We start from the raw sequence: 141,098 nt of genomic DNA on the forward strand, positions 1-141,098 counted from the left end.
CAGTAGGGTACCAGTTTTGTTTCATTGTACCAGGCCTACTGTATGTCAAAAGCAGGCTCGGATGAAGCTGGGAAGGATTAAACACAAGGTTTCCACACTGCGGTAATCAACCGTGATAATTATGATATTTGAAAAGAAAACGGTAATTGTTATCGTCAACATTTTTATCGCGGTTTACCATTATACCGGTAATTGTTACATCCCTACTTTCAAACCTTAGTAAAGTCGACAGTCAAAAGTTGGGAAAATTCTATTGCATATTACCGCCTAGATATTGTTTATTAAACATCGTCTTGTTTTTACAGGATTGTTTATCCGGCTCTCCTGTGCTGAGAGGTTATATTTACCTATTAAACAACACTTTATTCAAAGTAACAAGGACAGGGATAGTATTCTTTAAAGTGTCTGCAGTGTCTTAAGTGTCTGACCTGGCATATTCACTTCTAACCAGTTGACCTGTTAATGCATGATGTGCCCTAAGGTCTATCATGCATGCATAGCAGGTTAGCTTGGGGGATTTCCTTTATCCATCAAACTGAAGAGCCATGCATTACACACACTGTCACTGAACCCTGTTCCTGTGGGACCTTTGCACTGCATAATTGAGTGGATTTCTCAACATTCCATCGCAATTTTGCTGTTAACAGGAAAACACTTTTTGACTCTATCCTCAGTAATAGGAGGAGTGACTTTGTAGCATGTATTTATTATTCCACTAACAAGCAGTAAAGAGGCACGCAAATGATAAGCCATCATGCCAGTTCATACAGTAGCTCACCTCGTGACCTCGTCACCATGTTTAGGAGGGTCTTACATCTATTCATTTCATTATGCAAAGTATAAACAAAGCACATGGCCTGTATGTTTCTTTGATCATTTTCTCTCCATTTTTTCTACTGATAAAGAATAAAGTGTTTGTTTTCCCTCACAATCAGACGGTACATAGCCTTATTCAGTGCAAAATTCTGCACTGTACTGTACATATTACACTAAAGAGAGGCTGGCTAAGATCTACAAAGATATATTTCCAGAATGTGATAGTAAGCAAACCCCAGCCAATATAATTCATACCGGTAGCTCTGCCCATCTCTGTGTAACTACTGGACGGACATTTTTGAAACTATTTCAGAAACAGTTGAAGATACTGTAGGATCAATCCAAATGCTCTCACAGCATTGTTTGATGTCTCCTCCTTTGAACCTTCCCTATTACAATCTAATAGAGATGTTATTGCCTTTGTCACCTTATTAGCAAGAAGACTAATTTGAACTAAATGGAAGTTAAGAACCCCCCCCCCCCCTTGTCATGTACGCTGGTTGGCAGATGTTAATTGGAATAAAATCAGACTTTTTTTCATTACAACCATTACTAAAAAAGCCCAACCTTGACCCCGCTATCCTCTCAAACTTCAGGCCTATCTCCAAGCTACCGTTCCTATCCAAAGTCCTTGAGCGAGTGGTTTATGTCCAGCTGCAATCCTTCCTATCCAACAATAACATTTATGAGAAGTTCCAGTCTGGCTTTAGAACAGCCCACAGCACAGAAACTGCGCTCCTGAGAGTCCTCAATGACCTGCTCCTAGCCGCTGACTCAGGTTGCCCTGTGATCCTGGTGCTCTTAGATCTAACAGCAGCCTTCGACACGGTGGATCACAGGATCCTGCTGGCTCGGCTCGAGCATCATGTGGGCATCAAAGACTCAGCCCTGGAGTTCTTCTGGTCCTACCTGGCCGATAGGAGCTTCTCTGTCCAGCTAGGAGACTCTATCTCCTCTCCTGCCCCCCTCACCTGCGGGATCCCCCAAGGCTCTATTTTGGGTCCCATCCTCTTTTTACTGTACATTTTACCCCTAGGGGATATCCTGGCAAAACATAACATCTCCTTCCACTGCTTTGCAGAGGACGTCCAGCTGTATATCCCCCTTAAGGCTGATGGGCAGGCTGCACTCCATCTACGGCGTGACTGTCTTGCTGACATCAAGGCATCGATGGGTGCAAACTTCCTCCACCTTAATGAGAGCAAGACTGAGTTAATTGTCTTTGGCAAAACCTCTCTGGCCTTCTCCACCAATGCCCTGGGCCCCCTTGCCTCTAACATCAGGCCCTCTGTCAGAAATCTGGGCGTGATTTTTGACAGCAAATTCAAGTTCGAACAGCAGGTCAGTGCAGTTAGGAAGAGCTTTTTCCACCTCAGAACCCTAGCTAAGACCAAAGCCTACCTGCCCCAGAGCAATCTTGAGAGAGTCATCCATGCCTTCATCACATCACAACTGGACTACTGTAATGCTCTCTACACTGGCATCGATCAATCCCAGCTCCGCCGCCTGCAGTTGGTTCAGAACTCAGCCGCCCGACTCCTCACCTGCACTAAAAAAGTGAACATACGCCCAACCCAGTTCTGGCTTCACTCCACTGGCTCCCCATCCGCTACCGCATCAATTTCAAACTCCTCTTGACTGTATACAAATCTCTCCATGGTCTGGCCCCCACCTACTTGTCTGATCTTCTCCACCACCATTCCCCTTCCAGAGCACTACGGTCAGCAGACCAACTGCGGCTGGAAGAACCCAGGGCCAGGCTGAAAACTAAGGGGGGCAGAGCCTTTTCAGTGGCAGCCCCTAGACTCTGGAACTGCCTCCCCCTCCACATCCGTTCAGCTCAGTCTCTAATGTTTTTAAGTCCCTTTTAAAGACCCACCTCTTTTCACTTGCCTTTGGCTAGTGTCTCCCTTTATAACTTTAAATGTTATTTTATTCTGCATTTCTTCATTTATCTTAACTGTAGCCCTTTTTGTTTCGTGCCTTCCTGTTTTTATTTATTGCACTTTATTGTGAAGCACTTTGGTGCAGCTAAGCCGTCTGTAAATGCGCTTTATAAATAAAATTGACATTGACATTGACATTGAAATTCTACAAGGAGTTCTTCTCAAAATATTTGTAAAGTATGGGGCCCATTTTTTCTTTATTTTGAGAGTACTAGTTTCTCACATATTCCTGACTAAGACTAGACTGGCCTAAACCTAGCAGTTTGTTGTATTTTATGCTCTGTTGGGGTGACTACCTATTGAAAGGTTTTGCTGAATTTGGATAATGTATATGTGTCTGTGTTTTTGTATTTAATCCTCATTGCTGACTGCGGGGGGTTGTTATGTTTTAGTTTGATTTGATTTGATTTGTTGTTGTTTATTTTATTTTGTGTATGTAAGCAAAAAAGGAAACTTGTTTTTATACATATTTTTTAACTGCTTTTGTATTGTTGTCTTGAAATTAATAAACAAACTTGGGAAAGAAAAATAAAGAATCAGACAGTAGACTGCACTGGTCTTGTTGGTCTGATGTCTGCCTGATGAGGACAGTCTGCGTAGGCCCTTGCTATACTTACATGTTGCAACCACCTTCCAGACACATGTCAGGCCATTGTGACACTGATACAGTATGTCTGTCGTGAGGTAAACAATGTGCAACCTCTGAGGAGATCATTAAGGGTTTTTATGCTGTTTGTATAAAGGGAGCGATGACATGGAGGACATCTGTGACATGTTAGGCTGGGGGGGGGGGGGTTCTTGTGTGTGAGAGGGTGGGGGTGTGATGAGACGTTTGTTATCTTTGACAGGAATGTCTCAGTTTTCAATGTGTGTGTGTGCCAAGACAATTGCATCCTTTAATGCACATTCAAGAGCATAGTAAAATGAGTATATTTAAGATTATGATCCAGACCATGGTTAAGGGGTAGTTGAAGTGATTTTCTCATAGTCTGGTTTACGGTCATCTGATCCTTTTCAAAGATCCTGTGATAAACAGTGTGACAGAGACATACTAATTCATCATTTCCAGTAACGTAACATTTTTTCAGATGCCATCTATTGTTCTTTATGAGCAGTTGCTCTTGAAGACAGCATGGCTATTAAATCACTGTCATGTCACCCAGATGGGGATTGTTAGAGATGGGATGTTGTTCTGTGGAAATACTCAAGTAATTTGTAGACCACTGTGTCACTAAATGATGTTTAAAAAACGTTGGAGCACTTACGTTGGACATTATATGTATAGAGAGGGAGTAATCACTAGAGCACTCATGTGGATGATTTTTATTTCGGTGCAGCAAAACGTTTTGATATTACTCTTCATTAGAGTCCATGGGAGACAAAGGAGGTAGTGCCATATTAAGTTGAACTGAGAACCCAAGGGTGTGTGAGGCATGCCTTCAGTTAACCTACTGTGCTCATACGTTTACACACTCATGCTAAAGTTGACTAAAAAGAGGAATAAAAAAATCATCTTTTGGAAATTGGCATGGTTTTATTTCAGTTATAGCCTAATAGCTGTTTTTATTTGCGTTGAGAGATTATATTATGGAAAGTACCCCATGCCAAACTTTAGGTATGGTGAAGGGTATGTGATGATGTGGGGCTATTTTAATTCGGCCAAGGGAACTTTATTCACAATCATAGAAAATTGGTGTCCTTAAAGGTTGGATTTTTCCTCATTTTTTAAATCAAGGCATTAAGATCAATTTCCAAAAGATTTTTTTTATTCCTCTTTTTAATCAACTTTAGCATGGGTATGTAAACTTATGAGCACAACTGTATGTCATCCCTAGGGATACTCTCATTTGAATCATCAGTAGAAAACTATGTACAGGGGGCAGCCGTGGCCTACTGGTTAGTGCTTCGGACTTGTAACCGGAGGGTTGCCGGTTCGAACCCCGACCAGAGCAAGGCACCTAACCCCTCACTGCTCCCCGAGCGCTGCTGTTGTTGTAGGCAGCTTACTGCGCCGGGATTATGTGTGTGCTTCACCTCACTGTGTGCTGTGTGTGTTCACTAATTAACGGATTGGGATAAATTTCTCTCACAGGATCCAAAGAGTATCAATCATTACAGAACAATGTGAGAATAAATAGATCAATAAGAAAATTACAGTTATTCTAAGGTTATTCTAAGGTTAAGGAACCAAAAGCAGTGTGGATGATCAACACGAAGGGATCTGAGTCCATTCACTTGAAATGTATATATACAGTATATGTTTGAACTTCAAGCTATTTATTATAAAACCTACAGAGATTGTAAAGAGGACTTTATACCTATGCATGCTGTTTTGGTCAGTTTTTTGTGTGGTTATTTTTTGTTTTGTTTTGTTTCCTTCATTAGTGATATTTTAATTTGTCACACAGGATTCAGGAGATGAAGTAAAAACATTAACTGAGAATCTTGTTGTCATTAACTTTATTTAGCAAAGACATGTACAAAAAACAATATGCCATACATTAAAGTAAGTACATCATACAGAAACTGTAAATGATACACATTTGAGATTTAACTCTCATACAAGACAAGCTATTGAATGATTTTGATATAAAAAAGCAGTAATCATCTATAGCCAGGTTTTAATTGTTGTTGATTTATAAAGGTGAGCTTACAAATATGCATATTTAAAGTAAAACAGAGATGTCATACATCATATGACTTTTCACAGTTATTCTCTCACCCTGAGTGTTTCATCTTTTCATTTCTCTCTTGCTTGTCTCAGTACTTTCATCTCCGCTATTCACTCATCCTAGTGTTTGTCTCAAACCAGGCTCCCTGAGTTGCCAACTCTTTTGCCTAGACCTAATCATTCACATGAATTCTAAAGCTGTCTAAAAACTTAACTTGGTAACATTTTTCAGTAGGCAATGTGATGTTAAGGCTTTGGTACTCTGCCTTACTCCAGATTAGGCATGAAAGATGGCAACTCTGGACTCTCTACATGTTATAACAATAGTGCATGAAACAGTAGTCCCTGTTCAAAAACCATCACCATAAAGTCATACAGGTAAATATATACAGGTAGTGCTTCAAAGTTTTTCAAACCAAGTCCAAATGCCTCTCTCATCAGCACTGAGGTTTTAGAGATGGATGACTAAAATCCATTCCTGAAATCCCTCAGATTAAACACAAAGTGACAGAGTCGAGAGGAGCACCTAGACATGCAAGGCCTGTCAATAGCAATACCTGACCAATAATCGGACAACTAACCATGCTTCCATCCACCTTAGGGAACATGAACATGGGAAAAGAGTATATGTACAGTACACACACACTCACACAACATTATTGGTTCATAAAACCTACTTGAGCCAAAAAAAACATTGGCTTACATTGTCTGCAACACCACTTCCCACATTCTTGGACGTGAGAATTTTGTGTCTTTTGTATCCTGGAGGTGGGAGGAGATGGATTTGGGTGGACTTTTTTTTGGAGTTTCAGTCTTTTGTCCCCTTGGCAGAGAGGGGTGTCAGAGGACACCTCTTTTCCCAAAAGTGTCAGACAGTCATCATCCCCCCTGCTACCTGACCCTCTCCCCCTCTCATCCACTCCACCCCGCCTGTTGACACTTCACATTCCCAGGCCCACTTCCTCCAGCTTCCAGCCGCTGGCGTTCTTCCCAAACTTGTAGACGAGCCGGCGCCCATCCACACGTTCCAGGATCTCTCTCTTGTAGTAGTACCTGAGGGGGAGGAGCAGACGTTGCATGTCAATTAGGTTTTTTTTAGCGTGGCAGTTACTACTCTCTGTGCCCCTGAAGCATTAAATAATCATGACACTTCTTTTTTTGTTTGTCTGATTTAGTTTGATTGCTATTGCATCGTTGGATTTGGGTTCTACTCTTTACCTTTTTCTTAAATCTAACTCAATGTACAGTATGAGTTAATTTAGATAGATCATATTGTCTGGATTGTAGTGTTTAAGGCTCAATCTCATTCTCTACTGCTCCTTTGATAGTCCTCCGCAGTAGCACAAGTTCCCTTTCTGTTCTACGGGTTCCCTCTGTGTTCTACAGGTTCTCCTCTCTCCTCTCTCACCTCATGGCACGGCTGAGCTTCTCGTAGGTCATGCTGCTGTTCTTCTTCTTCTGGCCCCATAGCTGGGCCACAGCCTCGGACTTGAGAAACTTGAAGACGCCATCGCGCCGGTCCTCCCACTTCATCAGGCCCTGGTTCTTCTCCGGATGGATGAGAATGTCACGGATAAACTCCCACAAATGTGTGCCTCGCGGCGCTGCATCATGAAAAGAAGGTATGTGTTATTCTCTGAAAATAACACTCAATCAAGATTAAGCTGTTTGTGTGTGTGTGTGTTTGTGTGTGTGTGTGTGTGTGTGTGCGCGCCCTTGTGTGTGTGTTTGTGTCATGAATTATGCATACGAATAAAACGGCATGTCTGATTAATAATGCAAACAATAAGTGGATAAATGTGTCTGATAAATATGTAAATGTGAATGTACAGTATTGTCTAATTCTCTCTAGCCAAAATCACCACTAATATGTTATTAACATTAGCATGATTACAGTTCAGGAGCTCTCACCATGTTTGCTCTTTTTGGTCTCCAGGTAGTGGTCACTGCCTCTGTTGATCTTTGGGGGTCTTCCTCTTCCTCTCTTCTGCACACCACGTTCCTGTTTCACAAAGCTCTCTAGAGCAAAACAACAACAACAACAACGCCATCAGTACACAGTCTTGTTTGTACACTTTCAAAGTTTATACATCTTTATTTTTTTAGTGATAATCCAAATGGGAATCAAAGTGAGGGAAAAACAGAGGCAAAACACTCACTGTTGATGGAGAATTGCTTCTCCATGTACTCTGGATCTGATTCACTTCCAGTGGATTCTGGAGAGCTGGGGTTCATTAAACTCCCTGTGATGAGAAGAGCATGTGACATTAATTATATGCAAAACACAAACAGTAAAGCAAATATAGATGTTATCCTTCAGGTCAGTGACAGAATGGGAATCCCCCTTACCCATGGGGGAACTGTGATGGCTGTCAGACATGGAAGAGCCAGACTCATAACCATCGCTCAGGGGAGTCATGTCACCACTGAATCCAGAGAAGTAATTGCAGGAATCGTAGGAATCCCTCTCTTTCTTGATGTCTGCTGAGGGTAGTTAATGAGGATCAGTTAGTAACTGTATCAGCTTAGTGGGACAGTAGAGTCAGTATCACAGGAGATAACAGCAGTTCGGTGAGGGAACTTACCACAACCTACGACCACAGTGTCCAGGAGTCCAAAGCCATCATCGTTCAGGAAGGTCGGAATCTGTGGTAAGTTGCCCAGGAAGTCTGTCAAAAGGGTGTAGGTTTCGTTTAAAGGATCTGACAGGTCACAGGGTATATCTGTAGAGAAAAGAGAACACACAGAGATACTACAGTGAATAAAGAGAAAGCACCAAACATCAAACATTTACATTTGTCACTTATCGTGTTTCCCATTCTCAGTGATTGGGACACAATGGGAGTCAACAGAATTACACCAATAAAACCACAGAAGGCTATTGCTGTTTTTTACCATTTATCGCTAACGGCACACACCAGCTCAGATTGATATGGTACCAGACTCGTGACAACTGGCTTACCATGCTTGAGCCTGAGGCGCTCCAGATTCTGGTACAGCCTCTCTCCCAGGTCGCCATACATGTTGAGAAACGCCTCACGGGACAGCTGGCAAAGACTGACACCATCTATGTAGCAGTAGTCCATGTTGAGCAGGCTGGCGTCGTACTTGCTGTCTTCCACGTGGTACTCGATCCAGTCCAGGACGTTCTTCTTGGTCCAGTAAACAGGGTTCACCTGCTGCCAAGGACCTGTGAGGGCAAATCAGTTTGAATGCAACTTAAAGTCAGGGTTGATTTTTTGTGCACATTCATGTTTTGGTTATTGAGTGTGTGTGTATGTGTGTGTGTGTATATAAGTGTTATTTCATGGAACTTGTCATTCTAGTTAGACTGTAATCTAAGGAGCGATGCATACAAAAATAAAATGCCTTGGTGAAAAAAATAGTCAAGGTCAGCCCAGGCAACCTAAAAATGACTCTCAAGGCAGTGACACCTCCATCCTCCCAGCAATAGCACAGACTGGCCTTGCGTTCACCCATTAACCCATCAGCGTCTACGCTTGGAAGCCCAGGGTAGCATAAAGTAGGAGTCTGCCTCAGGCTTATCTGTGCCTGTTTGGCTGCCTGGCCAGGTGACGCCACTGCAGCGAGTCACACCGCAGCTTTATCACCAGGGAGAAGTTAAATAAAGTTTGGGTCGCTCACAGGATGAAAGGGACACATTCATCTCGGACGCCACCAGGCCCAGTTAAACATTTTCTGAGAGTTAATGATTCAAGAAATTAGGTCATTGCAAAGTTCAGACCATCATGATTTTTTTCTCTCTCTCTCTTGTTTGCTCATTTGTCTTTTCATCCCTTAAGTGCACCAATCGAAACTTCTGAGGACTCAACAAACAATGACAAACCATGTCGAACAAACTTGTCAAACTGAACAGTTGAACAGTTTTTTTTTTTCTTCTGCTCTTTATGGACGCAACCCAACAGGCTGGTCCTAAGTGCTAAGATCAAGTGCAGGCTTGGTGCTGTGGAGCTTGACGAGGTTAATTGCCCTTACCCAGCATGTGTCCACATGACAGGTCCGTGAGCTGGGCTGTCTTGTTGATGCCAGAGGCAGGGAAGGTCACTGTGTGCAGCATGGGAGGCAGGGGAAGCAGCTCGGTGGGGTACACCGCGCCGTTTGCGTTGTTCAGGATCCGACTGAGCTCACTGGAGGTTGCCATGGTGAGGCTGAAGAGGTTCCCATGTAAAAAGTTATTTATAGGGAAAAACAGCACCATTTCCAAATGGCTTTGAGCTATGCAAATCTCTATTCTAGTTTTGCACATTTCATTTCTGGCTGCATTCTACTTTATTTGTAAAGCAGTGGTTACATCGTTATTCAGTCCATTACATTATACACATTTGGCATGTGATGAAGATCAAGTATCATCTAGTGTGATTCTACATTATACTATGAAAGGAAGACTTGCCAGTGAAGGGATGCTAGCTAATATTGGTCCCTTTCTAAGAGGACTCACCTGGTTTAGAATCAGGAGAAAATAAAGTCCAGGTTCTTCAACAGGATCAGGCAATGTGCCACTGAATTGTAATCCACAATTGTAGGAGGAGTGTTCTTATGTCCGCATAAATGTACAGCTCCGGAATGGCTCTCTTCTCTCCACTGACTCTTTCTCTTTCTCAAACAGTTTACCTCTGTGTGTGTCTAGTACACCTGTTGCCACTTTTACCTGTTGAGACATTTATACCTGCAAGGCGGGCCCAGGTGAGCACAGGGAGGGGGATTTCCACACACTCCAGAGTCATACACGCACACACACACACACACACACAACCCTCCCCTCCTCCCTATCACAAACACACCCCTCCCCTACTTGCTTTCCTGAGAATACAGTCAAACAAAACAAGCCCGCGCCTTCACACCTCCATACTGCAGTTTTTCCATGATGAAACGAGAGGGCTCCTAGTGTTGGGTCGTATATATATATACATATGTATGTACAGTGCAACCGGAAAGTATTCAGACCCTTTCAAGTTTTCCACATTTTGTTATGTTTCAGGCTCATCTTAAAATGGATATATATATATACACACACACACACACACACACACACACACACACACACACACACACACACACACACACACACACACACACACACAGAGGCACGTATACACACAAACACGTTCTGTTGGTTCCACACAAATAAGCTCATTTGTGCCAATATTTACTGTTGACCCAAGGCCTCCAGCTTAGCTTGAGTTTTGTGAGTTTATCGCAGGTTTCAATTGGTGGCCTCTCACCACTCCGGCCACAGCGTCGCTCCCCTTATGCAATCAGCGTCGGCTCTTATCAGTGCCTGTCACACACTCAGTGAAGCTGGCAAGCCCTGAGGCTTTCATCCAGATTTTCACTGCTCAGTCTTCCATGTGTTCATATTTAGGTTGCTTGGTTTTTGGCTTTCACAGGAAGCTCACTGGATGTTTTTCATTTGTACACATTTAACACATTGCATTTTTTATATTGTGATTTTGAAGGCACCCAAAGCACTTTATAGTGAAGGGGGAACCTCACTAACCACCCCCAATGTGTAGCACCCACCTGGGTGACGCACGGCAGCCACTGTAAAATTAATATCAGTGCAATATTTTTGGCTATACAGCACTGCATATACTTCGACTTTGCCATGTGTTTCATGTGAGTCCTTTCCACTATCCATTCTCAATCTTTGCAAGTCAAGAAGAATAAAGACTTCATTCATGCATGCATTTATTATTCAAAGAATGGGAGAATAATCTATAGATAATGATATGACTAATACCATAGTAACATACTGGTGTCATAAACATGGGAAATTGTTACATTGAGTTTTGTTTTAGCAATCACTCACAAAGTCAATTTGGCTCACTACTGGCCTCTTGTGGTTGTTTTAATTACAAATTCATTATTTCTATGACCCCTCCATGGCATTGACAGGTGATGATGTACAATGATGTACATGCATTTATGCTTATCCACATAAGAGGGGCTATTTATAAAAGTTATGGCCAATTACTTACTTACTTAATAATGAATTGTTTATATACTGAATTACCAGTTTGACCTTATTTAAAAACTCTGAACTGGGCTGGATGAATAATCCATACTAAATGGTGATACAATGGCACATTTTTGTTAACTGAGACAGAGGAATCCCAGAGCCATCCCTCTTTCACACACACACACACACACACACACACACACACACACACACACACACACACACACACAGGCTCAGCGGTGAACTGTCAGGTCAGACAATGACCAAGTGTGTGACAACACCGAAACCTGTTCTCTAATTTCCCCACATTTCACAATTCTACTGGCTGGCCGCCCTCTTGCATTGCGTGGTAATCCTACCATTTTCAGTCAGTCATGGAAAGGTAAATTAAACATGGAATGCTGTCATACAGGTTCCTGACACACGCTTTCTCTCTCACTCTCATACCCTGAGGACCTGGCTTATTCCTGCTAAAGACACTATCTTTGGCATTGGTTTGCTGCCACTCATTGTTATATAGTCTAAACAATACTGACGACAACTAAAGACATAATCAACAGCTGTTACTCAACTTGTCTTGTGCTGGATAGCCAAAAGCCATTGACTGACAACGTTATGTTTTTTTAAACAACTGTTGACTGATTCAGAATGCGTCTTTGAAAACAACTGCACAATTGACATTGTCATGGCCAAACTAGCCATGTCATTAAAATCATTAGTCCTTCAAAAAAAAAGGCCTAATGGCGTCACAGATGCTTAGTTTACGGACTCCTAGTTTACTGATATCCTTCCTAAACCTTTTGATCATTTAAAATTGAAAGTTTTTAATATGTTAAAGAAAAGGGCTAAACATGTAGCCACAGGGCCCAACAGGCCTAAAGATACCCATCCCTGAACTTCCTTGCTGATTTCATGCTTTTCACAAATCATTAAGACAATATTGTGTTTAATCTCAATTAATGAATCACAGCGAGGAATGGCAGAGAGCAAGGCTGGAGGTTGGAAACGCTCAGCTAATGAAAACAAGGCCAAGTGGCAGGCGACAGGCACCCTTCATGGGTAATTGACCCGAATGTGGGCTCAGGCGAGCCTGTTACACATTTATGAGGGCTCGGGAGTAAATCTGTAGCGAAGGAATTCCCCCTTGCTGTCACAGGGGTGGGGGTGTGTGGGCAAGAGGCAGAGAGAGAGAAGTAAGAGAATTTAAAAACAGAGAATGACCTCTTCCCAAGCTGAATATATACCCCCCCCCCCAAAAAAAAAAAAAAAAAATACCCCTGACGTCTGGTTAAAGATAAAATCAGACAGTGGTGTCACACTTCACACCAGATTCTGTAACACAAAGGGTTTCTCTTGTGGAGGTAGAAAATTACCCTGTCAAAACAATGTTTTTCAACTCCTCTGTGTCACCTATTCAAGTCGTTGCATCAGTGCACATTGTTACTGAAACAATAGCATTTTCACTCAAGGACTGTTTTCAAATGTCTGACTAAACAGCTCATCAGTTTAATCATTGGACAACAGATTTTTCTACCAAACGAAAACAAACCAAGCTGGCGCCTTACGACTAAGGTCACTCATCAAAATCAATTCTGAAAATGAGAATTCAGGATAATATTCAGGATTCATGTATAAAGCATTTCCAGGCCTAAGATACCTAAAACAAACAACTGTGAGTTTGGTGATCCAGAAAAAGATGTACATGAGCAACAGGATAGGTGGCTTAATTCATGCAGCATGAAATGTGACAGTATCTGTGTTGTATTCTGTTGTGCATCTACGTTTGAAAGTCTTTAAATTAGGAAAAGACACACACACCCACACACACACACACACACACACACACACACACACACACACACACACACAATCCAATGATCTTCACCAGTCCCACGGTTTAATTGTTTTTCCTCACAAACTTAAACGTATGCTGCCTCTATGTGGAGAAGAGTTGTTGTTACAAGTCTGATATGACAAGTCTTATCCAAAACACATGCACCTCTGCGTGTCCATTATCTAGCTTTATTTCCCTACTTTGTGGTTATTTACAAAAACACCCCATAAAAAAAAAAAAACTTAAAAGAATGGTTAGACAGGTGCAGATAGTTATGCAGTCAGATCATTGATTTAGTGTTCCACAGATGCAATGTGGAGGAGCATGGTATTGCTTGTGCCACTACAGAATCAAATTGTGTAGGGCAAGACTTCAACACAGCATACATCTGTACACAAAGTCACAGGGTTGGGTATGTATTGAGAATGTGGAGAGTTTGAGGCACTCTCTAGCCCTGTACATATTCCAACAGGGCATCTAAGATTTAACCCATCGAAGCCCATCAAAGGGTACTAAAATGTAAAGTAATAAAATATTTAGCATAAGAGTCAAGACATACTTTCCCCTGACTTTTCCTGACAAAAATAAAACTGAATTTCCATGACTTACTATATAATAAATGGCACAATATACCGACTAATGATTTTAGAGCAGCCGCATAGTGTTCAAGAATCTTTTACTACTTTAGAGCGGGAGATGAATAAATGGGCATTTAACAAACAAAGTTGGGCTACTCAAGCAAGCAGTTTAAACTGCTACAACAAAATTCCCTGATATTCCATGACTTTGCCCCCCAAATGATAGAATTCCCTGACTTCCCATGTCTGGAATAGACTTTCCAAAATTCCATGATATTCCAGAAATCCATGACCTGTGTGAACCCTGATCGGAGTAGATCCACTGATTACTTTTTGTTGTTGTTGATTTTAGAGAAAAACACAGGAAAAAACATTTGGATCATGAGGATCATGTTGTCCAGACATACATCTTCTGTTTAAATAATTATTGGACTTACTGAGATCCATTACAGAGCCCAGACATCATGGATGCTTCATTAGAGCTTAATCTAATAAGATAAAAGTGGGTCTGCCAGAATAGGCCCTCAAACCACTCCAAGGGGGTCAGTCCAGAGGATCAGCTATCTCACAGCTCTCCTGCCTCAGCCCTGAGGTCTTTTAATAGTGCAAAGCAACAGCTGTCTTTCTGTCCACTGACACCCTCCTGACACACACACACACACACACACACACACACACACTCTAACCTCTCCTGCAGTGCTCCTTCAGTCCAACCTTCTCAATCTCACAGATGCACACACACACACGTGCATACCCATGCTAACACACACACACACACACACACACACACACACACACACACACAAACTCACACACACACACACACACACACACAAACACACACACATATAAATTCCCCGTCCACCCGTCAGCCGTAAGCTAGTCATGGCAGACAAGAAGAGTGCGCCCGTGGTCAGGAGGAAGGAGAGGTTGGTGGACAAGAAGAAGGAGGCGCAGGTGGCAGTAAAGGAGAAGGCCAAGGAGGACAAGGCCAAGGAGGACAAGGCCAAGGAGGACAAAGCCAAGGAGAAGAAGCCCGCGGAGGTGGTGGCGAATGGGGAGGCCGCCGTCAACGGGACCAACGGGGTAGTAGCTGACGGGGAAGCCGCGGAGAATGGAGAAGGCAAAGTGGAGCCCATTGAGCTGCCACCCTTCGAAATAACGTCGGGGTGAGTGACACAAAACGCTCCTACAGTAAAATACAAAGCCCTATGTTTGTGTTGAGATTGTATATTTTTGTTGAGTATATTGGAGGTGCTGTAAATGCACCGGCTGTCTAAACATACATAATCAATTATTTTCCTATTATTGGCATTTTTAAGATCTTTCACAGGCAACTACAGTTAGTTTGGGAAGCTCTGTGCCCTATGGTATACATTATCATAGGCCTTTTGTGTGATTTATCAGTTACTTTTCAGTTCAATTTATCACTTGATTTGTCAGATAAAAAGGACAATGGTGCTGTAGCTGATTCAATAATGGGTAATTTTGTTGGATATATAATGGTCATTAAAGCAATTATAAAGCTGCTATCCATCTTTTTAAATGTATAAGTTATGAAGTGTTTTATTATACTTGTTTTATGCATGTGGTTGAAAGTCAAGTCAAATCTGTTAGGGTTAGATACAAGCAACACACAAGAACCCCTCATAGCTCTACTCCCAAACTACGATCTGATCTGACTTAAATGATCAGAGATCACAATTCACATTTTAACTAAATTCACCCAAAACATATAATATGACTTTCAAATTGTATGCTAAAAATACATACTGGAGAGTAATTTGACTTATTTTTGTGTCCTGGCAAGAGCTATTTCATGCTAATCCTGTGCCAACACTGAAAAAAACAGGGGAACTCCTGAGACACTGGAGACAAGATGGTGCACCCGAGAGAGGCACAGTGCCATTAGTTACAAGCTCACACAGCAGCAAACTTTTGCATTCTTCGGTATCTATCCATACAATGGAAATGTTTTCATTCAAAAACTCAAATGATGAAATTTTTTATCAAGGAGCTCTTTGAACTTATTAAAAGTTCTATGGGTTTCTGAAGTCTCCTGTGTCACCAACACCAACCCTCAGTAGAAACTTCAGGGAGGTCCATTAAACCTCTCAACACCTTAAAATGTTTTCCTGTCTGACAATTTGCAGGCATACGGATAGATATAGTATTTATAGATATAGTATTTTTGACAGGTCTGCTGACTGTCTGTCTGACCTTGAAAGGTCTGTTGAAGCCTCTCAAGCACTTGGTTGGACCAAAGAAAATAACAAAGTTCTATATCTTCTATTCCACAATGGAATGTACATCCGCCCCAGCAGGACAACGTTTCTGTAACGCAGTAATGGGATTGCATGGATCAATATTCATTCAGAGATGCATTATTCCGGGCATCCTCTTGGCTTGTCAACAGGAGCTTTTGTCTCTATATTACAGTGGGTCAAAGGTATTATGAAAACGAGGAGCTGGCTGAGGATCCAGCATACCTAAAGGTACACAGCTGTGGTGTTAATAGGGACAGACACTATAGTAGCCCCGAACGGCCCTGCGTCAGCGGCCAGGGATTCGGGGTTATGAAGCCGGCAGTGATAATAGCAGGTTGGTGCAGAGTTAAATGGGACTCAACTCCCACAGGGCAGAGGGCCAAAATTAGCACCGGCTTGCCTTGGCGAGCTACTCTATCTGCTCGGCATGTGAAGCAGTTCCATATCTAAAAGCCCTAACGGCAGCACTGGATGTGGCCCAAAAGGGCACTAAAGCTGCTTGGAGGCTTGGGGATGGAGGGGGGGGGGGGGGGGGGGCAATATGGGGCACGAAGGGAGTTGCTGCAGTGCCGGAGGATGGGTTGGGCGTCATGTTCGTGTCACGCTAAATGTGACGAGTGAGGAGCTGCACCTGTTAACCTAGTTCCCCTTTCCTGATGTAGGACATTTGGCGAAGGTTATTGAATGAAATGTCAACAATGAAACATATAGGCTGTATACTTCACATCAGATAATAAATGTCATCAGTTCAGACGCAGAACAATGTATATGTGCTGTGTTAAACATTTTAACTGCTTTTTGAGTTCAGAGTCCAGAGTTATTCAGAGAGCAAGCCACGGGTTAAAGGCTCTTGTGCTATCAGGTCACAGTGGTATGTACAACACTTAGGCCAAAGTCAGACGGACTGCAATGCTTTAACATATGTTACTGACCTAGTAACCTGGGGACTGCACAGTCATGGTGGATATGGGTGGGTAGACATAAGTCTTAGTCTAAGACAAAAAACAAAGGCTGTATGATTACACTGAATTGTTGTAGAGCTTTTGATTACAGTTGTACCTTCACATGGATCATGGGTAGACTGTTAGATCAGTCTGGTTAGAAGCATCACTCATCATTTGAGACTAAAGTTTTTGTCAAGTGAATAAATCACAAAATAAAAGTCTTTGCTATCTCAGACAGTGAAGCCATACAAGCATTAAAGGGATATTCCACTCATTTTCCACCTCCCCTCGAGTTAAACAATTGATTTTTTACCTTTCTCCAGTTCATCCAGCCGTTCTGTGAGTCTGGCGATACCACTTTTAGCTCCAGTCTAGCATAGGTCATTGAATAGGATTAGACCATTAGCATCTCGCCTGCTAGCATTACACTTAAAAGTGACTAAGACTTCCAGTAATTTTCCTAAAACTTGTCTCTTTTTGTAAACTTGTCTGATTTGACATGGAACTATACTCTCATGCTGGAAGTTACAGCCTACGGGACTATTTGCAGGTGCTGTGAATTACTGGAAGTAATTTTGTTTTACTCGAAAAAATTGTTTAACTCGAGGGGAGGTGGAAAATGAGTGTGATTCCCCAAATGGTGGAATATCCCTTTAAATAGACAACCCCTGTCAACCCCAATCTTATATAGTACTGCATTACATGTTCACACTTTTCCCTCCTTTCTCCAGCGACCGGATGGACCCTTTCTTCTTCAAGTTCCAGTTTAAGAATGTGGAGTACTCCTCGGGCCGCAACAAGACCTTCCTCTGCTACCTGATGGACCCTGGCAATGACGGGCTGCTCATGCGAGGCTACCTGGAGGACGAGCACGCCTCTGACCACGTGGAGGAGGCCTTCTTCAAGCAGGTGCTACCCTACTACAACCCCAAGACAAAGTACACCGTCACCTGGTACATGTCGTCTAGCCCGTGCGCGGCCTGCGCCGTCAAGCTGGTGGAGATCCTGAAGGCGCGGCCCACGGTTCGCCTCACCATTTTCTCTGCCCGCCTCTTTATGTGGGAGGAGCCAGAGATCCAGGAGGGGCTGAAGGCGCTGACGGCGGCAGGCTGCAAGCTGCGCATCATGAAGCCGCTGGACTTCACGTACAGCTGGGACACGTTCGTGGACAACGACTGTGACACCTTCACGCTGTGGGAGGACTGCCAGGAGAACTACGAGTACTACCAGGACAAGCTGGCTGACATCCTGCAGTGACAGTGAGTGTGACAGTGAGTGTGACCGGGAGCGACGCGCCACAATCCGCTCTTGGCTCTGCCGCCCTCCCACCATCACCACCATCCCCTCACCCACAGACACCCACCGTTGCCCTATCACCACTGCCAAGAGGGGGCACTGTGTTCTAAGGGGGTGCTTACACAGAACACAGTGGCATAGTCAGTCTATGGGAATCACCAGGTACATTTGGTGATATATACCAGTATATTTTCAGATCTACAGTGATGTGAAAATTTTGTTGTCTGTGTTTCTGCCCACACTAGGCACCAGAACAGAAAGAGTCAGCCGGTTTTAAGGGTAACAGCTAATGCTGACATATAATATAACACATGCTGCAGTGTCAAACTGTGGTCAGGCAGTTCATGAGCCATCTGTTTTTTAAGGCAACGTGTGGTAACCCAGTTGTAGTGTGTCCTAGTATGCCCCATATGCAGTGTCTGGGGCAGTGAGAACTGGCAGAGGTGTGTTGCCTTCAAGTATAGATACAGTATAAACAAGTCAGGATTGCTTCGCGGTGCAACAGGATTATATTACACAAACTCACTTCTTTGGCAAAAACATCAACTGAAGTTTCCAGCCATGAAGTTTCCATACACCAGATAGTGGAGGTTATAACTCTATGCTATTTATACTCTAAACTCTTACTGCCTTCCTTTTGGAAGTGGTTACATTTACGAATGCTGGAGTAAATAAGGGGTAACTGTTGTTGTTGTGGCCTTTGTTGTTGTTGCTGTGGTGAATTTCAAGTAATCAACTGCCCAGTAACAGAGGAGCTTTTTAAGGAAAAGGCCTAAAAAGGGCTGGGGGAAGTGTAAGTGGTGTCTATTTGCCTGACAGCACCAACATTGGTCCTATTTTAGTGTGTCAGAATACCTAATACGCATGATGGCTCGGCACATCCAATGGTTGTTTAAACCTCCACTGTAGTGTCAAATACTAACACAAGATAAAATATATATTCATTTTGTATTTTGTATCAGTTGATACTCTTAAGGACATTTTGACTTGACATTTGTTTATAATGTATTTGCTTTGCATTTCATCAATTTCTCTCTTGTTCTTTGTCAGGACCCTGGAGATCAGTTTGAAAGGATCATGAGAAAACACCTGTCAATTCCCTTACAACAACTGCAGACCTGTAATGCACATCTTAATGTGTGTGTGTGTGTGTGTGTGTGTGTGTGTGTGTGTGTGTGTGTGTGTGTGTGTGTGTGTGTGTGTGTGTGTGTGTGTGTGTGTGTGTGTGTGTGTGTATGTGTGTGTGTGTTTGTGTGTTTGTATGTTTCCAAGAGTGTGTGAGTGAGTGGATCTGTTTGCTGTGCACCAATTTGTGATATTAAACTGACAATATTTGTTTTGAACTGACATGTTGAGGAGGACTACTGAATCTCAGTGGAACTTGCACAAGATATTTTTTATGAAATCTTAACAATGATGTACATGCCAGAGTTCATACATTACATTGATAATGATAACTGTTCAGTTATTCTGCAGCATGAACTTGCTATCGGGCCTTTTACAAAGTCTATTGTGTATGCCCATCAGTCACTATACTTTGAAATAATAATACGAGAAATCATTCTATTGAATATACTGGACTGAAATCATTCGTAATGTGCAATATCTGCACTATTATTTTAGGGATGAGAAAATACAATATTATTATTATTAAGATAAAATTACTTTATGATCATATGCTAATCAAAGGAATATTATCGACCACCTTTCACCATTGAGAAGAGAAAGTGTTTTGATTGATGATTTATTGAAGTCAGATGATTTTTTTTATTTTGTTATGTTTTTTAAACGTACCTCTAGAATCATGTATGATCCAACTCACAATTTTTTAAGAATTAAAAACTTTTAACACTCAATTTTTGTATTGTACAGTATCTTAATGCACAACTTGTTTTATGAGAAGTTTGCTTTCCACAGAGAACAGACAGGTTTACCTCCATAAATAACAGTCACAAATATAAACCAAAAACTTTTATTAAACTGCATACTAGTATCATCTGACAACCCTTCAGTATTCAGTCTTCACCTTTCAGCCATGCCACTTTTTCTGCATAACTACATAGGAAGCTGCAGAGCAAACTACATTGGGACCTGCACATTTCCTATATATCTGGGGTTTCTAGAACACACTTTCCCTTTCCACAATGATCCTGAGTCGGATACAATCCAGAATTTCTGTGATATTCTTTCAGATGTCCCCTCGACTAGTCCACAATATCATCTGTTTGCTATTTACAACAGTAGCAGCGCTGGTGACATATGAATAGACTGAACAATGAGGTCTGCAGAAGACACACACACATGGGAATACACACTAGCTAAGTTCTGTCTACACATCTCCTGTTCAGTGAAACAAGAGGCCATTCGGGAGCACACTGATTGCATTGGCACAAAGTTTAGAAACCATGAACATATATATAAGTAAAAGCTATTTTTCTGGACCTGGCAGTACTGCCGTAATGTGGGGTCTGAAGATGTCACTGAACGTTGACTCCATCACCCCCTTGTGTCTATTGCTGTCCCTGCTAGCCTGAGCAATGAGCTGGTGTGGACGGTTAGAGCAGCACCTGGAAGGGTCGTTGTTGTCGTTGTCAACAACATCACGAGCTTGAGCTGTGTGGAGCCCTTCGATAGCGCTTGAGAGCCAAATGAGCCTCTTCAGACTCTGAATGGTGCGACCACGGTCATGCAACAGCTGATGCTCTGTCACTGACCTCCTAGAGAAAGAGAATGAATAACACATCCAATTTGTTATATGCCGCCTGGCCAGGAGTGCCTGGGGGAATGTAATATTTCTAATTTGTTGAGTCACACAACATTGTTATGTGGCTAATGCCACGAAACTTAATGTGAAATGGTCAAATACTGATTTTTTGATCTGTCTATTAAGAGTCTGCCAAGGTGAAAACTGACCCTCACTTAACATTCCCATTTTCACCACAAGCAATTAATAAAATAGCCTACCTATCAACTTCCTTAGTACTTTGGAAGAATATTTATTAGGTTTTGTGGCTAACCTCTCAATAAAAATATGTTTGGTTTATTGTAAATGTTTTATAAAGTATCTAAAATAAAAAAAATGTACTTGTGATTGATTACCCCAATGATGGTGTTTAGATGACATTCTCCAAAACTAGGTTTAACTTAGTTAACCAAATGCAAACACAGCATATATTGTACATACTTAGGAAGATTTATATTAGCAATCCTAAACAAGACACTGGAACATGTGAGTGAAATACAGTATAATTGTATCAACACATAAACGCTATTTTTGAATGAATTGAATTATACTGAACAAAAATATATAAATGTAACACACAAATCTGTGAACAAATTTGGATATAATCAAACCACCTGACAGCTGTGACATATCAAAAGACACTGATTGAAAAAGCATGGTAATTACACAGGTTTATTGCAATGGGCATGCTAACTGCAGGAATGCCCAGAGAACTGAAAGTAAAAAGTGAAGTGCTCACAAATGCAGATTTTACCAAGTTTGTGAACAAATACTCCCTTTGTGAGCATAGAAAACATTTTGGTTCACTTCAACTCATAGAAAATGGGAGTGAAAATTAAGCGTTTATTTTTGTTCAGTATAGATACAAAGTTATACGATATGTTTGTCATGCACTCACCGTCGGTCATCCTGGCCATGAACAGCTGTTAAAACCACAAGGACCAGAATAGCCACAAATTGTGACTGGGATGCAAGCATTGTCTGGACACACAAAAAACGCAGTTATACTTTTACATATGTATTATATTCTTCTGAGATACAGAACATTACCCTTACTAATATCATAGCAACTCAAATACAGTTTTTAGAGTAAAACTTCACAGTGCTCCTTTTTCCTAATAGAATCAGTCTCATTACTTCTTCCATTCTTAACTGTCACAATATCCTACACCAAGATTTTATTTTCACAAATTAGCAACAATACTTAAAATCAAAGGCTTTTTGCAAATTTAAATCAAAGGCACAAACCTGTTCCTGGCTGATGACAAGCGTACAGGTTGCGTAGATATCCGTGGTCCCCTGAGAAACTCGTCTGGCCATGGGTTGTGTGTGCGGACCCATGGCTTTTATATGCAGAGCAGAATAATCCATACACAGAGTCCGCTACCCAACATTCTACCAGTGCTTGAAAGAGTGCGTCATTCTTACATCCTCAGACACTCCCACAGAAAACAGGTAGAAATCCATTCATCTCCTATTTCAAAAGGTGAACCGAAAACTAATTTCAGATACTTCTGTACCTGGCTTTTGGTATTATTTTCTGATTGTCAATGAAAGCAAAATGAGTCACTGCTATAATCATATTATTGGTTAATCTGGTTGATAGTGCTGTGTTTTGCATTCCAGTGTGTTTTCTATATCCTCTCATTGAAATGTAAATGTGTGACAATATAATGACTTCAAAGGCATTTTCAGGTTTATTGGTTTACATTTTTGTGGCTATCATTCTCTCTTTACTTTAACTTTATGCGTCACCATGTACTGACTCATTAATTTATTTACTGACATAGGCTGTTTATATTTATGAGAAATGACGCATACACACAAAGTATTTCTTAACAATTTGGAGAAGCAGTCAAAGAAAGAAGCTTTGCAGTCATTTTATGCTCAATTCACTTGATTAGCCAACAGTGAAGGCATTACAATTTTCCACTAGTTGGCCAATCAGCGGTCAAAACATAATTGAGCTTTAAAATCCTCTTATGTTTCATGCTTGTTAAAATTCCTTTATCATGGAATTGATAGAGACCTGACCCTGTGTGCTGTCACATCTGTCGTATAACACAATCACACCACATAAATGCATAGCCATAGAACAGAAACCATCACCTTGACGACCCGTGATTGTGTTGGTTTCTCCTTGAGAGAAATGCCTGGTAGAGGAAAGAGAAAGAGAGAGAGAGTTAGGCCAATCCAAAGTACTGAAAATTCTTGCCTCCCCAAAAGCTTTTGGCTAGCAACTGCCATTTTCAGAAAAAGCCATTTAGCTATAAATGTAACTTAAACTTGCTTAAATGGCCTGTCTAAAATATAGGCCTAAAATATAGGCCTAAAACCATGTTACTTTGATCCCATATGGTTATTTTTTCAAATTCAAAGAATTATTTCTCTTTTTTATCAAAGAATTGTATCCGAGACAATCAAGTGCTTCAGGAGCAATGAGAGGAGTGTAATTTCTTCGGCTGTTGAGCAAGATGTTGGTATCAACAACCTGAGCTTGAGATATGCCAATTTATAACAATGGTCGCTTTGGACAAAAGCGTCTGCCAAATCCCATAACCATAACCATGCCATAATCAGAGATGGTTCATCAACTGCTCTAAGAATCTTTAGTCCATAATGTCAAAATGTTAGACTGCATATCCGAGGTAGCTTGACATCAAAAGTTGTCAAAGTCCAATAAGAAGTAAACTCCATGGTTGGGAAAATGAAGGTAAATATTCGGAGCTGGCTGACGCATCAGTAAGCCTAGATCACATGATAGGCCTGTGAGGATAAAGGGAAACTCATACATCCACAAGTTAGGGAAAGAGGGTGAGGTAGGAGGCAAGGCTGAAGATGAGTCATTAACTACAGTACACAAAATTCAGTGTCTGGAGAATGGTTTCAGGAAGTGTTCATCTGCGGAAACATTAACAGGACATGTTAGGATTCGACCTGTTAATGCCTAGATAAACTGCAGAGAAAAATACAAGTAGAAGAAGAGCTGCAAGAAGAGTTGGTCAGGGTTTTACCTGCAGTAGGCTACTGGGTTGTCTTTTTTCCGATTCTAGAGCAGGCCAAACTTTTCCAACACAGGCCCCCCCAAACCGTTCTCTAGTGCATGAAGGCCCCCCTGACCCCATTTGTGCCGCCCCCACCATATCTAGGTGGTTTGATATATATATATGTATAGCACCTACTACCACTACTACTATACGGCATGGTGGTGCACTGATTCCTCCTCCGTTTCCCCCACAATTCTGCTATCTCAATTCTACTCTTCCTCCACAATTTGACAATCTCAATGCCCAAATATCCAGTATCCCCATCATTATTATTGCCATCCTTCTGTAGGCTACAAGAGATGTCAAATTATACATTTCAGTTTTTTCGCCAAGCTGAAGAGAGGTGTCTGTCATTGTTTGTGAAAATATAGGCTGATTCATTCCCCTTGCATTTTGCTGCGAGGTACATGGCATGGCACGTTTTGTGAGTGGCACGTTCTCATTTTGCGAGTGAGCTGTCGTACCCCCTCTGCGATGTGTTCGGGCAAATGGAAAAGCTTCTAGCTGCGATCTACATTGTCCTAATGGTCGCAGTGAGATTTTGCCTAAATGCAGCAGGGGTCTCACGAACATTGCGCTACGTCTAGTCTCTGCACTGGCTTCCAGTAAGTCACAGGATTTACTTTAAAGCTCTATGCTTGTTTATAAATCACTAAATGGAACAGTATTTAACCCTCATAGGGTGTTCGTTTTTTTGTTACACAGGAGGTGCTGCTGGGTCTGGTGGACCCATTGCATTTTAGGCCTTTTAATTCAACATAATCAAACTTTTTTTTTAAAAAATACTCACTAGATGGTTACTTCATCCCAATTGCAAGTAATATAAACAACACATATGTTAAATGGGTTGCCTTTACCTTTGTTAAATCACAATTATGAATAGAATTGCCACTCATTTTTGTTTATTTTTGTATTAAAATGTAACAAAATAAGGAAATGCATCATAAAACAGGCATAACTGGAAAATAATGAACAATTGTACAAATGAAGCAAGTTTTATTTATTTGAATTTCATCAGAAATGGAACATACTCAATAACATCTGTCTGAACAACACATTGAAGCCATTGAACACGGCAATTTTATACCAGACTATACCACATGAGGGGCAGAGTCTAATATGTATTTTTGATAGGGGATGCCATAAAAGGGAAAAAAAAGAATTGATGTCTTGTGCATGAGTGACTGCCAAGTGTGTAGGTCCTGGTAGCATCCGAATCACATTGGCAGCCATGCAGTGGGGTTCATTTCTTGATCATTTCAATTCTACCATTTTTTGACATCCATATGTTGTCCTTTGCAAGCTGCTGACGGTCTAGTCCAATGTCCGGCTGCTCAATGGCTGGTTCTATGGCTGGCTGCTCAACGGCTGGTCCTGCGGCTTGCTGCTCATCGGCTGGTCCTGGGGCTGGCTGCTGGTGGGCTGGTCGTGAGGTTTGTTTGCGTTTCGGAGCTGGCTGACAACCTGGTCCTATGGCTTGCTGCTTATTTGACCGGTCCTGGCCTGGCTGCTGGCAGGCTGGTCCTGAGGTTCTCTTGCGTTTCGATGTAGGCTGATGGAGTAGTCCTACAGCTAGCTGCTCACAGGTTGGTCCTGGGGCTGGCTGCTTGCAGGCTGGTCCTGGCTGCTCACGGGATGGTCCTGGGGCTAGCTGGTCACGGGATGGTCCTGGGGCTGGCTGCTTGCGGGCTGGTCCCGGCTGCTCACGGGATGGTCCTGGGGTTTGCTGCTTGCGGGCTGGTCCTGGCTGATCACGGGATTGTCCTGGGGCTAGCTGCTTGCGGGCTGGTCCCGGCTGCTCACAGGCTGATCCTGGCTGCTTGCAGCTGGTCCTGGCTGCTCATGGGATGGTCCTGGGGCTGGCTGCTTGCGGGCTGGTCCCGGCTGCTCACAGGCTGGTCCTGGCTGCTTGCGGCTGGTCCTGGCTGCTCATGGGATGGTCCTGGGGCTGGCTGCTCGCAGGCTTGTCCTGGCTGCTGAGGGGCTAGTCCTGAGGCTCTTATACGTTTCGGAGCTGGCTGATGCTTATCCTCCTCTTCAAACTCAGTGTCGGACTCTGAATTTTCAGAAATGTTATCCTCATTTCTTTGAAACTATTTCACCAACAAAACCCACACACACACACAGGACCTGATTTCCACACTTTAACTAGTTCCGGGTCCAGTGGACCCGAACATCCTGTGTGTAATATAAATGTGAAGGGGGGGTATGCAGGGGGGGTTCATTGAAAATGTTTTCTGATTTATGTTCCTCATAGAAAATGAGCCAAGGCCAATGAATCTTAGTTTAAAAAAATAATTATTTGTATCATTTTTATTAAGCTAAAAAGTAAAAACGGGTCCCACAGACCCGAACACCTTATAAGGGTTAATTCTCTATCAGGCGTGCTTCCGGCCTACACGACCTCTCAGGTCCCAGGAGAAAATATCCAAAGTTAGCTCGGGAACCAACTTACGGATGACATCAAAGATGGCCCTAACGCCAGTTTTATATCTAGACTGAAGACCAAGCGTTCTCAGATGGCTTCTGCTAATTGATCAAATGCACTTCCTAATAATCAGAGGGCTCACTATTCCTATGGCTAAATTTAGTGCAACCACCTAACTGGAGATGTGACGAAGCAAGCTTTGGCTGTGTTCCAGCAATCGAAAGTCAGGTACTCTGCCTTTTATGTTATTTTTATTATTCTATTCTATATAGACCTACTTTATTTATGTTTTGCATGTTTTGAACTATTGCCATTTTAAGCTTTTATTAACTATTATTCTTTGCTTTTGTTTATGTAAAGCACATTGAATTATTCATGTATGAAATGGACTATGTAGCCTAAATTCACTTGCCAGGCTTTTATGATAAGGGTATGAGCATATTTTGCTCCACTAGGTGGCGGAACACGCTTTGCAAGCGTAACCCGCCATTACAAAATTGAAGAAGAAGAACAGCATGGTTCTTATATCATAACTGTAGCTCCTTTTAGACATGTAGGTTACAAAGTTGCCATATAATTTCAATTCGTGGTCGTGTCGACAGTGTGTAGCCAACAAACGTTCGATCTCTCTGGCGACAATGTGCCATATTGTTGAACTGTGTGAAGCTGCTGTTACTGTATCAAGAGGATAGCGTCTCAGATCCAGTTAAGTTACAGCCATCAACCCTCTTCATCTTGGACTTAATCGTTGTCATGCAGATGCAACATGGATTTTTGTATTAAAGTAGCAAGACAGTTTCTACGCGTGGGGAAAAAGAACAAAGCTCTCTCCCATTCAGCCTGTTTAGATTTGTCGGCACAGTTTCTGGCCATAGATTTGGGTCTGAAACCTGCAGTCTTATATGACGTCAATGGTGCAAGCCCGGTGGAAGTCCATCATTATCTGAACGCTTTGCAAGAGGAGGGCTTTGTATCTTCTGCACTTCGCACAGTAGTGCTGGGTGGCAATATATTTATAGTGAACCTCGACCAGATAATTCTACACTTAGAGAGACTGCTTCTGAGACGCAGTCTGGTGGTCATTGACGTTTGTCCTTCACAGGTAGAGCCTGCTGCCTTTGACATCACTTTGGGTGGGACTGAGGCCATGGTCAAAGCTATGCTGAGTTATTTTACCAAGGAATCTGTGAGCCAAGAAAGAAATTCGATTCTTGAGATAGGAGAGGACTTGCTCCAAAAGTGGAACCTTTGCACTCTCTTTGGAGTTCTCCTGGGCTACCCTGCCACCTATTGGTTTGACCAGGACATAGGCTTTGACAATTGTCTGAGTCTGGTACCTCTCTTAGTAACCAACGTTTCACTGACATGGCAGACAGCTTATGGACAGCATCAGTTTTGCCTCTTCTCCTTCAGTATCCCAGAGGTTCTGTGGACACAGGCCAAAGCCACATTTGAGAGCTGGACTCAAAATCTGCAGCAGCAATTCAAGAGACAGACTGCTTTAACAGAGCTCAACATATCTAAAACAAATGTCACATTACCTGCTGTAACCCTCTAAATTTCAGTTTTGTTGATAACTGACTGACTTTTTTGATGGTGGGGTGTGTTGTTTGTGTGACTGACTTTTATTAAACCACTTCATACATTTTAGTAAATGCACTGTGATGGGGATGCTTAAAGTATATTAAAAACGACGAGTCATTTAAAATGATGTGTATTTTTAAACTTTCCACAGACCACCTCCTCCACATGAAAGGTAATTTAATGTGTTTAATTGTCAAAGACCCTTTATTCAATATTCACACATCTAAGAATAAGAAACAGGTACATCTCAAAGTAATTTCAATCTGTTTATTGCACATTCAAGAATGGAGGAGAACCATCTAACCATTTATGACAAATGTAGGTAGTTCAGACAAATGTTATACAGATTTTACAGATCACCCTAGTCTGTTATTTGCCTTCAAATACAAACACATATCCTTTCCTCTTCTTTTACTGCATGTTGGTATTCATTAATGAGCAAGAGTGGATCATTACATGTCCCTTTACAGTTCCACTGGGTTCTATGACATTGTCATATGTCCAGTGGAAGTCCAGTCAAAAAGCATTGAGGATAAGATTGGTATGAAACAGTGATATAGCTTCTTCCTGTCCTCCACTTGAGGCTGATTCAGTTCAAAACATACATAATATTGTATACAAGCACAAAGGACCTGTAAAATGTTTGCATAAAATGGAGCACTGCATCTTAATATCAGTCTGTCCCCTCTTGTAACGGCAAGTTTTTAGTTATTCATATTGTGTTGTTCATTCCTTGAGGTAATTCCTTTGTGTCAGTACTAGGTCTCTAGGTCTCTTACATGACCTGGCACTATCTCAAATGTATTTCCTGAGAGAAACACAATTGGAAAATACAAAAGTTTTTGTTTGTGTATGAAACTGGTTGTGCTCTAAAGGACACCAGGGGTCTCCATTTCATTTAGTGACGTAGAGCGATCAGAGGTCAACAAGGCTGTATAGCAGGGAGCACCTCTCCACAGCGGGCACTCACTCGTAGCTCGGCCATTTGATCTGCCCTCGTGGCCCCAATGTTCAGGATTGCTACAGGGATCAGTCTCTCACTCGCCGCAAGGAGGAAGCGGTACGCTGAATACACCTGAGGGAAAGCACAGTGCAGTGACAGGTCACCTTCAGATCTAAGAACTAAGAATTCTACCCATACTGGCTCGCATGTAATAAACATGGCTCTGCAAAACACTACTCTACAGCTTGTAGTCAGACAAGTACAATAAAACTGTTTGGATTTACATACACACAACTCACAACTTTGCTTTCACACATAGGTAGTTTAAGAAACACTAATATAAAATATGATATTTTACTTGATCTGCTCACAGGCCACCAAGGATAGCTTGCGGACCACACTTTGAGAAACACTGCGCTAGGCTGATGTGTAGAGAGGACCCACCTGCAGAGAGGAGCCTGCAACCAGCACTGCGTCCGACTCAGCTAGCCTTTCATGCACAAACTGCACTGTTGACCGGTTGACTGAATCTCCAAAGAAAGTGACCTCTGGCTTTAGGATGCCTCCGCAGCTTTGGCATGAGGGCACTCTAAAGTGCAGCACCTGTTCATCTTCCAGAAAGACATCTCCATCTGGTGCTACTGACCCTGCTTCGGCGGCCCAGCCAGGGTTCATCTCAGTAAAGCGCCTCTGCAGATCCTCTCGGGGAGTAAGGACCCCGCAACCTAAACACACCACCCTGAGAAAAGGACAGATACTGTTAAGAAAATGTGTAAAAAACAGAAACTTCTTCAGCTTTGCCCCATATGACAAGGCAAAAAGCAGGTACCCCAATGAACCAAATGATATTTAAATCCTTTTAAAGATCCAGTCATCTTCATCATGTTGTCTAAATGTCTTTGTTCATCATAATCAAAGTCACTGAGTTATCTTACCTGTGTGTACAGCCATGCAGCTCTGTCAAACGTTGATGGCCAGCCTTGGAATGCAACGCGTCCACATTCTGCGTCACCAACCAGTGTACTTTCCCCTGTGCTTCCCAGTCCCGCAGGGCCAAGTGGGCAGAGTTCGGCTTGTGTGAGGAGAACTGTGGCCAACCCATATAGTTGCGCGCCCAGTAGCGCTGTCGAGATTTGGCACTGCGCAAGAACTCCACATGCTGCATGGGCCGCCGATCCGTTCGCGCGTAAAGACCAACTCCTTCTGAGCGGTAGTCGGGGATTCCTGACTCCGTGGAAAGTCCAGCGCCAGTGATAACGAAGAGGCATCGCGCACGTGACACAAAAGCCTGAATCCGTTCCAAATCGCTGGGTTCAATGGAGCGGCTCGTGGGAACGAAATTAACAGCTCCCGCACACGCTGAAGAAGAGGCACCCCTTCTTGTGACTAGGTACCGCGGCAGGTGTCTCCACGTAGTCATCATCTGGGCGCCTTAAAGCAGAGGTCTCAAAACACCAAAAGCACACATCAGCATAACGTTAGTTGCAATTGGTTACGAAAGACATTTCGAAGTAAACGCTGTAAAGTCCATATTAGGCGTGTTCGTCTTCATGCAGATCTGTGCAGATCTGACTTGATGTGATGCATGCTGGGTTGAACACTAGTTGTGGTTAACTTCAACTGGATTAATGTCAGCAGGTCACCAGAATGCACAAGGACATGTATGTTATATGCATGTTGAAGTGTCACCGCATGCTACTCACCACATATAATGCACAGATTATGCAGCATGAAACCCAGCATAAAGTTTTCTGACTGACATAAAGCTTCAGCTTAAAAAACACAACATAGGATATGTTTTTAAGTGTCCGGCAGACAGGAAACGGAAATTGTAAGTTACGCAAACATGCGGAAACTGGGAGTTGTAGTCCAATTCTCTGTAGCCTATCAGTGGTTCTGAAACTTTCCACAATTACTACCACCTCAGAAAACAATAGGCTCTCCAAGTACCACCATTATGACTAGCATTAAATATGACAATTTCACATATTGTAGGCCTATATTGTACATACTGTTTTGCGTAGTTTGTTGCTGGCAGGTGCCATGGAAGCTTCACTAGTCACCATTAAATTGTTTCTTGTTTCTGCTCGACATATTCACCACACTTCTCTTTCTAATACTTCCCGTTTGGAGCCATGATTGCATGAATGTTTTTGATCCATCATGTTTTCTTCCTTTTCCTTTACTTGCCATCACAGCTTAGCGTGTCAAACATTTGCTAATGTTCCATACAGTTAAACCAACTAGCCTCGTTTTTTCATGAAAGATGAAACAAATAGTTTAAATTTTACTTAAGTGATCTGGTAAGGATTTTGAATTATAGACAGGTGCTGGTCATATAATTAGAATATCATGGAAAAAGTTGATGTATTTAAGTAATTTCATTCAAAAAGTGAAACTTGTATACAGTCATTCCACACTGACTGATATATTTCAAGTGTTTATTGATTTTATTTTTGATGATTATAACTGACAACTAATGAAACCCCCAAATTCAGTATCTCAGAAAATTAGAATATTGTGAAAAGGTTCAATATTGAAGACACCTGGTGCCACACTCTAATCAGCTAATTAACTCATAACACCTGCAAACACCTTTAAATGGTCTCTCAGTCTAGTTCTTTAGGCTACACAATCATGGGGAAGACTGCTGACTTGACAGTTGTCCAAAAGACGACCATTGACACCTTGCACAAGGTAGGCAAGACACAAAAGGTCATTGCTAAAGAGGCTGGCTGTTCACAGAGCTCTGTGTCCAAGCACATTAATACAGTAGAAAGGCGAAGGGAAAGAAAAGATGTGGTAGAAAAAAGTGTACAAGCAATAGGGATAACTGCACCCTGGAGAGGATTGTGAAACAAAACCCATTCAAAAATGTGGGGGAGGTTCACAAAGAGTGGACTGCAGCTAGACATGGGTTTCAGCTGTCGCATTCCTTGTGTCAAGCCACTCCTGAACAAGAGACAGCGTCAGAAGCGTCTCGCCTGGGCTAAAGACAAAAAGGACTGGACTGCTGCTGAGTGGTCCAAAGTTATGTTCTCTGATGAAAGTAAATTTTGCATTACCTTTGGAAATCAAGGTCCCAGTGTCTGGAGGAAGAGAGAAGAGTCACAGAATCCACGTTGCTTGAAGTCCAGTGTAGTTTCCACAGTGGCGTTTGAGGTGCCATGTCATCTGCTGGTGTTGGTCCACTGTGTTTTCTGAGGTCCAGGGTCAACGCAGCCATCTACCAGGAAGTTTTAGAGCACTTCATGCTTCCTGCTGCTAACCAACTTTAAGGAGATGCATATTTTCCAACAGGACTTGGCACCTGCACAGTGCTAAAGCTACCAGTACCTGGTTTAAGCACCATGGTATCCCTGTTCTTAATTGGCCAGCAATCTTGCCTGACCTTAACTCCATAGAAAATCTATGGGGTATTGTGAAGAGGAAGATGCGATACGCCAGCCCCAACAATGCAGAAGAGCTAAAGACCACTATCAGAGCAACCTGGGCTCTCGTAACACCTGAGCAGTGCCACAGACTGATCGACTCCATGCCACGCCGTATTGCAGTAATTCAGCAAAAGGAGCCCCAACTAAGTATTGAGTGCTGTACATGCTCATATTCAATTAAATTCCGTTTATTTGCCAGACTCAAAAGCTACGCAAGACAGAACAGATAAAGACAAACAAAACAAAACAAGCAGACAAACAAGAAAAACAAATACAACAATTAAAATACATACAGACATTTCAGCCAATGCACTCTCAGACTGGATGTGTACCTGGAGCAGCTCACAGATGGATTTGAGTGCCACCATGATACTGTTGGTGGACTCATCCAGATGTTGCATGAACTTAAACATCAAATTTCTTAAAAGTGCTTTCAGTGTGCTTACTCCTGCAGATACAAACATCTGACTAGCACTCCCTCCTCTGGGAACCTTGAGTAAAATTCGCATTGCATCATTGTAGGCAACTTGTAACTTCTGTATGCTGGATTTTTTTTGTAAGACTGGAACAGTAGCTAAACTTACGTGCTATGGTGTTTGCCTGTGCATATAACTTACAACACTGTCTGTATAGGTCATCATAATCATTCATATAATCTGTAATAAAATGACCAAGGTATTTAATCTTTTTGCAGACCTCAAGACAATTATTGGCTAATTTGAACACAGGGAAATTAAGCCATTTGTCCTGTTTCGTTCTGCACATTAAATCAGCACTTTTGCTGGAATTATATTTTATGTCAAATTCCACACCATAGTCAGAGCATATATTAAGAAGCTCCTGCTGCCCAGCACTACTTGGACTAAGAGTTACAAGGTCATCTGCATACTGTACATAAGATGATTCACCAGCATGCCACCAATCATACAGCCAGTGTCTTACTTTTATCATACATTATCTTACATTTTAACATTTTATCACTTATTATTTTGTCATACTTTTCAGTTGCCCAACATTTCTAAAAAAACTTTTTTGTATTGGTCTGAAATATTGAATTTGGGATTTTCATTAGTTGTCAGTTATCATCAAAATTAAAAGACAAACATTTGAATTATATCAGTCTGTGTGTAATGAATGAATATAATATACAAGTTTAACTTTTTGAATGGAATTACTGACATAAATCAACTTTTTGATGATATTCTAATTATATGACCAGCACCTGTATATTGATATAATATGAAGCGATTGTCATCTTTATAAAAAAAAATCTTGGACTCCTGGAGTACCACTAGAAGGAGACTGCGTACCACCTGTGGTACTCGTATCCGTAGGCTACCACAGTTTGAGAACCACTGGCCTATATGGTTGTAGCCAAACACAAGCCAGTGTTTGATGAAGCCAGTTGGTTCCATCAACCAAATGGTTCTGTCAATCTTGTTTCTAACCCTTAGGCCTATCTGAAACCCAATCATGTAATATAAAGTGTAAAAACACCACAGGCGTAGGCATTTGAAAGAAACAGTTTGTGATGTAAAAAAACCCTCAGATGTAAACAAGTTTCTTTTATGTTATACAGTTAAAATGTTGGCATACGTTTATTGGAAATTTGTTTTACACAAATGAAAAATATATACCAGTATATAACATATGGATCAGATGCAACTGGACCCACAGGATATGTTGAAGAGGTGATTTCTTGTCTCATTGGTGTTGACATATTGTTCAGAAAATACTGCAAACATCCTGGTTGCAAAACTCCAAAATATCTAGGGAATATCATTAGAAAATGGTCAGAAAGTATTTATTTATTTGACAAAATAACATCACAATTTGTAACCTTTTCCATTAAAGCCTGGGCATTTGTAAAACACACAATATGCACTCTCATTTAAACCAGTTCAAGTTAAGTTCACAATCCTTTCTATCAAGCATGGTTATGGAAATAGTGAAGAACCGTCTAAGACAACTTCCCACCTGTGTGTGTGCAGTTGAAGACTGCTTCAGCTTGCCTGTAGAACTCCTCTCCGAGGATAGTGTGGTAGTCCATGTGGCTCGTGTGGACCAGGCAGCGGGTGGAGTCTTTGAACAACAAATCACTCTCGCCGTATTCCTGAGACTCAAACAGTTGAAACTCCGAGTCTGGATGGGCTGCCAGGGTTTCCTGAGGAAAGGGAGAGTTTTATTTCATTATTGCATTGCCTTTGCCTCACTGTTCTTATATTTTCAAAGGAAAACATCATCTTTTACGTGTAAAGGTAATGAAATTAAAAGGTGATAGTCTTGATCTTTTGACCACTAAACCCTGACCTGAGACTTCATGAGAAAGTCATAAATGCGGGTGGTGAGAACAGGTCGGGTCATGACCGTATTGGGTGGCACTGCGCCCAGATTGCAGTTCTGCCAGTCAGAGAGTGGGGCTCTGCCACCCGTCCCACAGAGTAGCTCAAAGTCCCAGACCAGCCAGCCCTCTGCCCAGCCAGTCATGTTCAGCTCTGCCCAGAGACACACACTATCCTCAGACACAGCAGGCACACCAGTGTTGGATGAGAGCAGGATGGGAAGCACAGCTTTCAATTAATTAAATGAGGTTGGACTAGAGATCTACAGTACATGTGTGTTAGTGAATAATAAATTAATGTCCACTTCTAATTTCCAAGTGGCTCTGAACAATCTATGTGTGAGCTAGAATTCAACATGGAGATAGAAGAGAGACAACATGAGATCAACAACACAAAGTGTGATGCTTACGCTTGATATTGTTTTCCAAATTGTGATGCTCCAGGAAAGCCACATCTCCGTAACTCTTCCCGCTGGAATCTCCCACAAGGCACCTGCAGTGAGACCAACATCGAACAATCAAGGGGCACTACTCCGACTAGCAAAAACACTATAGAGGAGAAGTCGCAAGAATTTGCTCACCTCAAAGCACCCATATTTCCATAGTAACGTTCATTGTGGTTGTCGGCACAACGTTTAGTAGCTGCCTCCTCTGTTCCTCCCATGCAGACCTTACAGAGGTTATCCCGAGCGCCAGGAAGGCATCCCTTCCAGAAGACCTTAGAGTATACTTATAAAAACACTTTACTTTACAAAAACTAGTATTTCAGCGGCTGGTTCATCAACTATTTCTGCTGTGAATGATATGAATGTTTGTTATGAATGAAAACTTGAAACTGTTATGAAGCTAAGTATTTATATTTCCAGGTACATTTTCATATTATCTGTTATATTATGTAATACATTTAATGTTTTGTATATAAAGCAGGATTTGTATTGCACAGACTCCCACACAGAGCATTCCACAATAACAACATCTACAGTAGGCCTACACACAAAGTTTGTCTGTAAAAAACACAGCTTCAAACAGATACCTTGGTTGGGGTTGCTACAGCTGGAGCTGCTGTTGTGTTCGTGGCTGAGGGGGTGTTTTACGGGGAGCAGCCAGCCTGCAGGGCTGTACATGTGGCCGTGGCACGAGCGCCGCCCCCCCAGGTTCCCCAGAAACACATTCTTGCTGGAGCGCCGCACCAGGGCCACAGCCCACACGGGGGGCATGTCTGCAGGAACACAAACCTGTTCAGTCAGGCTCACTGTGGGTTGCTCAACATTAGCATTCCAACATAGTCATCTTAAACTACCGTAATGCTAAATGATTTGCAAAGTCAACACTCAAAACAAAAATTTGGGGAAATAGTTCCATGACCCACCCTCAGTCTCAAAATGAGTTGATCCCTCAGGTGGTTCACACTTCTCTCCTTAAATGTATAAATATGTGCACAAACAGTTAACATTGTACAAATGTACAGAAACACCCATGCTAACACAGAGAAAAACACACCAGCCATTTTAGAAAGGAAAGTATGCTGACACACAACTATTCATGGAATATCATATTCCGATGGGTTACCATAGTACTCTGTCACCACAGGAACAAGACCACACCTCCCAGCAATGAAGGTGTGAGTTGCATCCAGTGAAACAGCATCCACTTCATCTCTCTGTGGACACACCAGAAAACAACTGTTCACATCAGAGGTGACACAATTTGCAAGTTTGTTAGAACCGAAAACATACATACATAGGTGTCAATTGAAACCTAACCTGTACAGAGATATATTACATATAAAGAAGAGATACTTAAGGACATATAACAGGAAGATATTTGGTCCCTCTGATTTTCGGCTTCTGTTCCAATCCCTCATTATTACACAGAATCATAGAAGTTCTACAGTAGATGGGACTGATGGGGCTTTTTCAGCATGCCCCCCCCCCCTTCCTACACACACACACACCACCACATTCCCTCAATGAAACCCCTTCACCTTAAGTAATACTTATAAGTGTCACAGTGAGAACTGGGGTTGAATTTTGGACAGTAGATCTTACTACACCTTGATCTTTTCGATGCAGTCGCTCATGGAGGCCGCCTTCACACACACCAGAGGGTCCGACTTGATGCTCAGGGCCCAGCGCTCGCACTTCTTCTGCTCCGCATGGCTGATGCAGCACCAGCGCACCACACTGTCCTCAAGAGAACTACCTGCACATACAAACAAATACCAGCGCACCACACTGTCCTCAAGAGAACTACCTGTACATCAAGAGAACTATGTAAAGTGATTATTGTGTACTTGAGAGCAAAGAGCACCGGAGTGAAATTCCTTGTTTGTATATGCAAACCTGGCCAAAAATAGCTGATTCTGACTGAGAATGAGATAACATGACAGTAGCCGGAAAAGTTGTGGGTTTGATTCCTGGCTGCCACCTTTGTGCCCCTTGAGCAAGACACTTAAGGCCCGAGTTGCTCTGGGGAGACTGGCCCTTGTGATACCTGACACATGTAAGCCGCTTTGGATAAAAGCATCAGCCAAACACATAAGTAAGAACCTTCGTGTCCCAGGCCTTTCAGGAGGGCAACGTAGTCCAGGCCCAGCACCTGACTGATGTCCATGTCGTCAGGGAGGATGGCCAGCTTCTCAGTCACATCCTTGAAAAGCAGGTCGCTGGAGCCAAATGGCTTTGAGTCAAACAGCTGGAACCGTTGCCTCTCCCTTCCTCGCAAGCCAAACGCCATCTTACATATTCAAATACAAAGGTAATACTTACATATTATAATCCATGAACTGGTGCCATTTTTTTTTTTCAGACAAAAGAACACATTTATTTAACATACATATTAAAATCTACACAGACTACATATTATACTAAAAGCTCTGTATTATGATGTCAGATGCAGACGAATGTGTAAAGCAAAGTGTACAGATTTGGAATCACTGTAAAATGTAAATAATACATGATCTCGATCAATCTGTTTTAAAACATATCATAGATTCATTCTATCTGCATTTCAACCTACAACCTGTACAGCAAGCATTGAAACACACACACCACTGATGCTGTGAGGAATTTGCGGGCGATCTTGCGGTAATTCACACGTGTGACAACTCCACCTCCAGGACCCCTGCCCAGGTTACACCTTCTGAAGTCACTAAGAGGAGCAGTTGAGCCGTCTGTACAGAGCAACTTGTACTCCTCTCTCTCACTTTCTGAGCAGTAAAACAGACCAAAGTGGACATGATGAATGAGAGAACAAAAAATTGCGTGCAGAGAGGCAAATGTTTAAATACAAATACTTATCATAAATGTCTTCAAAATATATGAACATATTAGAATATATGAATGGGAAATATAGTAATAATAAATATATAAATGGCTTAGAATGTCCATGCACTTTATTTTGTTATTGACATAGGCAGAACTGTACTGTACAGTGTTCTGAATTGTTTGCAAAAGTAAACTATTTTTACTTACATTTTATTAACATGATTGTGTCTTCATTAATTTTAGAAATACTGATATTATAGACTTAAATTGCAATATATCGCCTTTCACACAGTATCAAAATATATTGCAATAAATTTAATCGTAACCCATGTATCGCGATATGTATCACCAAATTCTTGCCAATACACAGCCCTAGTATTCTATTCTTTTACATTACACTATCTGGTGTACAGTTCTGCCTATGTCAATAACAAAATAAAGTGCATGCATGTAAACTATAAATAATAATAATAAAAAACAATACTATGTTTTTGAAAATTGTATACATTTTTTCTTACACCCCTAGAGGATACTAACCTTCAATAGTGTTCAGGGCAGTGTGGTCCACAAAAGCCACCTCTCCTGCTCCTGTCTTTAAACATCTGAGAGGAGGAAACACATGAAGTTGTACACTAAATACAGTGTATACCAATTATTCAGTATATACCTTGATATAATCCTCATAACATGGAGACTCTACAAAAGATTTCAACATCATATTAGATTTCTGTGTGAAGGTGATTATGCAAGTATATGGGATATTCCATATATGTAAGAAATGGTTCTAGACCTAACCTGAGTGCCCCTTGGTTGTTATAGAAGGGCTCACTGTGAGACGTTTCACAGTGAAAGTTGCGATGGCGGACGTATGACCTCTGACCTTGGCAGAGGCCACACAGCTTGGGTGTTAGGGAGGCCGCCCCTGGCACACAGCTGCCGCTGAAGAAGTTGCTCACCGCTGGCAACACACAAAGGCCAAAGACATGCAGGTTTCAGAGTGTGTTTCCAATCTCATTAACCCTCATCAGGCATGTAGAGGACACTGCAGCTGCATCCAGTCACTGCTTACAAACTCTACACTAAAACTACATGCAGACTGATGTGTTTGAGTTTGTGTTTGCTGTATTTACGCAGAGTGGTGTGTTTGTGTGTGTGTGTGTGTGTGCATGTGTGTGTGTGTGTGTGTGTTACCGTGGCTGAATGGCTGGTCCTCGGCCCAGGGCAGCAGGTTGCGGGACATCAGATGTCCCAACGGGAGGCTCCAGCCAGCAGTCCAGCGAGCCCCGCTGTGGCAGCTCCTGCGGCCCTGCAGAGACCGCATGTCCAGCCCCTCGCTGCTATTCTTCACTACAGCCACCGCAAGGATACAGCCACCTTTCGTCCGCACAGACACACAATCACAGCATAGCATGGATGAGGGACTTGAGACAAGTACAAGCACAGGTGAAACAAGGCAGTGCAGTTAGCTACATCATGCCCAAAAAACAACTGCAGATCTACAAGGAAGGGAGAGAAAAAAGACCCAGAAAGAAATTGAGTATCAGATTTCTTAATACTCTCTTGTTAGATTGAAATTTTGTTAAAAACAAAATTCATGATAAACAAACAAGCACCATCACTGTAGATTTCTTTGGCTACGGCAATGAGGCCGAACTGCTTAACAGCAGTGTAGACTTCCCCTGCATCCAATGTCACCAGGTCGGCACGGTTCGCCTAGAGGAAACCAGGAAGATTTGTAATCATAATTTAACAGGTCAGTGAACTTCCCTCAGAGGAAACCATTCAGACAGACAGAGACAGAAAATTAGATGCTGCCAGACAGATGTGTGAAAGACTGTTCCAAGATGGTCTGTACTTATTTGTCTGTTCTCTGTGTCTCTCTTGCAGTGATGTACGTGTTGATTGAAAGCAGCTGTGAGCGGTACCGATGCCTTAGATAACTTCCCCCCAGTAAATTTACATGTACATTTAGTCATTTAGCTGAGGTTTTTATCCAAAGCGACTTACAAAAAAATGGAACCATCAAGGCACAGTGCAACAAGAACATATTAGTGCAGTGAAGTAGTGAAGTACTCGCAGAGAATCGGGTGACAGTTCTAGTTGAATTAAGTTAAGGGAAGCAGAAGAGAGTCTTCTTGGGAACTAATTAAGCATGTCCACTTGTTAGCAGTGCTAGGAGAGGAGGTACTCTCGAAAGAGCTGGGTCTTCATACGTTTTTTGAGAGAGGGACGACCTTGCTCTGGTAGGAACCGGTAACGTGTTCCACCAACGGGGTGGTGAGAAAAGTTTGGATTGCCTTGAGTGTACAGGTGTCAGAGCCAGATGTCAATTGGTTGGGAAGTTGATCAGATCTGACTGGGTGGGTGGGTGTACAAAAAAGGAAAGACAAGGAGACGGATGTTGACAGACAAACGGGCAGATGCAGAGAGATGGTACTTTGCAGTGTGCACACATTTTGTGAGAGGAGGGAGGAGGGAGTCTGACCCTGATTTTGTCAATGCAGTCAGCTGTACTGGAAGCCTTCACACAGGACAGCCTGGCGAAGGCAGCCACGGCCGCTGGAGGAAGGACTGCCACCAGGGCCTTGGACAGCTCAGCACACTTCCTCTGCTCGATCTCGGACACTGTGCACCACCTCATCTTCTTACCTACAATAACAAACATTTGAATGGATTCAAGCTTATCTACAGTATTCATAGAAATTCACCCTCAGGTTGCACACTCAACATATTTACATGTAGAATAGGCTACCTGTGAGTGAGTGAATGAGAAATGCATTACTTCTAAGAGTAGCCTATAGAAATCCCAAATGTACTCCTGTAGACCAAAGAGATTTGCAGAAGGAAGTAGTCTAGGCCGGGGTTCATATACATCACCAACCGTATAACGACACGTGAGTTTATAATCGGGTACATTGATCGTCAGCGAAATTACAATGATCTACATTGGACAGTAAGTAATACGAGATGTGTGCAGAAAGGATCTTAAACAGGTTTTTATTCGATTATCAACCATGTAACGTTATGCATAAGTTACGATTTGTAGCATAAACATTTTATAAACAATTACGAAACGTAGCAAAAAACTTCAAAATCACACTACAGCATTACAGAATGAATACAAGGCTTCTCACTCACCCGAGGTCTGAGAGGCGCATATGACAATGATTACAATAACACACGCAGCTTTCATGATGGAGTTCGCAGGAAAGTAGTACTGAATGCGTTCGCAGTTTATCGCTTGGAAGATATATGGAGTCCCATGGAGATTGGAGGTAAACTTGGGCACCTAACCATATCCTGGACCCACGACAGATGGCCGTGATCAAATTCAGATCTCTTCGGTGAAGAATAAAGTCTCGCTCAAGTGTATGCCCTGCTTCATTCACTTGTGGCTCAGGTTTTCAGATTGGGGCAATGGGCGCATCTGGAAAGCATTAAACCGATTCTGTCACGCGGACTATTGTCGTCCAAACACTTGCCAGTGAATTCAAGATTACCTAAAAAAGACCTAAACTTGGACGCAGATATAACACGTGAAGTCATAAGCAGAGCAAGAATATGCTATGGAGCAAGTAAAAATGCCTATTGACACCAATCAATTCCATTGTGGTATATTGCTTGGACATTTTATTTTTGCACGTTGCACTGACACAATGACTTACATAAACAAGTAGAAGTATCAAAGATATAAAACTAAGGCACTTCCATGTTATTTTTGTCCATTTTCATGATAATTTAACGAGTGTTTGTTCCCACAGAATGCTTTCATAGCCAATCATTTTCCCTCAAGGTTAAAAGTTTATTTTCAACAACTGTCATTTAGTTCCAGTTCCAGTTGTCACAGCAGGACAGGTGAGGTCACAGATCAGCCTGCTTCAGGGTACCAAGTCAAAGGTCATGTTTCCATGGTGACACGATTGAGGAGGCCCTCGATGCTTTGGATGCGGGCTGCATGGCGTACCATGGCTGGTTTCTGCTTGGCCAGATGGTCAGACACATTCTCTATGTTCACCTCCAGCTGAAAAGAACCACATCAACATCACAGTTAAAGGAACCATATGTAAGATTATGGCCAAAACTGGTACTGCAATCACTTTTAAATTACTGTAGAGTGATGTATCCCCTCCCCCTCCCCCCTGACTCGAGGTTGCCAACCCGGATGCCAAAACACTACTGACTTTGTGATTAGTAGATAGGTTGAGGGTGGCGCATCAGGCCAAAACACAACATGACATGACAAAACACAACATCAACATCAGTTGAGGGCTGCAACTTTACTTTTTAAATGACAATATCCTGGCCGGACTACTGTTGTCAGTGATAAAAGTATTTGAAATGAACATGATTTCTTAATGTCTAGTGACATATCAGGGACATTTTATGATTAGCTGCTAATTGAAATACATTTCTTGCATACGGTTCCTTTAACCTGTGTGCACCTGCTAAATATCACAAGACACAACTCTATTAAGACAAGATGTAATTACAATGTTACTAGTTTGGCCTAAATTTTAACACTTCTGTTAGATGCTCATCCTAGGTATGCAATTTTAACAACCCTCGTCAACTATTACAATTGAACTGATTAGTTCAGATTTCCATGGCTGCAGCCTGCAGACTTATGGATCCCCCCCTCTCCGGTAGGAATGCATGTCAAATTTCAGCCACCCGTGACTTTGCTGGACAGCATTAGCACAGCAGAGCTCCAGACAGACACACAGCTCCAGGCGTGTCTTCTAGAGGGTCCCATCATCGAATCTCCCTACCCCTCATCATACTCCGGGTATTCTAGTGGAGCCAGATTAAACACTGCCACCAGGTAGTGGAGCAGTTGTTCTTAAACTTTTTGTCTGGCGACCCCCCAAAAAACATGGACCAAGTCTCATGACCCCCTTCTCTTTAACTGGGGGAATTTGGTATTGAAATGTTGCAAGATGGGCATTGGAAGCAGAGTCAGAAAATGTATTCTCTCATAGGTAGTTTATGTCAACACAAAAGGCATTAATGTCAATGGCAGCCTTTGACTAAAAGCCTTTAGAATAATGTCTTTATTCATTAATGCAAATCATTAAATCACGACCCCTCCAATATTTTTGATGACCCCCCTGGGGTTCCCGACCCCCGGTTCAAGAACCACTGTAGTAGAGCACCTGTCTGAGTGGAGACTAGTAAATCTAGTCTAACAAGGCCACTGACCTGTAATCTACTGGTCAATTTTGACAAGGTAACTAATGTACTTGCATGTGTGAATTACTATACTTACTTCCCCTAAACTAATTATGCCGACTCACTTTTAATGTAAAAGTCTGCATGTTTGGCAATGGTGACCCTCACCTCTTTCAGCTCTTGCTGGACACTGAAAGTCTCTGAAGCCTCCACTTCACTTCCTGTTGTCTCCAACCAGCTCCTGAGCACCTGCTCCTGCTTCCGCCAAGCCCTAAGTCCACACACACACACACACACAATTTCTTGCGCCACTTTCACACACTTTCCAAACTCATTGTAAAACTTCATTCCTCCACAGAATATTCTGATATTATCGGTATGACATTTGTTGCATGTTTGCAGTGGCTTGTGGGTAAGTGAGCAAAGTGACGTACTGGAGCTGCTTTCTGTCGCGCTGGTAGCGCTGCATGTCCAGCTGGATGCTGATGAGCTCTCGTGTTAGGGCCGCTGTCTGGAGAGCCTTCTCCTCTCTCCTCCGCTGCTGGTCTTCTTCATCCTCCTGCTTGGACGTATCCTGACACACACCTGCAGGGGTGTGGACAAGAGACAAAAGACGATTATACCATCCCCACAGCAGATCTAACCAAAGAGCTACAAGCTCAGTCAGTACATCTATTTTATGTGAATGACTGACTCCGACTTCAGAGCAAAGAGAATTGTATTATGTGGCTACCTTTGGTAAACTCAGGGCTAAAAGCAGGGAAAATGTATGTACCTGAAAGTTCTAAGAAAGCTATTTTATATAATCATCAATTTTCAAATCTTTAATGGCCCTGTCCCATGCCTGAATTCAGGCACAGTGCCTGAGTACTTTAAGCCCTGTAAACTGTATGAGTGCTAGAAAGGTTATCTGGAGTGACTCCTTAAAGGTTTGTGTGGTAAAGGCTGGTACTAGTTTTGGACATACCTGGAGGAGATGGGTGTTTGTTTAAGTGCATGTGAGGCTCCCTCAGTCTCAGCCTGAAGTCCTTTTCCAGAGAGAGTGTGTGTGAGAGAGAGTGAGAAAAGAGAGAAATAATACAGTGAGAGTCCACACAAAATTAGACAAGTGTGTGAAACAAACATTCATAAAAATTCTTTGTGGAAAAAGATGTGGAGGAGGCAGTCACCATGGCCTGTGTGTGGGGAGCCATAAACATAGATGGAGGCAGCAGCACGTCACTGCTGGCATCTGGTGTTGGCTGAGCAGCTGATTCCTGGAAGGTGCTGGCCACAGGAGTCGCAGGCAGAGGGAGGTAGGACAAGGAGACGCCCGAGGAAGACCTCACAGGGACTGGCAGGGTGCAGTGTGGAATAGGGACAGAGTTGGCCCCGACCGGGACACCGTCAAGAGTCAAGGGCGCAGAGCCTGGAACAACATGAGCAACGCTGGACATTGTTGGCACAGGGGTTGGCATGGTTCGCACATGAGCGTGGGGGACTAGTGCTGAGGATGTAGGGTCCTGATCTTCATCAGCCTGGCAAAGTGAAGTTGGCTCAGCAGAACAGAGGGGCCTCTGATTGCTGGTGGAAAAGGAGAAAAATGAGACAGTGTCTTTAAAGTGAGAAGTTGAAACTCTTAAGATTTAGGCTACTTGATATGATTGCTCTAATGGATGCAGCCTAAAACAGGGTTGGTGCATGCAAAGCAAGACCAATCAAAACATTCATCCAGGAATGTCGGCTAGCAATTAGTCAGTAAAAGTTAACTGAAATTCTTTTTGTACAGGTAGTGTACAGGTTACTTTATTCAATTTGTAATAAATGTAAGATACATTTAAGATAAATTAAAGGTGGAAGTAGCACAATTAAATTACAATGAAAGCTACATACTAACCATTTTCTTTGGGTTATATAGGTATGACTATAGCCTTTTGACAACAAAGATTATATTCTACCTTGAAGGATATTTAAGTGATTTATGTAAGCCTGGGTCATTTGAGTATTTTTTAACCATTATATGTCCTGTTGGCTTGTTGAGGACTTGGTGGGCCTAGGTGTGATTGTGTCTGAATACATCTGAGCATGCTCAGTACCCGTCCTGTGGATGGCCTTTCTGCTCTTCTCCATGCAGATCAAGAAGAAAGCTTGGTGTCCGTGGTGGAATCCTGGAGGATCTTAAAAACAAACTACAGAGACAGACAGAATGACAAGAATACAATGTGGGCACAGCAACCTTAAACTTTGACCTTTGAACTCCAAAATCAAGTCAGTTCATCTTTGAGTCCAATTGAACATTTGTAACAAATTTAGAGCACGTGCCTTAAGGCGTTCTTGAGATCTCGCTTTCACGAGATTGGGGTAGACAGATGGGCGGACAAACAAACCCAAAAACATATTGCCTCCAGTCATGGCTATCGCTGGCAAAAAAGAAGATAGGTAAACAGGTACACAACAGTTGCCATGGTAACCACCATCACTCACAGCTGTTCGGTGACTGAATCTCCCAGCCCCCTCTCAATGTGGGTGAAGTTCCTAGGCTGGTGCATTGGCGTTGCAGTGACCCTCTGGACACCCATACAGGTTGGGGTCTGGACAGCACTTTGGGCAGAGGACCTGCTAGCTTCAATAGACCCCACCCCTGGGAGGCTGAAGCTCACACTCTTCTTAGGCTTCGTTGGTTTATCGACGTCCGTCTGCTCTTGGCTGGAGAGTGCCCGCTGCTTCCAGCGAAGGGCACATCTCCTCACCACAGCCTGGACACGACGGCAACTCTGCTCACCCAACAATCAGAAAGGTGCAACACCTGAATCAAATATGGCTGCAAGAAATTCCACATCTCACTTAACTCTTAAAATGTGTCATATGACTATATCGGTTACTACTTCGATACTTACCAGAAGTTTTTAACCTTATAGTGCAAATGAATTCAAGGTTTTAGCTAAAACCTAAGGTGGTAAACAGCCCCAAACACACAAAGATCTTGAGAGATGAAGTCTTGAAGCTGAAGGCAAAATGAAGTGCTTTCCCTTGTATGTAGCAAAGTGAAGAGCAGTTGTCCCACTTGCCCTCAAACCCCTTGTCTACAGAGCAACAATGACAAATTCTGACCACAACGCAAAAGAGTGACACTCATTACCATGTTGACAGTAGGGGTGGGAATTGCCAAAAATTCGATTGCGATATTTGGGCCATGATGCGATATTATTGCGATTCTTAACACATTGTGATTGATAAGTATTGCGATTCGATTCTGTGATATATTGCTATTCATGTCTCCCATATTATTCATAGGCATTGCAAAAAATAAGGAAAATAAGACAACTCACATTAAATGTCACATTATCTTCTACACTCTAACTGAAGTGAAAAAACTTTGTCTGGCATGGTGCATCGTTGTGGTTGTGATTGTGAAGCCATTTTCATTTGCCACCTTGTCGACGTAATATGCAAATTTAATGCTATCAGAGTAAACCCTGAGTGAACCCGACTCAAATAAAAGTAAAATAGATAATTTAATTCTATAATTAATTAATATTGCGATACTTTGCGCTACTGTATCGATATAATTGTGTGCACAAAATATCACAATAATGAACAGAATCACCCCCCCACCACCACCACCACTAGTAGACAGAGCTCGTATTTAATTGTAGTGAAGGTGCTCCATAACACTGCTCTCCCCTTTAGGAAGCACACCCATGCACTTGACGCACTCAGGCATGCAACGTACAGTACTTCTATAATTCCAGCATGCCCAACACCCTCCTACCTTCCCTGGAGTCCCTCACACATTTGTCAACCTATCCTGGGAGCTCCCTTACACGGCTCATACTAGGCACAGTGCTCTGGCAGTCAGACAATATACTCAACTGTATGACTCTCGATTACTTATTGATTTGGCTGACAATTTGATCCAAAACGATTTCTATACAGAACATAAAATATTACGAGGGCCAGTCTTCCCAGAGCCACTTGGGGTAAAATGTGATTTATGGTGTTTTAAGCCCCCAACGTCGTCTTCCAGGCAGCACTGCATGGAAGGCACTAGGGTTAGGCAAGGGTTAAGGTTAAGTGCCTTGAAGTCGACGTTTGCAGCGCTGCCTTGAAGCCGACGGTGGGGGCTTAAAACACCATTGAGCGTTAAGTGTCTTGCTCAAGGGCACAACAGTGGTGGGCCCGTGAAAAGAACCCAGAGCTAGCACAGCTCGTTAGCCACTATGCTAGCATCGCCCCCCATATGACCATGTGAGCCCAAGCTGAGACACACCTGCTCCTGGCTTTGCTGTGCGAGGCTGGCGGAGAAGCGGTCCATGTGCTCTGCGTAGGTGAGGATGTGAGTGATGCCTTCCTTCAGCAGGACCCCCCGGTAGACTTTAGAGGCTGCAGCCAGACGCTGCTGCTTCCTCTGTCTGTCTGATGCCCACTCCCGCCAGGCATCCAGCACCTTCACACACGCGCACACACACACACACACACACACACCATGCAAAACCGCTAAAAACATCTTTAGGGCAACTAAAAGTTCATTTTCACATTATCGTCAAGTAGCTTAGTGTTTGCATTAGCCCATGGCACAGTTACAACATGCTGGCCAGAACTCTATATATTCAAACAATTCAACGAAAAGGAATTGTGTAATACACAGTGTTCTGAAGACCCACTACAGTATTTTTATAGACAGGCAATACCTTGGCCTGCAAGTTCAAGGACCAGTGCCAGAGAGCCTTCTCTGTCAATTCCGCCTCTCTCCGGCTGTTCTCCAGCTGTGGAACAGTGCACACACCCACACACACACACACACATATGTAATATATTTGCATATCTGAGCAATGTGTGTCTTGCCATCTCTACTTGGATCACAAAATCACTTTATCTACATTCTCTCCGTAGAAAAAGAATAGAGAGGTAACCTAGTACAAGATTCTACTCAGTATGTGGATGAATAAGAGCAAAATGTTCATTCCGAGGCGTCATGATGGATGTGGAGTAAAACAGATGATAAAACAGGGAGAGCTGCTGTGCGTCTCCAGCTCACCGCGTTTTTCCAGCGGGTGAAGAAAACACGATTGGTCCTCTGCCTCAACACCCAGATGCCCTTCTCTTTCATCACCTTCACACACACACACACACACACACACACACACACAGTCATTGATAAGCATGCAATCAAAAACACAGAAATCCTCAGTACACAGTACTGTAAGGATCTACATCCCAACTTTTATAATGATAAAGACCACATTAATGGGCAGATCACACATATCATGTACATGTATTTTGCATGCATAAGTAATGCTTTATATCAGCGTTCATATGGATCAAAAATACACACAAACACAACCTGATGCAGATTCTGCTGTTGGTGCAGTATGCTCCATGAGCGGAGGCATTTCCGGAGCAGCGTTTGGCCGTGGAGGTAGCCGGCCTTCTCCATGCTGGCCCTCTCCAGCCTCACCTCCCTGCTTCGCTCTCTCCATCGCAGCAGGGCCACTCGCAAGCGCCCTGACCACCAGAATGGAACGGGGGACACAATAAATGTTTTAAGAGTTTTTTTTTTTTTTTCCTATTTATAGTAACAGAACAGAATATACTCAATACATAACATAACATATAAACAAATCAACAAATGAAAGTGTTAATCTAAATGAACGAATTAAATTAACAATTAAGAAATGAAAGGGTTAATCCAAAAATAACCAACAGTATCAAAGGAAACTGCACATAGTTACAACAATAGACATCTAATCCCACTTAACCCCCCCACACCTTTGTTCAGTGCAGTTTGGGCCTCTGTCAGCACCATTCCAAAATGCACGTGACGTGCATTCCTCTCAGCAGTGACATGTCGCCATGCCAACACCACCTGGAAGAGAACCGACAAATATTACTAGCTGCTACAAGCTACAATACAGTTTCATGAGGCAAGACTGCAACTGATTGATTAAAAAATGCACAGGGTGAGGCAGGATTTTAGATATAAACAAATTACAACTAAATACTGCTGAACAAAAGTAAACAAACATGAACTCAGTCAATCTTGTGTCAAAGTGTCTAATATACTACAGACAACAGGCAGCTTCAGACATTTCTTACTTTTGCCATGAGGTGGCGTCGGTGGTGAAGCACTGCTTTCCCCTCCACGCTTCTCTCCTCAGCCAGCAGGGCAGCGTTTCTCCTCCAGAGAAGCAAACATCTTCTGCAGGATACACAACAGGAGATCACAGGAATGCAATATTTCACCAATTTTCTTGCATCAAATGCATTGAGATCATTAATTAATAGCAGCTGTGGCGCATTAGCCATGCTTAAAAAATGAAACAATGTTCAAGTTGTATATACTGTAGGTGTCTACAGCAAGCCAAGTCATTATGGCATTGATCACTACTATTTATTTACTACACTACAATAAAAAGATGGTAAAGACACACACAACATTGCTAAATATATATTCATTATTTGACACACAACTTGTCAAATGATAAAATCATATTAGCCAGTATGTGTGTGTGCATGTGTGTACACCATGGTTTACTACCATGTACCTTAGCTGTTGTGTCTGTTGGCACCTAAAGGACTCCTCAGCACGACTGTACACCTGCTGAGTCTGAAGGTGGTGATCCTAACAAAAACACATAACATGAATGATGAGTTATGACGATCCACCACCAGATCGGTAAGACGACTAACGAAGTGGGTTAAGGGTTGGGAGGTGGTAAATGTGTGTGTGTGAGAAAGATTGTGTGTGTTAAAGTCTTACCTTCCAGGCCTGTAGTGACTTAGCAAGGACCCTGTGGTTGTGATGTTGCTCAATCTGCCCCAGTTTCTGATTCTTCTCCCTTCTCCTTTCCACAAACTGACACACAGATGTGCACAAATAGTAAAAGAACAGTGTCACTTGAGTTACAAGATTTCCTCTTGCTTCCCCTCCAATGTCTTTAATATACATGCTGGTCTACCATACCTTACGCCAGCAGTTCCAGGCTCGCCAGACAAGATGAAGGTCACCATGACGACTAGCAAGCTCTTCTTGTTGTAGACTATAGCATAAAAAAACATACATCAAGACTCATATTCTCGAGAAAAACATAATTTAACTACAGTGCGTTGGACCACTCAATAAAACTAGACAATTACTGTAATGTTTGAACTGTAAGCAGCCAGAGGTGGAAAAGTCCAACCATGGTTCTACCTGTTCACTTAACACAGGTGATCTCACCAATTAGCTGATCTACCTGGCTGAAGAGTTGTGCTATACACTGTAGATATGTGGTGGGACTTTTAATTTCTGAAGCTGGACTTTTCCACCTCTGTAAGCAACCTTCTTTAAGCATATTACAGTGGGATGAAAGAAACTCATTCCTTCAGCCTCCTAGTGATCATGACGGTTGCAACACAACCCAAGATGGGCATTCTGCACTGTGAGACGTTGGATGTTGTCTCTCTGCCCACCTGGTCCGGATGTGCTGGCTCCTGGCCCTCCACAGGCCGATGGCGCTCCGCAGCAGAGTGTGACTGTGCAACCGGTCAGCAGCTGTGCATCTCACCCGCTCCTGTGCCTGCGTGCCAGCAGCTTCACGCCACCGCTGCCACCCACGCCTCACACACGTGTGCTCTTCATGCAGCACCGCCTGTGGACACGAGACCAAGTGAGTGTGTGTGTGTGTGTGTGTGTGTGTGTGTATAGGTGCATATGGACACTCTGCCACTGTGTGTTATAATGCTAGTCAATTTTTTTTCGAAATGTTGCACACATCAACAGAATAGGTGCTGGACCCAAGGCAGTGCAATATAAAAAAAGTATATAGAACGCCACACACTGTAGTTTCCTTTTGATCAGCCAGTAAGTATCTGTTGTGTACTGTGCACATAACCGAAGTGTTTTATTACCGTTCTTTCTGCTAGTCTGTTCTCCTTCTGCTCCTCCGAATGAGTCCACCACGTGTAGAATGCCCATGAGCAAACACGCTGCCTGCATGAGTAAACCACAGAACTTACAACAATTAATGACTATACCATTAAGAATATGTATAGGTTTGAATGTTATAGTGTATATTAAGGTTGCAGATTAGCTGTGTGCTTGTGCATGCAACAGTAGAACTAACTGGTCAAATAGCTGGGCTTCCTTTCTTCTCTCTGTATATGTCCTCCTGTGCACGGTGAACTCTACCCAGGCTCTAAAGCAATGAGGAAGGATACGCTTGGCAAACCATGCATCAGCATGCTGATCCAGAGCCTACTCAGATAGACAAGCAAAATATAGTTAGCACAAAACACAGACATGCAAAACCGATAAATTATTTACTTGTGCTGTTTTGTGTCTGCAAATATATTTCTTCGTATTGTTCAAAGTATCATGTGTAGACAGCAGGCAAACGGTATGTGTACAAACAGAGGATCACCTTTCTATTCAAGCATTCCTTGAGGCGTTCTCTCCAGAGATTCAAGTGCTGCCTTAGTACGATGATGCTAGGGAATGAACACAGAATGAACACATGCCTGTAAACAGAAATAAAGCCCCACTGAGCCTGAGCTTGCCTGAGCTTGCCTGTGTGTGTACCTGTGGTAATGATGGGCTATGTCAATCTGAGGTTGTAGCTGGCTGTCCTCCAACTGTTCGACACGTTGCTGCCACAGTCTCCATGACCTACATATAACCTTCCGTGAGACACAGAGGGGTCAGTGCTCAGTACAGTTTAAAAGGACACAAAACGTGGCCATCATAAACACTTGGATTTAGATTTAGAAAACATTGGGCCAGTTTAGACCAGGTGAAAATCAAGGTCTTACAGTCTGATTGTGGTGCTGGAGGGCCAAGTGATTGTTGAGGCGGTAGGTTCTACACTGTGAAACATTCATGGACAGTCCTCTCATGGCACCTCTCTGTAACAGACACGGAGTGAAAACTTTTAAACTTATACTTCTTTTATAAAATGTTCATCTACAGTATGTACAATACTGTATATGCATGTCTTTCAAGTGGAGTGCTATTTTCTTACTGACCAGAAGATGGTGCTGGTGATGTTGAGTAGCAGACTTCCACCTCTCAGCTTCCTCTGCTTGAATTCTGATGCCTGAACACACACATCTCTCAGGAAACTAAACAGCAGATCGTGGATATTCTTCATGGTTTCCTATGGTTTCTGCAGCTATGTCAACTAGATGCACACAGGCCAAGGCAAAAGTACAGCCTAAAAAGCCATCAGACCATCTCAGCAGCATCCTGAACAACACAGATTGACAACAGATCATTTTGAGAATGCTTTAGAATAAATAATTTGGCTTGTGGCAGACAGATACAGCAAAAGGGAGATAGTGATTGACTCTGTGAATGGGGGGGGGGGGGCGCGTATATCATTGAAAGGATACAATGTCTCCACTGCCCAAGAGCCCAGCGCTGGATGCCAAGCTGTACCCGCTGTTTGAGTGCCAGCTGCAGCTCCTTCTCACTCCGCTTGCTTTGCCACTCTCGGAGCCACCTACTCCAGTAGCGCCGGGCCAAAGTACGGTGCCATGCACTGTCAGCTTCAGCTACAAGAAACATCACTGGGTGTTAATAAGTGCATGCTTTTAATTACAGAGCAGTCAGTTCATCAAGCGCTTAAATAATCAAACTAAAAACAAAATGCATAAAAACACACAGGAGCCCATTCTTAGATATTAAAGTCTGACCCACAAAATAACTTGACCAAAGATTAATTACTTTCAAAAGAAAAATAGACGTTAACCTCAGCAAACCTCAGATTTTATTGTGATGTTTATTACATAACATATGTCTTTGTACCAGTTTCTCATCTCAATTTCAAAAGGTATGCACTGTTTCCTACCCTTGGGCTGCCTTGTGGCTTGGCAGTGCTGGGTGTACATTTGCCAGCGGCTGATGGCTTTCCTGCACAGACTCCTACAGGCATGCAGCCGAGCTCTGGCCTCCTGCTCCCTCCACACCTGGGCCTGGAGGCCCCGCTCTCTCCACTGCAGCCACACCTACAGGAAAACCACACAGTAGAGCCACTGGCCTGCTCAGACACTCACAAACACCTTAGCATGTGTGCTGAAGCACACAAAAGCTAATTCAGGCACAGTCACAGTCGACTATAGAGACAAGTTTGCAATCACATTAACAAAGCAAAAATACACATATTCAGCTTTTCGCATATGAGGAAGCAGCAATCCAGACTTGTAATATAATGCATGGGAAAGGTGCTTTGAAATCAGATTGCTTGCTTAAGCTTGGCTGGGTTCATGGCTTCATTTGTGAGCACCTGAAGACATACACATTTCTCCGTAACAAGCATATGTTTCTATTGGCCCAACGTTAACGTGAGTAAAAGCAATGGACACAATATTCTTGCACAAATGGTCCTCTTCTGTAAATATGCAATTAATTCCATTCATGATACAGCACAATCTTAGAATTCATTCAATTCAAATTCATTCAAATGAATGTCTCTCGGTCATAAGTGACACCTTAAGAACCACTGATGTAGAAAGCTCAACCACAAAACATTTTCTCTTAGAAGAAAGGAATGCTATCGTCATTCACTGAAATACTCACTCTGCTCTGTAGAGAGTAGGCCCAGTGTTGAAGAGCCTCCTCCTCCTGCTGCTGCTCAGAATATCGGCGTTGAAGAGCACATCTCCAAGCTGCCCACATCCGCCTCCAAAACACATATTTACACAAACACAGGTGCACAAACAGTGCACAAACACAAACATTTACACAGGTGCAGCGGACCACAGGGATGACCTGCCAATCAACAAGATTGGGATGAGTATTGTGTGATTGGTGGAGTGTGATCATATACAAATGCTGTTCTAAAATGTAGTTGAGAACACAATCTTCTGAATACCAGAGAAAACCCTTAATCCGTGCAGACTGATTAAGACTGATTTGAAAACACTGACTGGAGAGTGTTCGCAACTCAGGCCACTCATGACTCCCACACGGACATTGATTCATATGCCTCCACCGTTTTGGACTGTATCAACTCCAATATCAACAGTGTCACCACCCTCAAACGGATTACGACTTTCCCTAATATGAAGCCATGGATGAACAGTGAGGTCAGACTCCTGCTGAAGGCACGATACATCAGATCAGGTGATGCTCATCCAGGGCTGACCTGAAAAGGGGCATCAAGAAGGCCAAGCTAAGATTGAGGATCATTTCCTGAGGATCACAACCACAAGCTAAAATTGAGAATCATTTCAAGAACAACTCTGACCCCCGACGCATGTGGCAAGGCATCCAGGCAATCACAGATAATAAAACTACTAACTCCACCCCCCCGTCACCGACACCTCCTTGCCTGATGAGCTGAACCACTTCTATGGCCGCTTTGATAGGGACAACAAGGAGGTGGCCATCAAGGCAGATCACCAGCCCCTCACACTCTCCACCCGATGTATGTGCGGCACTGAGCAGGACTAATGCACGTAAGGCTGCTGGTCCTGATGGTATCCCCGGACGCATACTCAGGGCATGTGGTGTGCAGCTGACTGAGGTTTGGACTGACATATTTAATCTGTCACTAGCTCAGGCGGCTGTTCCCGCGTGCTGTAAAAAAACAACTCCATCATGCCAGTGCCAAAACACTCCACTGCAACAAGCCTTAATGACTTCCGTCCAGTTGCACTCACCCCCATCATCATGAAGTGCTTTGAGAGGCTGGTCCTGGCCCATCTCAAGACCTGCTTATCACCCTTACTGGACCCCTTCCAATTCGCCTACCGTCAGAACAGGAGCACAGAGGATGCCATCTCTACGGCACTTCACTCTGCCCTGTCCCACCTTGACAATAGCAACACCTATGTGAGAATGCTGTTCATTGACTTTAGTTCAGCATTCAACACCATCATCCCCTCCAAACTGATCACCAAACTCAGTGAACTGGGCATCAATACCTCCCTCTGTAACTAGGCTCTGGACTTCCTAACTAACAGACCTCAGTCTGTTAGGTTAGATAATCCCACCTCCTCAACCATCACCCTGAACACCAGTGTACCACAGGGATGTGTGCTGAGCCCTCTCCTCTACTTCCTCTTCCGTGCAAGGGGAACTCAAAGTCAAGCTGAAGGAGGCTAAGGAGGACTACAGAAGGAAGGTGGAACAGAAGTTGCAGGAAAACAAATTGAAGGAGGCATGGGATGGCATGAAAATTATAACTGGCCTGAAGAAGAGCAGCAGCTCTGTGGAGGGGGACCTGGACAGGGCGAACCAGTTGAACCACTTCTACAACAGGTTTGACTGCCCTGCTCCAGCTCCAATGGGAGTGGTCTGTCCACTACCCCCGGCTGACTCAGGCACTGCTCTTGTTTGCGTGCCTGCCCTACCCCCACCTCCCAGTCTCTCCAGCTCTGCATCCCGGTGATACCCAACGACCTAAGCCACCATCACCTCACGCCCTGCCCCCGCCTGACGCCTCCTTGCCTGTGCCTGTCGAGGCGTCCACGACTCTGGCAGCCTTGACAGGGACATCAAGGAGGTGGTCATCCCCCAGCCCCAGCCCCCACCACCACACCCCCTCAATACCAGTGCAACACTCACCTCCACCATCACAGGCTATCGTACCCCCACCATCACTGGATATTGCACCCATCCCCTCCCCTTACACCCCCCATCATCACAGCAAATCAAGAGAGCTAAACTAAAAAAACTGCACACGAATAAGGCAGCGGGGCCTAACAGACTGTGTCCAAGGCTACTCAAGGCCTGTGCTGCTGAACTGGGGGAGCCACTGAAGCACATCTTCAATCTGAGTCTACGCCTTGGACAAGTCATGTCTCACCCCTGTCCCTAAAAAGCCACATCCTGGGGAAAGTGGGCGTGGACGATGCCATCACTTATCTTCTACACATTCTCACCTAGACAAGGAGAAAAGTGCTGTGAGAATCATGTTCTTTGATTTCTCAAGTGCTTTTAACACCATCCAACCCCTCAGACTGGGAGACAAGCTCTTGCAGATGGGTGTGGACGCTCACCTGGTAACCTGGATTACAGATTACCTGACTGAGCGACCACAGTTCGTCAGACTGAAGGACTGTCTCTCTGACACTGTGATCAGCAGCACCGGAGCGCCACAGGGAACTGTGCTCTCTCCAGTCCTGTTCATCCTGTACACATCTGACTTCTGCTACAACACTGAGTCATGCCACATGCAGAAGTTTTCTGACGATACTGCAATTGTGAGGTGTATCAGGAACGGGCAGGAGGAGGAGTACAGGAGCCTGGTGGAGGACTTTGTGCAATGGTGCAAACTCAATCATCTCCAACTCAACACTTCAAAGACCAAGGAGATGGTGGTGAATTTCCGCAGGTCTAAGCCCACTCTGCTACCAGTCTCCATTGATGGGGTCAATGTCGAGGTGGTAAGCACCTACAAGTACCTGGGTCTCCACCTTTACAATAAACTGGACTGGTCAGCCAACACCGACGCACTCTACAAGAAAGGGCAGAGCAGGCTGTACTTCCTGAGGAGGCTGCGCTCCTTTAATGTGTGCAGCAAGCTCCTCAGGATGTTCTACCAGTCTGTTGTTGCCAGCGTCCTCTTCTATGCAGTGGTATGCTAGGGAGGAAGCACAAAGAAGAAGGATGCGGGGCGACTTAACAGGCTGGTAAGGAAAGCTGGCTCTGTAGTGGGAGCTGAACTGGAGTGCATCACTTCAATATCTGACAAAAGGACCCTGAACAAACTGATCAACATCTTGGACAATGAGTGTCATCCACTCCACAACATTATTGTTAACCAGAAGAGCCTGATCAGCTGGAGACTTCGCTCACTGCTTTGCACAACAGACAGACTGAGGAAGTCATTCGTCCCCAGGGCCATTGAACTGTTCTATGCTTCACTTGAGGGAAGAGGATAAATAGAGTCTGTCTGCCTCTTCAGCACCTCCATGTCTTGAACTGTCTGTCCACTAGCCACTTTTTACCCCTGTCTTCTGCCTCACTGTTTGCGTGCTATATTAGCACATATGCACAACCCCTCCCTCCATGCCACAGCCGAACTGTGACCACACTTATACCTTCCTTAATATAGTTATATATATATATATATAGATATATAGACTTTATTCTTGCACCGTTGCACTGTTTGACTTACTCATTTGCACCATCACCATGACACTCATTTACACAGAGCACCTTACCTTATCTTTACCTTATGCACAGAGAATCACAGGCTCAGTCCCTGCCTCACTCATTGCAAGCGCATCTTGTTGGATTAATTACCCACTATGTGGATACTGTTTTTTTAGAATTGTGTTATTTAGTATAATTTGTATTTTAGTATATTTAGTATTTAGTATACCGGTATATGTATCTTCTACTGTCCTTATTGCTTAGTTGTGTTTTTATATTATATACTTTTAATTACTTTCTGCTGTTAGTGAATGTGTGTGTGTGTGTTGTCTGTATGCTACTGTGACCTTGAATTTCCCCTGGGGATCAATAAAGTATCTATCTATCTATCTATCTATCTATACCTACGACTGTACACCTGTACATGGCTCTAACACAATTGTCAAGTTTGCAGACGACACTACGGTGATTGGTCTCATCAGCAACAACGATGAAACGGCCTACAGGGAGGAGGTCCAGCACCTTACATCATGGTGCACTGACAACAACCTGGCTCTCAACACCAAAAAGACCAAAGAGCTCATTGTGGGCTTCAGGAAGTCTAAAGCTGGCACACACACCCCCATCATCAACGGGACTGAGGTGAAGCGTTTCACCAGCTTCAAGTTCCTGGGTGTCCACATCTCTGAGGACCTCTTTTGGACCCTCAACCCCTCTACCCTGATCAAGAAGGCTCACCAGCATCTTTTCTTTCTGAGGAGACTAAAGAAGGTCCACCTGTCTCCCCAGATCCTGGTGAACTTCTACCGCTGCATCATCGAGAGCATCCTCACCAACTGTGTCACAGTTTGGTATGGCAACTGCTCGGCCCACGACCGAAAAGCACTGCAAAGGATGGTGAAAACTGCCCAACGCATCACCGGTTCCTCACTCCCCTACATTCAGGGCAAGCGATGCTTGCGTTAGGCGCGCAGCATCATCAAAGACTGTTCCCTCCACTACCCTACGGGAGGCGTTACAGGTCTGTCCACACCTGAACCAGCAGGTCCAGAGGAAGCTTCTTTCCTGCGGCTGTCACCTTACTGAACTCTAACTCTGCATCCCGGTGACAACCAATCAACTAAGCCCCCAATTTCTCATAATATATTCTGTTAATACACTGCATATATTATTCTTACTACTATTATATTGTTACTGCTACTACATTGCACATATCTGTATGTTGTTCACACATTGTTCATATCACATAGCCATATTTATTCTGCTCTTATATAGTAACTGCTAATACACTGTGTATATTTATATCTAATTTATATTACTCTAAACCAACTTCTGTAAACCTACTGCATACTACTGTCTACACTGCACTAAATTTCTTGTCCTGCCTATGCATCACCTGTCTATACTTTGTAAATCACATTGCACTTTTCTGCTTTTTTGCACTTCTGGTTAGACGCAAACTGCATTTCGTTGGCTTTGTACTTGTACTATGCACAATGAAAATAAAGTTGAATCTAATTTAATCTAAACATGATTTGCCACACAGAAAAGTAAATCTGGTAAATCATGTTCTGTAAATCTGAAGTGTGTGTGTGTGTGTGTGTGTGTGTTTTCAAGCTCAGACACACCCCTCACCTCACACAAGAGATGTTACTGTGCTGCAAAGCAGTCTGCTGCATCTGCTGCGTCATGCGACGCTTCTCTATGTACATCTCCCAGCAGTCCCACACAAGACGCAGCCTATGTTTGTGAGCTGTAGAGTTATAATTATAGTAAGATTAGAACTTGAGCAAATCATGGGGTGGAGTGCCACCACAACGTCCAGAAAAGCACAATAATAGAGCAAAGGAGCACCCAACTCAGTGTACAGCAGAATCATAGTCAAATACAGTGTGTCAATGTCTATCAACCTAAAATAAACTAAGGATTTTGTCCCCAATTGACGTTGGTACAGGATTTTAAATGGAGAAGGTAATCATACCAAAGTTTGTAGCTATTTGCCATTTTGTTTTCTTCTCTCTCTGCAAGAAGGTAAAGCTTCTCCATGCTGGGAACACTTTGTGGAACAGATAATATCTGTGAAAGAAGACCATCACATCCTGAACCCAATCACACTCTGCCTTTCACACACCGTGCTTCATCAGCGGGAAAAATAGACTGTTTATAACCTGTAATGACAGTCTGCTCGTATCGCAAGGCTCCACTCTTTTCTGCTGTACCACCAAACATCCCTCCATTGCTCCAAGGCCCTGCCAAGGACCACTCTCCGGTAATGAGATCTGAGGATTATTGACAAACTTTCCTCGTGCCTTTTGTTGTGATACAACAAACATAATCAGTTCAGATATTAGAGACCCTCAGAAAAGGGAAGAGACGCATACCTGGCTTTAGATGGAGATACTCTTCCGAAAGTCTTTCGCATCCATATAAAGAAGAATTTCCTTGCCAGATGTCTGTCAAAAATACATCTCACGTTACTTTTTAGGGACCGAACAGAAAGAGGAATGCATATAATTCAATATCTGTCCCCCACCTTATTCGCAGTTCCTTCAGTCTTCCTCCTCTATTCCAAGAGTATCCAACCCTATACTTAAATTTACGCGATGTATTGCGTGGCTGGTTACTCCGATTGGGACAGGTAGGCCTGTTAATGCTTTGGGTACCTGGTTTAGAAGTGTGCATTATTCACATCCATGTGTGACTGTAGCCTAAAGACAATACCTTTACTGACAGCTAACGTTAGCCCAAAGCGAACTATCAAGAGTTAGTAGGTCAACCCGAATCTCCACAGCCCTTCTCAATACATCTAACATTAACCGTAAAGCTTAGAGTTAGAACTAGAGTACATTTTGATTCAAGGTAACGTTTACGTGTTTTTTCCGTGAAAATGCTGTACTTAACTGCATTCTAACTGCACGTGAAGTTACTTAGATCAGACCATAGACATATAAGAAACTTCTCTACAGACATTGATCTCTATTATACAGTCGAACCAACGGATTTGCAACCTTCGTTTGCCTATTATCAAAGTTGTGGGGAAGTGAGCTTCATGGTGGTTTGCTGATGTTTTGGAAACCAACTGTCGCGCGAAATGTAAACTTCAACTGCACCTGCGCAAAGACCCAAGTACGTATATACAAGGCGTGTTCGACAGCGTCCGATAATGGGAGGATTGCGCAGAGCTTGTTGTCGAGTATTGCGGGCTATAAATTCATTCATAGGTTCTGTTTCTTTTGGAAAATATTAGTATTTTGGGGTATATCTGGCTGAGATGTATCGGTATACAGGTTATTTGTACTTAACGTGCATATGTACAAGACGCAGCTGCTGACAATCTAACAATTTCTGATGCGTTCAAATCTTCATACCAAGCTTCATGTTTTCCCCCACTTTACCTCCGCTCTGCTTTATAATCTTTGGTATAGCCTAGTTGGTTGTAGTATGATCACTAGATAAAAAATGGAACTGTTACAAAAAAGAGTTCAGTGATGCTTCTTATCAGTTCAGCATCAGAGTAATCTACACGTAATTCCTGGTAGATTAAAACTAAACAAAAAAAACAAATACAGACTCCGTGACTTTATTCCAATTTGCATACTTCTGTACTGACAATATCTAATATGAGTGCACAAGCCAATGCACTTGTGCAATCATATTAGGTATTGTAAGTAGGGTACAGAAGTATGCGGATTGGAACATAGGCCCGTCTCTTCACAAGATATTACTGGCCCAGAGCCCGTCTCTTATTAGACATTCTCTGACTGGCCCACTGGCCCCAGGACAAATTAATTGTCAATAATGAGGGGCTACTTTGGCGTCCATGTACATTGCCTGAAATGATGGCCTTTTATTTTATATTCATTACTGGTGTGGCATCACACAAATAAATGTACGTTATCACCATCACTGTTGTAGTTAAAAAAAATAATAAAGTAAAGTGCCACATAAAGAGCCAGCGATTAAATGTTTTTGGGATGGCGAGTTCAAGCTCTATATAATCCTTCAGAGGGCCTTCTCTCGGATGCAGTGAGTGATCAAAATCGCCGCTGTGTGACTGGCAGAGAGAGGAAACAGAATAGTAAAGTATCCTAAGGTAGCGTTTATTGCAGTCTTATTGGGACAGTCAGCATTTTCGCGAGCGCAGAACGTTTTTCTCCGTCGACATACACATGCTTAGTGTTACTTCCTTTTGGTTTATTTTTCAGAAAGTTTATAACGTTAACTAAAGACGCGATTGTTAACCAGCTAGCTAGCTAGCTTGCAACCATAGTGGTCTGTGGGTGCTAGCTAGCTAGCTAGATTTTCAAGACCGTTAGCCATTAGGCTAACTTTTACCAGCTACGAGTTTGCTTTGTTGCGACCATCCTTCTCCGTGCGTTTTGCGGTTAATAATAAAGTGAGCTGATTTATCTCTGTTCTCTGAAGACTGGAGTGAGGTTTGGGAAACGTCGGGACCCTAATAGGCCAAGTTGAATTACACAGTGGGAAAGGATATCGAGTTGTGTGCTTACTTTAGCGAGCTAACTTGGCTGTCGCTAGCGTTTCTAGCTAGTGACGCTTTCGGCGTTTGCTCTGTAGAAAGTTGTTTGGTTTATTTGCGAGGAAGAGGAGTTATCGTCGCGAAAAATTGGATAGGTCACAGCGTGTTTGAAGCGAAGTTATCGAGTGTTTGCCATTAAATAGCAGTTTGAACCAACACAGGGAAAGGGGCGCATAACTAAACTTAAGGTAAGTTTCATTGCTATCTATCATGGCTATCTGTAGTTGCATTAGCTGACTTTACCCAATGCTAGGTCCCCTTCCCCATGAACCAACGTTAACATTATTAAGTTTAAGAGTCTAAGTTTAAGTCCCCCATTCCCTTTTTACCGGTACAAATTTCGTTGTGGGATTTTGCTGATTTGGTTACGTTATTTGCTAAGCTGTCAACGTCTCGGTTTGTTTTTGCTAACATAGCCGGTGTTTGCTAGGTACTATTGGTTATAAATTAGCTTTCATTTTGTGCTAGCTACCTAGCAAACCAGCTAGCGACCCAGTCAACAAGACATTCGTTGACGTTAACGTTGATACAGTTTTAGTAATTGATACGAGCTTATTAGTGCTTGTTAATGCTCAGCTATATTTTGCTAAATAGGCCAAGTTGGTTAATTACCTTACGAAACATTTACTTGAACGAGTTAGCAAATCTGACGATACACTGTTAACTAACACAAACGCTTAGTTATTTCTTGAAGGTCTAGTATTCACTAACGATAGCTGATTTAAGTTAGCGTTACCGCTAGCTTGCTAACAAATGTGTTCAGTTGTCAGTGGTGTTATGGCTAGCAAGTTTATGAGCGTTAACATTAGTTTCATAGCTCGCCTTTTCTACTGGATCTTGATGAAACTAGACGTGTCTGCTGCGTATAACGTATAATTACCGTTAACTAACGTCAGTCAAACCAACACGGTGGCAAGTTAGGGAGTGGGTGCAACACCGACGCCAGTGTGGACTGTGGGATTCAGCTTGAACACCGAGCCTTTTCTCATTCTCAGCGCATCCTCAGTTATTCAGGGACATTACAACTGGGGTATCATGGGATGGGCATTCAAGAATTTAGTGTAACTTGGTCGCTTTTTAAAATATTGTTTAACTAATGCATAGTTGGTGGCTGAATTCTGTCACATTAATACATACATATTCACAGCTTTTGACCTCTCTATTCACATAGAACACACGTACAAATACACTTACACATTAAATTGCTCTGAGGTAATATTACTCTTCCAAATTGTCAGTTGTAATGAAAACCCTGCTGGTACACTGAACATCCCCTTGACAGAGTTGTCTTCTGTCAATCCTCCTCCACAGCTGTTGAGATAATCTGAGTCAGAAGCAAACCTTGACCTCCAACAGCAGTCATGGAGAAGGATGTCTGCGTGGGGGAAAAGGAGAATGTTGACAGTCCAACTGATCTTGCCAAGGAGTCCGATACAGGACCATCCGCTTTCAGATATACCAAGGTATGTACATTCGACCTGACCACTGTTGCAGGTACAGCTTTGTTTCCACCAACCAAGTCATGCAATCGGTTAGCTTCTGTTTCTTTTTCTGCTTGGTTACAGAGAACAATGTTTAAGAAAATGGTGGTTCTCTTTGTTCTTTGTATAGTGTAAATTCACTGTTTGTGCCTGAACCAGATTCTGCTGTTACATCTTGTACCCTGAACCTAACCTGACTCCGCCAGATGGATTTGCTCCGCATATCCATCTGGGAACTTTTCATTGAAGAACTTTTGGGAAGGGGCAGACATACTGGTTAGCTGATTGGATAAACCATCTGTCTATCACCACCTTTGTTGGTTATCGACGGGCCAAATCAACCAATTAGATGAACAAAGTATTCTTCTAATGCCGTTTAACATACAATTAAGTTAGGTAACGTGACAAACGTGAAGATGTTTTAACTTACCATTTATGAACCTAATCAACGACAATTCCCATCAAGTTTTCACGGTAGGCCCTACACTTCTGAAGATAGTATATTCCTCCATTATGAACTGGAATCAGCCGTGGAGGATGTCTGTGTCGTTCATTCCTCCCAGCTGCATGGCTGAGACTCATAGCTTCACAGTTTACCCAGGAATACTTTCTAATTTGAATAAAACTTGCGCGATAGCTATGCTCATCTCTGTGGATGCCGTCATGTTGTTCGTTGCGTCACACCTCAACCCGCCTCAAAGCCAACGCTGATTGGACGTTCGTTTGGTGAACTGCTCCAAACGGAAAGTATCCAGACTGATCTGCGAGTGAAACCCTGAAGCTCACGAGATCAGGATGGTCTCACGAGGCTACCCTGAACCTACTACCAGATGTAAAGCTTGATAAAAAATATGTGTAATCGAGAATCGAAGGTTTGAAACCCCATAGTTCAGTGTGTGTAGAATAGCCCAAATATTGCAACCGTATTGTATGTTACCTATGGCATATCAGCCCAACCATATAGATGGAGTGTTTTTATCAGTAAAACCATTGTGTAGTTTTTAAAATGCAGGATTTGAATTCAGATATCTGAAAAAATAGAAATGGGCCGTCCTAGTTGTGCATCACGCTGCAGAGCACTGCTTCGCGTTGCTATTGTCAGGACATTCCAATTGAAAACGATGTAATTAAACTGATTTTTATTGCTAAATGCTTGCTCGCATCGCATGGTAGTTAAGACTTGGTGTTAGTTCTGCGATTACTGGCCCCTTCGGTATAAATGTGCAATTATCAGACCGAAACCACTCGTGTCCTGATCAAGTGCTTGGATTGTCATAGTCTCTTTGTATAGTGGTGTCTGGTGTAATAATGCTAATGTAACCGGTGTTGCATGACTACAGAGTAGCTTGATGGTTAGCCTTGTACATGTTGCTGAACAGGTTGAATGTGTATATTTACTGATCTGTGCATTCAAATGACAAAATATTGAAGTAAGGCATGCTATGTTTGCTGCAGTGGCTGTGGTAGTTTCAACATCTACAGTACTGTGCATCAGGGCCTCAAGTCAGCCAGCTCTTCCAATATATTGCCCCTTTTGTTGTTTTTATAATAAATTACACAACAATGGCCCTGAGCATCTCATTACATTATCTCTGCGTTCAAATTGGCATCAATACATGCACCCATGTTCACCGTCTGTAGCTTATGCCCACACATACCATAACCCATCCTACCACCACTGGAGAATATTGACTGTAAACTACAAAACGCCATACATCTTCTTTGCCCTGTGCTGGCTACAATGTAAACTGGGATTTAACACTTCTCCAAAAGTGGCACATGCCATCAAAGGTGAGCATTTGCTCAAGTCATTTACAAATTGCTGTCAGACCAAGACTCTGGTGAGGCTGATGGAACACTTGGGAGAACTTCCCTGATATGGTTTGTGACCGTTTGTGCAGAGATTCTGCAGTTGCATTTATGCAAATCAACAGGTGCATCAGCTATCGGTCAAAGCAACCAGATGTGTTCAAAATGCTGCCAAATTCTCGAAAACGACGTTCTGACCGCTTGTGGTAGTGAAATGAACGTTCAACTCGCAGGCAACAGCTTTTGCCAACATACTTGCCGTCAGCATTCCAATTACATGTTCCCTCAAAACATGACATTTGTGTCGTGTAATAAAACTGACATGATGATAAAATTTGACTCCCAAAAGACGTGGTGGAAATTTAGATAAATGTTTATTGCAATGTGAATGTAGATATATTTTCTATCTAAAGACTCTTCATCCTAATGGTCTAAATGAAGAATTAGAAATGTCCTGTTTTCTGTAAAATGTATTTGACATGTGTGTCTATTGTACGGTTTTTTCTATATGTCTGATCACTATGCCCTATAAGGTAGACTCATGAAATTGTGATGTAATTGTTAAATTATGCGATCTGAACGAGCTGTGACCTGCTAGGCCTGTTGGCCACTAATTGGATGCACCTGCTCTAGACTGTTTTAAAAGGTTGCCTCACTATGCTGCTGCTCTTTTTTGCACTGAAGATAGTCTTTTGACTGAAATGTTTGTACAGCTACTCTTTGCACTTTTTGCACATTGTGTTGCCTCAAAAACTTTTGAAAAAATAAGAAAAAAACTAAAATACAGTGGTCTTATAACCAACCTTGTGTGATTACTGGTCTCTCAGAGTGCAAGTCCTCCTTGCCAATGTACTAAGACTTTTTGACCACTGCACCAGAGAACCTTTCTCAAGAGGACTTAAAAACAAGGCGCAGCTCTACTTCATGCTTTTTGAGTGTAATAAAACTGCACACTTTTTATTGTGACCAGTCCAAGGCAACCCTGTCCAATAATCATGCCATGTAATCAGAATCTTGATATGTCAAAAAATTAAATAGAATTCTTGTCTATTGCGGTATATCTTTGAGTGTAGTTGGCGATTTTAATATTTTTAACATTAGTAGCCCCCATATTGTCATTTCTAATTTTGAAAAATCCTTTTATCTTGGAATTGCCTGTCTTGTTCAGCTTGTGCTCACTATTGTATGCAGTTAAGTTTGTTTGTTTTTGTTTCTACAGGAAGAGCTACTGGAAATAAAGGAATTTCCCATTTCCAATGAAAGACCAGAGTGTCTGTCAGAAAAATATGACAGGTCTGTATAACTTCTATTCATAGCTGATGTTTTCTTTTTTTTCCAGCAACAAACACTCAACAATTTTAGTAGGTTCTTTCTCCCCTGTAAAAGAACGTTGACTGGCATGGTCTTGTGTAGAGAACCTAATGATTTTCATACTGCCCACCCAAAGCAGGTTGGGGGCAGCATATTACTACATTTGTCCACTCCTACCTCTTCTCCCTCGCAGACGTAACCGAAAAGTTTGGCCAAAGTGGAAAAGACTAAATCCTACATGTAGCATGTAAACATTTATGATTCAAAGATATCTGGGTTAAAATGTTGGATGTCTCCAACATCGACTAATGATTGTGTTACATTTGTGTTGCTCAAACGGTCAATTTATTCATGAGTTAACAAGGACTTTGTTACTTTTGTGACTCTGAAATCAGGTTTTAGCCATTAGTAGCACCATTCCTCATGATGAGATAATGTCCATGATGGCACGTTTGTTTTGCGAGTTCTAGTTAGTTTCAAGTTTAAAGGCACTCTAAGTGATGTTGGGTAACGTCACTTTCAACTGTTGATCTTGAAACTGCTACTCCCTCCCCCTCCCTCCCGTGCGATTGAAACTCTCCTAAAATCGTGGATTGTCGGTGATTAGCTGGAACAGTTTATGTTTTTATGGTCCAGGCTGGACCAAGTTGTTTTTGTTGCTGTTTTAGGAGCCTGGGCTGCTTTTTTTTACAGTGTATTCAGGGCACACACAGCTAGCAGATGGTGTAGTAATGTTTGCTGTAACATTGCTTAGAGCACCTTCAAAACTAATGTTCTTGTATATAACACCTTTTAATGGCTGCAAAATGCATATGTCTGTGTGTAGTTTTTGCATCGCAAGCAGAAATGGGAGCCAAAGGTATTGTTGTACCATGATGACTGTCTAACCTGCTGACTAAACTGAATTTTGGTTGTGCAGTGATGGCGTGTGGGACCCAGAGAAATGGCACGCCTCGCTCTACCCCTCCTCAGACCGGGACTCCCCTGTCGAGGGTCACAGAAAGGATTACACAGATGACAGGGTGCCGCTTAAACGCAGGATTGCTGGTAAGTGCCTGCATTGCCCATAGTTTCTTTATGTGGTCTTTGTAATGTATGCATACAGTGGTTAAGTGGCGTTAAAGCAGACATAGAATGAAAGACCGGTTTTACCTTGGCTTTCTGGCCATGCATCGAACTCCCCTTATTCAGCAAAGGTACCGTGAACCGGAAACATGGTTGTTTCCTCCCTCATATTCAAATCTCAGACTTTGAAATGACCACTTTAAAATGTGCAAATCTGAACAAAGACCGAGTGTGATTCCAAACACAGACTGACGCACACCATCCCTCTGATAACTGGCAGTCAATCTGTGTAAAGCTCTCTTTATTATTTATGTGAGTGTTAGAAAAACATGAGGCGGTGCTAGATATCTGCTAAAATGGGCCCTTTTATTACCAGGCCTGATAATATTGTAGGATTGAAACAGACATTGCTGTTTTTTGTTTAAAATGCTATTTAGGAAAAGCGTTCTGTGATTATTGGTGTTAAAAAATGTTTTTGCCATCTTACCAAGCTCTGGGCCCAGCATATTTTCCAAGCTACATGCCACATCATCCCATGACTGTGTGTCTGTCCCCAGACCCTCGAGAGCGTTTGAAGGAGGATGACCTGGAGGTGGTCCTCAGTCCCCAGCGACGGAGTTTTGGAGGTGGTTGCCAAGGCAATGCGGCCTTGCCATCAATGGCACGGCGACCCGTCAGCCCACTGGAGAACAAGGAGAATGAGAGTTTGAGGCTGGTGGGGATCCGCCGCATTGGCAGTGGGCGCATCATGGCTGCCCGCACTTTTGAGCGGGACCTGCGCACAGAGCGAGACCTACGCCCCGACAAGGAGCGAGAGAGGGACTACAAAGACAAGAGGTTCAGGGTGTGTGTTCAGTGGCTCTACAAGATCACTCTTTTTGGTTGTAGTCTACAGTAGGGCTGCATGATTTGGGGGAAATGCCTTTGACCGATATTGTGATTGCAATTCGATTTGTGATATAATTTTTGAAAGTGAAGCAAAATTTGGAATATTGAAATGAAGCTTAAGTTGAACCACCTCTGATTGGTGTGCATGCCTACTGGTAGTTTCATTGTGTGTGACACAAGGAGGATGACGTGATTATAAAAACCATGCAGACAGTTATGAGTTTAGCGATTAGCTAATTGCATTAATTGTTCAATTAAAAATTGATTAATTGTGTAGCAAATTTACTGCAGCAAATATCTGAGAGACTAGTTGTCGTTTACATTCTGTATAGACTTTCTGTTCATACATGGCGCACGGCACAATCGACACAAGCCGCAAAGTGACTTTCTCACAGCACTTCTATGTATTTGCTCTTCCTGCATCTGCTTTCAGTGCAGAAATGAGTATAAATGATTGCATGTCTAACTTAACTCTCCTGCATCCTCAGAGGGACTTTGGGGACAAGCGTGTGTTCAGTGAGAGAAGAAGGAATGACTCGTATGCCGAGGAAGAGCCAGAGTGGTTCTCTGGCGGCCCCACCAGTCAGTCGGAAACCATTGAACTCATCGGCTTTGATGACAAAATCCTAGAGGAGGACAAACGCAGACCAAAGCGCTCTCGAAAGAAGAGTGATTCCATAAAAGAGGGTGAGAATCTGCCCAGCACTCACTGGCCAAACGACTCCTTTTAGGCTGCATTCAAACGGACACACTTTTTTTCACCTCCAAAAACGAGTAGAACAAAGTAACAAGTGTCAAAAACATGTGAGGTGGAAATCGATTGTCTAAGTGTTGTTGCAATGATCGTGTTTTATTTAGCCAAATAGCTACCTCCCTGACTTGGCTAAGGCACGCAGCTAAGCAACGACCAATTGTTGGGGAAAAAAACGTGACCCCAAAAGTTATATCTTTAACTTGCGTCTGGTGTTTTTAGAAGCCTCACTTTTTGTTTTGCTTGCGACTAGCTTATCTTAACATGAGGTGCGTTGCATCAATCAGTGGCAGCATTTCTTAGGGAAAGAACTGAATTTCAGCACCCGGAGGTGAGAGAAATTGTAAGTGTGAACGGGCCCTTACTTAAGAACATTCTCTTTTTTATGTTAAATTAAAAAGTTACATGTCTGCTTCGTCAAGGGCCTAATTTGGTGAATGTCCCTTTTCTTTTAGCTCTTTTTGTAATGGGGCCTGTTTGTTTTATTTATTATTTATTTTTTACATTTCCCAATGCAGTGGAGTGCAACGGGGGACTGTCAGAGGAACCGGAGCTGGCACAGGGATCAGGAGCTGATCAGGAAGTGCCCCGTTCAGGGGTCCTTCCAGAGCAGACCTCAGGAGACTTTGACTTCAATGAGTTCTTCAACTTAGAGAAGACCATGCCTGGGCTGGCCTCGGTAAGGCTGAGGATTGGGATGTGGGTGACGGGGTTGCTGAGACTGGCTGGCTCAATTTATTTATTTTTAATCAGTATGGTTGGGAGTAATGTTCATTTCTTCATTAATGTTTATCCATATGATCTGTTATGTTTATATGTGTTCATTGGATCTGTTCTTTTGTGTGTGTGTATGTATATATGTGGCTCTGTCTATTATTTTTCACAGGTGTTTTACTGTTTTTGTTACAAAACAAATAGCGTAGGATGTTTGGACGACAAGATTTAATACTAGCAAGTGGATAATACTCCCCTGCAATAAACATTTAAAATCCCTTACTGGAGTTCACCTATAGAGCCACTAGGCAGGGAAATAGTGGGCTGATATAAGGATATTATAATCATCAAAGTAGTGAACACTTGCCTTTCCCAGATTTAAAAAAAAAAAGCAGGCATGTTTTCGTTATGCCGAAGTTGCTCGATTTCTGCAGGACGCATAATTTATCCGATCAGTCTACATGCAGCTTCTTGTGTGATAATTTTAATTAGAACATGGCTATGGGCGTAGTCGCCAACACACATAATTGCCTTCTTACTAATTGCTATCAGGATCGTATACATTTTATTTTATGCACCAAAACTAAAACTTATCTTTTGTTATTTGGACTCAAAAAGACCTAGTTATGTTACCGAAATAATTAATCTCCAAATTATTGCCCTATAATGGTAAACAAAAGGCAAACCTGGCCAAACTTCACAAATTACAGTTCATGAAAACAGTGACCTTTAGTTTTCTAGACTTTTATATGTATGTGTAGATGTATATAAATGATCTCACCCCATTTCTAGCTGTGTGGTATCTTGTTCAGTAGGAAAGCACTCTGTACATTTCCCGAATGAGAATGGGTGTGACTTGGTGTTACACCTTTGACATATCTTTGGGCACTTGGTGTCCTGGCTTCAGAGAAATGTCTTGCATGCTGAATCCTCTGTTGCTGACCTGTTGGATCTCTTCATATTTCTTATCCTTTGGGTCTCCTTTCTCTTAAATGTGGCTTGGTGATACAAATGTATGCCCATCTATTGAGTATAGCTGCATCGAAGCTTTATTGGCTGTAAGATTTTTTTGAAGCACGAGTTGTATTGCCCCTTGGTATTATAAGGCTTGCCCAACAATTCAATAGAAACGGGGAAATCTGGGGAAAATAATGCTTCCTCCTCTCTCAAACTTAACCGCTTTACTGTAAACCCAAACCCCAGCCTATACTTTTCTCTGTAGAGGGTAAAAGGCTGCAAACTCTCTCTACCAAGTAAGTGCCAGTATCTACTGAGCTGCACTGCATCTACTGAGCTTTTAATTCTGTTCTCTTCAAAAGCCGCTGTGCTGATGCTGCTCATCCTCTGTCCTTCAGATGATCGAGGATGTTCTGGGTGAAGGTCCGGTGTCGGCCAGCCGCTTCAGTCGTTGGTTCACTAATATGAGCCCATCAGGCTCCCGCTCCAGCAGTCTGCGCTCCACCCCACACGAGGAACTGGAGAGACTGGCAGGTAGGACCCTTCACATTTCACTAACACACACACACACTCTGAGTCTCTTCCATTTCCTAACTACGGACAGATACCTGGTAGGAGCAAGCTTTAATCAATCAAAGCAAACTTTTTGTTGGACTGGCCTGGCTACGCTGTCTTCCACACTGTTTCATCAGACTTCAGGACTGTAAGGAGTGTGTTCTCACTATCAAACTATAGCTATGACGGCTATTCAAATGGCTGCTGTTTGTGCAAGTTTGACAGACCTTCCTCGCATAGAGACCGTTGCTAATGTAGGATTGGACAATAGCTGTTCTAGGTTAGAGATTTTTGCAGAGGTAATAGCGTGCCTTTATCCAGTATTCCTAGCACAACTTTAGACGTTGCTTATACACCACATTGTTTAGCCCAGGGATTCCCAAACTGCAAGCTGCCACTAGGGGGTACACGAGATGAAAAGGGCAATGTCGGAAAGGTGTTAAAATGATTAATTAATTAATCATCTAATTAATTAATAAATAATACATAATTATACCATTCCATATAATGATATGGAAATTTGAAATTAAAGGAAATCCTTTGTAAACTCTATAGTAGGCTATGTTTTCATTAAAAAATAAGCTACCCACAATGCACGTGATCTCCTGCGGGCAGCCAGAATATCTGGCTCGTTAGTTTCGTGGAAGTATAGGCTAGGTACGCAAACATGGAAAACTGGCTAAAAAGAGGGACACTGTCCAAAAGGCCTAATCAAAGCGATCGACGAGGAGAAACGAGAGAAACAGAGCAACTATGGGATGGGGGCAGAATGATTAAGGCGGAGGTGGCTCCGGAGCGCAGGGGGATGAAAGAAAGGACGAGACAGGAAAGAAAACGAAATTATGATGAGGCATATAGGCCTAGGCTTCACGTGGATTTGTCTAACCAGTCTAATGTTGTTCTCCACACTGTTTTTTAGCTCATAGACCAGTTGCACATTTTGATTTTGTTATTTGTTATGTAGGGTCGCTAATTAAATATGATGCCTGGAATGCGTCAATAGAATGTGTTACGTTATTATGTGTCGGATGGTGGGGGTACGCGAGCCGAGTCAGGATGTAAAAGGTGGTCCGCGGGAAAAAAAGTTTGGGAACCGCTGGTTTAGCCTAAATCAACTCATTGTATACGGTTTATATGCAATAATGTAGATTTCACTTTACTATTGACCATCAAACAAAAATCATAAGTGAGAGTGACACACCAGGATCAGAGAAACTATCGGCAAAATTGGTTATATGTAGGCTTTGGGTAGTTAAGTCATTACATGTGCCTGTAAGTCCATACATTTCCCGGCGGGGTGCCTAGCTTCCATGGTATATGTCTCATTGTGATAGAAAATAAGCTACTTACTTCCAGACGTTGCCAGCAATGACTTGATACTGATTGCATTCAATCCATTTCTAACGTCACCTTGATCTTAATCATCCTTGATGATCTTGGCACTGTACTGAGGGTTCCTTGCGTGGCTTTCTCTTACAGGGCTGGACCCACGCTGCAGCTCTCCAACTCAAGGACCAGCGCCATACTTCACCCCCATTGGCTCGGGGGACAGCCGTGAAAAAGTGGACATTTTGCAGCTGCTGCACAATGCCAAGATTGACCTGAAGCCTCTCCTCTCCAGCCTCTCTGCCAACAAGGCCCGTCTGAAGGAGAGTAGTGAGTACCCTCTACCTGGCCAGGCTTCATTATGAGTGCAGCATGTATTAATATTTTACCCTTGCCTCTTGGTAAGGGGGAAGCATTTTGTAACTCACAAAAAGTCAGGAATATTTGGCTTTCAGGTGAAATTTCAGGAATTAGGATGAACCTAAAATCCACTATAACCTTGCTGTACTGAAACATAAAATTTCACCCGAAAGCTAGATATCCCTAACTTTTTGTGAGTAGTGTAGCTTAAAAAGCACTGGTCTTCTGTACTTTTATTCAAGCTAGAGGGTCACCATGTCTCAGGACTCGTGCATGATTATCCTGATCCAACTCAGAATGCAGATGATAGAATTTGGTTTCACTTTGGTTAATATAATGTGACTGGGACAATGGTCTGCCATCACCTGACCTGGGGGCAGAATGGGACATAAAATATTAGCCTACTGAGAGATCTTAAGGGGGGCGGGGTAGTTGATGGGAGTATGACCCAACTTGACCTGATTCCTATTTCAGGAGAGAAATCCAGGGCTACTTGAAATGTTTTGCGGCTGTTCATCTAAAATTTTACCCATCACATACGCATCTCATAACTTGGCATGTCAGGTCATCATAGTTGTTACCGTGTTGATTAACGGGGCTGAGGGGAGGGGTCCACAGGGAGTGAAGAGTTAGGGGCCGCGATCACAGTCCAGGCTGCTGTGGGGCACAGCAAAGAACTTACACAAGCAGTGATCATGTCCTTGTGGTCAAAAATAATCCAAGAAACTGGTGTGAGACTGCAGTTTTATTCACGTCACCGGGAACATGTTGCCCACACGAAATGCCAAGTAACATGCCCACTTCTCTGTAGTTGCACTCTGGTCTTTTACCCTGAACACCCACACATACAGAAATCAGGAGGTGTCACTCCCAACAATCATCCATCCACCCAGTTAGTATTAACCGAGATAAGGATGTTACAAAACCCCTTAACCTTCCCCTAACCCAGGCCATGTTTGTGTTGGTATCCCCCCTGGGATGAGAACAATCAGACACCCTACAACAAACCCTCTTCTCACACTCTGGAAATTGCCACAGAGGTAGGCTTTGGGGACAAAGAAGAATGAAAAGAACCATATTGCCATAGTACATATGCATGGTTAAACTAAACATTTCCCTTTTAAAATCACAATAATCAGTCTGGCCTCAAAACATTACTAGGCCAACCGGGAATTGTCCTGATTACCCCCCGCTACTGCAACGGACTGATCTTGTTTGTTTCCTGATTAGCTCTTGCAATTTATTATCTACATTATGTTTATTATAAAAGACTGAAGGATGTTGTTGCAAACAATGATTGAGTGCCATTATACTATATAATGTTTGGAAACTGGAAGTAACACTTTTCAGATATTGATCATTTTGCAAATACTTGCTCATTTTACTACTATATTGTACCTCAGAAAAGGCTTACATGTCTGTCTGTATATACTTGGACTCTATACTGATCATGCATGTTGATGATTACTGTCTGTTTGACTTGATTAGCAAACACTGGTGTGGTGCTGTCCCTGGAAGAGGTGGAAGGGGGTCTGAAGGGCCTCAAGGTGGAGTCCGAGCAGCCGCAGCCCCCTAGGGGCGGCTGTGGAACGCCCTTCATGGCTGAGCAGCTGGAGCAGGCACTGACTGGTGGTCAACCCCGAATCACACGCCCCCGGGACTCCGACATGTCCGCCTTCAACAAGCTGGTCAGCAGCATGAAGGCAAGTGGCACTCTGCCCAACCAGCCCAACGTAAGTGGCAGCCGCTTGTCCAACTCCAGCCACGCCACTCACCTTAGCTGCATGATCGCATGGACCACCATCGCCTACTAGCCCCGCATTGCTGCTGACCCGTGCCTCTAGTACCATCGCGACTCCTTGTCATCTTGCCAGTGCTGCAGTTGGACATTTTGTGTGTGCAGTAGTAGATTCGATGGGCATACATTTGTTTTGCTCACTTAGTGTATCCTGTTTTTTTTTGGTTTTTTTACTCCTTCCTCCCTCTCCCTTCAGTCTGTTTGCCATCATGCTTCCAGTGCTTGCTCCCTTTACGGTAGTGTGCAGTGTGACAGCAGCGTAACTTCCTGTATTTTCTTTTTATATGCTTGTGCTGTTCAGTTTTGTCATATACTTACTCTTGTCTCCTTTTCAGCTCCAGCAGCAGACTGAGTCCACTGTGATGCAGCTCCCTGAAGCCCAGGTCCCCACAGCACAGCAGAACAACATTTTCCAGGTGAGGAGCCAGTCTGTTTGGAATGTCTTTACAAAGAGGCTGTTTATGAAAGCTCGTATGCCACCTTGACACAATTCTGGCTGCTGTCTGTTTAAGGAATTGATGGGTGGCCATGTACCTACACACCCCCGAAGCAGCTCCCCAGCCCTGCTCAGCAGCCTGTTGGGGAACCATGAGGGACCCCCTGCCCAACCTGGAGCCCCTGCAATGGTCCACCGGAGGGGCCCCTCTCCTCCACTTTTTCCTCAGAGAACTCAGATACAGGACTACTTCATACAGCCAACAACTGGTAAAAGTGATTTGCCACTTGAATTGAGAGTTGTTTTTCAGTGGATATTTTCATTCATTCTTTTAATAGGGTTTCCACCTGTGGCAGGTGTATTATAGTAACCTGCAGGATATTCATACTGTCTTTTGCTGTGTTTGTCCTTTGCACTTCCATGGGTCCAAACGGTGTTAACCATGCACGTGAATAAAGTAGTCATAGCATATTCTTGCGTTTGATTTTCTATTAAATAGCTTATCACAGCTAACATTATGCAAGAAGCCATTTCATTACTAGTGGTTTTTGCAATGTGAGACTCGATAGTTCAAATTAAAACTATGCTTGAATCAAGAATGTCACATACAGGGCATTTCTTCATTCATCATGGTATAGTTGTGTTGACAGTTTTCATTCACTAGGCATGTTGCTAAAATTACTAAATTCTATCCAAGTTTCCTACGTCCAATGGGGCCTTGCCTCAAAAATGGGAGTGACATCTGCTTCCAAGTTAAAAATTGGACGGGAGGGCTTTTCAAAGTTTATGTTCTTCAGACATATACAACCAGGAATGGCACATGTTGTTCCTGAGCTCTGTAACATCAACTCAAAGGTTTGCGACTTTACACAGTAAATATTAATCTGAAAAATACTTAGTCTCTTCTCTAATTGGTACACTTCTTCCGCCACCTCACTGGAGGTTTTACCCACTACCCTTCGTAGTGCCCTTCGTAAAAAGGCAAATGGGTATGGTATTACAGAAGTATGCGAATAGGTATGGTATTACAGAAGTATGAGTAACATGTATTGGTGGTCTGTTGCAGGTTACCCCATTGGCCCTCCGCCCATAATGGGAGAACGCATGGTTGAGATGCGTTCCCTAAGTCCTATGCAGCCTCAACAGGTAAATACACAATCCTCACACCTCATCCATTATTTTCTTGTAATAGACTGTGTGTGTGTGTGTGTGTGTCTGTCTGTTGCTTTGGAGTTTTGTTTTTTTTCTCCCCTGACCCCTCAGTGACCCTACCTAACCCTAAGATCTACACACTGCTCTATGTGCAGATGCGAGGCCTACCAATGGGAATGGACTTGCCTGACTTGGTCTTTCAGCAGGATCTGGCCATTTCTGGACGTCACCCTTACCCGCATGGTTACAACAAACAGGCCCACGAAAACAAGCAGCAGGCCTACCGCAACAGGTAAATGTGTCGAGTACAAAGGGCTTTCAATCATTTCAAGAGTGTGTTTAGATTGGCTAAATTGTATGTGCTCCGTCTGTCTCTGTCTGTCTCGGTCTCTGTCTTTTTGTGTTTTGTTTGTTTGTTTGTTTGTTTGTCTGTCTGTCTTGCCGTAGACAACCCAGACTGAACCGATCACCAGGTCCCCACACCACAGGCAGGAGCTCCCCTGCCAACCCAGTCACAAGCATGGTGAGTGTGAGCACACTGCATTCCTAGTCTGAACATTTACATTGGATTTATCTGTGAACTGCTGAATTATTTGACATCCTGCACCCAGTCCACCAGGTTTGGACTGGGTGCAGGATGTCAAATAATTCAGTCTTTGGCTGTACAAACAGAATGCTCGAGCTGTATTAAAAAAAAAAAAAAAAAATGTCTTCCCTTCAGCTGTCTCCATCCTTCACACCTACATCGGTCATCCGTAAAATGTACGAGACAAAGGAGAAGACCAGAGACGAATCTACGAGCCGACCAGGCAGCAAAGAGGATGCAGCCAATTCACTAGAAGGTAATGAATTATGGGAGATGGCACTATTCAAGATGTACAGTCTGTGTAGAGTAGTTGAAAGTGTTATGACGGTCATCCTCACATCTTTATTTGTAAAAATGATCTCAAATAACACAAAATAAGCAATTCAGGACTTCTATATTAGTGAGGCTTAAAATGACAGCTTAACATTTTTATGTAAGGTATCATTAATTGAATGCTTTGTGAGTTATACGGCTTCTACACACAGTTGCGTTCCGTCAACGCATGTCAGTAGGTGTTTCTATACTATTCCTATTAGCTATGCAAATGACTTGAAATATAATCGTAATTTGATTGGTTGGTGCCGTCCGTCAATTGGCTTGATTGGCCGGTGCCGTCTGTCGGTGCAGCAACAGCTGAACTTCTCAACGCCAGCGACGGGAGAAACGCGACGCAACGGACCCACAATTTAGTTTGGCAACGGATGACGTGAGCCCCTGTAAAGTGAATGGGATGCGTCTCCAGCAATGCAACGCACGCAACTGTGTGTAGAAGCCGATATTCAACCAGATTTTACATTAAACTACAAGATTCCTTTGAAATGTTTTATTACTTGAAAATGTAGTTGGTCCTGAATAAAATTCTTGATTTCTCTCCACCCTTTCAGAAAGCGCCTCCCCAAGCCCTGGCCTGGATGGAGGAGAGGGTGGATGTCCTCCGGGTGGGACAGGCAAGTCTTGCTCCACCCCCGTTTCCTCCTCCTCACCCTCCTCTTCCTCCCAACACCCCCGCTCCTCTTCCCAGCGGCCTGCCGGCGGCACCTCCTCAGGGCACCACACGCCCACCTTGGTGTCCCCGGGAGGAGGGTCGTCTTCCAACTTCCCCCGGCCCATCTACCCTGTGCCACTGATCTCCCATGTGCCTCTGGTGCGGCCGCCCCCTCCTCAGCTGCACCCCAGCGTGGTCCAGAGGATGCTGGCTCAGGGCATACAGCCTCAGCTACTGCAAGGTCAGCTCGTGCTCCACTGTCCTGTCCAGACATGGGTTTGTTCAGACTAGGGGGGGGGGGGCGTTGCGTCATTAACAGTGTCAAACAGTCTGCAATACGCATGTACTTCTCTACATACACATGTTTAACTAATTTCTGGTCTCTGTTATAGGCATTTACCCCCAGGCAGTGGATCTGTCTCAACTTCAGGGTTTACCCCCAGCCCTTCTAGGTCAACCCCTGTACCCAATGGGACCTACAGGGCACCCTTTGCTTGCCCCCCGGGCTGGCACTCATATCCAGCACCTTGCAGTCTTGCAACAGCAGCAGCAGCAACTCCAGCAGCAACAGCAGCAGCACAGACCATGTGAGTGTTTCTTTCAGTGAAATAAACCAAGATTAAATTAGTGTCGGTTTTGAGCTGGTTTAGTGCTAGTCTAGTGAGTTGGTGTCATCAGTTTTGCACTGATTTAGGTTGTGTAACGTGTACTCCTGTCTTGTACATAGGCTACTGTGACGTTTTTTTGTTTTGTTTTTCTTGGTCAGTGATGGTAGACAACCAAATTGTTCATTAGAATTCTGTTCTAGTCAGTAAATTCAATAATTCTTGTATCACTCATCTTGATGCATTACAGGCTTAATTTCCCCAACATGCCACACTCTAAAATATGTTTTCAGATGTGTAACTGGTGTGACTGAAGTGTTGGAATACCTTGACCTGTTTAATGATTTTGATAAATTGACATGCTTACTGATTGCTTGTTTCTCAGCCCTGCATCCAGCGTCCCAGGGAGTCCCTCAATCCCAGAGCCACAGCTCCAGTCGGATGAACCAATCCCAGCGGCGGGGAGGAAGTCCTCCCCTGGGTCTTGCAAAGTGGTTCGGCTCTGATGTGTTGCAGCAGCCCCTGCCCTCCATGCCATCAAAAGTGATCAGCGTAGATGAGTTGGAGTTCCGGCCATGAGCTGGGGAAGGATTGGAGCGATGACGTCCTTTTGGCACCCCATCCCTCTCCTCTCCTCCTCCCTGCCGGTGAAGTGGATGTGCGGACTGGAGAGTGCCGTCCAAGAACCGCGCTCATTCTTAAAATCTCTGAACCCCCCCCCCCCACCCCTTCCCCTCCCAATTTGAGCGTTTACAGAAAAGTCTAAAGTGCACGAGAGGGGGAAAAAAAAGGAAAGACGAGTCCTGGACACGTGTTTTTCAATTCATTGTCATTGTTTGAGTCAATGTAGTTCAAGGATTTTCTTTTGTATGTTTTGGCTTTCCGTTCTCTTTCCGCAGCATATGAAGTAAATAATGTATAGGCCAGAATTGTACATACCAGTGGGAAATGGTGGTTCTTTTTTGTTTGTTTCGTTTTCCTCTCTTTTGGGCGAGGACTCCCTGTACATACTTGTCCCCTGGTCCTGGAGAAGGGGAAGGTGAATGCTGGAACCTAAGCGTGAATTAGGACTCCTGAAGAGTTGTGCCCCTTTAGTCCTGTCCTAGTAGTGGTGCTGACCCTACCTCTGCCATTATTTGCCCCCTCCCCTCCCCTGAATTATGCTGACAGGCAGCACTACCGGGAGCCCACTGGAGCGGTGAGACTCGGCCTGTGTGAAGCAGGTGGATGTTGGGAGTTGTTCAGACAGGCACAGTCTCGCCCTCAGGACGGGGTCCAGGCTAAAGAAGCTGCTTCTCCGTGTTCTGACTGCTGGTTGTGCCTTTCGATCTGTTTTTGGGTGGGGGCCCTTTTCCCCCTTTTTTTTTTCCTTCCCCCCCCCCCCCCCCCCGTTTTTCTTCCCTGCCCTCAATATGTCCTTTGTCCCTGGAGGTGTAAGCACTGCTCTGAATCATGGCATCATTTGTTTTAGGGTGGTAGGGGTTCAACTTAAATGGTAATGTGCTGTTAATTTAAACAGAAGCACAACTAGAGTTAATTGGGGAAATCAAACCGAATAAATAAATAAATGACTTCACAACAATGCTTTTTTGTTCTTTCTTTAAGGAATGTGTGCCATGTTTTTTAAAATGACTAAAGTGTGTGTGTGTGGTGTCAGTAGTGTCAAAAAGAGCACATCGCACCCACCCAGTACTGAAACCCTAAATGGCGGGTAGGTTTAAGAGATGGTGATGGTGTTCCCTGATGGTGCTCCCCTTCTAATCAATGGGGGGTGGGGGGGGGGGTTGATGGTAGCATTGTTTGAGTATTTACAACTGTGACAACCTTCATTTTGGGCTTCAACCTTAATTAGTTTGTGCAAGGTGTGACCGGTGTAGTTTTACTCGTAAAAGCATACTTCATCTGTTTAGATGTACAGTCTATTGTTTTGGAGGCGTTCCAGACACGTGGGATCCTTTCCACCTTTGTATGCCAATTTCATGTAATGTAGCAACAACTTGGCAGTTTTTATTATTTCGATTCTGGTAATATCCTTAATGCAATCAATTTTAATCCCACTTAGCGGAACGTCCAAGAGAATACAAAGCACCCGAGGCAGTGCGTCCGTCCGTCTGGCAGCGTGGGGGGAAGGGAAATTGTAAGGGGAGGGGGCTAAGAGGAAAACAAGGATGTGAATTCACCGAAAGCTGAAGAACCAGGAAGATAAATACCGCTTTAAAACAAGTTTTGGAACTTCATATGAGAAACCGATTAATCGAAAGTTGGAGTGACTGCTCGTGGACTTCCAAGTTATGAACGAATAAAGAGCGTCTCATTCATTGCTCGCGGTAAGAAAACGTCAAATACAGTCCACCCTCCCCTCTTTGAAAAAAAAGGTCAAAGTTCACAGGAAGCTGGGGGGCTGCCATTTTTTCCCTCTGCTAACATGTTAGATGCTAAAAAGACGAAGAGGGGTGGTCGTCGTTGATTATTTTTATTTACTTAAACCCTTTGTACTAAGCTCTCTTAGATTTTCGGATTTCTTAGTCCAGTGTCGTTTGCTAACACATGTCGTTGGCATATAAAGACGACATGGAGCGAATAACTGAACAGTCGTGGAATTCTTCTTACACATACCAGGTGAGCAAGCATAGCGCCGAGATGCTACACAACCTTAACACACAGAGAAAAGATGGAGGCAGGTTCTGCGATGTGATCTTGCGTGTAGGAGAGGAGAGCTTCCCTGCCCACAAGGCGGTGTTGGCGGCGTGCAGCGAGTATTTCGAGTCTGTATTCAGTTGTCAGACGGAAGGCGACGGCGAAGCTAAAGAGCTGGAGATGCATACAATCAGTCCCAAAGTTTTTAAAGACATCTTGGACTTTGCATATACCTCTAAGATCGTGGTCCGTCTGGAATGTTTCCCCGAGCTGATGACAGCGGCTAAGTTTTTGTTAATGAGGTCTGTCATCGAGATCTGTCAGGAGGTGATCAAACAATCCAATGTGCAGATCCTTGTCCCTCAATCTCGTGGAGGGGACGTCAGCTTTTTCAGGACATCAGGGAACGCGGATCCGTCTTTCTCTGTGCCCGTTAATATGTCAAATGGCAATGGAGTAGTGACCAATGGCGCTGTATATCCAAACAACGGGCAACAACACACAGCTGCCGATGCTCATGGTGGTGATACAGTTATGTCAGGTGTTAGCTCCCAGTGCGGTATGCCGGTTTTACAACCCGTCGACAGGCTACCCGTGTCTCCGTCGGAGATCACGGAGACCAACTTCCCTGGAGGGTCCCCTAGCAGCAAACGTGGTAGAGGACGGCCGAAGAAAGTGACTACTGTCGAACCCATACATTTCAATAACAACACCACCAAGGAAATTGACATGTTTTCTTGTGGAATATGTGGGAAGATATTTACGGAAGTTGACCTCCTGAAGAGTCATGAAGCGCAGCATGGAGCGGGAGCGACTAGCGGTGGAGTGAGCGAAAGGGACGGTTTAGGTCTTGAGGATGGTCCTACCTTGATAGCACACTCGCATGGGGGGATGATGGAGAATGGTGTCCCAACTCACAGCACCGTCGACAACAGCCGTAAACGCGAGAGAACACGACGTCATGTTGGTTGTGAAATTTGTGGGAAGGTTTTCCGTGATGTTTATCACCTGAACAGACACAAACTCTCTCATTCCGGCGAAAAGCCATACGCCTGCCCTGTGTGTGGCCTGCGCTTCAAACGGAAAGACAGAATGTCATACCACGTTCGTTCTCATGATGGTTCGGTGGGTAAACCGTACGTCTGCCAGAGCTGCGGAAAAGGTTTCTCAAGGTGAGTGAACTAGCCTTCCATCAGTCAGACTTCTTAGTACTGTTAAGTCTTCATGGTATGCTGGTTTTGGTGTTATGGAATGGAATGACTGAGCATTTTTGTAAGGTAGGTAATACTTTATTTCCAGAATTCTTTATTTCCAAGTATTCAGGTTCAATAGAGACTGCCATGCTGGTATGGTTATATTGCTATTATGACTTGTGTTGCTGCATTTTTGTATAATGTAGGATATGCTTATGCTGTTGTCTGGGTGTGAGTTTGTGGACTTGACTCAAATAAATTAATTATTTGACACCTTCCCCTGAAACCTTTAGGCCTGACCACCTGAATGGACACATCAAGCAGGTGCACACCACAGAGCGACCCCATAAGTGCCAGGTGAGTAGGCTTCTTTCAGGGCTGGAGTTTGACACTAAATATTACCGGGAGATTTCCAGGGGTATTGATGGGAGTATGACCCAACCTGGTCTGATTACTATTTTCGGAGTGAAATCCATTTAAACATATCACAGCTAATCTAAAATCCTCAGTAGTCTGCACCCATTTCATACCTCTGTGTCAGGCCATTGTTATTGTTACCATGTTATTACCAGGGTTGAGGAGAGGGGCTGTGGGGATTTAGAGAGAAGGGCTATGATTGCACAGTCCTGGCTGCTGGAGGGAGCAGCAAAGAACTTAACAAAACAGGGATATAATGACTTTTTAAGTTCACAGTAATCAGTTCGGCCTCAACACATTATTGGCCAACTGGGAATTGTTCCAATTATCACTCCACTACTGGCTTCTGTTGTTGTTCTCAAGCCAAGGTCATGCTGACTCATTCATGCAGCGGTGGTAGTGTGGTACGGCGGGGGGTAGCATGGAGCTGGGTTAGCATGCAGTAGCCTGAAAAGGTGTGGGTTCAATTCCCAGCTTCCATTGTTGTGCCCTTGTTGAACCCTGAGTTGCTGTGGGGGTAATGGCCCTGGTAATATTAACAAGTTGCTTTGGATAAAAGTGTCTGCTAAGTTGTAATTGTAAATATAAAAGTAAAAGGTGTCTCAGTTCATAACAGGCAAACCCTGTATATAAGATTAGTTTCTTAAACCCTCAGCAAAGAGTATAGAAGTAACAGGTGCTTACATGTTCAAGCTGGTAGTTATTATTAGCTAGTCTTAAGGTGATCGATCAAACATACAAAGCCTTGTAATGGGCTAATTATCCGTTTTGAATGACTTTGTGTATGTGTGTGTGTGTGTGTGTGTGTTACGGCTATGTAGATCTGTAATGCTTCATTTGCCACACGGGACCGCCTGAGATCTCACCTGGCATGCCATGAGGACAAGATTCCCTGCCAGGTGTGTGGCAAATACCTGAGGGCTGCCTACATGACTGACCACCTGAAGAAACACAGCGAGGGTCCCCACAACTTCTGCTCTATCTGCAACAAAGGTAGGAACTCTCCTCATGCACCTTTTTGATGATTCTACACAGAATTACTCACCACCTACAACAAAAGTGAGAACACATGGATTCAGGAATGTCCCTTGCATACAGTCACTCCCAATGGCAGCCTTCTGCACCATAAATAACAGGTTGAGAGGATGCCCCAGATGCGAGGTGAATTCTCACTCTTAAGCACATTCAGGGACATAGCCCCTCCTAATGGTGTACAAAATACAAATGCCAATTCAACTAACTTCAATTTGTCTGCGGCACGCAAGCTGCATTCAAATCATGTGTATGCTATGATAAAAAGAAACTAAGGTATTGTGGAGCTACTCATGGATACAAATAAACTCATGCAGGGCTGCCGACTCACACAACTGAACTGACATACTGACAACTGACACAGTTTTTTCACACTTACTTCATCTCTGCTTGAATTGCTTCCCCCAATGTACTTGTGACTTTTAAATTAAGCTGAAAAGATCTGTACCTGAACGCAGACACAACGTGGATTTAGAACATGCTGGCAGCTACACTACGGTGGAGGTCAATCTGCATCTGCCTTAAAGCAAAAAAAAAAAGAGGATAGAAGATACTTATATTAATAGCAAATATTAACTATGGAATGTATGTGCCCTACATTAAGGAACAAAAATATGTGCTTCAAATGTGTGATTTTGAGTACAATATACATTTGAAGTTGTGAGACATCGCAACATGTCTCAGTTTTGTAACATCATGTGAACATGATGGACAGGCCAACGAAATCAATAAACCTATCGATTCAGATGGTATCATAGAAGCTTTGTAGCTTTTCAAAAATCAGTCAGTCAAGTCACAATACACACAGTGCTCTCTGTGCAAGTGGATTTAGTCTCACAGCACTTCATCAACTGTCTTCTATTCAAGGGAAAGGTGCGAAGTTTACAGATGGTATCTCACATCCTGTAAGAGAGAGCACGTTTAAGAGAATTCAGATGTATTTATAGCTACCCGTGTGAAGATGGGTTAGCGATGGCAATGCAAATATCCAAACAAGGCCCATTATTTTTACTCTGGGATCTTGTGATGACATTTCCCAGGAATGCCTTATTTCTGCTCTATGCTGGTTCATTATCTGTTGTTATCAGCACCTCAGTGTTCTCATGGGAGTGCACTGTAGTGGAATTGTCAGAAACCTTGGGTCAGATTTCGGTTATACAGATAATAATTCTGAAGTGAGCTATTATGGGCACAAAATACTCTTACTGATGGGGATTTCATATGCTGGTTGATAAATTTAGTAGATGTGAATTTAGTAGATTCATGATGGGCTTTTTTTACATGGTTTTCATGTAAAATAGTAGGTTAGGTCTTTTTTTTCATGACATTTTTTGTAAATTTGGAAATGGTGTCAGTGGCATACATCACTAAGCGATTTACAGTGTGGTCAAATATTTTTAGGCGTCCGGACGAACGTAAGAAGAGGAAGGTAGCACTTGCACTAAATTCTCTGTCAATGCAATCCACAGTTTATGACTATTTATCTTCCACCATCCACATCCTTTTCTAATGCAGAGACCACATGATGACAGAGCTGTAGACATGGTACATGCTTGGCCTATTCACTGATAATACACAAAAAGAAATGAATATCAGTGTGACTGTGATTTGGTCATTACTGCATAGCTGCAGTCCAATATTAATATATGGAAAGCGTAAAAGGCATAGAGCCTTATTCATTCAGAAAGTAATGATGGGAGAGTGTGTGAACCAGCAGACAGTATTCATGAAAATATGAGTACTGATGAAATCCTTGTCTTGTCTGTGCTTGAATACATTCAGTTGATTATTTAGATTGGTTATTTCTGTCTAGGATAGAAGCTCTAGAACCACTGCTGTGCTCACTCCTGTACAGAACAACATGTCTGTCAAGCTGAGAAAAGAAGGCGTTTGAAAACAACCCCCCGCCCTCCATCCCCTCCCTCCCAGCCGGCCTGTTTGAACTGATACTATGAAGGGATGCCCTTTACTTTCAGCTTCTCCAAGCTTCTGATTGGTGAAAAGCCAAAGCTGTCTGACCATCCGCTGAAGAAAGTACCTCTAGCCTATATAGCCTCTGGGGTTGCATAGCCACTTTTTCCTTTTCGTGGTTTTTCACAAAAAAAACAACAAAAACATACATTTTGTATCTGTATGTAATTTAACAGAACAGTTTACAGTTGATAAAGTGTGATGCACATTTTGCTAGGGCTGGGATAAACGATTATTTTTTAAATGATTAATCTAGCGATTATTTTTTCGATGCATCGATTAATCTAACGATTCATTTTTTCAGTCCGATTCGATTTCGATCTCCCCATTAATTCACTAATAGCAACTTATACATGTTTATTTACATATCTGAATGAAAAAACATGAATTCTTTAACATTGCAATATATGTTTATTGCTCTTAAGATTCCAAAATAAAAGACTATACAAGTGCAAAGTAATGCATTCTTTGTCAGAGGTAGCATTCAATAAAGTTCAGTAGTGTAGGCCTATGTCTAATTGAGTGCCTGTCGTTTTAAGACGTTCGTGTGGGAATCCTTGCAATTAACATTAACACAGTTAAAAGGCTGCTGATGTGTGGATGCAATTCATAACGTAGTTAGTTCAAATAACGGTTCGTACTTCTCCTTTGGACAAGCACTTTTGAGTCTTGGAAAACACTTTTCCATTTACATCGGGATTTTGCAAACATTCAGAGTCAATAAAATGAGCCCTGCATGAATAACGAATACAAGCAGCTGCAAGTAAGCATGCTAAACTTGACATCCAAACAGTATTCTAACGTTAGCTCTGAGATACTGCTTGATTGCATACTGTAACTTAACTTAGTTTAGTCTCCTCAATGTACAATGTTGCAGAGTTTACTTTAACTTTAATGCAGCCGTTTTGAACAAGCGCAGCATGGTCACGATGCTAAGCAGATTTAATAGCAATTTAGCCCACTGTGTTCTATGCAGTGCTTCTATGTGGCAACAACAATCGTGAATATTTTGTTAAATGCACATGCAGAGGAGGAGCGTCTATGAGGAGGAGCACCGGGCTCGTTACGAGAGAGAGCGGGCGGGGCGGGGCGAGAAAAGGCTCTGTGTGAGTAAAAAGTGCGTCATCGATTACGTCGGCGCGTTGTCCCAGCCCTACATTTTGCCTTACCTGGTATGGTATGTATGTGTGTGTTGAGTGCTGATGTGTGTTTGGTGAAGGCAATAACGAAACAGCTGATTTTGTAAATGGCCGCATTGGCTATTGGAATACATTAGAAATGTGTGTAGTCCAGTAACACACACCCAATGCTCACACTCGTATGCAACTGTGCCGGTGTGTTCTGCTGTGTTCTTCTCCTGGCCTCAGGTTTTTCCACCGCCTCCTACCTTAAGGTGCACATAAAAACGCACCATGGCTCGGCACCTCCGGCGGGGCCCACCCCCACGCACGCCTTCCCCGAGCCCCACGCCGAGCTGCCAGCCCACCACGCCACGCTGCCCTACTACACGGGACGCCAGTGCGCAGTGGAAGGCAAGCGGGGCGTCCTTCTTAACCACCCGTCTCCCCAGCCGTCCGCCCGTATCCCCAGGCACTCATGTCTCTGTGCTGTCACCCGCTTGCTCTCTGTGCCCCCTCGCCCTGCTGTTGCTGCTTTGCCTGTTGCTTCAAATGGGGACCGGTGGGGTGGGGTGCGGTGGGGTTGGGACCAGCGCTTCATCTATCTTGTTGACCCCTCATGACCCATCGCTCGTAACTGTCACTTTTAGGAAGCTGCCGTCATCTGTGGTCTGCTCTGGTTAGACAATAGTCTAAGTTAATGTTACCTCTGGGGGTACTGCTGCTTTCTAGGGATATGGTTGGTGTACTGGTAATTGTTAGCATTTTAAGCATCATATCCTGGGAATTTTATTCCTAGGCATTGTACTGCTTAGAGTTCCCTACTATGGAATGGCTGAAATGTTCTGGTCGTAATATATTTTGGAAAAAAGAAAATCTAATTGGTCAAATTATAAACCGTAAGTGAAAAGACTTTGGTGCTGATCTTTTGTCTCTTCAGTCATCTCAGTGTAATATTCTGTTCAAGTAAAACAAATACCTTACTGTTCAAGTTCTATTTTTTTTATCAAGACTAGACAGTGAAAAAAGACAATAAATGTCCACAGACACCTGATGGACATACTGAGTACCTCTACCAGTCTTTAGGTTTACTGCATGTGAGGCCCTCTCCTTTATAATGGCACAATGCCTCTGTCCCAGGATGTTGTATGCGTTGCTGGCACTCCCCACCGTCTCCTGTGTAGGTGTATAAGATGGCATGGCCGGGATGCTTCTCTTCATTTCCATCACTCTGGACATCATGATGCTGTCTGCATGTCCAAAATGTATCTGTCTCTTTCTGTGCAGTTTTTTTTTCCCATGTGGGTACAATGGACCTTTTTCAAATTATTATTGCCATGGAAACCAGCAGCCCATTGTTGGGAACCAACTGCATTCTCTAGAGTGTATTTTATCTGGGGGGAAGCAAACGTTGTCTGAGCTCTGGTTAAAATCTTACAGGTCTCGTTAAAACATTTTTGTCTCAAATTATGGTAATAGGGTAGCATAAATCGATGGCCTAACGTTAGCTATGAAAGTGTTATTGGTTTATTTCAGAGAGAGAGAAACCGCTAAACAAGGTATTAGCCTAAATGAATTAGTATGGTATTATGAAAAGATATGGCGCTAATAATTACACTTACGTAATGCAGGCTTTGTAAAGATCAGATGAAATTAATTGAAAACTGGATTGGGTGATGTAGGAGGGGCAGGATGTGGTAGATGTTTGAGTTACGAGGGGAAAAGATGGAGATAAAGATATTAAAGATGGCTGTTCTGCTGAGGTGTTGGGACAGTATGGTGCTGTTTGTGGAAGAAACACAAAATGAATTCCAACAGAGAGTCTGCTGGCTTTTGGCAAATAATATGGGGAAAAAGATTCATTTTCTGAAACTGTATCTTTCTCTTAGACCGATTTTCGACTACAGTGAGTAGGCCATGGGCCACGTACTGCTCGTTAAACTTTAGCAACCTTCCCTTATGGGGCATGCACATCTGTTAAACTTCTGTGTCACTTATGACCGCTACTTTGAACTGGTTTGTACAGTCGCCTGCGTGTTTTTTATTTTCTTTTTTTTTTGGGGTGTGTGATTTTGGTTTCCCTGGCCTCTCTGATGTCTCCCCTCCACCCCTCCTGCTCCGTCTGGACTGGGACGGTGTCGGTGTGTAGACCTTTGCAGCAGTCGCCGGCTGCTGGTTACCTTCTCCGAGCCAGAGGGCGGGTGTTTCCGTGGGCTCGCCGGACACCCCGTGCTCCCCCAGCCTGGTCCCCCCGCCCTGAGTCTGCAGCCCGAGCTATTTCTGGGCAAGCCCGGCGGGGCTCCCTATATCTGGGAGTGCCGCTCTACTGGGGGTCCAGGCTTCCCGGGCCTCCACGGGCCAGTGGCAGGTCAGTACGGGCCCGGTAGACGGGGTGGGGGATGGGCAGAGGAGACCCGCAGGAGAGACATGTGGTGCGTGAGATCCCGATAATCATGACAAACTGCCTCTCAGCTCTGATCTGGTGCTTTTGAGCTTTCCAGTGTCCTGTCCTCTGCTACACCAATGATGGCACCTAGAACCTCAAGCACTGTTGAGATGACTGCAATGCGAATTGGTTGTCCCTCATAAACTTTACTCAAAGGACACTGCAATTCTCTAAGGCCAGAGATTGTGTTTTTTTGGGGGATGATTCTGGTTTTTGAAATCTAGATGGCTTTTAATGATCTATATTTATTATTGTACATTTTGCCTCAAAATAAGTGTTTGTAAATATGTTCACATTACCTTTGGCAAATGCAAAGGATAATATTTATAGATTGTTAGGAATTTGGACAATGTGAAATTTTGGGTTTTGTGTTTGTTTTGAAAATCTATTTCCTAAGGAATAGCCAAACATCTAAAATGCTTTGTGGCATGTCCTTTCATTTTTTTGCAGAGGTCCTTTATACAGCTCTTTTTGTTCTTTGTTGTTCCAAAATGCAAAATATCATTGAATTATGTACCTTTGTAATTGTAGCCTTATTAGACATTAATAAGTACCTATCCTGCAGGTGTAGTAAACAACATATTTATTGTAAGAGGTAATTTATAGAGGTCATCTTCCTCCATACATTTCTTTCATGGAGGGCACTTACCTCAGTGTCGAGCTGTTTTGAAGTAATTTTTTGTAAGCGGTGTAATTTTTCAAAAATCGGGGCATCTTATTTTTTTAATAAATGAAATGACACAAGCCAAACAAATTCCCATTTTACCCACATTTCACCTGTACACTTGCTACCCACTTTGCCTACAGTGGTCGGTAGAGAACTGGCCTGCTGTTGAAAGTGCTCAAATCTCCTTCAGTCTGTCTGTCACAGTGGGCAGACTGGGGACTTTTAGGCCTATGTTGATTAATTACTCTTCCCATATGCCTCATCTGAGTTTCCCCTCTTTCAAACCCCCACTTCTTTCTGCACCATCCACCAAACCTCACCAACACTCCCACCCCCACCCCTTCTCTGTTTCCCCAGACGGGCAAGAGAACACTGGGAAATGCCCCCACCAGGACTCGGAGGGCTCCGACACGTCCTTCACTGAGCTCTCCAATGGATCCGAGCTCAAGTCACCGCACAAGGAGGACGCAGTCGGGCTCAACTGTAACGGGGCAGGCAGCGGGACCCCTGAGACTCCATCCACGGCGGGCGCGGGCTCCAAAGCCAAGGGCCCGGACTCCGACAGGAAGCACCCGTGCAGCGAGTGTGGCCAGGCCTTCCGCACCAAGTCCTACCTCAACAAGCACCTGCAGCGGGTCCACGGGGTGGTCGGGGCAGGGAAGGGCCTAGGCGACCTGTCCTCCCCGTCCCTCGGCTCTCCCTTCTCCCCCCAGCAGAACATGTCTCTGCTCGAGTCCTTCGGCTTCCAGATCGTGCAGTCGGCCTTTGCGTCCTCCCTGGTGGACTCCGAGGGGAGCGGCAGTGGGCTGACCGGAGGCAAGTGAGACGCGCAGGACAAAAGGCCCCGATGTCAAAGGTCAATGGTCGCCTTGCCCCTCTCCTCTCCTCAGTGCCGCTTGTACCTCGCTCGCAGTGTTCCATGATGCCATTGAATATTTTCTACCCTTTCAGAGCAGAGTAGGATGGAAGTGTACATATATGCATTCTTCTATTTTCCTTATCTAAAGCAGCTAAACGGGTGTGTCCGAGCCCCACTGGCAGGTTGAACACTTTACTCTCATTGTACATGTAAGTGTCTTGTGATATGCATAGCAATGAAAATGTGCTATGTGAGTTTTTCTATTATTATTATTATTATTGTTTTGGGCTTGTGGAGTTGATGCGGTGTGCGCGTTAAGGTATGACATGGAGCTTCGAGGAGCTCCACAAAGGCTTCAGATTTGCTCCCGCCCTCATCTCCCCCACTCCCCTTGCTTTGCTCACTGACCCTTGAGTGCTAGAGGTCAGAGAGGTCACTGATGCTGAATGCTGATGCTCGGAGGTTGTTGATGAACTTTGATGTTCTTCTGGGGGGTATTCCAAGTATGTGGTTTAGTGACAAACCTGGGTAAGTTAACTCAGAGTAAGTGGTAAACCTCCTACAACAAGAGCCCTATGGCATTGTATACATATAGTTCTTCTATTAGGAGGTTTACCCCTTACTCTGAGTTAACTTACCGAGGTTTGTCACTAAACCACATACTTGGAATACCCCCCTGGCGTTGTCTAGGTCAGCCTGCTGTTGGATTGTGGTGGAAACATGATGATAATGGTGGTTCTTGGCAAAGTGCTCTAAGATAATTCACACGTCCCACCGGAGACTATGGCTTGGCCCAGAGGTGAACAGTCCAGTGGGCTCTGTGGACGAACCATAATTCCTGACCACAACACAATGTTGGCTGTGTATGATTTTGTTTTGCTTTTGATACCACAACATTATGACTCTGTGTGTTTGAATGTCACACTATTCATAAGATTAGTTCTAGATATCCAACAGGGACCAATTTCAGGTTTGACTAAAAGATTTTTGGCAAGAAAAGTAGAGTCTATTTTATTAAGTTATTGATTATTTTGTCCCTAGGTCTTTGTAGTTTGCAAGAAAAAGTATATATATTGAGTTGTTACAAACATTTATGTGCTGTTCATTATTATCTAAGTTATGCTACATGACATGAGGGCTGTGTGAGAACTGTGTAACTGTGTTTGAGAGCGTGCTTGTATTTGTGAGTGTATGTCTGGTGGTCCCTGGTAGTACATACGTCTACCCTCGGAATGTAAATCAGCCAGAGGGCTTTTGTACATTTATGCTTTGAAATCTTTTTTTTTTTCAGAGAATTGTGTTTACTCAGTGAAGTTTCAAGCATTCCCTCTTAATTTATACTTTTACTTTTTTGTGATTCAATCATGTGTATATAACACACACATACAAATATATATAAATATATGAAATGTATATAACTGACTAAGCTTAATAATGGAGACATCTACATAAGCGGGGAAAGTTGTATTGCTCTTGTTGGCTTGGATGGAAAGTATGTGATTTTGACTCTGGTTTTAGACGCAGTGCACACGGTTGTCAAGCAATCACACACTCATTTCTGCACCCTGATTCAGGACCTGATAGGTATGTGATTGCACAACCAGTTGCATGTATGTGTGCGGTGCACTTGAGGGTTTGCCTGCATGTATGCATTTCTACATACATGGTATATGAGTGATCATGAAAGAAAGTGTGTGTGTGTGTGTGTGTGTGTGTGTTTATGGGGAAAGGTCCTGTGGGGTTGTTAAGGTCACTAACCTCTGCACATCTCCAGGATAGCCCCACCCCTTAATGTATTACACTGCAACTTTGATTCACTGGCCTCTACAGATGCTCATGTACTAATTATGCACTTCCCTTTTCCCATGATCCCTTTCTGCAGGGGACAGATCAGCTTAATGTCCTTAATCAACTATGACCCTCAATTACTGCCATCTCAGTTCAGTCATTATTGGTGTTACTTACAGCTGCCCTCAACCCTACTTCATGCAAATTATGTCATGGGACCTCAAAAATACCCCCGTGACTCATTCTCAGTGATGTTTGGTCTGTCTGGTGGAGGGTTTGTCTTTTATCTGTTGTCCCTTGTGATTCACTGGAATTTTTATCAATATTCTGATTTCATTCATGTTAAAATACTTTAGCTGTTGAAGCATTATTTCTGTCTTGGCGTCCAAGTCTTTTTTTTCATGGTCTTGCAAAGTGCCTTCCCAATAGTGATTGTGATTGAGCCATGGGTGGAAAATCAAAAGTGAAATGGACCTGTCATCTTCAAGGGTAGACCACAAACACATGTAGAGCGATTTGCATTGACACTTTTTGTACGAGGTGATCCACACATGGAAAAGATGTACATTTGTATATGTATGTTTGGTATTGGATATTCAGTCCCTTGAAAGGTTGTTCTTTACGTCACAATTTCTTTTGTTAATTTTTTGGAACATTTCAATATAAACATACTTTTCTATAGATGTTTGGTTTTTGTACACTGTTTTTGGAGTCTGGTGTCTCTGTCGATTTGCAGAGATTGGGATAAAATAAAATGGCATTTGAAACTCTTACCATGTTTGCTTTTATTATAACATTCCCTGAGTGTATATCTTCACCATAATGGTTCAAAAACAACAGCAGATTAGTCATCACTATACAAACATTGTTTTCAGTTACACAGCCAGGGAACATAATCAAACTGGTTTTAGAAATTACAACAGATTAGAACTGACAAATGCAAATGGCAGCTGTAAAATTTAAATGGCAGGTTATAAACTGAACTCTCTTTGAGAGTTCATAATTGAACTGTGTTTTCAACACATTGCAATATGAATTAGACTTAAGCATGTCTTACTTTACATGTTGTGATCCAATGTAATGCAATGTAATGTTTGAAATACAAAAATCATATATCTCTCAGCATCATTGTTTTAAAATGCCTTAACAAACTAATTCAAGCTTAATTTATTATTAACTTCCAGTTACCTCCACAATTATTGTTCCTGTGTGGGGTGAAATATAAATGAAACATATTTACAAATATTTAAAATGTACAGAATAAATACGTAAACATCTGCAAGTGCTGTCATGTAGATCGTTAGAGCTTAGTTGCAAACAGATCAATTCCCTTTTCCAGTTCTGTGCTGCGTTTCTTATAGTTCAATTTATTAAATTCCTCAGTGATCTCCATTGAGGATTTCCCTTTTGTTTCTGGGATGAAATACAGCATAAATGCTGCAGTGACGATACAGTAGGCAACAAATACCAGGAAACAGAACTGTCCTATTCCATCCTGCACAAAAAACAAACATGAGTTAATACAGAAAAAGTCTGAACTTATCAATGTAGAACATTGTGCCAGGGTGCCAAAACATTAAACGTTAACAACATACAGGCCTTGCTCACAACAGAGGGGTATTTCACAAAACCTAGATAAGGGATTAAGGTGGGATTTTTTTTGGATGAATTTAGCCTTGACTTGGTTTCACAAAAGAGATGGCACATAAGTTACCATGGGGATTTATTCTCTGCACCTAGCCTGGTCCACAGCCAGGCTTAGTTAATTCTAATGTTAATTATGTTGTGTTATTGGTTCAGACAGCTGTCATTCAAATCAGACCTCCATGGGAATTTTTTAAGAGCTTTATATACTATTTGGTACATGTATTTACTCGCAAAACACAGCAGATTGTCTGCCTAAAATTGTTATCATTTTAATTATGGTAGCCTTATAATTATTAACATACTCGTTGTTTAGAATGAATAGCCTACTGTAGTAGTTGATTGGAAGTGGAGGGGCAATTTTTCGAAGGTGTTTTCAACTAATTTGGTTATAAAGACAATGTAAAGGTATATACAGTCATATTATGTGCATATTTGCAGTGGCAAGCACTTTCTTAATGATGTTGCGTGGCAAGAAAAGGAAGCACTCACACGTGGGTGGGTGCATACATAAATTTGCATTCAGTTGGTCTACCACACCTACTCCCGCTGTTTTACAGAAATATCCATGATTCCCCATTTTAAAAAGGAAACTTTACTTCATTGTTAGTCTATATCAAAAGCGGTTGTTCACTTTGTGTGAATGACACTATATTTCGCATCTTTTTTATTCCAACCGTGGGTTCTTTGGGGGAGAAACGAGAACGCGCACGTATCCTGAATTATTTACACCTGGCTCACCCTTGTCGCTCCTACTCATCCTGGATTGGCGTTACTGATATGAGTTGAGCTAGGATGACCAGACATCGCTATGTCAAACCTCGCTTTATCACTTATCTTGGATTTCTTAATTCTACCTTTGTGAAATATCCCTCAGGAGTGAAGCAATGCCCCCTTCTGATAAGCAAATGGCTTGTTCTTACCACAACATAGGGGAAAAGCATCCCAATGAGGAAGAGGCCAACCCAGTTGACAATGCCTCCAATTGCAAATGCAGAGGGACGCCACATTTGCAGGAAGAGGTCAGCTGGAAGGCACATGGATGCTCCGCCTGCAGGCCAATCACAAAACCAGATTACAATCAATGGAGGAAAGGCCTCCTTCTAACTAGTGGTTGAAACACCAGCTTTCAAATATCAATATTAGTACTCACAAAGGCATTATGACTTTAAAATTGCACATTGCTCCTTTCATGGATTGTGCCGTGACATTGCTGTGAAAGTTGGTAGGAAAGACTGCATCTGAATCAATCTATTTCCTCATTTTGCTACTTTCTACACAGCTAAACGTTTAACCAGAGGATATACTCACATGGTCCTAATCCATAAATACAGATGACAAAGAACAGAAGGGCAATGTTGAAATAAGGCAACCAGGGGTACCAATCCTATCAGAAGAGACATAAGAGATAGTAAGGTTGGGCATTCTGAACCCGTGAATTTACACATAATTGTTTTGTGACATACTGTACATTCAGCATAAACAGATCCATATGCACTGTACTGTACATGATAACAAAACACTACAGTAAACAACTAGTTCAACCAAGAAAGGTGTGGCAGTAAGGCAGTGAGGAATGTTACCTTGATAGTCAGCAGGACAGTCAGCACAGACATCATCACTCCCATCAGGAGGTAACCGTAGCCCAACAGCTTTTTCCTGCCAGCACGCTCAATCATAAAAGCCTGTACACACACACACACCAACAAAGCTGTTATTCGTTATCACATGTTGACGACTTTTTCACCCGACCGAGTTGAGTTGGCTGAAGGAACAGAACCCCATAGCATATTTTGTGAGTTAGATACAGCACTCGGTAAAACCTGGAAACGTCTTTAATTGACCGTAGTCAAAAGATAGTATATCCAGAGGCATCTATCTGGCCTTTGTCCTGTACAAATACCCATTTGGTGAGGTTGGATATCTCACATGTTTTCACAAACTCACTGAATGTGAAACAACACATTGCAACATGTTTAGCTTGTAGGAATTTCCAGGTATAATTATTTAGATGTGTTACAAGCTGATCAAGTGCTGTTGTTATTTTTTGCTACTTACACATGCTGATACAGTGATCACTTCAGCGGCTCCAATGCCAAGAGCGAGATAATGCATCTTTTCTTCTGGGACACCAGATTCACGGAAAATGTCAAACGCGTAAAAATAAATCTGTAAATACAAGAATACGTGGAAAATCTATAAATTCCAAAGCCCACCCAGTCCCACATGACAAAACATAAAAAGTTAAGGGTTAATAGACAAAATATTAGTAACAATAGACAATAGAACAGCAAGCAGTCTTGTTAATACTTCAGCTTGCAACACACACACACACACACAAACACACACTTTGCTGTATTTCACAAAAAGTTGTTTGGGTTAAAGCTACACCTTTACAGTATACATGAGTACAGCACACAGAAACAGACACACAGATGCCATACTACTCCTGGCCATTCTTGTCAATATGTTGCTCTCCTTATTTGGAGGCCTTATGATCCAATGGACCAATATTTTACATTCTTCCTCGGTCCTCAACTGGGGAATGTTTTGACCAATAACTCCTGCCTGACCTTACCAGTGAGTTGCAAACAAAGAGCCAAACTCTAAACTTAAAGGCACACTCTTTGGGGGAGCTGTGGCGCACCGTACCACATTTTCATCTCAGTGCTCATGGGGACCCAGGTTTCATTCCGGCCTGCGGTATTGTCCCGACACCACCCCATCTTTCTCTCCCACTTGTTTCCTGTGTCTCTCCACTATCCTATCGTTATAAAGGCAAAAAGTCCCAAAAATATACAAAAAAGGTACACTCTGTGTCATATTCAATCAACTGTAAATGGAAAGTACACATAATGCTTAGACTGAGCATTAAAACATTCTTGCGAATCAAATCAACATGACTGGAGTGGATTGACTGGAGTGATGGACAGCATTTGTCTACTTACCGCATTGATGCCGCAGAACTGCAGACCAGAACTGGGAATCAGCATTGCCATCAGCTGCCAGCGCACGCTGCGATCTCGCAGGGCATCCAGCATCGTCTTGGTCTGTGTCACCTGGGCACTCTCCCTCTCCTTCCTCATGTCCTCCAGCTCAATCTTTAGATTCACATCGTCTTCCCGCCACAGCCACTGAAGCGCTGAAAAATGTACACATACACACACACACATACACACACACACACACACGAATATCATTACTATGGGACCTGACTGACAGGCAGGCAGACTTAAGAAATGGTTTCACAACCTGTGGCTTTATAGCCTTGTTCCTTCCTTGTTCTACCTCTGAGGGTAAGTAGATAATCTCACCTTTCTTGCAGCCATCCTCGTCTCCCTTGTCGATGTAGAGGTAGCGCGGAGCCTCTGGGAAAAACGGCATGCACACAAACTGCAGGATGGCAGGCAGGCCGCTCACGGCCAGCAGATACGGCCACATGTCCTCTGTGCCCATCAGCTCTCTGTGGAGAGAGAGAGAGAAGGAGAGAGACAGAGAGAGAGAGATAGATAGATAGATAGATAGATAGATAGATATAGATAGATAGGTAGATAGATAGATAGATAGATAGATAGATAGAGAGAGAGAGAGAGAGAGAGAAAGTTTGGATTTTGGAATGAAAGGGAGCAGAGTTATGCTCTGCTACTGAGAGACAAATTCATACCAGTGCTTTGCACATAATCAATACAAAAGTATTCTTGCACTGAATGCACTGTGCTGTTTAAAGCAATGCAGACCATGAATTGCGTTTGTTTTTAAAACCAGTGTGTAATTTATTACCCAATGTGCCTTGTGTTAATGACTGACAACAGCTAGAGACAAGCAGTGATTACCCCTGAAAGATATTACAAGTGAAAAGTCTCCTCCTAGTTCAGCAAAATATTTACAAGTGTGTTACACTTTAGGCAAGTTATGAGAAAGGGGCAACACAGGCTTTCATGCTGTATCACATGTCATGTGTATGAATGGCGAGCTGTCTAAAAGGTATTGTGGACTTTTTTTGACAAGACCATCTGATTTCCATGCATATGGTCCCATTTATTAAGTAGACACCTCAGTGGTGTAAACTTAATAAATGATGCATGTCTGTTGTGCTTGTGTGTATGACAGTTGACAGTTGGCAGAGAGACAGTCAGGAGAAAGACTCACTTGAGGCCGATCACCTGACCCAATAGCTTTCCAACACTGAGATAGGCGGAACTTGTCAAGGCGAGAAAGCCACGCATCCTCTTAGGAGCGATTTCACCCAAATACATCAGGTGCAGATTTATCCCCAGACCTAAACACAGTCATTGATGGATGAAGTTCATACAGAGAATAAGATAAGGGGAGACTTTACAATACCAAACCATCTTGGAACAAGAGACAAGGAACATGAACTAGACTAGACAACTAAAAGACAAGAACAGGAAGACAGAAGGACATTGAGATGGAAAGCAAAAAAGAAAAGGTTTGAATCATGTAAATGTTCAAATATGACTACACATACCTGCATTGTATCCATATAGAAATCTGGCAAGGAGGATCATCTCAAAGGATTTTACCATTCGGCTCAGGATCATCATCACAGCAGCAAGGATGGCCACCACATTATTGATCTGCAGACAGGTCTTCCTGCAGGAGTTATTAGAGAGACAGTACAGTCATGTACAGTCATGTACAGTCCTTCACTGGATAATTACTGTAAAATTATTTCCACATCTTTAAAAAAGTGTGCAGGTTGGTATGGAGGGGAGGCACTTCTTCTGACCGTCTATATTTCGCTGAGAGGCTCACACAGGTCATTGTTCCAAACAGGCCCCCCAGACTCAGAGTGGAAACCATGAAGGACCATATGAGGGTGTTGGTGGACTCTCCCACAGGGACATCGTATCTGCCCAGCCATGTCTGGTTCACAAAGCTCTGGATGTGCTGCAGGCAGACGGAAACATGTTTTTTACACTGCTGGGACTGTTTAACTTCATGTTATGTCAGGGGTGTGAACAGACGTGAGTCGACATTTTAGAATGGCTATTTAAAGTAACACAATGTAGAAAATCCCCTTTTTGTCAATTTTCGACACAGTGGGCACCCATTTAAGGAGGTAGGGAGGTATCCTATCAGTCCAATTCTGATTAAAAGAGTCATGCTCCTCCCCGCTCCCCATATTGTAAGTCGGTGTAGCATCAATATGAATTTGAAAGTGTTATTTCAAGGTAAAAAACTACATTGTGTTGCTTTAACTTTGAAAGAAAAGTATGCAATGTTGATGTGCAGGAGACTAACCTCAGCAGGTGAAGTCATGATAGAAACTTGAATTCCATACTGGAGTGTTCCGCCAATTCCCAGGACTATTGTCAACAAGTACAGCCTCCAGTACTGGGTCTGAAAGAGACAAGATTCCAGTCATTGGACAAATAATAATTCAAAGCAATAATTCACAATACCAGTCCATGTTAGTCCAAACAATGATGTTATACCACACACACACTCATCACTGAAGGATAAGAACCAGTGTATTAGTAAAACTGTAAAATAAATTTGTAGGTTAATGTCCACAGGAAAAAAATTGTTAATGCAGATTAATGTTGTAGTGCATTCTGTTGTTGTTGACCAAGTTGACTGAGAAAGTGTTGTGAATAGAATGCATGAATGCCTGTCACCAGCTGTTGTAGATTGTTTTTCATGGCTCTGGATTCTGTGGATGAGGATTCCAAAAAGGATCTTAGGAGTATGTTCACCTGAAGCCAGTCAAGACAAGGAGGCTCACTCCAGCTGTGGATATATATATATCCTCTTTCTGATTCGGACTCAGGTTAATCATATCAAGCTGGAGGGGCAAACCATTCAAACCGAGTGCTTGTGTGTATGTCAAACATTTGAACATTAACTGCAAGAACTTTGGTTCAGGTATATCCCTGGTAGCTAAAGCTGAAGCTAATCAGGTATGCCCCAGATGAAACTGGTTTTCGGCAGCTTAAGCTCTGTCTTGTGTCATCTTACCGTTAGTGACTACACACTTTTCTCTTACTGTATATGTGGACATCACGGTCTTGGTTAACCATTTTTGAAAGGTTGTGTAGAGGATGTTTTTTAATAATTAGGAAGCTGTTAAGCTGAGGAAGCAGAATGGAAGACAAAATGGTGAAACCAGGGGACTACCATACCCTCCTTAAATTGCAGCTGCCAAAGGGATTGCTGTGAATATTATGGTCCACAGTCTACTGTAGACACACTTTTTACATGCGGGGCATTCTACCAGAAACATACATTTCCTGTCATTGGATTGTTTCAACGAATGAAACTTGTATAATCCAAAACTGACTGGATGATTGATTTCTAGGAGATGTTCTGTAAAAGGATATGTAATTCATTAGGCTCTAAGATGTTTTTTCTTTATCAACATTTTTTTTTTAAATTTAGAAATCCTGAAAAATGGGCTGTCCCCAGCCAAATCTGAGCTATGTCTTTCACAGTTTTGTTGTGATAAAGACTGATGTTTTTTTCTTTTAAAAAATACAAATTTAAGTTGCTATCATTCACATCAATTTATTAAAAACATTAACATGATCTGGAATGAGCCATGTTTAGGTTTTCCCCCCGACATTGCACTGTGCCTACTTCAGAGGGCACTGTTCCCACCTATTTTGGCCTACCATTAAATGCTTGACCTCTTTAAAAAGCTCAGACCCCGTCGTTTCAGAATAATGGTGTGATGTACTGGCACATAGTTACAAAGGCTAGAATATTGATTTTTCTTTCTTCCGGATAACAAGCACCTCTGAATGACCACATTCCAGCCCTCTAGGTCACTTGATGTGACTTAGAAACACAACTGAGCCCTAGCACCAGGTCTTGTGAAGCTGTGTGCAAAAGTAGATCAATATAGAATGAAAATCAGTACATTAGACCATTATTTGCCAAGGTATGCTCATGCGTTTTGTAAAATGCCCTATGGAAACTCCCCATAGGACTTTTGGTTACCCAAAATGCATACTGACAATAAAAGCCTTATTGTGTGGAAACCTCTTGGTGTAGAAGCATAATCCTGGTCTAAAAATGAAAGGTAACTCTGAGGTTTCTTGTAGTTTTTGACTATTTGGATTGTGTGTCAGAGGTTCTGATATAGAATGACTACACAAAATATGGAATAATGGGTGTGTATAAGATGGATACATCTTCTGCACAACTAATATTGAATAAAACAACATGAATATTAACTGTCTATGGATTCCTGTGAATATTTCAATACCCAATATTCTTCATCTACTTCATCTACTCACTACTCAAATGGTGTATAACATTACTATGCTACATAGCAATATTGATTTAGAATGTTGGGGCGAGGTGGGAGAGGGGGTAGGTGTGCTGTGGAAGGCATACTGTTTCATAGTGTTACAGGGAGGGGATTTACCACAATGGCTAGCCAGCGTTCTCCAGTTGATCTTCTTCTCTACATCATGCTAGTTCATCCATTGTCCTTGTTTTGCTTGAGGCACCGCTGTTGAACGTCTAGTATGCTCCTCTTGTTCTCAAAACAAGCTGGTTACCATCTGTCTATTCTACTGTGCTGTAAACTTACCCCACACTTTCCAACTGGTACCAAGACCAAACTCTTTTCTTCTTTTCTGCTCCTGGCCAACTACATTGTACCACCTGCCTAAACTTGTCATGTTTTTCACAATACACGGAATCACCTTTCCATCAACATAAAACTATTCTTCCACTAGTTTCCGTCTCTTAGATACACCTCTACATTTGCTAGATTATATTCTCGTTATCCATTTTAGACTCATTCAACTTGGCCTATGGGTACATGGAGCTGAAAGATACATGGCCAACATTGAGCATGGACATGTCATCCACATAGGCTTAGATGGGAGGTAACTGAGTGCCACCCTGCAGCCTTTTACCTCCAACAACCCATTTGACAACCCATTATGATGCTCTCATAATTACCTCCATTGCCATGGTGAAAACCACTGGTATAATAAAAAGAAAACATAACATTACTGATTGACAAGAGATAGAAAAAACCCACAAGCAACTGATTAAAACACTATCATTGGTCTTAATGCCTGAGTTGTGGTGTGCCATGCAAGTAAACTTGGCACCAAAAAATTACAGACAGAATCCAATTAAAAAGACAGAGCCAGTACAGAGCAGACCAGACAATCGGGGCAAAATTATATCAAGGGACCAGGCAAAAGCCTGTACATAAAACAGTACATTGGCAATAGTCAAACATCCAAGAAGACTTAACATGAAATAGGCTAAGCCTGAAAAAGATTATCATCTAGTGAGGACAAAGCGGTATCACATCAATAGTTTTAACCCCTTTTAACAACAGGGTGAGAAATACGTTTGTGGAGAGAACACTAGATGTTAGGTGAACCTGACTAGTAGAGGGAGCAGGTCATCTTATATCAAGATCATCACTGCATCATCACCGCAACTCAGCTTCTCATTACCGTTATTACCTTTTAAAATGAGTGGTAATGAGAAATTGGAGTAACGGTAATGAGATGTCTTGACATAAGTTGGCAAATAACACAAAATGCTAGAAGGTTATAAAACCTTAACCTTTACAAAATATGAAAGTCTTATATTGTCTTCATCATCATAAAATAGAATTTCATAAAAGCATTGAGTATTGCAGCATATCGGTAATGATAATCAACAGTGTAACAGAATAAAGATTCTATGACATTAACACAAATATCAGGATGTGAGAGAAGACAGAAACAACTGAACTTGATTCCATTTTAAACCTTTTGTCCCAAGTGATGCATCATGGGTCTGCTTGTTAATTTAAAGGAATACTGTACTTTTTATAGGAAGGTAAAGTCGCATTACAGTAATGAGGAACATTTAGTATGGACACAATAATTTTACAATAAATGTAATATTTCCTTTTGCAAAATACCATAAATATAAATATTAACCATAGACATTTACACAACTTTGCATAATCTTCTTCCATTTATGTAAAAAGGACTTTTCATGAAATTAAAACAAACAATAGAATAATGGATCCAGACACATTTCAGTAATGAGAATTCACTGTGATTTTTGGTTAAATTGCTATGAAATAATGCTAAAATGAGAATAAAAAAACATCTGTCCCTATAGTGTTCTTAATTGTCTTTGCAGAATATATCATAGTTACTATTAATAAAATATTGTTTTTGGAAAATAGACCCGGACATGGAAAACCTGTACTATATAATGTATGTTATTAGATATAACACTTTTGTTTTGTCCTGGGGTGGCACAAAACGGCCACAAAGCAATGGTAATGGAGACACTTACTTTATTATGAATAAGAGGGAAAATAAGTCAGATAAACTAGAAAGGTGTTTTGTATTTTGTTTATAAAAATATACTGTAGGCTATATATGTTTAACCTTGGGTAAATATTAATCTTTGATTTCAGATTGTGGGCTATGTTACACGCACCATTATCTTACATCTTAAGAGCATCTTAGCACGTGTATTTAAATTACTCAAGGCATTTACTTGTGGGAAAATGCATATTCAAATGCTACAATTTATCAGGAGTCAAACAGCATATTTACAATACCAAGAACAAACATATATATTCATAATAAATATGGTGTACACAGTTTTTTTAGAACTGTGTTAACCACAAAGTCTTCAAATACAAAAACAACAGGACATTAGTCATCCCAATACAAACATTGTTTTGAGTTACACAGTCAGGGAAGAGTTTTCGATTTTAGAAATGACATGGATTAGAATTGTATACAAAAAAAATCAAATGGCAGCCGTAAAAAATGAATGACAGGTTATAAACTGAGCTCTTTAAGAGTTCATAATTGAACTACACTGCCGTTCAAAAGTTTGGGGTGACTTGTTTTCATCATTAATGTTGTAAATGACTGTTGTAGAAAGAAATGCTGATCTTTAATGCAATATCTACATTGCCCATTATAAGCAACCATTCATCCAATGTTCCAAAGGCAGATAATGTTTACTAATCTTACAAACATTTCAAATATATGTGCAGAATAGATACATAAACCTCTGCAAGTGTTGTCATGTAAATCGTTAGAACTTAGTTGCAAACAGATCAGTTCCCTTTTCCAGTTTCTTAAAGTTCAGTTTATTAAATTCCTCAGTGATCTCCATTGAGGATTTCCCTTTCGTTTCTGGGATGAAATACAGCATAAATGCTGCAGTGAAGATACAGTAGGCAACAAATACCAGGAAACAGAATGAATTCCACTTTGCACAAAAAACAAAAATGTGTTAATACAGAAAAAGTCTGAACTTCTCAAAAGTCGTGCCTATGTGCCAAAATATTAATAGTGAAGCAATGCCCCCTTCTGATAAGCAAATGGCTTGTTCTTACCACAACATAGGGGAAAAGCATCCCAATGAGGAAGAGGCCACCCCAGTTGACAATGCCTCCAACTGCAAATGCAGAGGGACGCCACATTTGCAGGAAGAGATCAGCTGGAAGGCACATTGATGCTTTATCTGCAGGCTAATCACAAAACCATAATACAATTGATGGAGGAAAGGCCTTCTAACTTGTTTGAAACACCAGCTTTCAGATATCCATATTAGCACTTTACGGACGAACTCACAAAGGCATTGTGACTTTAAAATTGCACTTTGCTCCTTTCATGGACTGTGCCGTGACATTGCTGTGAAAGTTGGTAGGAAAGACTGCATCTGAATCAATCTATTTCCTCATTTTGGTACTTCCTACACAGCTAAACATTTAACCAGAGGATATACTCACATGGTCCTAATCCATAAATACAGATGACAAAGAACAGTAGGGCAATGTTGAAATAAGGCAACCAGGGGTACCAATCCTATCAGAAGAGACAAAAGAGATAGTAAGGTTGGGCATTCTGAACCCCTAAATTGACATATAATTGTTTTGTGACATACTGTACATTCAGCATAGACAGATCCATATGCACTGTACTGTACATGATAACAAAACACTACAGTAAACAACTAGTTCAACCAAGAAAGGTGTGGCAGTAAGGCAGTAAGGAATGTTACCTTGATGGTCAGCAGGACAGTCAGCACAGACATCATCACTCCCATCAGGAGGTAACCGTAGCCCAGCAGCTTTTTCACACACACACACACACACACACACACACACACACACACACACACACACACACAAACCAACAAAGCTGCTATTCATCATCTCACCATCATGTTGATAACTTTTTCATCCAACCGAGTTGAGTTGGCTGAAGGCACAGAACCCCAAAGCATATTTTGTGAGTTAGATGCAGCACTCAGTAAAACCTGGAAACGTCTTTAATTGACCGTAGTCAAAAGATAGTATATCCAGAGGCATCTATCTGGCGTTTGTCCAGTACAAATACCCATTTGGTGAGGTTGGATATCTCCCATGTTTTCACAAACTCACTGAATGTGAAACAACACATTGCAACATGTTTATCTTGTAGGAAACATTTCCAGGTATAGTTATTTAGTTGTGTTACAAGCTGACCAAGTGCTGTTGTTATTTTTTGCTACTTACACAAGCTGATACAGTAATCACTTCACCGGCTCCAATGCCAAGAGCGAGATAATGCATCTTTTCTTCTGGGACATCAGCTTCACGGAAAATGTCGAACGCGTAAAAATAAATCTGTAAATACAAGAACACGTGAAAAATCTATACATTTAAAAGCCCACCCAATCCCACATGACAAAACATAAAAAGTTAAGGGTTAATAGACAAAATATTAGTAACAATAGACAATAGAACAGCAAGCAGTCTTGTTAATACTTCAGCTTGCAACACACACACACACACACACACTGTCACACACACACACTGTCACACACACACACACACACACACACACACACACACACACACACACACACACACACTTTGCTGTATTTCACAAAAAGTTGTTTGGGTTAAAGCTACACCTTTAATACATCAGTACAGCACACAGAGACAGACACATAGATGCCATACATATGTTGCTTTCCTTATTTGGAGGCCTTATGATCCAATGGTCCAATATTTTACGTTATTCCTCGGTCCTCAACTGATTAATGTTTTGACCAATAACTCCTGCCTGACCTGATCAGTGAGTTGCGCGCACACACACACACACACACACACACACACACAAACACACACACACACACACACACACAAACACACACACACACACACACACACACACACAAACATACACACACTCTGTGGGGGAGCTGTGGCGCACCGTACCACATTTGCTTCTCAGTGCTCATGGGGACCCAGGTTCCATTCCGGCCTGCGGTCATGTCCCGACACCACCCCATCTCTCTCTCCCACTTGCTTCCTGTCTCTCCTCTCTCCACTATCCTATCGTTATAAAAGCAAAAAGCCCAAAAAATATACAAAAAAGAGTACACTCTGTGATTCTAGTCCAGTACACTTCCAAAATTCAATCAACTGGAAGTACAAATAGTGCTCGGACCGAGCATTAAAAAGTGGTGGTGAATTTCGGCTGGCTCAAATATCAATAGATTTTAAGACTCCACCTTTAAGGACCTTGAGGACTGGAGTGATGGACAGCGTTCGTCCACTTATTGCGTTGATGCCGCAGAAATTAGGACCAGAACAGGGAATCAGCAATGCCATCAGCTGCCAGCGGACACTGCGATCTCGCAGGGCATCCAGCATCGTCTTGGTCTGTTGCACCTGGGCACTCTCCCTCTCCTTCCTCATGTCCTCCAGCTCAATCTTTAGATTCACATCGTCTTCCCGCCACAGCCACTGAAGCGCTGAAATATGTACACACACACACACACACACACACACACAAATATCATTACCATGGGACCTGTGTGGCCGACCTAAGAAATAGTTTCACAACCTGTGGCTTTATAGCCTTGTTCAACCTCTGAAGTTAGGTAATCTCACCTTTCTTGCAGCCATCCTCGTCTCCCTTGTCGATGTAGAGGTAGCGCGGAGCCTCTGGGAAAAACGGCATGGACACAAACTGCAGGATGGCAGGCAGGCCACTCACGGCCAGCAGATACGGCCACATGTCCTCTGTGCCCATCAGCTCTCTGTGGAGAGAGAGAGAGAAGGAGAGAGAGACAGTCAGAGAGACAGAGAGAGAGAGAGAGATAGAGAGAGAGAGTTTGGAATGAAAGGGAGCAGGGTTATGCTCTGCTACTGATAGCTTCAGTTTGGGAGACAAATACCTTTGCACATAATCAATAAGTGTACTTGCACTGAATGCACTGTGCTGTTCAAAGCAACGACTCTTTTGTTTTTGTTTGTTTTTAAACTTAGTGGGTAATTTATTTTCCAATGTGCCTTGTGTTAATGACTGACAACAGCTAGAGACTCACTTGAGGCCGATCACCTGACCCAATAGCTTTCCAATGCTGAGATAGACAGCACATGTCAAGGTGAGAATGCCACGCATCCTCTTTCACCCAAATACATCAGGTGCAGATTTATCCCCAGACCTAAACACGGTCATTGATGGATGAAGTTCATACAGGGAACGAGATAGGGGGAGACTACAATACCAAACCATCTTGTAAAAAGAGACAAGGAACATGAAGTAGACTAGACAACTAAAAGACAGAAACAGTAAGACAAAAGGAAAATGAGAGGGAAAGCAAAAAAGAAAAGGTTTGAATCATGTAAATGCTCAAATATGACTACACATACCTGCATTGTATCCATATAGAAATCTGGCAAGGAGGATCATCTCAAAGGATTTCACCATTCGGCTCAGGATCATCATCACAGCAGCAAGGATGGCCACCACATTATTGATCTGCAGACAGGTCTTCCTGCAGGAGTTATTATTAGAGAGACAGTACAGTCATGTAGTATATGAACAGTCCTTCACTGGATAATTACTGTAAAATTAGTTACACATCTTTTCAAATGTGTGCAGGTGTGTATGGAGCTTTATGGTCTTTTGGGCTCCTACCGTCGACTTCAAGGCAGCACTGCCATACCTATCCCTAACCCTACTCTAACCCTAACCCTAACCCTAACCTTAACCCTAACCCTAAACCCAAACCCTAACCCTAACCCTAACCCTAACCCTAACCCTATCCCTATGCCTATCCCAGGGACATTGTATCTGCCCAGCCATGTCTTGTTCACAAAGCTCTGGATGTGCTGCAGGCAGATGGAAACATATTAACGCTGCTGGTACTGTTTAGCTTCGTGTCATGTCATGGGTGTAAACAGACATGAGTCGACATTTTAGAATGGCTATTTAAAGGAACACAGTGTAGGACTTCCCCTTTTCGTCAATGTTTGATGCACGAAACACTCATTTAATGCTAAGGGGGGTTATCCAATTCGTCCAATTCCGACGAAAAGACCCGCTACAACAACTACATAGTGCAATACCAGATGTTCTAGGGGCATATTGACAATGTCATAGACCCCATTATCCGCATTGTAGCATCAGTGTCTTAGTAGCATCAATATGAGTTTGAAGGTGTTATTTTAAAGAGAATTCCGGTGTGATTTTGACCTAAAGTGTGTTGAAACATGATACCGAGTGTGAACGTATGTCTCGGCTTGTCCCCTGCACTCAGAAATCTGGCGCTAGTTAGCCGATGCTACCAACAGTTTTTCGATGGGGGTGCCTCGGGCATCGGCCTAGCCATGCAAATGAAAAGTGAAACAAGCAGTAGTGCTTTAAAGTCAGTTCTATGACTTACTGGATGCCAGGGACTTAAGAATTGGAGTAATGTGGTCAGTTCTTTTAGTCTTTGTGAGAACCCTAGCTGCTGCATTTTGTATCACCTGAAGCTGTTTAATAGTCTTTTTAGGAAGGCCTGTGAAAAGTCCATTGCAGTAATCAACCCTGCTGGAGATAAATGCATGAATGAGTTTTTCTAAATCATCTTTTGACATCAGCCCTCTAAGTTTGGCAATATTTTTGAGGTGGTAAAAAGCTGATTTAGTTATCGCTTTCATGTGGCTGTATTTTTAACAGTATCCTTTGCTTTCAACCCTTTTGTGTCAGTGGCAACCCTAAGTCTTTCCTCCTTTTTACCAAATATAATTACTTCATTTTTGAGACATTCAGGTGTTGATTTGATTTAAAAGAATATCTCTGTACCCCTTAATGACAAAAATGTACCTTTACAAAATGTACCGTGGGGGCAGGGGCAAGCTGACAGGAGGAGGGTTGAGTCAACAGGTGTAAAGTGGGTGAATTTAGGACCCAGAAGAGGAGAATATGGTAGGTTTGTTCAATTTTGTTTTCAAAGAAGTATAGGAAAGCCTGGTACTGCTCAGGTGTTTTGGGGCAGGCAGTCACAGGAGGCTTGAGGAGTTTATTGACCGTCCTGAAGAGTGTTTTCGGCCTAGACTTAGAGCAGTTGATGAGTGATGAAAAGTGCCTAGAGCCGCATTAAGGGCATCCCTGCACTTTATGTATTTGAAAATGTTCAGTATAGAGCATTAAGTAACAAGTAAGACCAGTTTTCTTATACAGGCGCTCAAGACAGTGGCCTGTAGTCTTCATTTATCTAAGCTCAAGGGTGTATACCAGGGGCATTAGCGAGTGGCAGGGACAAGCCTATTCTTTACAGGGGCTACATCATTAAGCAATCCAGAGACAGTGTCATTATATCTGGTGATTATCAGGTGTGTGGTCAATGGACCTAAGAGGAGAGGGGAGGGTAGGTGGTATGGAAACTGCATTCAATTACTTTATGTTCAGAGATACCAGAGACAGAACCAGTGACAGAGATGCCATTCAGACCAGTAGAACAAAGCAATTCTAGTGTGTGTGAGTTGGAAAGTCAACATGCTGCTGTACCAGGTTAAAACAGTCCAGCACAGAGATAAACTCAGAGTTAAAATCACTTAGCATAATAACAGCAGGGCAGACAGATGAGATAACTGTGAGGAGTTCATTCAGTTCAGACAGAAAATTAGTAGATGGTTTAGGTGGCCGATAGACTAGCAACAGCATAATGGTAAGTGCAATTGTCCGGGGACAGGGGCTGTTGAGAGGGCAAAATGGCATCAGTGTAAAACGGCACGCCCAACAGGAAGTGAGTTGAGCAGCTAAAATTCTATATTGGGTGAGAATGGGACATTTCATTCTCAAAACTCTAGCAACTAGTCTCCTCAATTCCTAAACATTTACAGAATGTTGTTAAATGAAGAGGTGAAGCAACACAGTGGTAAACATGCCCCTGTTCCAACTTTTTCTAGATGTGTTGCTGGCATCAAATTAAAAAAGAACATGACAAGCCCAATTATTTTCTCAAAGTTGGTTGATCCCTGGATTGATGTGGAAAACCTGTACTATATAATGTGCGTTATTTGATATAACACTGTGGTCATCCTCAACATTAAGTTGTTGTTGAGTATGTTTCAGTTAGAACATCAGTTTACCTAGCGGATCATAGTTTGTTGTGTGAGTGATTGAGTGTCTTTAAAACATATTTATCAAGTTTATATGTACTTTCTAATTTTCTTTTACCAATACTTTTGTTTTACTTATTATATTGCATGTTATTGATTGGATCATAAATGGCCACAGCAACGAAGAGGAATGACTGAAGTGTTGCTGATCGGATCATAAACGGCCACATCAACGAAGAGGAATGACTGTACATGTTGCTGATTTGATTATAATCGGCCACAGCAACACCTAATTCAATGAAACACCTATGAAGGAAGGTGCCTGCTTGATAACCCAGGTCAAATGCCCTTGAAGGCTGTTCTGTTGTTGTTAGTGATTTGTTAGTGATTTTGGTTTTGACGGTAAATAGGCTTGGTTGTTGATGTGTGAGATCCCCTATCTATAGTACTAGGAATTTAACATCTCTCCTGTGTATATATAAAAATTGCTGCTATTTTGAATGTTGAAGTTAAAATAGTACTGGGATGGCACAAAACAGCCACAAGCTTATAGTAATGGAGACACTTACTTTATTATAAATAGGAGGGAAAACAAGTCAGAAAACTTGAAATATGTTTTGTATTGTTTACAATATTTTGTAAAAAATAAAGTCTAAGCTTGGGTAAACATGTATGCTTAATCTTTGTTTTCAGATTGCGGGCTATGTTACATGCACCATTATTATTGTCTTAAGAACATGTCTTAGAACATGTATTTAAATTAGTCAAAGGATTTACATGTGGGGAAATGCAAATTCAAATGTTACAATTTATCAGGGGACACACAGCATATTTACAATACCAAGAACAAACACATATTGAGAATAAATATGGTGTATACAGGCTTCTAGAACTTTGTTGCAAGAACAAAGTCTCCCTTCTCAATTTCTGTGCCCCTGTTCTTAAAGTTTAATTTGTTAAAGTCTTCAGTGATCTCCACCATAGTTTTTCCTTTTGTTTCTGGGATAAAATATAACATGAATGCTGCGCTGAAGATGCAGTATGCAACGAATATCAGGAAACAGAACTGCCCCAATCCCTCCTGCAAAAAAGGAAGATACATTCAAATCAATGATATACACACTCCAAACTGCTTCATACAATTTGTCCAACTGTTACTAGGTAGATACAAAGTTTCCAATGTGCCTCTAACTGCCCTTTACTGTAAAGGCTGTTAACTGCAGGAGGCTTGGACTCACCACAATGTATGGGAAGAGCATCCCAATGGCGAACAGGCTGAGCCAGTTAATGGTGCCGCTAACCACATATGCTGATGGACGCCAAGCCTGCAGGAAGAGGTCAGCTGGCAGGCACATGGACACCCCCGCTACAGACACAGTAACATACTGGATCAAAATTCATTCAAGGCAATCCCTCTCCTGGACAGAGGAGGCAGTGGAGTATGTCTTTGCCAAATATCTGTGAGTTTGTTCCTGTCTTTGCGGCATCAATCACTAAATTTAGGTACTGTATCCCCCCTTTCATCCTTGATTTGAAAACTGTCAGATCCATACGACTTCATCTAAATTATGTCATCAAATTCACATATAAAATACTACTCTATTATTGAAAAAAAAAACTAGGCCTGTTTTGAGTAACTGAAAGTTGGTGTCACAAAGCCCTGCACTTCCTGGTATGCTTGCTATGTAAAAAAAACAATAACCATAAGAGAATGCTTACATGGTCCCAAGCCATAGACGCAGATGACAGAAAAGATCAGTGCGATGTTGAAATAGGGAACCCAGGTATACATATCCTAAGGTGGGATAAGATCATTACTAATAGATTCTAAATTAAATGAATGAGACTTGGATGAGTTATGGCTTTGGCAGTGGCAGTTACCTTGATAGTCAACATGACAATCAGCACGGACATGATCACACCCATCATGAGGTAACCAAAGCCCATAAGCTTCTTTCTGCCAGCTCGGTCAATCACAAATGCCTGTATGTAGACACACATTCACAAACACAACCAAATTAATAGCTTTCCAAATGCATGAGATGAATGTATATTTATGTGTGTATACATGTCTGAGGAATTACAACATAATAATAACTAGATGTACTGCAGAGCGGTACGAAATATGACTGCCGCCCAGTCCTGCACATTATCTCCGCAAAAATAAATCACTCTTATCAATTTGTCTCCAACTCCTACTCCATCCTCTACTCTTGCATGTAAATGAGTGTGTGCATCTGTGTGTTTGTGTTTGTGTACATGTGTGCTTCTGTGTGTGTGTGTGTGTGTGTTCGCTTGTGACTGTGTGTGTTGGGGGGGGGGTCATGGTGTGTGTGTGTGTGTGTGTGCGCATGTGTGTGTGTGCGTGCTTGTGTGCGTGTGCATGCCTGTGTATGTGTGCTTGTTTGCTTCTGTGTGTGTGTGTGTGTCTGTGTGTCTGTGTGTGTGTCTGCGTGCGTGGATATGTCAACTCCACCATCTACAGGACGATTGGTGTACAGTCACTAAATGTATGCATAAATTAATTTATTGTATGGCCCCCCATTGAACGGAATCCCACGAAACTCAGCATGCATTCAGAGGTCATAGGGATCTTACACGTCAAATTTTGTGCAATTCTGAACACATCAGCCTCACAACACCTCATTTTTGCATTTTCAACTAGGTAGTGCTATACCGCAAATGAGTGGTTATGGGATGGGTTGAGATGGCCCCTTGAGACCAGCATACAAAAAAAGGCTCTACAGCAGAGTTTTGAATGTATTGTAGCATTTTATCCATTGGCATGGTACCCTGGGAATCCAGAGTTCTCGCAGAAGCATTTGCTCAGAGAGAGACTCTGGCAACGAGTAATGATGCACGTAACTTTTGCTCCTTGCATCGCGGGGAACCAATCATATTTGTGTAAGAAATGACAGTCGTAGTGTTATCCAATTGTGTGCAGTGAGATTTTCAAATGCATGCTTGGTGCCGCCCCTCGAGTTGGGCCATTACATTATTCGTGGCCAGACCCATAATCTTTCAGATTTGGATCTGGAATCTCCAGGCTATTGGCATGGTATCACAGAATAGAAAACTAAAATGCCATGGTAATGACATGTCAGCAGCCAAAAGATGTCGCTTCTAATGAGATTTTAGCAGAGCAATGGCCTGGTCAGGTGACTCTCCACCTCTAAATTTGCACCCTCCAGTTCAAACTGTTCTCAAAATGTCTTGGCCCTTAGATTTGGAAGTGAGAGACAGACACCATACAGCGTAAACATTATATAAAATGTGTCAAAAGTATATAACTTAAATTGATAGACATTAGAAATGTACTACATTTAGTTTTGTCACACTGTTCATTATAAAAGTTTTTTGTATAAAAAATGTATAGGCCTATACAGGACATGTCTTAAGATACTCACGCAGATTATTACAGTGATCAGTTCTGTTGCTCCAATGCCAAGGGAGAGATAGTGCATCTTGTCCTCTTCAACTCCAGATTCACGGAAAATGTCAAAAGCATAGAAATAAAGCTGTGCACATAAGGGGAAAAAAACGATCCTTCAGTTGCAAACCATGCTACACATATCTCTTTTTTTCTCCATGGAAAATAATCTTGCAACAAAATAAGCAATAAGTAAGCCATTGCCCTCCCTCACCGCGTTGATGCCACAGAACTGGACACCGGCACAGGGAATCGCCAGTGCCAGCAGCTGCCAGCGCACGCATCGAGATTTCAGAACGTCCAGTACAGTCTTGGCCTTCTCGCCCTGGGCTTTCTCCCTCTCCTTCCTCATGTCCTCCAGCTCCAGCTTCAGGTCATCTTCTTGCCACAACCAGTGCAGGGCTGTAACACACACACAAAGGTTTGAGGTGCCTTTATATTTCTTAAACCTTTTTCACTTTCACTGCGATCTGTGATTAAACACATTAAAGCACACTTTTTGTAAAAAGGAATTAGAACATGACTCAGACATAGCTAGAGTTACCTACACTATTCTAGCTAATCAACAACTTGGAGGCACTGTGGCCCATACCACATATGGGTTCAGGTACCCATAGGAACCAAGATTTAAGTCCGGTAATTACCCGATCCCATCCCATCTCTCTCTCCCACTCTCTTCCTGTCGATATCTAACTGTCCTATCACAATAAAGGCAAAAATGCCCCCCCGCCCAAATAAACAACAAAAAAAAACAAATGTATGTGTATGTGTATGTTTTTTTCTCTGTGTTTAAATAAATGGCTGAAATGAAAGACGTAACTACCAATACTACTTCTAGTATCTATTAACTGTACAGCTTATGCATTTTACGATGATAATTGTCACAAAAAAGAGCATGGAAACCATAATGGTGGTGAAACTATTATCCGCCTCTATCTCAAGGATTAACTGGGATCTAAGAACAGAATGTTAGACGTTGATATCCCTTAATATCTCTCTTAGCAGGACGGAGCTCTCTTAGCAAAGACACACTGGGGCTATAAACCTATCATGTTGATTTTGACTTATTTGCACCTTTAGATACAGGAAATATGACTGGAAATGTCTGAAGCTCTTCATATTCAGTGTCCATTTGTCATACATGTGAAGTGTAGCCTCACCTTTCTTGCAGCCATCCTCATCTCCCTTGTCGATGTAGAGGTAGCGCGGAGCCTCTGGAAAAAACAGTAAGGACACAAACTGCAGGATGGCAGGCAGGCCGCTCACGGCCAGCAGATACGGCCACATGTCCTCTGTGCCCATCAGCTCTCTGTGGAGAGAGAGAGAGAGAGAACCTATTTGTTAGTATGATGGGAAAGATAAGAAAAAACCAGCTGATGTAACTGAGGCACATGACACAACTCTTTGATATCATATTTTGACATGACACGTTTTCCTGCTTCTCAGTCATTGTTAGCCATGGTATTGTGGTATTTGACCACAGTATACGTGTACAGTATAATTTATATGTATATATGTAATTTGTGTGAGAGTCACTAAAACGAGTCACTAAAATGACTCACTTGATTCCAACCACCTGGCCCAACAGTTTACCGAGACCGATGAAGATGGAGCAGGTCAAGGTGAGAAAGCCACGCAGCTTCTTTGGTGAGCTTTCTCCCACATACATCAGGTGGACACTTAGCCCCAGACCTGGATGAAACCATTACAAAGTCAGGATATACAAACAAGAAAAAGGAAGTATTGCATTTATGAATATTTGACAAAGAATGACAAAAAGTGATTCATTAGACAAGAATGATTAGACAAGAAATTCATTAGACTATGGCATGTAAAGATGATAGCAAATACAAACACATACCAACGTTGTATCCATACAAAAATCTACCAATCAAGATCATCTCAAATGATTTAGCTGTCCGGCTCAGGATCATAAACACAGCTGCAACGATGGCCACCACATTGTTAAAGAGGAGGGCCTTCTTCCTGCAAGACGAATGAGTGACAGGACAACAAAGTTGTCACTGAGACAATATGCTGATATGCTGTAAAGTATGTATTGATACAACAATGCAGATCACATTACATGATACAGTATACAATAATGCAAACAACACAATGAGCTGAAAGTGATGCAAAATATGACGACACACATGCTTGTGAGCGTGGGTCCTTGTGCTGAATCTCACCGTCCATATTTGACTGGAAGGCTGCCACTGTGGACAGCCCCAGCCCAACCCCCAAGGCTGAAGATGGACACGATGAAGGACCATATGAGGGTGTTGGTGGACTCTCCCACAGGGACATCGTATCTGCCCAGCCACGTCTGGTTCACAAAGCTCTGGACGTGCTGCAGGCAGAAAGGCATTATTTGTATTTGGTATCATCACCACACACTTCGAAGAGTGAGGCTGAGATAATATCTTTGCATGGTCCTTGACATTTGCTCCTTAAAAGTGTTTGCTGTGTGTAGTGTGTATACACTAACCTCAGCAGGCGAGGCCATGATGGAAACTTGAACTCCATACTGGAGTGATCCCCCAAAGCCAAGCACTAGTGTCAACAGGTACAGCCTCCAGTACTGAGTCTGAGAATGCAGAAGCAGATTTCACAAACATCCATCCCACAGAAGGAGAGCATGTTGGACAAGGAGAGCATGTTGGATGTATCTCCAACTCAAAGCAAATTATTATACACAGCGAAACAGATGTCTTCAAATCATCGTTTTGCTTGCTTGAACACGAACTTAGAGTGATGTTAACCTATTTAAGTTAACAGCGTGGTTGTCGTGAGAGCACAATTCATTGGCGATTGCATAGTGTACACTACGGCCGTATACGTGCGCACCTACCATCAGCCTACACAGCTACGAGTAGAGAAAGAATTTCCCCTGTTTGTATATTCACTCCAAGTTGGCCTACCATAACTTACCAACCCGGTCTGCACTGTAGACCATAAACTGGTTATTTATATTTTTCTGTAAAATAACCAAATGTAGCCTATTTGTTCAACTTTATGAAGCAGAATTACGCACTAGGCTACTTGGAATGTAACACATTTTGTTTGCGCAGGAGAGAGAATGACAGCGATTACAACTTGCATTTGTTGCTGGTTACAATATACTATATTTTTTGCAAACAACAAAAACAGAAATGATGGAGACAGCAAAGCTAGAGAGATGGGCAGGAACAAGGTAAATTGGTAGATATGCTTGTCAAAACATTAGGAGCTGGATGTGTGGAATGAAGCACAATTATGCTACTAATGTTAAGCATGCACACTGTTTAAAGTCACACAGTGGTACCAAATTACCAAAGGTAAATTTAGCCTTTTTAGGGCTGTATAAAGTTGACCAAATGAATAGGCTATAGGCGTGAATAAAGTAGGCTACTTTGTTGCTACTACTGCAACCCTAATGGGGACAAATGTTGACATTTTCCCGTATTTTGGGTGAGAAACCCGGGAAATCTCCCTTATTTTCAATGTTGACAGCTATGGAACGAAAGAGAAGATATAGAATATTTGCTAGTGCCTAGAGGACCCTCAGTCTCTCAAATCAAAAGCCACAGCGCGAGGCCTTTATAGGCTACCCTGCAAGAAAGAAGGAAATGAAGGATAAACGTGGTGTGTAGGGGAAAAATATGCACCAAACCAAGCCAGTTGGGTGACCCCCCCCAAACTAAAAAAAGTTGTGTGACCTTAACAAAGAATAAAAACACATGACCCTCCCCTATTTTCCTCCGGTGGTCTAGAACGGTCCCTTACCATCTCTTGCAGCGCGGTCTTCATGGCTGTGGACTTCCTGGATGATGACTGGTGAAAGGATGGAACACAGGCCAGCGTTTTGCTGAGGCGAGGGGGATGAGAGAGGTTCTCATATGCAGCACTTATATATTCTCCTTGGTCCCATCTTGGTAGGTTATGTACAAAAACTGGTCATGTGTGTGTCATTGATCATTGACTGAGAAGACATCTGGACGTATGTCACGGATGTAAGATCCTTCCTGTATCCTGATGGAACTGGATCCAGGCAGAAGCTGGATATGCTCAGTTGCTCAGTTGCTTTGGAGTTACCATGTGTTAGTCTTTACACATTGTACAGCATCTAGGTAGTTACTGTTTGTTTTTTGTTTTTTTTATTGGTAATCCACAGCAAACATGTAAGATAATGCATTTAGACGTTCAAACATACAGTATGCTAAAACAGCAAACACATCCATAGAGTAATATAAAAAACAATAATAGAGTAATAGAAAAATAAGGGGAGGGGGGCAGGCCTATAATAGATGGGCACTCTATACAGATTTCTTGAAATAGTTATGTCTACATTTGCTTCATTTTGTAGTCACCAAGGACACAAAACATAGCCTAGGCCATTAGAAGGTTAGGGGTTTTTGTGACATTCTTATCTCTCTAAATACTAACTGGTTGAATGGATCATTGCTAGGGACATATCTTGTTTTCCATGTGGGTGTGTTAAGTGTACAAGAACTCAATTCAACCACAGATATGTGGGTTACTTTGACATTTTGTGTGGGTAACATGCTCCCGGTAATGAGAATAAAGGCATCATGTTTCTCTGGCACGTTTTTGGATTACCATAGTAAATTAGTACCTAGGTTGACGTAGAAAAAACATTTACACATTTATTCAGAGGAAGACTTGATGTATGAGATGACGTGCAAGGAGGAACTGAAGCATGAAAGGCCACAATAACAAGAGACAAGATTTGTATAAATATAAACACATAGATAAAAATGCTTGATTGTGTTATTTCCTTTGTGGAAGTTCATACAGCACCCAGGGATGGATTACTGCATGGGCCTACCGGGCCCAGGCCCAGGGGCCCAAGGGGTCAGGGGGCCCTGAAGCCCAAGCCTTTGCATGGAATCATTGCTTCAATATCAACAAATCAGGATGTAGGCTATGAATCTGATTGAATTTAGTATTGGCCATCCCCAAAATGGACCAGAATACAGGAGGACCCTCAAACCCCCCCTCCCACATATACGACAATTAGTGGGGGGCCCTTAATACATCTTGGCCCAGGGGCCCGAAAGTTCATAATCCGCCCATGACAGCACCATGGCAGATATGATTATCTCAACCCCAGCAATGAAATGTATGCTTGCTGACAGCTAGCAAAAGTCTCCAATAAAATGTGACATGTCCTCTAGTCAACACAGAGTAGAACATATCATGCCAACAGCCATGTGGCTCATAGGCCAGGATCTGCTGCAGGTTCTGCTCAATCAAGACCAGATCCACCTAAACAGTTATCCCCCTATGGCCATTACTGTCATCAACAACCGATAGTTCCCACCTAATTCCCATGGCAAAACTCCTCCACCCCCTGGCCACACACATATACAGTGCCCATAAGAAGTATTCACCCCCCTTGAATATTTGCCCCTTTCTTGATTTTATAAATAGAATCTTGGTCAATTTAATTGGGCCTTTCTTTAAAAACAATAATTTACAAAAAACTCTCTTTAGTATCAAAAGTGAAAGCAGATTTCTACAAAGTAATGTTAATTAATTAAAATATATAATGTAGAATAACTGGTTGCATAAATATTCACCCCCCTTAAAGTGACTGACCTTAATCAACAGCAGTCCAGCCAATTGGTACTAGTAGTCTCACAATTAGTGAAATGGAGATTGCCTGAGTGCAGTGGATGTGTATAGTTTACAGACAACTGTGTCTGGACAGTCAAGTCACTTAATCAGTATTCCTGGCTACAATTCCACCAAGACCAAAGAACACTCTAAACAACTCAGAGAAAATGTTATTGAAGGGCATAATTGAGTAGGCTGGGTGAACCCAGCCTGATCCGCCGGCGATTTCTTTTTTGCCCTGCAGCTCAGGCTGGAAACCTGTGCATCTTTTTCTGCTGCTCCCGTTACAATTTTGCCGGGACCAATCACAAGCTGGCTTATCCACCTGACGCGCTGGTTTAAAACGATGACGATAACGGGAGAGCCTGGAGTTTTCGCGTCACTCGTGCAAACGTCACCTGGTCGTTGGTCAGATTGGTGAATGACTATCCAATTGTGTACAAAGTCATTTGAACTATGCCTGTTGATCACGCCTCTTGTGCAGTAGAAAATACATAGCAGACTCCCCAGACAGTGGTTCAATCTTAAAAGACTGAGCTTGGTCTGGTAAAAGCCAGACTAATAATTGAGGGGATGGATACAAAAAATGTACAAGTCACTGAATATTGCAGAGACCAAATTCCTTGTATACACAAGTATACTTGGCCTATAAACCTGATTTACATTTACAACTATTGCCGAAGTTCTTCACCAGTCTATAGGTGAGTGGCAAAGCTCTTATTAAATCTCGACCAAAGTTCACCCAAAGACATGTGGGAAACTCCAAGGTCAGATGGAAGAAAGTTCTTTGGTCTGATGAGACCAAAATTGAGCTTTTTGGCCATCAGACTAGATGCTACTGTATGTTTGGCAGACACCAAACACTGAACATCACCACTCCACCATCTATAAACTGAAGCATAGTTGTGGTAACATCATGCTGTAGGAATGCTTTTTAACAGCAGGCCCTGGAAGGCTTGTAAAGGTGAAGGTAAAATGAATTCAGTCTGCAAGAGAATTACAATTTGGGAGAAGATTTACTTTCCATCAAGACAATGAGCTGGAGCATACAGCGAAAACTATACAGAAATGGTTTAAAAGACAAGGCTTGAGCAGTTTTGCAAAGATTTTTTTTTTTAATTGCAATATCCAGATGCGCAAGCCTAATTGAGACCTCAACGCCTCCATGCTGAATACTTTTTATAGGCACTGTACATATCTTTTTTCTTGTTTACGGTTATTTAATTCAAGTGTTTCCCTTTCTATTCTCACTTTATGTCATCTTTGCCTGCTCATCTATTATACGCCTTGTTTCCTTATTTCTCTGCGCTGTATCACCATGTTAAATTGCTGTGTACATTGTACATTTGGCAAATGAAGTGATTCTGATAGGTATTTCAATCACATTGTTTTCTGCGTTTAATAAATATCACTTTCATAGCTTATAGCACGTTTATTTGCTTTTTCTGAGATACCATGTTGTAATTTTTTTAACAAAATGATCCAATCAGGTACCCATTTTACAACTTTTATTGTATAATCTAAAAGATTCTGAACTTAAAGTTACAATTCTTACAACAAAATCAAAATAAAACAAGAAAAAAAAATGTCCAAACATGAATTGAATTAAATTATGTTCACAGTCATTTTTGCAACTGGAGAGGCATAAAGGCTATTATATTTACATTTTAGACATTGCTAGATTATCACATCACTATGGTAATGGTGATTGAGATAGGTAATGGGAATTGATAATTCATTAAAATGCTTGCATTTCAGTTTTTAATATCAAGCCCACCTCCACACATTGATATGCTCAAAATATTGTTTCAGTCATTAAGTCATTACTCACAGTTCAAGTGTTAGTGTTCAGCCCAGTCGATACTCCGATATGAAATATAATGTTACCATATCATATAATAAAAATATGATAAATATAATTTATCATATATAAATAAAATTGCATTATATCATATATAAATATAATTGAGTCATATCATATACAAATATAATTCTATCATTCAAGGATGGGCTGCATGAAAATGTAACATACATATCCCTTTACCAACTTATTCAGCAACAATTAGTCATTGAGCCAGAGGGGTTGGTCAGTACCATCTGTAGGGTTTTTTGGCAAGGTGTACCACCCAGAGTTAGAAAATAAGTGATAGCATAGCATTGGTAGTAGCTTTTTGTGTGTTATCACCCTGTATATGTCTATTATGCAGGGATATATTACAGGTGAATAGGCTAAAAAGAATAACAACAATAACTAAAATTGTTGGATATTTTAAATCAGTGGTCCCCAAACTACGAGTGTGGGATACGGCCCGCCACCTCATTTTGGGTGGCCCCCCAAAACATGTCCGTGGTATATAGCATCTGGCCCGCATGGGAGTACACATCGTCAAACTATAACCTCCGTAATTTCCCCCATTCATTCTCTATGTAATACTCTCTTCATACACATGTAATACTCTTTTTGTCCACTGGTGGTTGTTTTGGCGCTGTTTCGCGTTTGCCATCGAAAACGGAATGAAATGTAGGCCTACCTACCTGCAAACAATGTAAGAGGCCTATGCTGACTGCATCAGTGCTCAAAGTATTCTACAAGTTTATCAATTAATTGTTAATAACTAACTAACTTCTATTCAAGTCATATTTCTGGGACTTTCTGGGATAATTATTTCTATTTTTTATTCACTCATTCAAATGTTCATACAAATTCACAAAGTTCTCATCAGGTGAGTGAAAGTGGTAATTTCAGATTTCAACTTCAAATTATTTGTAGGATATTGCTTGTTCACAACTTGAGCTGTGTATGCAAAAACACAGAGTTCAGAGTTCACACATTTTGAATAAAATACACTTTTGGGACTCCCTACTAATACTTTTGGGAATGCTATTTTTTTATTACTATTATTTCATTTGAGCTACATTTTACACTGATATGGCATGATTGCAATATAAACACAGCTAACAATGGTATTAAATTGCAGCCTATGATTAAATGGAATGGAATATTCAACTAAGGTAGACTGCTGTTGTTCACAGCACTAAGCTATTTATGGTTACTAATATACTCCGAGTCTCTGGCCCTCTCTTAGAGCCAGGCATAGTGAGCTGGCCCTCGGAAGAAAAAGTTTGGGGACCACTGGTTTAAATGGTTAAATTATTTAATAGGGAATTATTGTTGAGTACTTTTATTTTTAAACAGTTGTGGGCAGAGGAAACAGTTGAACAGGATCTGTAGTCTTAAGAGAGCCAGGTTGTATGCTTAAAGCCTGAGACAGACAGTTGCTGCAGGTGGCCAGAACACTTGGCATAGGATTCTAATTGCCCTATTGTGATGTCATAATCGCCAATGTTAAGTCTATGGGGAAATTTTCAGTAGTTTTTAATTAATAGTTTAAAAAGTATAAAAAAGTTACAAAAATGAAAAATACTTTGCACACCTGTCAGTTTGAATGAAGTTTCTACGTTAAACGGTTGAAGCAGTATTAAACGCGGAAAAAGCGTTAGAAGAAAAATAATAAGAATAATTCGGATAACAGTAGAGTGCATTTTCATGCACTCTAATAAGATATCCCCACATGACACATGCATTATAGAAATCTAAACATTGGATGAAGTCAGGTTCAAAATTCTTGTTTTTGTTTTTCATTTTGGAGACATATTAGAGTAAAATGTTATTCCTGAAATTTCTCAACTGCTGTATTTTTGAGATTGTCTTCATACAATTTCTAAAAACCCATGTTATAAATGTTCCAGAACTGTTATTTACTTTTCATACTAACAAATCATATGAAGAACCTTCTCTATAAAATCCTCTGGCATATAGGAGTATAACTGGAAACAGTGTTTGTAAGTACAATTGAAGTGGAGATTTCTGGTTCAGAGTTGTGAAAATGGCAATAATTTTTTTTTTAATGACTGTTGGCAGTATTATGATCAGTGTTGGGAGTAATGCATTAAAAAAGTAATGTAATTACAGTAATGCATTGCTTTTTGCTGTAATGCAGTAATGTAAGGCATTACCAATACAATTTCAGTAATATTTTACTCGGTACAATTCTCAGTAACTGAAGTTACTTTGCTTTTTAATCCAAAATTGAGAAATGCTCAATTGGCACCAGAGAAGATTTTCCAATAATTAAAAAAAGTCATCTATTCTGGTCCTGGAATTTGATTGCCTTGTTTAGATGACTGTAGAAAGGGAATTTGAGTTATCTCTGCCATTCATGCAACAGATCTAACATGGTTAGTCTACACCACTGTAAGTGGAAGGAAAGGCAACCAGCAATGATGAGAACCATTTAAAGTCAACATACAATTTCACTATGGCTATATTTTACTATATTAAGTTGTGAGTGACCTTTGGCCTTTGGGGCCTACATTATCCCATGAGCCATAACTGCAACCATTATATTGTTCTTTTGTTAGCCTTAAGCCTAGCTCAGTCATTATGCCATACCACATCACCTCCTGCCGTGTAATGAGCTGCATTGAACACTGCATTGAAGATCTATTGAGAACACCAAATCCATATTTCCTGTTATTTTGGTAAAAGTAATGTTAACGTAGTGTAATGCCTTACAATTCAATGTAATGTAACAAATTACTTTGAAATGACAGTAACAAGTAATAAATAATGCATTACGCTTTTGAAGTAACTTGTCCAACACTGATTATGATCTATTCAAAATACCCAAATTCAAAACACCCACTGTAATAACATTTCACTCCAATATGTCCAAAATGAAAAACAAAAAAAAGAATTTTGAACATGACTTTATCCAGTGTTGGTTTCTGTACTTAAAATGTATGCAAATTATTGCATATTTTAGTAGATGATGGCTCATTTACATACTTATACTATACATCGAATTTCAGAAAAGTTGCAATCCACAAAAATATAGACATAATGTAAATAATCATGTGGGGATATCTATTAATTATTATTTTAGTTTATTCACCTGTAAGATATCCCTCTATAAACTGATAAAACACAAAAAGATACCCGAAATGCAATGCTATCACATATTGTCTAATTCTAGGGTGGTGTATCATGTCAAAAATCACTATGAGACTTATTCCCCTTGAATGGTACCGATTGACCAAAATTAGGGGGTCTGGCTCAAGGACTAAATCCTTGATTGTCACAGGACACAATCTTTGATTGCACCGCTTTGTTACAGTAGTGAGTCTGCATGTGACTACAGGGCGGTGGAGTGTTGGACTTCCCCTAGTTTGTACTCTGCTTGGCCAGTCCTATCCTGATTGCGGAAGTTGAGCCGGTTAAATTCGCTGGCAATGACAGGGAGGGTCTTGCCTTTGGTCTCAGGCAAAAACAGACCAATGTAGAGCGCCGTGAGGACACAGACGGCACAGAACGGAACGAAGCAGAACTGGCCAAGTCCATTCTGAAGACATAAACACACAGTTAACACGACAGAGTGCCTAGGATGGAACAGAATACAGAGAGGTTTGAATTATATTCCTTAGTGAAATGATGTGCATTTGTGTAGTTATCAGTGCTTATGCTCCCTAATAATCGCTGTTCTCCACATTTTTAGAAATGTATGAAGGATTGATAATATTTTTCTCCTGTAATTTTTGCTGGATTGACAAAATCATGACATAAAACTGTCTTTGTCACACATCCTTTTGTGAGACACAGCAAGTCACGTAACACTTTTCCAGACCTAGAATGTTCATAAATCACTCCACCTTTGAAAGTTAAGGCTGACTGAGTAGTTATAATGTGTTCTTTATACTAAATATGGTGAAAACACTGTGTAGAAACTCAGGAATGATCTCATTCTAATAGTTGACAACAGAGCTTCCACATGCATATCCAATCTGATTCAGGTCAACAGCTCTTACCACAATGAAGGGGAAAATCATCCCCACAATGAACAGGTTCAGCCACATGAGGGAGCCAGCAATCATGTAGGCAGCCGGCCGAGCTGTCTGGTTAAAAATTTCTGTGGGCAGCACTCCTGTTACACCAGCTGAATGGGAGACATGCAAGAGAAACGGGCGCACACACACACACACACACACACACACACACACACACACACACACACACATACACACACACACAAACAAAAACACAAACACACACACTAATGAAATATAATACTTAGTTTAAAACTGGAAACCCAAAGAAACATACGAATATACATTTGCCTATTTTAGATGCAGAAGAAATACTCTTACCTGGTCCCATTCCAAAGCTGAGTATATACGTAAAGATGCAGGCCATGCTGAGGTAAGGCATCCAAGTCACTTTATGCTGTCAAAAACAGTGGGAAATTACAATGGCAAACAACACTGTCTTTGATGCGGAGAACTATGAAAACTCCATTGTCACATAAGAAAAATATTTACTGTGTTAAATGTGTTAATATGTACTGATGAGTACATATTCCATCTTGTTAGTCTTGAAACACATGGCCTATTTTCCTATGAGATACTGCAACACTGGTGCTTGCATTACGATCATGACCTGAACTATCAGTATTCCATGTGTCGAAACTGAAGCAGAAAATGGTCGGCGCCACCCTCCCCACCCTGGTTGACATGTACAGTACAACTCTCGATGTCTCAGCAGAGTGAGAAACATCATCACAGACATTTCACACCAATGCCACCATCTGTTTGACCTGGTGCCCCCAGGAAGGCGCTACAGGTGCATCAAGATGGAGAGTGAGGGAGAGTGAGTTCTGTCCATGCCCTTTAAATTGGAGTGTACCTGAATGCACTGTTTGATTGAGTTGAACTTGAACTTGAACACTTGAACACATGTGGTTGCATGTTCTCGTTGTTCATGTCGGTGCCTAGTGCACTGCTGTTATCACAGCTCACTGGTGTTGCTAGCCTCAGTCAGCTCCTGTGGGACTTAACATCGCTAGTCATCAGATGCTGCATTTCACTGGATGAACTTGGTGGTTACTTGCACTGTCTCTGAAGTGCTATGGTACTTAATATGGAGCTGATAAACAATAAAACAGATTGAAGCCATTTACATGTCACATTACAGATATGCACTTTACTGTAAAATGCAAAGCTTTTCATTTCATTGGACTTGTCCAATGACAAATAAATTCTGATTCTGATTCTGTCAATGTGTCTACGTGTCTGTCAAAATCTCATGGGAAAATGATCCATGTAAGTATAAGCCTTACACAGAGGGACCAAGTTGTAGGAAAGCAGATGTCTGGATACACAGGCTCACAGATTTGTTAAATATGCTGACTGAAGTCAAGCTGGTGTATGGTGAGCGTTCTGGCGCATTTTGGCTGCCATGCATCACCCAGGTGGGTGCTACACATTGGTGGTAGTTGGTGAGGTTCCCCCTTCACTTTGAAGCGCCTTGGGTGTCTTGAAAAGCGCTATATAAATGCAATGTGTTGTTTTTATTAGTTTATTTGTGAGGGACAATGCAGCGCACATTATTACATACATAGCTATCACAATCAATGCCATAACAATGTCTGTAGATGTGTTACATAAAAGGTTTCTAGCCAGTTGGCTAATTTGCAACCCCAGTCCCTGGTCAGACCTTTCTAAAAACATATTGTAATCTAAAAGTATTCTAAAAAGTCTAATATATGTGTGCATACACCTCTCTATACACATAGAGACCAACAAAACATGAAGGGTAATGTTAGTGTTCATACCCTAATCATGCACATCAGGACAACCACAACATACATAGGAACATCACAAACAGCAAGTCACGTAACACAACCCCCAGACACCCAACTGCCCGCAGACTCTCACTGATACGGACAGCCAGTCACAACATACACAAATACAATAACACAGACAGCAAATCACATACAAAACAACCCCCAAATTCCTAGCCGCCCGCAAACTCTCACCTATGCGAACAGCCAGTCACACATAACATACAATAACACAGACACATAACATCACATCACGTACTACACAACCCCCAGATACCCAACCGCCCGCAAACTCTCACCTATGCGAACAGCCAGGCACCTACACAGACAGTACAGTAAAACATAGACAATAGAGTGTGTGTATGCATGTGTGCATGTGTGCGAGCGTGCGAGTCTTAGTGGTCACATCCCTGATTTACTTTCAGCCAATGTTTTACCTTACTGCTAAATGTTGTCAGTTCTGTTTGTGTTTTTAGTTCTATCGGTAAGTCATTCCAAAAGCGGGTTCCTATTACTGAGAAACATGACTGGCCGAAAGAAGTTTTGCGCCCCTCTACTGTGCAGTTACCACCCACTGCTCCTCTTGTGGCCGCGCTCCTTGCCTTTGTTTTAATGACAAATGGACAAAGTACAGAGGGCGCCAGATTATTTGCACATTTAAAAATTATTTTAAGAAAAGAAAACTTAATGAAATTATCAAAACTTAATAACTTATATTTTTGTAGAATTAAACAGTGATGTGATGTTATTGGTTTCTGGTCCATTATTTTCAGTGCCTGTTTATATAATGATGTGACTGGTTTGACGGTTGTCTGGGAGGCTTGGCCCCATACGGTAATACAGTATGATAAGTGAGAGAGTATCATTGCATGAAAGAACAATAGAGCTGCCTTGACCGGGATGTGATGTCTTATCATTCTGAAGCAGTTCAGGTTTGTCCGGACAGTCTTGCAGAGTTTCTTAACATGTTTTTTGAAATTAAGTTGTGAGTCTAAAATAATACCTAAAAATTTAAATTCATCCACTTCCTCTATAGCCTCTTGGCCTATTTTAATGGTACATTTGGCTTTACCTCTTATAGAGAAGCACATTGAAACAGTCTTTTTAATGTTAAGCGTCAGGTGATTATCTTTGAGCCATTGGGATACTCCCTCCATTTCCTTGGTCAGGACCTCTGCTGCTGCATCTGGTGTTCTAGCTGGTGCATATAAGACTGTATCGTCAGCATACATTTGACAGTTTGCTGACTGACAGCATGTTGGTAGGTCGTTGATATACAGACTAAACAGCAGAGGCCCCAGGATGGATCCCTGTGGAACACCCATTGTCGACTGAAGTGGCATTGAGAGTCCTGTGTTTATTTTAACACGTTGCTCTCGATTGTCCAAGTATGAGGCAAACCAACCGATGGCATGTTCAGAGAAGTTGAAGTTGGTGAGCTTGTTCAAGAGTATGCTGTGGTTCACTGTGTCAAAGGCCTTTTTGAGGTCTATAAACACAGCTCCCACAACATTACCCTTGTCCAACTTACTCTTAATGTTATCAGTTAGGTAGCAGTTGGCCATTTCTGTTGAATACCCTTGTCTAAAACCAAATTGTTTGGGGTTAATGAGACTGTTATTTTCGAGATGCCTAACTAGTTGTTCTGTTATGATTTTTTCTAAAATTTTTGAGAGGGCAGGTAATATTGGGTATCATTACTCAGCCATGGTAAGGATGCTTTTCGCTGCGTGCCCTTGAACGTTTTCATGTATTTCCCAATTAGGTTCGTGACATTTTGTGTTAGGGAGTTACAACAATTTTCTAACTCGTTTGATTGTAGAACATTATCCCAGTCTAAATTGTTTAGGTCATTTTCAATTTGTGCCCGCTTGTTTTTGAGAATACCCTGGTTACCGGGTTTACTTTCATTCGCAAATTTTGTTGAACTGTTAATTCAAATTCAATTAAAAGAACTCCATCAAAGGTCAAAATCCCTGTGCACAGCTCTTCTTGCTCCAGGTGCTGATGGTGTGCAGTATAACTATTGAAAAGTCAAAAGAGTAGTATACATCGCACACTGGATTTTGATGACTTTATTTGGCGTGAACAACACGTTTCGGAGGTTGCTTCATCAGGTTCACGTTCACAGTCAATCTGACACCCGCAGGTGAAATAGGTGGTAACATCATCACATGACCACACCAGACCCAGTGAAAGTACTCCACTAACACACCAGAAATTGCAATCAATATCATCAATTCAATATCCTGCATATTTTAGCTTGCATATAGGCCTACATATACACAATCTATGTCATTTATGATTGATGTCATTTATGATGATGTTACCACCTATTTCACCTGCGGGTGTCAGATTGACTGTGAACGTGAACCTGATGAAGCAACTTGCGAAACGCGTTGTTCACGCCAAATAAAGTCATCAAAATCCAGTGTGCGATGTATACTACTCTTTTGACTTTTCAATAGTTATACTGCACACCATCAGCACCTGGAGCAAGAAGAGCTGTGCACAGGGATTTTGACCTTTGATGGAGTTCTTTTAATTGAATTTGAATTAACAGTTCAACAACAACACATTGCATTTATATAGCGCTTTTCAAGACACCCAAGGCGCTTCAAAGTGAAGGGGGAACCTCACCAACTACCACCAATGTGTAGCACCCACCTGGGTGATGCATGGCAGCCAAAATGCGCCAGCAAAATATACCCTCCAGTGTGCGATGTATACAACTCTTTTGACTTTTCAATTAAAAGAACATTCCAAAAACTACAGCATTTCATCTCAGAATAACAAGGAAACAAAGAAGAAATACTTCCCCTCAAGCTCATTTCAAATATTCATGATTTGGACTGACAAATTGTTAGTCTTGTCCAGTGTAGTGTTGCAGTGTATTCAGTGTGTAGTGTAGAGTGGTCAGGTATCACCTGTGGACAGGAGAGGGTGTACCTGCAGTGCCGTTGGTTAATAATGCATACCTCAAACGACAGAGCCACAGTGAACACCACAGCCCAGCATGCCATCAGGACGTAACCTCCCATCAGTAGCAAGCGCCGGCCCTGTCGCTCAATCAGCAGGCTCTGTTAATCACAGGCATTTACATTTACATTTATTTGTTTACATTGCAGGACCAGACCAGGCACATTCAACACGCACAGGCTTTACGCGTTTATCTTGCATTACATTTACATTTAATTATTTAAGAGACTAATCCAAAGACTTTATCCAAAACAAGGGCCATTCTCATCAGAGCAACTCAGGGTTAAGTGCCTTGCTCTAGTGCAGGGGTTTTCAACCAGTGGTCTGCGGCCCACTTGTGGTCCGTGAGGACTTTGCTAGTGGCCCGTGACCATGGATTCAGTAATGTAGTTTCAATGTAGGAATCAGTATTTTCATTCAGAGGTGGTCCTGGGGTTGCGTAATTAGTCAGAATGGTGGTCCCTGGTTCACACTCAGTTGAAAACCCCTGCTCTAGAGCACAACAGTGGAAGGGAAATTAACCTGTGGTATAATTTCTTATATAAGTTTCTCATTTAATAAAATATTAAACCATGTATATGTGCTATGAGAATATAGTTCCCTTTCTCCTTCTTAGTAGTATTGCCCCTGAAGCCTCCATCTGTGGAAATTTCCAGAGAGTGAGAAGAATATTTGTTGTAGGGTGTCTGATGGTCCTGACCCCAGGGGCACAAACATGGCCAAGGAGTGGGGAGGCTAATGCAGGTTAATACTAACTGGTTGGATGAATCATTGTTAGGGTGGCATCTCCTGATTTATGTGTGTGTGTGTGTTAAGGATATAAGAAGTGACTTCAAATACTGAGATTTGGGCTTGTTACTTGACATTTCGTGTGGGTAACACGTCCCCGGTGACGTGAATTAAGCAGTATCACACCTAAATTGTCTTGGATTATTTTGACCACAAACCCATAATTTTTCAGGCTACTGCATGCTAGCCCAGCTCCTTAGTCCCTACTACCACCCTCATCTTCCATCTCTACCTTATATAAATATTTTAGAATATTTATTATAAAAGCACTATTACCTTTTGAAAAAGCACAGGCTTTACACATTCATCTTCAATCTTTACCTTACTCCTATCATATTTTGTCTTCTATTATAATCCTATTATCATCACAATTCTTTCTGCCAAAAAGCAGTGATAATATCTCTTATAAAACATTTAATGACAGATCCAGAGTTCACAGCTCAAATAACTTGTTTTTTCACACTGTTCAACAGCCAACCAGCATACATTTTTGCAAGCCTTTGCTAACAGAGGTGAAAGGTCATTTTACAGTTTGTGTAATCCGGATTAGTCCCATATACTTACAGATATTATACAGGCAGTGAATTCACACGTGCCCGTGCCAATGGTAATATACTGGATGGCAGCGGGATCTATGCCAGCTTCCTGAAATACGTAGTAGGCGTAGAAATAGATCTGTACAAGGAGACATAAAGAGGGAGATGTAGAAATAGATCTGTACAAGGAGATATATAGAGATAGAGAGGGAGATTTCAGTGATGTTTTAAAGAAACAAACACATTCACTAACTAAAACAAAAAGGGTTTGTTTTTGACAAAAAAAAAACAAATACGTTCCTTGTTTCTTGTTTGTGTCTACTGTATATCAACCACGATTTGCTTGGTTATTATATTCACACTTAATATGTTATCAATTACTATGAAGTGGTATTCTCCAAAATCTTTCCCTCCTGTATTATTAAAGGCACATATCAAATTCTCAGGTCTATTACAAACACAGAAATAGGAGCCACAAAGTCCACTGGATCACTGACTACAGCATGGTAAGTGGAAACATCACCTTGTTCGATAACTAGATGTACCACAGAGCGGTACAAAATATGACCGCTGTCCAGTCCTGCACATTCTCTCCGCAAAAATAAATCACACTTAATCTGTCTCCATCTCCTACTCCATCCCCTACTTTTGTGTATGTAAATGAGTGTGTGCATAGTGTGTTTGTTTTTGTGTATATGTGTGCTTCTATGTGTGTGTGTGTGTGTGTGTGTGGGGGGGGGGTTTCGCTTGTGAGCGTGTGTAGGGGGGTAATGCTGTGTGTGTGTGTGTCTTTATGTGTGTGTGTGTCTGTGTGCCTGCTTGCCTGCATGTGTGTGTGTTTTTATGTGTGTGTGTGTGTTTATGTGTGCATGTGTGTGTGTTTATGTGTGTGTGTGTGTGCATGCATGCGTGTGTGTGTATGTGGATGAGTGTGTGTGTGTAGCTGATATGGCCCCCCATGAACAGAATTCTACGAAACTTGGCATGCATTTAAAGGGTGTCATGATGGTCCTACACTTAAATATTTTGTGCAGTTTTGAACCTCTCAGCCTGCAAGTACAATACCTTGCTTTTCCACATAAACCATCTACAGGCTGATTGGTGTACAGTCACTAAATTTACATTTATATTCAAAAAGTTGGTCATCCTAGGCCCAACGGTTCTCAAGATATTCACAGAAAACTGTGTCCGGCCTACCCTCCTTTCGGCGGCCCAGTGTGGCGGGTGGGAACAGATCAAAGTGAAAAACAATGGTTCTGTGTGATCCTTGTGGGGCTATGGGGCTACATGCCCACTAAGTTTCATGCAGCCCTGTCTTTTGGTGTACCGGGAATCGTTGACTGAAATTCACTGAAGAAGAAAAACCTCTGACTAAATCTATAGCTTCGCTAGTGCGGCAGTCATAATAAGGTACTGTATTAAAGAAGCAGTCCACGATTTTGGTGCAAGGATGATCTCACAGTCAATTAAAATACACCCCTCCCTTCCATGCTCCATGCTCCTGGACGTGCTGATTGGATGGAATTGTTTAGGGCTCCGCCCGAGCCACCATGTTTGATTCTCATTAGGCTTATTCGACTTCATGCCGCCCTGCGCAGATCTGGCTGAATGTGATGCATGCTGGCCCTAACACAACGCCTGTTTGCATTGTGCAGAAGTCCAGCATGCGTCACGTTCAGTCAGATCTGTGCAGCGCTGCATGAAGTCGAATGAACCTATTCACAGGGAAGATGTTGCGAACATTTGCAAACAGTTTTCTGTTTGCCTTGAGTTTTCCAAAAATGTTTGTGAATGCTCAAAAACAGTTTAAGGGGGTAGTTTTCTGCTGGACGGATGGCTACTATTGAAATGTTTGAGAATGTTTACACAAAATCACTCAAATGTATCTGCTCAGAGAAAACATGTTTGACACAAAGGTTTGCCTCTGTTCAATGCATCTCTTTTAAAGCTGCAGTTGGCAAGTTTGACAGATTGAGGGGATTTAGCCAAAAAATTTTACAACTCTCATGCCCCTCCCCCACTACCACCGAGCACCCTGTCATTGAGTTTGTGCTCGTCAGTGCACACCAGACTGCACCAGACTGTGATTGACAGTCAGATCTCACACAGCCCTGCTCTGATGGGACCAGAAGAACCAGGAGCTGTGGATTTTTGCAAAACAAATAACAGGCTCTAAGTGGAGGTAGAAGTGCGGGGTTTTCTCTAAAACCGGCTGATTTATGTTGTTCTGTCGGAGCATAGTGTCGGTGTCAGTGAATATGATCAAAAAAATCTTGCCAACTGCAGCTTTAAGAGCACATGCATTGATTAGACAGCTGGAGGACCATGTGGAGCAACTTTGCGAAACACAAAAAGTGTACTGGATTAGAATCACTGACTGAACCTTCATGTCAGTACGAGTGTGCATACTGACCGAGTCATTACCACAGAGCTGCATAGCACTGCTGATGATAGCCACGGAGATGACCTGCCAGCGGACAGAACGGTCCGAGAAAAGCTCCCACATTCGCCGCGGACGCACACCCTCCGCCTCGGCCTGCTCCTGAAGCATCTCCTCAATCTCGACGGCCGTTACCTCACAGCCCCTAAGACGCCTCAGCGCTGAGGAGGCCGCACAGAGAAACATCAGGTCATGAGCTAATAACACCATTACTTAGCATTACGGGTGTACTGGGCAACCAAGCATGATTTGGGAGAACACAGTGCGAGCATTGTTTTGTGATAATGGTGGACACTGTAATACCTCAGACTGTGGGTTTCCTCTGAACTATTGGGGAGGGAGATAAAACTAAGGTGATTGGCCTATTTGGAATTCAATATCATGGCAGAATGACAGGTTAAAGAATTAGAAAATAAAACCCTAATGGGGAGATGTTTGATCCATGTGAAGCATTGTTGAGTTTGCCTCGCCCTGCTTGAAATGTCCTACCTGCGAAGCAGGCTTCCTTGTCCCCACGGTCTATGAGGAGGTAACGGGGGCTCTCAGGGAACCAGGGCAGTGTGAGCAACTGTATGAACCCAGGGACCGCATTACTAGCTAGCAGGTACTGCCAGTATGGCTCGCTGCCCAAGATCTCCCTGTACAAAGACCAAAGCACCCCAAACATAGCACACCAGATTATCCCAAAAGCACTCAAGAATGAAGAAAAAAATTCAAGAAAAAGAGAGTAAATACATGAATGCTCTTACACTACTTTAACCTAGAGTCTTTCTCAATTTACATAGTTTTAGAGGACATGACTTTGCAGGTGCCTTGGTCTTACCTGAGACCAACAATCTGTCCTAATACCACTCCAAAGGCTGTGAAAACAGCAGAGGACAGTGATACTGCTCCTCTGAGATGTTTTGGGGCACTCTCACCAAAATACATGGGCTGAACATTCATGCTGATCCCTGCAAAAGGTAAAACGGAAGAGGCCAGTCATTACTTTCAATTAGATGACCGACTAATCTTATGGTCTTAGATGTCAACTAAGGCGATTAAGCTCAAATATGGGAATCTTTTTGGTCAACCATTAAGGGTGAATGTGAACGTGCCTGCATTAATTCCCACAAGGATTCTGGAGAGGATGATCATCTCAAAAGATTTTGCTGCTCTACTCGTAAGACCTAAGAGTGAACTCAGCATAAGGAAGATATTGCTCAGCAACATTGTCTTCTTCCTACAACAGGATTACAAACCAAATATCATACATTTTAACAAAAAAAAAATGAATGTGTCTCAAGGACTCAATTTACAATTCATTCTATATTTTGCAATTCCACCAAATAACTGACAGGCAACCCTCTTCAGAACACAGGCAAATATTATCCAAATATACCCAACTATAAGTGGAATTAAACAGGTATGCCTTCTTTCTCAACTTCTTGATAACAGGAAGCACCAGTAGCCTACCTCCCGAACCGTATTGACATGGGTCCAGCAATCAGTGCACCTGTCAGTCCTCCGAGTGAAAAAATGGACACAATGAACGTCCAGATCAGAGTGACCTCATACAACTCCAATTCCATGCCCCATCGTTCCAAAAACGTTTCATTGATGAAAGTCTGAATATACTGCAGAAGGAAACAGGATTGGAGCCAGGAGCCATTGATTGCCATGGATATACAAAGCCAACAAATTAAGTTATGTATGAAACCAGCACACATTAAAATGCATTTAAAGACACAAAGAAATACATACAACCAATAGACGTAATACAGAAGAATGCCCCTTACAGTGGTTGGTGCATTCATAATAGCAAGATTATAACCATATTGTAGTGTTCCCCCTATGGCTGTGCAAGTCACCATCAAAGCCAGTGTCCTGGAATTACCCTGAAAAATACATAAAAAAATACTTGTCATGTCGGTTAAATGAGTGTAAAAGGCTATTGACCAAAGTGAAACCATCTGCATTCGAGACTATCTGCATTCGAGCATCTGCATTCTGAGCCATATCCAGATGACCTTATAGGACAGAGGTGGGCGAACTAATTCCCGCGAACCACATTGTGGTCCGTTATGCAGTTTAATCTGGTCCGGCAACCATTTACAAATTAGGTCTAAAATTAAGGTAACAAACTGGTATTGATGTCTTATTATCGTTTGTCAATTAATAAGAGCCCTTGGGTTATCAGAAGGGTTTTCACGAAGGGTTATTACGCAACAGTTGGTTGTCTGATGAATTGCATAAGACATGTAGGGTTAGTGAACTGGCTGATAGAATACCACACATTCATCTGTGATCATTATGGAAAAGTGCCTGAATGTCCAATACGATGTTTGTATTTACAGTGATATCTATATCTTGCCTTGTAGCTAGACTGAGAAAGCAACCATTGTTGACCACAGCAAAGTCACCTCTTTGCAAAACCTTTTCTTTTTCTTAGTTTAATAGTTACTTGATTCTAACCTTTTAATGGAGCATTGCAAGACCCGTTTACTTAGAGCTACATTCAATGATAGACATGATCAATTCACATTCAACATACGGTGCGTAATAACTCCACAGTAAATTCTGGGGTTTAAACGTATTATCCCATGGGACAAGATTAGTACAGCAACCTGCTAATGCAGTTCTTGTGACCAGAAAATGCTCATATGGCCCAACTTTCTGTAAACCTGACTTATGCAGATCAAGTTGTAGCCTACAATACACGGTGCGTGAAATAATGCTGCGTCATAAAACGTAAATTAAACTAGAATTACCTTGTTCTGAGGATCAGCTTTCATCCTGGCTCACGGTTGCTAATGTCGTAGTGCTATCAATGTATCACAGGCATATCTCTCAGACTCAGTGCAGTCGCTTTAGTAAAGTGATCATAGTGTCAGAAGGTGAACGTTTTTGCAAGCATCTGTAGAGTGCGCCCAATTTGCATGGATTCACGTGAGTCGTCTTTGCAGCCTGGCAACACATTTTGACACCCTGTAACTACACGTGTGTTAACTTATTACAACGTCCTCTCTAACTGCCCTTACGGATTAACCATGGTTTTACTATTTAATGTATTTTTTTGATAACCATGAAAACCATGGTTTATGACTAGGTATGCTTTTTATCATGATTTCACTACGGTTAAACTCTAGTATAACCACAGTTACCATGAAGGTAAACCATAGCAAAAATAAGATTGTTCTACCGCACACTGTTGACTTTTTACTCGGTTTTATTCAACCTGATATGCGAAACGCGTTGTTCGCTCTGAATAAAACCGAGTAAAAAGTCAACAGTGTGCAGTAGAACATCTTATTTTTGCTATTTAAGTGTTCCTGCAATACCTGCACCTAACCAGGCTGTGCGTGGATCTTGGTTTCAAATGGAATATTTAACTGTAAACCATGGTATACCACAGCCACTGTGAAGTGCTATGGATAAACCATAGTAGTACCATGGTATATCGTATATCACCATGATTTACCATAGTAAAACCATGGAAACTGTACAACCCGAATCCTGCAAAGTTGGGACGTTTTGTAAAATGTGAATCAAAAAAGAATGTTATGATTTACAAATCACGTCAACCCTATATTTAACTGAGAACAGTTCAAAGACAACATAAACTGTTTAAGGAGATACATGTAATTGGTTTTGTTTTGAAAAACAATATGTTCTTTTTTTAATTTAATGCCAGCAACACCTCTCAACAAAGTTAGGACAGGGGTATTTTACCACTGTGTTGCTTCACCTCTTCATTTAACAACATTATGTAAATGTTTAGGAACTGAGGAGACCAGTTGCTAAAGTTTTGAGAATGAAATGTGGTCCCATTCCTGCCGATTTCAGCTGCTCAACAGTCTGGGGTCTTCTTAATTATGCTTTTCATTCCATGATGCACCCAATTAGACAGGTCTGGACTGCAGACAGGTCATTTTAGCACCTCTTCCTCTATGGAAAAATACTGTTTAAATATGTGCAGAATTAATGTTGACATTGTTTTTGTAAAATATTCAAGGTATTCCCTTAATATATTGTATGTTTCTCAAACCTTGTGTACATCATTCAGAATTGATTGTACCTTGTCAGATGTGCAAAATGCACCTCCACACCATCATGGATGCTGTTTTGAATCGACCATAACAAGTTGGATATGTTGGCTCAATAGTCTCTCTCTTTAGCCCAGAGGAGTTCATGATTTCCAAAAATAATTCAAAATGTGATTGGTCTAACCACAGGGCCCTTTCCAACTTTACCTCAGTCCATTTTAGATGATGAATTTCTGTATCATATCTAAATAGATTTCTTCTTTGCATGGTAGAGTTTACAATAGTACTTGTGAATGGAACTTTAAACTGTAGGCCTACTGTAGACAATGGTTATCAATGTTTTCTTGATCAATGATTTTCTTTACAGAAAATGGTCTGGTTTTAAGTATAAGTATATATACTCTTTTGATCCCGTGAGGGAAATTAATGCAATGCCATCCAAAAGACCACAGCCATCCAATATTTTTTTCAGCCCTGTCCCTTGTTTGTATGAGGAAATCCTCAAATCCTTTGCAATTGTATGATAAAAAAACATAATTCTTATATTGTTTCATTTGCCCACACAGGTTTACACAGAGTGATGAATACTCCACATCTCTGGGATGCTCTTTTTTATATCCAATCATGGTTCCAGTTCACCTAATTAGTTGTGAAATGTTCCTCCTTTTGTTGTCTTCATCATTACACCAATTTTCCAGCCTTTTGTTGCCCCCATTCAAACTTTTTTGAGATGTGTTGCTGGCATGAAATTCAAAATGTGCTTATATTTTCCATGAAATAGTCCAAGTTCTCTCCAACAGTTGATATGTTGTCTTTGAAATATTCTCAATTAAATAGGGCAAAATCTGCTCCATCAAGGAATTAAACCTGGATAACTCTGGAGCTGTGTACATCAAATGAACCAAATCACCTTATGAAAGTACCCAGTGCGGTATAGTCTTGCATTTGTGTACCTTATTTTCTATTTTGTTTTTCTTCCAAATCAATAACCTTGGCTGACTTATAAACGCTGTTCATGTCTGTGAAGAGTTTATGTTTTCTCAACCACTAATGCCCTTGTGTCAGTGTTTGAGGAGCACACTGGCAGTATGCCATAGATCTACACATTTAATGAAATTAAATCAGTTATTACTTCCAATTTTTTTTAATGTTTGTTTGATATGGACATAGCAATTACATTGGACAAACCAGATGCATTGTTTGAGTGTTTTAGCACAGGTGCTAATTCTCAACACTTGTCCATAGGCGGCTTTTGGCCGAACTAATGTGATTGACATTGTGCTACGAATACATTGAGGTTGGTACACAGTTGAACTCTGGTCTGATGATCTGGAATGGGGAAAAACTGAGATACCACTCAGCAAGCAATTAGCTAATGAAGTTTTATTATTATTTTATTATTAATCTTCATTACTATTGCTATGACCCAACCCCCACTTTGGTAAGCATTTGAATAGGGCAGAACTGCCATTATGATCTATTTCAATCAAGGGGTAGAAAGAAACATTATGCTATACTGTAAATTGTCCTCAACATTCTCTATTACAGACAAGAGACAAGTTACAGAATTCTGTTTTCGAGTTGAATTTGGGATATGGCACGTTTCTGATTCTATAGGTAACGCTTAATGCAGGTTATAATGTTATCAATGTTCATTAAAAAGATACATTCAATTGATATTAAGTACGGTAGGCATAAATGTACAGTTTAGGGAGTCACTCTTTATAATGGCCTATCCTTAACACTGGTAGGCATACAGTAGCTTAAAAAGGCTAGTCACATAGGCTAATAAAACTCTTTTTACAAATTATAACCTTCACTGACAACTATTTTCTCATTAAATGTTTTGTTAAACAGAATAAAAAAAAAATCTGCACTGTGTTTGATATCACTTATTAAAACCATCTAAACAAAGAAAATCGAGATGGCTTTATCAAAGTGATTCTTCATTTTCACCTTCACTCTTCAGGTACTTCCTAACCAACTACACTCCACACTGCAAGTTATGCAAGAATATCTCAGACGTTTCCTTTGGTGTTAAACATGACAACAAAGCCATTCTGACGACACAGAATATCTCAGACGTATTTCCTTTGGTGTTAAACATTACAACAAAGCTATTCTGACGACACAGTGCACTGAGGTAAAAATTCCAGTTACACATTTGTTGACACCCTGTGGAGCTGCAACGAGATGGGATTACTGCGGCACTCTGGGGAGTATTGATGCAGTGCAAGCTGATACATGAGAATGGAGCAGATATATACACAAACTTCTCCTGTGAAAGTTGGACATGGTCTCATGAAATAACAGTATTTTTATTTCAGTTTCCAATTAAAATAAAAATGAGTAGTTGCTGAATTTGTAGCAGAATTTCAAGCACAAAAAACATGTAACATATTTCCATTAGACTTACTAACGTTACCCTCTCCTCTACCCTTTATCCTAAGATATAAATATTACAACCTGATGGGATAGAATTTCTAATAGGCCACTGAACAAAAATAAACAGTAAATATAAACACGACACATTTGTTTTCATTCCCATTTTTCATTAAATGAAGTAAAATATAGCAAATCTGTTCAACGCACACAAAAGGCTTATTTCTCTAACGTGAACAAATTTGTTCAAATCCATGTTAGTGGGCACTACCTTTAATCCATCACAAATCATAATTGCACAGATGTTCACCATAAAAGGCCATTCTAAAATGTGCAGAGTTATAACACAATGCCAGTGATGTTCTTTTGGGGGCGTGGGCCGTTGCCAAGCTGACAGCAGGAATGTCGGCATGTCAGATATGTTGCTCATTAACTGA

The 141,098-nt window shown here is 42.1% G+C and overlaps 12 protein-coding genes and 1 pseudogene across 22 annotated transcripts; 4 read left to right on the plus strand and 9 right to left on the minus strand.

The window, feature by feature from the left end:
- Positions 1–5,205: 5,205 nt before the first annotated feature.
- On the minus strand, positions 5,206–10,104 carry elf3 (E74-like factor 3 (ets domain transcription factor, epithelial-specific)). Of its 2 annotated transcripts, none has more exons than XM_076268037.1 (9): positions 9,893–10,104; positions 9,430–9,602; positions 8,396–8,623; positions 8,019–8,156; positions 7,783–7,914; positions 7,593–7,676; positions 7,345–7,452; positions 6,842–7,037; positions 5,206–6,486 (listed from the first exon to the last, which is right to left on the minus strand). In XM_076268037.1, exons 2-9 carry the CDS (start codon positions 9,593–9,595, stop codon positions 6,375–6,377), a joined length of 1,164 nt encoding a protein of 387 aa, XP_076124152.1. In that variant the 5' UTR covers positions 9,596–9,602; positions 9,893–10,104; the 3' UTR covers positions 5,206–6,374. The 2 variants fall into 2 exon arrangements, with proteins under 2 accessions (XP_076124152.1, XP_076124151.1); XM_076268036.1 differs by having other exon boundaries at positions 7,783–7,917.
- Positions 10,105–14,705: 4,601 nt separating this feature from the next.
- Positions 14,706–20,182, plus strand: apobec2a (apolipoprotein B mRNA editing enzyme, catalytic polypeptide-like 2a). The gene is made up of 3 exons (XM_076267719.1): positions 14,706–14,994; positions 17,768–18,295; positions 19,383–20,182. Exons 1-2 carry the CDS (start codon positions 14,711–14,713, stop codon positions 18,291–18,293), a joined length of 810 nt encoding a protein of 269 aa, XP_076123834.1. The 5' UTR covers positions 14,706–14,710; the 3' UTR covers positions 18,294–18,295; positions 19,383–20,182.
- A 578-nt stretch (positions 20,183–20,760) lies between these two features.
- pth4 (parathyroid hormone 4) lies at positions 20,761–22,164 on the minus strand. The gene is made up of 2 exons (XM_076269165.1): positions 21,974–22,164; positions 20,761–21,049 (listed from the first exon to the last, which is right to left on the minus strand). Exons 1-2 carry the CDS (start codon positions 22,051–22,053, stop codon positions 20,761–20,763), a joined length of 369 nt encoding a protein of 122 aa, XP_076125280.1. The 5' UTR covers positions 22,054–22,164.
- Positions 22,165–27,061: 4,897 nt separating this feature from the next.
- Positions 27,062–28,276, plus strand: cunh1orf74 (chromosome unknown C1orf74 homolog). The gene has a single exon (XM_076268289.1). It carries the CDS (start codon positions 27,317–27,319, stop codon positions 28,106–28,108), a length of 792 nt encoding a protein of 263 aa, XP_076124404.1. The 5' UTR covers positions 27,062–27,316; the 3' UTR covers positions 28,109–28,276.
- A 111-nt stretch (positions 28,277–28,387) lies between these two features.
- On the minus strand, positions 28,388–31,196 carry sirt4 (sirtuin 4). 2 transcript variants are annotated; one of them, XM_076268291.1, is made up of 4 exons: positions 31,090–31,196; positions 30,013–30,522; positions 29,522–29,816; positions 28,388–29,209 (listed from the first exon to the last, which is right to left on the minus strand). In XM_076268291.1, exons 2-4 carry the CDS (start codon positions 30,498–30,500, stop codon positions 29,057–29,059), a joined length of 936 nt encoding a protein of 311 aa, XP_076124406.1. In that variant the 5' UTR covers positions 30,501–30,522; positions 31,090–31,196; the 3' UTR covers positions 28,388–29,056. The 2 variants fall into 2 exon arrangements, with proteins under 2 accessions (XP_076124406.1, XP_076124405.1); XM_076268290.1 differs by lacking the exon at positions 31,090–31,196 and adding an exon at positions 30,781–30,869.
- Positions 31,197–34,090: 2,894 nt separating this feature from the next.
- Positions 34,091–41,604, minus strand: sxph (saxiphilin). Of its 2 annotated transcripts, XM_076269372.1 has the most exons (17): positions 41,257–41,604; positions 40,604–40,767; positions 39,732–39,831; positions 39,310–39,492; positions 38,914–39,076; positions 38,656–38,720; positions 37,903–38,060; positions 37,402–37,588; positions 36,906–37,054; positions 36,422–36,512; positions 36,222–36,269; positions 35,886–36,071; positions 35,434–35,581; positions 35,263–35,345; positions 34,822–35,006; positions 34,489–34,675; positions 34,091–34,280 (listed from the first exon to the last, which is right to left on the minus strand). In XM_076269372.1, the coding sequence occupies exons 1-17, from the start codon at positions 41,309–41,311 to the stop codon at positions 34,237–34,239; spliced, it is 2,196 nt and encodes a 731-aa protein (XP_076125487.1). In that variant the 5' UTR covers positions 41,312–41,604; the 3' UTR covers positions 34,091–34,236. The 2 variants fall into 2 exon arrangements, with proteins under 2 accessions (XP_076125487.1, XP_076125488.1); XM_076269373.1 differs by lacking the exons at positions 34,091–34,280; positions 34,489–34,675 and having other exon boundaries at positions 34,934–35,023.
- Positions 41,605–41,731: 127 nt separating this feature from the next.
- sfi1 (SFI1 centrin binding protein) lies at positions 41,732–60,841 on the minus strand. 5 transcript variants are annotated; one of them, XM_076269368.1, is made up of 31 exons: positions 59,880–60,841; positions 59,728–59,799; positions 59,515–59,625; positions 59,328–59,422; positions 58,982–59,099; positions 53,822–53,924; positions 53,094–53,250; positions 52,636–52,797; positions 52,270–52,340; positions 52,057–52,149; positions 51,827–51,924; positions 51,669–51,735; positions 51,372–51,502; positions 51,157–51,259; positions 50,719–50,897; positions 50,231–50,306; positions 50,027–50,122; positions 49,812–49,888; positions 49,363–49,462; positions 49,036–49,132; positions 48,611–48,771; positions 48,305–48,379; positions 47,958–48,032; positions 47,537–47,713; positions 45,751–46,040; positions 45,363–45,455; positions 44,457–44,850; positions 44,255–44,315; positions 43,722–43,872; positions 43,456–43,558; positions 41,732–42,139 (listed from the first exon to the last, which is right to left on the minus strand). In XM_076269368.1, exons 1-31 carry the CDS (start codon positions 60,026–60,028, stop codon positions 42,017–42,019), a joined length of 3,858 nt encoding a protein of 1,285 aa, XP_076125483.1. In that variant the 5' UTR covers positions 60,029–60,841; the 3' UTR covers positions 41,732–42,016. The 5 variants fall into 5 exon arrangements, with proteins under 5 accessions (XP_076125483.1, XP_076125482.1, XP_076125484.1 ...); XM_076269367.1 differs by having other exon boundaries at positions 49,363–49,465; XM_076269369.1 differs by having other exon boundaries at positions 49,363–49,465; positions 51,157–51,238; positions 59,880–60,840.
- A 508-nt stretch (positions 60,842–61,349) lies between these two features.
- On the plus strand, positions 61,350–80,247 carry eif4enif1 (eukaryotic translation initiation factor 4E nuclear import factor 1). 3 transcript variants are annotated; one of them, XM_076267429.1, is made up of 19 exons: positions 61,350–62,074; positions 63,198–63,349; positions 66,396–66,469; positions 67,407–67,534; positions 68,110–68,396; positions 68,929–69,127; positions 69,710–69,870; positions 71,261–71,396; positions 72,897–73,073; positions 74,592–74,836; positions 75,237–75,317; positions 75,414–75,606; positions 76,404–76,483; positions 76,645–76,781; positions 76,937–77,012; positions 77,211–77,331; positions 77,960–78,301; positions 78,453–78,647; positions 79,051–80,247. In XM_076267429.1, the coding sequence occupies exons 2-19, from the start codon at positions 63,248–63,250 to the stop codon at positions 79,242–79,244; spliced, it is 2,928 nt and encodes a 975-aa protein (XP_076123544.1). In that variant the 5' UTR covers positions 61,350–62,074; positions 63,198–63,247; the 3' UTR covers positions 79,245–80,247. The 3 variants fall into 3 exon arrangements, with proteins under 3 accessions (XP_076123544.1, XP_076123545.1, XP_076123546.1); XM_076267430.1 differs by having other exon boundaries at positions 76,946–77,012; XM_076267431.1 differs by having other exon boundaries at positions 74,592–74,806.
- A 487-nt stretch (positions 80,248–80,734) lies between these two features.
- patz1 (POZ/BTB and AT hook containing zinc finger 1) lies at positions 80,735–93,566 on the plus strand. 2 transcript variants are annotated; one of them, XM_076267457.1, is made up of 6 exons: positions 80,735–82,474; positions 82,789–82,852; positions 83,734–83,905; positions 87,283–87,447; positions 89,183–89,401; positions 90,504–93,566. In XM_076267457.1, the coding sequence occupies exons 1-6, from the start codon at positions 81,213–81,215 to the stop codon at positions 90,968–90,970; spliced, it is 2,349 nt and encodes a 782-aa protein (XP_076123572.1). In that variant the 5' UTR covers positions 80,735–81,212; the 3' UTR covers positions 90,971–93,566. The 2 variants fall into 2 exon arrangements, with proteins under 2 accessions (XP_076123572.1, XP_076123571.1); XM_076267456.1 differs by lacking the exons at positions 87,283–87,447; positions 89,183–89,401 and having other exon boundaries at positions 80,743–82,474.
- A 527-nt stretch (positions 93,567–94,093) lies between these two features.
- Positions 94,094–99,816, minus strand: LOC143104832 (solute carrier family 2, facilitated glucose transporter member 11-like; the record flags this gene model as incomplete). Its single annotated transcript, XM_076269166.1, has 11 exons — positions 94,094–94,288; positions 95,361–95,488; positions 95,749–95,824; positions 96,021–96,122; positions 96,496–96,606; positions 97,386–97,579; positions 97,752–97,900; positions 98,587–98,716; positions 98,927–99,051; positions 99,188–99,348; positions 99,703–99,816. Coding segments are annotated over 11 exons (1,485 nt in total), but the record flags the coding sequence as incomplete, so codon positions are not given.
- A 4,671-nt stretch (positions 99,817–104,487) lies between these two features.
- LOC143104833 (solute carrier family 2, facilitated glucose transporter member 5-like) lies at positions 104,488–108,846 on the minus strand (annotated as a pseudogene).
- A 2,825-nt stretch (positions 108,847–111,671) lies between these two features.
- LOC143104834 (solute carrier family 2, facilitated glucose transporter member 5-like) lies at positions 111,672–118,004 on the minus strand. The gene is made up of 12 exons (XM_076269168.1): positions 117,981–118,004; positions 116,704–116,802; positions 116,405–116,565; positions 116,077–116,201; positions 115,778–115,907; positions 115,376–115,524; positions 114,430–114,617; positions 114,193–114,303; positions 112,667–112,768; positions 112,505–112,580; positions 112,024–112,151; positions 111,672–111,866 (listed from the first exon to the last, which is right to left on the minus strand). The coding sequence occupies exons 1-12, from the start codon at positions 118,002–118,004 to the stop codon at positions 111,672–111,674; spliced, it is 1,488 nt and encodes a 495-aa protein (XP_076125283.1).
- A 7,025-nt stretch (positions 118,005–125,029) lies between these two features.
- LOC143104835 (solute carrier family 2, facilitated glucose transporter member 11-like) lies at positions 125,030–137,028 on the minus strand. Its single transcript, XM_076269169.1, has 12 exons — positions 137,005–137,028; positions 136,033–136,131; positions 135,710–135,870; positions 135,352–135,476; positions 135,078–135,207; positions 134,744–134,892; positions 134,228–134,415; positions 131,843–131,953; positions 130,489–130,590; positions 126,039–126,114; positions 125,700–125,827; positions 125,030–125,236 (listed from the first exon to the last, which is right to left on the minus strand). Exons 1-12 carry the CDS (start codon positions 137,026–137,028, stop codon positions 125,030–125,032), a joined length of 1,500 nt encoding a protein of 499 aa, XP_076125284.1.
- Positions 137,029–141,098: the final 4,070 nt, after the last annotated feature.

The sequence above is a fragment of the Alosa pseudoharengus genome, unplaced genomic scaffold, assembly GCF_046254945.1.
Source record: "Alosa pseudoharengus isolate Yale_2024_CS ecotype anadromous, Long Island Sound unplaced genomic scaffold, YU_APseudo_1.1 YU_APseudo_1.1_scf_5, whole genome shotgun sequence".
Classification (NCBI taxonomy): Eukaryota; Metazoa; Chordata; class Actinopteri; order Clupeiformes; family Clupeidae; genus Alosa; species Alosa pseudoharengus.

What these genes read in the sequence shown, in the direction of transcription:
- pth4 (XM_076269165.1), bottom strand. Translation starts at nt 22,053, where the DNA reads ATGCTTGCATCCCAGTCACAATTTGTGGCTATTCTGGTCCTTGTGGTT. An exon ending in CATGGCCAGGATGACCGACG is followed by an intron (nt 21,050 to 21,973) that starts GTGAGTGCATGA and finishes CTCTTTCTCTAG; the next exon opens with GAGGTCAGTGACAGAGCATC.
- LOC143104834 (XM_076269168.1), bottom strand. Translation starts at nt 118,004, where the DNA reads ATGAAGACCGCGCTGCAAGAGATG. An exon ending in CTTCCAGTCAAATATGGACG is followed by an intron (nt 116,202 to 116,404) that starts GTGAGATTCAGC and finishes TTCGTCTTGCAG; the next exon opens with GAAGAAGGCCCTCCTCTTTA. An exon ending in CGTCTATGGCTTGGGACCAT is followed by an intron (nt 112,152 to 112,504) that starts GTAAGCATTCTC and finishes CTGTGTCTGTAG; the next exon opens with CGGGGGTGTCCATGTGCCTG.
- sfi1 (XM_076269367.1), bottom strand. Translation starts at nt 60,028, where the DNA reads ATGCACACTTCTAAACCAGGTACCCAAAGCATTAACAGGCCTACCTGT. An exon ending in GCAAATAGCTACAAACTTTG is followed by an intron (nt 59,100 to 59,327) that starts GTATGATTACCT and finishes ATAACTCTACAG; the next exon opens with CTCACAAACATAGGCTGCGT. An exon ending in CGCGACAGAAAGCAGCTCCA is followed by an intron (nt 43,559 to 43,721) that starts GTACGTCACTTT and finishes GTGTGGACTTAG; the next exon opens with GGCTTGGCGGAAGCAGGAGC.
- eif4enif1 (XM_076267429.1), top strand. Translation starts at nt 63,248, where the DNA reads ATGGAGAAGGATGTCTGCGTGGGGGAAAAGGAGAATGTTGACAGTCCA. An exon ending in GTCCTATGCAGCCTCAACAG is followed by an intron (nt 76,484 to 76,644) that starts GTAAATACACAA and finishes CTCTATGTGCAG; the next exon opens with ATGCGAGGCCTACCAATGGG. An exon ending in CCAACCCAGTCACAAGCATG is followed by an intron (nt 77,013 to 77,210) that starts GTGAGTGTGAGC and finishes TCTTCCCTTCAG; the next exon opens with CTGTCTCCATCCTTCACACC.
- sxph (XM_076269372.1), bottom strand. Translation starts at nt 41,311, where the DNA reads ATGAAAGCTGCGTGTGTTATTGTAATCATTGTCATATGCGCCTCTCAG. An exon ending in CAAAGAAATCTACAGTGATG is followed by an intron (nt 39,493 to 39,731) that starts GTGCTTGTTTGT and finishes TGCGGACGAAAG; the next exon opens with GTGGCTGTATCCTTGCGGTG. An exon ending in GAAAGGCCTGGGACACGAAG is followed by an intron (nt 37,055 to 37,401) that starts GTTCTTACTTAT and finishes TTGTATGTGCAG; the next exon opens with GTAGTTCTCTTGAGGACAGT.
- sirt4 (XM_076268291.1), bottom strand. Translation starts at nt 30,500, where the DNA reads ATGATGACTACGTGGAGACACCTGCCGCGGTACCTAGTCACAAGAAGG. An exon ending in CTGCATGGCTGTACACACAG is followed by an intron (nt 29,817 to 30,012) that starts GTAAGATAACTC and finishes TCCTTTTCTCAG; the next exon opens with GGTGGTGTGTTTAGGTTGCG. An exon ending in TTGCAGGCTCCTCTCTGCAG is followed by an intron (nt 29,210 to 29,521) that starts GTGGGTCCTCTC and finishes GCTTTCCCTCAG; the next exon opens with GTGTATTCAGCGTACCGCTT.
- LOC143104835 (XM_076269169.1), bottom strand. Translation starts at nt 137,028, where the DNA reads ATGAAAGCTGATCCTCAGAACAAG. An exon ending in GGACAGATTGTTGGTCTCAG is followed by an intron (nt 134,893 to 135,077) that starts GTAAGACCAAGG and finishes GTCTTTGTACAG; the next exon opens with GGAGATCTTGGGCAGCGAGC. An exon ending in CTGTGGCTCTGTCGTTTGAG is followed by an intron (nt 126,115 to 130,488) that starts GTATGCATTATT and finishes TGTTTTTGACAG; the next exon opens with CATAAAGTGACTTGGATGCC.
- patz1 (XM_076267457.1), top strand. Translation starts at nt 81,213, where the DNA reads ATGTCGTTGGCATATAAAGACGACATGGAGCGAATAACTGAACAGTCG. An exon ending in CTGCTCTATCTGCAACAAAG is followed by an intron (nt 83,906 to 87,282) that starts GTAGGAACTCTC and finishes TCCTGGCCTCAG; the next exon opens with GTTTTTCCACCGCCTCCTAC. An exon ending in ACGCCAGTGCGCAGTGGAAG is followed by an intron (nt 87,448 to 89,182) that starts GCAAGCGGGGCG and finishes GTCGGTGTGTAG; the next exon opens with ACCTTTGCAGCAGTCGCCGG.
- apobec2a (XM_076267719.1), top strand. Translation starts at nt 14,711, where the DNA reads ATGGCAGACAAGAAGAGTGCGCCCGTGGTCAGGAGGAAGGAGAGGTTG. An exon ending in CCCTTCGAAATAACGTCGGG is followed by an intron (nt 14,995 to 17,767) that starts GTGAGTGACACA and finishes TCCTTTCTCCAG; the next exon opens with CGACCGGATGGACCCTTTCT.
- elf3 (XM_076268036.1), bottom strand. Translation starts at nt 9,595, where the DNA reads ATGGCAACCTCCAGTGAGCTCAGTCGGATCCTGAACAACGCAAACGGC. An exon ending in GCGCCTCAGGCTCAAGCATG is followed by an intron (nt 8,157 to 8,395) that starts GTAAGCCAGTTG and finishes TTTTCTCTACAG; the next exon opens with ATATACCCTGTGACCTGTCA. An exon ending in CACTGTGGTCGTAGGTTGTG is followed by an intron (nt 7,918 to 8,018) that starts GTAAGTTCCCTC and finishes AACTACCCTCAG; the next exon opens with CAGACATCAAGAAAGAGAGG.
- cunh1orf74 (XM_076268289.1), top strand. Translation starts at nt 27,317, where the DNA reads ATGGATTTTTGTATTAAAGTAGCAAGACAGTTTCTACGCGTGGGGAAA.